Here is a 144179-nt window from a genome sequence, read left to right on the forward strand (position 1 = left end):
GCTGTTTACCTTCCCGCCACAGTGGTACCTATTTATCTACTTGCACTGGCATGCTTTTGAACTGCTAGGTTGACAGGAGCTGGGACAGAGCAATGGAAGCTCACCCCATTGCGCGTATTTCAACTGCCAACCTTCTGATCGGCAAGCCCAAGAGGCTCAGAGACCACAGCGCCACCCGCGTCCAAATAAACTGTTTTGGTACTGCAAGCACTTTTGGTGCACAACAGAACTTCCTCTCCCTCCCAGCCTGCTGCACCCTTGAAATATATTCTGGGGTTCCCTCCAGAGTTCAGTCAGACTACACAGGGAGAGGAGAGGGAGTGGGTTTTCTGTTGCGCAGCCCAAAGTGTTTGCGCAAGTAAAACTGCTCAGTTGGCTGACGCCTTATATCCTGTCCTTCAGCCAGCAAGGCTCCCCAAAATGAGGTGGTTCATTTTAGCAGGGAAGAGTGCTGCTGGGGTATTTTGGTAACCTTTATTAACAGCACACCTTCTCTCTCAGAGCACCACTGCAGTTTTCCTGAGTATTTCCAGTTTGAATGGAGGAGGTTTTGGGTGTGGAAAGTGCTAACTAGATTTCAGGGGAAGAGTAAAGATCAGCATCAGGAAAAAGGGAGGAAAGAGCAACATGGGGAAGGAGCTTGGAGTGAAGATATGCCCATCCAGTCTTGGAAATCATTCACTCCCATGTTTTCCCATTCACTGCTTAGACACATGGAGTCCATGGGTATCCAATGGATTTATTCTGTTAGCAGAAGAATTTCGCCTCTCTACAGCCGTGTCCTGCCCCTTCCCCAAATCTGTTCCTGAGGGTTTGGGAACTCCCACCACCCCATAGCAGTTGTGTGAGGAGAGGAGAGGGGCAAAGTTCTGTTGTGCAGACAAAAGTTGTTGTGCTGATAGCTTGTTGAACACAACTATGCAACTGAAGCTGTCATGAAAAAGTACCTGCTAACTGGATGGCAAACTAAACTGTTGGACTACACCAAAATGGCAAAACTGACTGGAAATCTTAGGAACCAAGAGAATAAAAACTTTAAGAAAGAATGGGGGAAAATTATAATTTATTTAGGAGACCACTGTAAGCAGATGAAAACATTAGCAGGATTTTAGTCTCACTTGTAATGTAACAAATACTATGGACAATAAGGACAGATATAAAATATAGATTATGATATAATATGCAGTTGAAAATGTTGACATTAGGACCCATGGGGGGATGGAAATGTATTTGGTTTTGTTATAAATCTATATTTGAAAAATAGAATAAAAATGATTTTAAAAACCACAAAGTACCTTCAGTCAAGCGCTCCATAGGAAAGGTTACATTAAACTCTACAGTATAATCTAAGATTGAACTCCATAGATATCTTTGTAATGGCCAGTAGGATTTCATGTTGGAGGCGATATTTCCTTAAAATAAAGGACTTGAGACAACCAGACGAGATATTCAGATCAAGATGTCCGATCAAGAGCTTATCCTTAACACAAAGAATATTACATTGGCTGATCCCTTTTGTAAAAATGGACTCACGCTTCAGTATTAATACACACAAGTGATATGGTATCTTCCATTGGATTAAATGGTGCTTGGGGTTGGTTTGGTACTGGGATTAGGTTTTTAAATTACATTAAACTCTTCTTCATCCCTAGAGTATGAGATCAAACTTGCTAGCGAGTCAGCTTCATTGTTTTCTAGTTGTGGGGGTTTATTAAGCCTCTTCCATAGTCATGGAGATAGCCAAGGTCAACTGCAAGCATGACATTCTGATGCCATGTATGATGTCATAAATGGGATAAGCTCCAAGTCTTGGCAAAAGGAAAGCAAGTTGACAGTCAGACAGAGGCTTCATGCTGTCGAGATGAGTCTCCGGTGCATTTTGCACCAGCCAAAGCTTCTGTACATATTTCAAGAGCATCTCTACCCAAAGGGCACTGTGTCCATGAAGTTTTAAGCATGGGGAAAGCGAGAGGCTACGGGTATTAAAAGTGTCTGTGTAAGGTAGGAAGCATCTGAGAAAAGGCGTTAGAGATGGAAATACCAATGCAAATGCCAGACATCACGAAGGCACATAATCCTGTTAAACATGAAGCAATTGGTCACTGGGGGGACCTATAGTATGTGATCTTCTATTACTTGCTACAGAATTTATTTCTTTCTCAACTCAAAGGCCTCTTTCCCTTAACATGCTGGGCAACCCTGAGCGTTTGAAAGATTGAGTGTGAAATTTAGACGAACATTAGCACGATAACAAAATGTTTAATGGAGGAGAAAGACTATAGTGGAGTTACTGAGGTATGCAGAGGAGTGGGGTGGGGATGAAGAGGATGCCAGAGACTTCCGGTCGGTGCCAGCGCTTAATGGCGGTCCTACCTCCGGGCTCCGGAGAAGGACTGCTCCGCAAGTTCGGGTCTTACCCGCTACGGCGAGTGGGGGACCCCTAAAATCTCAGGCGCGGAAGCCTGAGAGCAAGGAGACTCGGTGGGCACCTTTGCGCCCCCCGGTACTGTGAAAGAGCCTTTTTAAAGGCTCCGGAGCGGCATCGGGAGTGAGCGCGGTGCTGAGAGTCGCTACCCAGCCTGCGGAGTGAAGCCGCGTCGCCATTAGCGGAGAGCGCCGATTCCTTCCTGAAAAGAAAATCTGGACTGGATTCCCGTGAGTAAGAAGGGAAAAAAATCAGGAACCTTTAAAATTAGAAAATTTGGCTGAAAACGGGAGGGCAAAAAATAAGGAAGTCTGCCCCCCCCCGGACTGCAGGAATTTAAAGCAACGAAAGACCTCGCTGCAGTTATAAGAAACTTAGTTGCGAACTGTCAACCCTGAGCTGTCAAAAGTATCTCTTCCCTCCAGATCGGCAGGAGAAGGGGGAAAAAAGACAGTCTTGTGAAGATACTTTTAATTTAAAGGGAAACAAAGTTTTTCACTGCTCTGATCCCCGGGGACGATCTGCCAGGACTTAACACCGGGAAAACTGTTCTTTAAAATAACTTTGAAGTGGATATAGACTATACCTTAAATGGTGAAAAAATTTTAAGACTCTTAAGATTTGAATGGGACTTTGTTACTGATATTGGACTAGCTAAATTTAAATTGGAGAAAAAGTTTTACAACTTTAATGGCGGACTTGAGATTTCTTACATCCGGCTTTCTGTCTCTTTGTTGTCTCTAACTTGGAAACTTTTAACTGCTCCCTCTTGAGGGCTAAGAGGGAAAAATTGCAAAGTAACTGACAAATAGTGGGATTTTCCATTGCAAGTTTTTCCTGTGAGAACGGCCTTGGGATATGAGTGGCACGGCAGAGGAGATAAGAACCAGATCTAAAGCTAAACTAACACAAAAGAAAAGAGGTTCAATCTCTGGCAACACAGTGCCTGCACCGGATAGTGTGACAGCAGCATCAATGGAATCTATGACACAGGCACTGCTTAAAATAAATCAATCCCTTGAGGCCTTAACAAAGCAATCTACAGAAAACTCAAAGAAATTGACAGAACTTACAGCAAGATTGGATCTGAACACTACATCAGTGGCAACAAATACAGAATCTATAAATAGACTGATTCAGGAATCTTCAGAAACGAGGAAAATTGCAGAGAGTGCGAAATCTGTTGCAGGTGAGACACAGGAAAGACTTGTGCCGATTGAGAAAAAGGTGAATGAGCATGAAGCGGCCCTCTCCTTACTGGAATTACAACGGAAAGAACGGAATCTGAAATTTAGACAGGTTCCAGAGAAAGAAGAGGACAATCTGGCGGAATTTCTCACAGAGGCAATTCTGGAAAATTGGCAAGGAGATCTGGAGGAAGATGAAGTGGAGATAACAACTGCTTTCAGACTTGGTAGAAAGCAAAGCAAGAAGTCAAGGGATTGTCTGATTACCTTTAGAACCAAAGAGGAAAGAGACAAGATACTGAACCTTCACTATCAAAAAGCTTTGGTGATTGGAAACATTCAAGTCCAAATCTTTAAGGACATCCCTAAATACATCTTGGAAGTGAGGACTTTTTATAGAGACCTTGCCAATTTGTTGAGGAAGAACTTTATACCCTTCAGGTGGGAATTTCCACAGGGGTTGTCCTTTAACTACAAAGGGAAGAAAGTAAGAATAAGAACAGTACAGGAGAAAGAGTACTTTTTGGAGAGAAACCTAGAGGACCTACAGAAAGGTACGGTGGACCCGGCAAAAGAAGGACAAGGATTAACACCAGAAGGAGGAGGGCTAACGGACATTGCAAATCTATCATTTGGACTACCACAACCGCCAACTGAAGAGGAAGAAAAGCTTGGAGCAGTCGGAGGATCAAACATCTAACAAACAAAATGTCTCTGCAACTTCTAAGCTGGAATTGCAATGGTTTGAACCATCCCAGAAAAAAACGACAGGTTTTCCACATTTTGAAAAGGGAACAACTGGATCTGATATGTCTACAGGAAACTCATATAACTAGAGCACACAGGAAATTGTTGGTGAACAAAAGATTGGGACAAGAATTTATATCTTCCGATAAAGTAAAAAAGAGAGGAGTAGTGATTTATGCAAAAGAAAAATTGGACCCAAAATTAAAATTTAAGGATGAAGAAGGAAGATACCTGGCAATTGAAGTACAGATCCAGGGGGAAAAATATTTGATAATTGGAATATATGCACCAAATGATGGGAAGGCAGAATTTTTTAAGAAGTTGCATGAGACTTTACTAGACTATCTCGACTGCAAAATAATAATGATGGGGGACATGAACGGAGTGGTTTCTACAAATATGGACAAGGCACAAAGACAGACAATATCTAAAGAAGGAAGACTACCAAAGACTTTCTTCGAGATGACGGAAAATATGGACTTGATTGACATTTGGAGAACAAAGAATCCTCTCGAGAGAGAGGGAACTTTTTTCTCGGAATCTAAAATGACATGGACAAGAATTGACCAAATCTGGGTATCTAGTGTGATGGCTACAAAGATTAAAAAAGTAGAAATCTGCCCAAAAACCTGCTCCGACCATAATGCCGTAAAGATGGAAATGAAAATGACAACAACTGGATCCTTTAGATGGAGAATGAATGACTCCTTATTTAGAGATGAACAATTCTGTAAAAAGGCCCTAAAGACATTGAAAGATTATTTTGAGATAAATTTGAGAACAGATGTTGAAAAAAGAACAATTTGGGACGCGAGTAAAGCCGTGATGAGAGGCTTCCTGATACAACAGAATTCAATCAAGAGGAAAAAGCAAAATGAAAGGAAAGAAAGAATTTTAGAAAAAATGAAGGAAGGAGAAAAGAAACTGAGGTCAAAACCAAAGTCTCAAGAAATTTTGAGAGAGATAAAATATTATCAGACGCAATATATGGAATTGACAAATCAAGAGATAGAATGGAAAATTAAACAAATGAGACAAAGGACTTTTGAGTCTGCAGACAAATGTGGGAAGCTCCTTGCATGGCAATTGAAAAAGAGGCAAAAATTGAATACAGTTACCTGTTTGGAGATAGAGGGAAAGAATATTCATAAGCCAAATGAGATAAGTAATTGTTTTCAAAGTTTTTTTAGGAAATTATACACACAAGGGCCAGTAAACGAACAAGAAATAGAAGAATTTCTTAAAAATCATGGACTACCGAAAATTTCAGAACAGGGCAAGTTGATTTTGAATGAGAAAATAACAGAACAAGAAATAGAGGAGGCCATTCAAAAGGCACAACTGGGAAAGTCTCCAGGACCAGATGGACTGACGGCCAGATATTATAAAGCTTTGAGAGAATGTTTAGTGCAACCACTGAAAGAAGTTTGCAACGAAATATTGGAGGGGAAAAAGGCACCTGAAACGTGGAAAGAGGCCTTTATCTCACTTATACCAAAGACCGAGACTGAAAAGAACCAGGTTAAGAACTACCGCCCGATATCATTATTAAATGTGGATTACAAAATTTTTGCAGACATTTTAGCAAAAAGACTGAAGAAAGTATTGACAGGTGAGATTCATAAGGATCAAACTGGCTTTCTCCCGGGAAGACACATGTCTGACAATGTGAGGAACATAATAGACATTGTGGAACTGTTGGAAATGAACATTAACAGAAAAGCGGTTTTGATCTTTGTGGACGCGGAGAAAGCCTTTGACAATATTTGTTGGAGTTTTATGAAAAAGAATCTCCAAGGGATGGGGGTAGGCCAAGGTTTTGAAAATGGTATAGGTGCAATTTACTCTGAGCAGAAGGCAAAGCTAATTGTGAATAATGTGGTAACGGAAGAGATAGCTATAGAGAAAGGAACACGACAGGGATGCCCTATTTCCCCCCTACTTTTTATACTGGTCCTGGAGGTTTTGCTAAATATGATTAGAAAGGACCAGTTGGTTAAAGGAATTCAGGTCGGAGTGAGAGAGTATAAATTAAGGGCATTTGCAGACGACCTAGTTTTGACTTTGCAGCAGCCAATCACTAGTACAAAAAGAGTTTTAGAACTGATCGAGACATTTGGTCAAGTTGCAGGATTTAAATTGAACAAACAAAAAACTAAAGTCCTGGAGAAAAATCTAACAAATGAAGAAAAAGAGACATTCCAGAATGAAACAGGTCTGGAGATAGCAAAAAAAGTGAAGTACTTGGGGGTGAATTTGACAGCGAAAAATGTGAATCTTTTTAAAGACAATTATGATAAATGTTGGACAGAAGTTAAGAAAGACTTAGACATATGGTCAAGGCTGAAACTTTCCTTGTTAGGCAGAATTGCTGTTATCAAAATGAATGTATTGCCTAGAATGTTATTTTTGTTTCAGACATTACAAATAATAGACAAGATGGACTGTTTCAAGAGGTGGCAGAAAGACATATCGAAATTTGTTTGGCAGGGCAAAAAGCCAAGAATAAAATTTAAGACATTAACAGATGCGAAAGATAGAGGGGGTTTTGCCCTGCCGGACTTAAGACTTTACTATGAATCAGCAGCGTTTTGCTGGTTGAAAGATTGGCTGCTCCTCGAGAATACAGACATTTTGGATCTTGAAGGATTTGATAACAGATTTGGTTGGCATGCATATATATGGTATGACAAGGTAAAATTGCATAAAGGTTTTAAGAACCATATGGTGAGGAAAGCTCTGTATAATGTTTGGATAAGGTATAAAGATCTGTTTGAAAGTAGAACCCCCAGGTGGCTGTCACCAATGGAAGCAAAAGAGGTGAAAAAATTGAATATGGGTTCTAATTGGCCTAAATATTGTGAAATTATAGAACAAGATGGTGAAAATGTAAAATTGCAGAGTTTTGAGAAACTGAAGTTTAAGGTGAGAGATTGGTTACATTATCGACAGATAAATGAAGTATTCAAACAGGACAGAAAGAAAGGCTTCCAAGTGGAGAAGTCAAAACTAGAAACAGAACTGTTAGAACCCAATACTAAAAACTTGTCAAGAATGTACAACTTGCTGTTGAAATGGAATACTCAAGATGAAATGGTGAAATCTAGTATGATTAAATGGGCACAGGATATCGGGCATGACATTGAGCTTGCTGACTGGGAGCAGTTATGGACCACTGGTGTTAAATTTACGGCATGTAATGCCTTAAGAGAAAACATTATGAAAATGATCTACAGGTGGTACATGACTCCTGCTAAGTTAGCAAAGATCTATCATTTGCCCAACAACAAGTGTTGGAAGTGTAATGAAACGGAGGGAACTTTCTATCACCTTTGGTGGACCTGCCCGAAGATTAAGGCTTTCTGGGAAATGATCTATAATGAAATAAAAAAAGTTCTGAAGAGAACGTTTGTTAAAAAACCAGAGGCCTTTCTCTTGGGCATGGTGGGCCAAATGGTGCCAAAGAAGGATAGGACATTTTTTATGTATGCCACTACAGCAGCAAGAATTCTTCTAGCAAAGTATTGGAAGACGCAAGATTTACCCACGTTGGAAGAATGGCAGACGAAGGTGATTGATTATATGGGACTGGCAGAGATGACTGGCAGAATTCGAGACTGGGGGAAAGAGGCGGTGGATGAAGATTGGAACAAATTTAAAGTTTATCTCAAAAACTGTTGTAATTTGGAAAATTAGGGGCTCAGAGTTATAAGAGATAAAGAACTACAGTTGTATTAATAACTAATTGAAGTTAAATATATGAAATATAATCAAGTTTAATATCAGAGGGTTGCTGAAAAATCTTGAAACAAGAATGCAGAAAAGGGGTGGTATGGGGAAGTCGATTTTGTGTTTGTTTATGTTTATGTTTTTGCTTTGTTTTTTCTTTACTTATGGAAAACTAATAAAAATTTATTATAAAAAAAAAAAAGAAGAGGATGCCAGAGAAGTGGAGGCTTTGGCTTGCAGAAAAGACAGCCACTCATATCAACAGGTCAACCCATGTAGTGTTCAAGGACCCTGTCTTGAAACTGTTTGAGCAACGGCATGGGCAGGGGGCTTCCAGCTACCCTACCTGCTGCCTTTGGAAGCCTGATAGGGGGACTGTGAGTAACATCATGAAAGAAGTGTTTCTGAGACCAAGGTGCAATTGTCCATCTCACTTCTTGTTTTGGCCATTGCCCGGGAGGTTTAATGTAATCTTGTTATATCTATAGTGCTGAAATGTAATTATTATTATTTTTGGTATGTTGGTATATTTGGTATTATGTCCTTGTTTTATTATGTTATTACAAAAGTGTTCTTGTGGTGGCTGGTTTTGAGATGTACTACGGTGGAACTTTGGTTGTCAAACATAATCTGTTCCAGAAGACCATTCAACTTCCAAAACGTTTGACAACCAAGGCACAATCGTCGGTCAGCAAAATCCATTGAAAAAAATGGAGAAACGCGCCTCAGAATCCGTTGGACTTCCAAGGCGCATTCGAAAATGGAAGCATTCACTTCTGGGTTGTCGGCGTTCTAAAGCTGAAATGTTTGACTTCCGAAGCGTTTGACAACTGAGGTTCCACTGTATATTCCTGCTTTCTTTGTTGCAAGCCACCTGGAGCAAGATTATTTTTGTGGAACAGTGTGGTGATGATGATGATTAACAGAAATATTTTAGCACAACCTCTCCAGGATAACTCCAGGGTAGCGGATTAGTTGAGGCATTAGTATTTTATTTCAGCAACCCCTTTCTTTTTTTAATAGTGAAATGTTTTGTGTTGACCCTTAGACCTTTTTCTGTTGGCTATTTAGCAAACAGACATATTAGAAGGGGCCTCCTCTCTCACAAACTCACACATACACACCAAGCAATTGTTTACTTCATGTTCATTCTCACTCGTTTTTAATCCTAGGCAGCAAGCCCCAAAACATCAGTGAGCTCCTGACAGCTTTAATTGGTTCAGCCAACAACGTGACTAGCATCCTGCCTGAACAAACCATGAATGGCATGAAGAAGACAACAGTAAGCAGGGCCTGCCCTACTGTTCAGCAGAGTGAGGCATTCGCCTCTGGCGGCAGATGCTCGGAGGCCACATTTTCTCCTGAGCCTCCTAGCCATTCCCACCTTTTGGAGATCAGAGGTGTGTGCCTTACACCTTCTAAACTAGCCTGCTGACTGCTATCCCATTGCCCAGTCAGCTTCTGTACATTTAGGGTTGCCATATTTCAAAAAGTCAAAACCAGGACACCCCAAAAGTCATTGAGCACGATTTTTCAATTGATTTGATTGACAAAGTGCTGCCTTTCAGAAATCCCCTCCCCAACATCAGTTCCACCTTTGAAATTCTGATAATGTCCAGGAAAATCTGGACATATGGCGGTCCGTGTGTGTGTGTGTGTGTGTGTGTGTGTGTGTGTGAGAGAGAGAGAGAGAGAGAGAGAGAGAGAGAGAGAGAGTGTGTCTTTTCCTCTGCCTAAGGCAGCAAAATGTATTGGGACAGCCCTGAAAGTAAACACAGTGGTGACCTGGTTAGATATTAATATTCTGCTAGGCCAGTTTTGAGAATGTGCACTCTTCCTCCTTATGAAAATACATTAATGTCTTACTAGTCCAAACTGCTTGGAGGGGAGCATCCAAAATACTTAATGAGTCATGAATTCAAAAACAAACAGGAGTTCTGTTTATCTAGGCTTGCATTGACATGGTGGGCCACTTGATGAATTTAGAGATTATGCAGGGGATTTTAGTTTGCCGGGGTTTGATCATGTGGATACTCTTATATTTTGCTTTCTCAGTCTTGGACAAAAGTGTAAGAGAGAGGACACACTTGAGAGCCAGTGTGGTGTAGTGATTAAGAGCAGTAGATTCGTAATCTGGTGAACTGGGTTCAATTCCCCGCTCCTCCACATGCAGCTGCTGGGTGACCTTGGGCCAGTCACACTTCTCTGAAGTCTCTCAGCCCCACTCACCTCACAGAGGGTTTGTTGTGGGGGAGGAAGGGAAAGGAGAATGTTAGCCGCTTTGAGACTCCTTCGGGTAATGATAAAGCGGGATATCAAATCCAAACTCTTCTTCTTCTTCTTCTTGTAAAAAGCAAGAAAATAAAAATAGAGGAAATAGTTTTGGAGTCAAGTGAGCCATTGGAAATGGGCCCTTTGAAGATGCAGCCCTTCAAATAAGGGAATTTATTTATTTTATTTTTAAGTGGATTAAAAGATTCCTCCATAATGTTGCAAGGTGATGTCAAACAGGCTAATTTCTAAATGATAATAAAACAGCTATTAGAACTTGGAAACCATACTGTCTCACCAGGAAGCCTATATAATCCCAGGTATGTTGTTTTTCTTCTGTTCAAGTTGAACCCTGGCCACTTGGGCTGCTCATGAAAGGCTCGATAAATCTGGTATTGCTGCCTGCTTGGGTCTGAAAAACAGGGAGTTTGTCAAGCCCTTGGCAGTTCAGAAGACTTGACAGGTAAACAAGGCCATTTTGTATTGTTGCAAGTCTTTTCATGTGATATGCTGGTACCTCTTTTTTGTACGGTAGGGTCTCCACAATCTGAATGCAGCCAGCTACATTCTGGCAGTCATCCAGAACCACTCCAAAACAACAGAGATATTCTTGCGGTCCTCCAGAAGCATGGAGACATTCTGGTAGTCTTCCAGAGATACTTCTTAGCACATTTCATCATCAAACTGCTAGAGATCTTCCAGCTAGCTGCTAGAGATCTTCCAGCCAGCTGCTGTCACATCATAGAGATCTTCCAAACTGCTAGTCATCAAACTGCACATCATAGAGATCTTTCACTGCTAGAGATCTTCCAAACTGCTAGAGATCTTCCAGCCAGCTGCTGTCACATCATAGCATGTTTGGTGTTCTTAGAAAACATGCAAACATGTTTGCGGGGGCTGATCTTTCAAAAATGGTGGGGAAATGAGTGAAAGCTCTAGGTGGGTAGAGTCACTACTTACATGGATGAACCTCAAGATCTTGTTTGCAATATGAAGGGCATTTTCAGTCTTCCCTGTTGTCCAGCAAGATTTAAAGTGTATTGTCTTGAAAACCATAATACAATGATTTTTGTTCTTCTACATATTAAGTATGTAATTGATGCACCTGTAAAATTGACCGTAAAATTGGACAATTGGAAGTTCATCCCCACTGAGTATTATTGATGGGCCAATTATAATGGGTCAGTTATACTGCAGCAGTTAGTTTCATAAAAGGGCAAGAGACACTCAGACAGGGGGAAAAGAAGTAGAAGTTCGAAGTTGTGCAATGTGAAGAAGTACTCCGGGTCCTTTGGGACAGGGATCACATAAAGCTCTGCAAATGAAATTATACTTGGACGCATAACATTTATAGCTCTTATCCCAGTTACAGATAATGCAACTCAAGAGTAATTATATTGGAAGTAAATGACCTGAGACTAATTTTGTTAAAAAAGCAAGATCAGCATCAATATTTTGTTGCAGACTTGGAAGCGGGGGGCGGGAATCAGTGCAAGGAACAGAAAGAGACTCTTGTGGATACAAAGGCTGAGCCGAAGCAAGGGGACAGGGACACAGCATGGAAAAGTTGAAACCTTACCAGTTCGATTTTTTATTGTGGGGAATTGATTGGTGGAATTTCAGCAGCAACCTCTCTTTTTTTAACCCATATTATTGTATTTTCACAACCTAGATTTCTTTCTCGTTGGCCAACTCTGCATGGCCCACTGACATATCAGAGCCGTGAGAAACCGCCGTTGCTTTTCTCGCCGCATCTACGGCTCCAGATGCAGTTGAAATTGGCTGTGTGTACTTCACGAGGGCTGGTGTGACTTCTGTGCATCAGAACAAGGCGACGTGATCTCAGACAATTGGACTGTTGCGCTACGAGGATTCTAGGTCAGCTCTCATCAGGCACTGCCTGACCCCGGGTCTGTGCGAGGAGCTTAAACGTTTCAGAGGGATGACATGGAACGACGGCAGCTCGGCGAGCACAATGAAAAGCCTGCGGTCAAATCATGGCCCCAATTGAAGTCCGCGGCAAAGCTCCCATTGACTTCCACCGGGTGAGATGTTCACCTCAAGGCACCGGGGGTTAACTGCCGGCTGTACGTTGATTAGACCTTCTATGGTTGATTTCCTCAGCTTGCCTGGAGGGATGATTTATGGCAGCTAGGCTGCTGCTCTTCATCTGGGTCTCAATTAAATCACATCAGAGGGGCAAACACCTCCTTGCCTCCATCTTGGTCAGAGCAGTAAATTTCCATGGCTCACTAACAGACCGATACAAAAGGATATTGTGGTAAGCTTAGACAGCGATGCCTGTCCTTTTTGAAGGTAGACTTGAAAAGACCAAAAATGATTGTCGTAATACATCATCGCTAAAGGTCTTTCCCCCCAAAGGATCTCCTGGTTTTCCTGTCCAACATCCTACATTTCTCTCCATTAGTGGGGTCATTACTTCTTCTTTTTAAACAATAATTTTTATTTGATTTTACAAGTGTAGAATACATGTCCATCTTTAGAGATTTCTCTGAATCTCCTGACTTCCCACCATCCCCTCCATGGGTCCTTTTGTCAAACCTTTCAACTGCATATTATTTCATAATCCATGTTTTCTATCTCTCCACGTTGTCCATGATAATTACTACAAGTGTTATTTACATCCTGCTAATGTTTTCATCTGCTTACAGTGATCTCCTAAATAAATTATAATTTTTCCGCATTCTTTATTGAAGTTTTTGTCTTCTTGGTTCCTGAGCTTTCCAGTCAGTTTTGCCATTTTGGCGCACTCCAACAGCTTGATTTGCCATTCCTCTCTGGTAGGGACTGTTTCTTCTTTCCATCTCTGGGCTCATAGCATCTGTGCAGCTGCTGTTGCATACATAGAAAGTCTTTTCTGCTCCTTTGGGGTCTCGGTACCTACAATTCTTAATAAAAAAAGCTTCTGGTTTTTTTTTAAATAAATGTTATTTTAAACATTTTTTCCATTCATTATATATCATTTCCCAAAATGCTTTTATTGCCTTACAATGACCACCACATATGATAAAAGGTACCTTCTTTTTCTTGACATTTCCAGCAGGTATTTGTACTTGTTTTATACATTTTTGCTAGCTTAAAAAAGGTAAAGGTACCCCTGCCCGTCCGGGCCAGTCTTGACAGACTCTAGGGTTGTGCGCCCATCTCACTCTAGAGGCCGGGGGCCAGCGCTGTCCGGAGACACTTCCGGGTCACGTGGCCAGCGTGACATCGCTGCTCTGGCGAGCCAGAGCCGCACACGGAAACGCCGTTTACCTTCCCGCTAGTAAGCGGTCCCTATTTATCTACTTGCACCCGGGGGTGCTTTCGAACTGCTAGGTTGGCAGGTGCTGGGACCGAGCAACGGGAGCGCACCCCGCCACGGGGATTCGAACCGCTGACCTTTCGATCGGCAAGCCCTAGGTGCTGAGGCTTTTACCCACAGCGCCACCCGCGTCCCTTTTGCTAGCTTACTAGGAGTCAAATACCACCGGTACATCATTTTCATATAATTTTCTTTCAGTGTACAACAAGACATGTTCATTAATTTCAATGTGTACGTAAAACTTAGCTGAATACCACCCACCTTTCCCCAGAGGTGTAAATGGTGATTATTTACTTATTTAGAGGAAAGAAAAAGGATTCGCAGAAAACTGGGAGCTCAGAAAATAAATATAGATGTGTTTTAGTGCGGCTATTAAGGGGGAATTAAAAAAAACATCAAGAAAGGAGGGATGGGAAGTCAAGAAGAAAATGTGTAACAAAAAAAGAGAGGTGTGTGACTGGAGTTATACAATAATTTGGAAGATTAAAAAAAATCATTACAAAAAAAGAGACTACATTAAGATGGAAGCTGAGCCCACTTACTGCGCTTTTTGGCTCCAGGCACTGAAAATGAATCTTGTTCATATCTGCACACTCCTCCATTGTCTCCTGAGACACAAAGATGGCAACAACTAACCTACATAGCTCCATCCAAGGTTCTGTTTCTTGGTTATGCTAGAGTACGATGGAAAGCTGGAAGCTCACCTTTTTCCTTTTTATTTTGCAAGAGAGAGAGATTATATAGTTAAAGGGTTTAATTTGCCTCTTAAAGCAGGAACAGTTTTGAGTTATTGGCTGGGATCTGAAGAACTAACCCCTTGCTCAAAAATGGCTTTGGGTAGATCTGTCACATGTTGCTTTTGAAGCTGAATGAACTCTCCAAAGCCGCTTTTGATATACAGTGGTACCTCGGGTTACAAACACCTCAGGTTACAAACAGTTCGGGTTACAGGCTCCGCTAACCCGGAAGTAGTACCTCAGGTGAAGAACTTTACCTCAGGATGAGAACAGAAATTGTGCGCCAGCGGCACGGCGGCAGCGGAAGGCCCCATTAGCTAAAGTGGTAGCTCAGGTTAAGAACGGTTTCAGGTTAAGAACGGACCGCTGGAACGAATTAAGTTCGTAACCAGAGGTACCACTGTATAACATATGGGTGACTGTTTTATAAGGGGAGATGGGTGAAAAACCCACCAGGCCTGCAAGAGTCCCACGGTGCTGCTCAAGTAGCTTTTTGAATCCCAGCATCTGTGTATGTTCAGTACCAATAGCCACATAAGTCAATAATAAATAATAATGATATTTTTTTATTTATCTCCCGCCCTCCCCAGCCAAAGCCGGACTCAGGATGGCTAACAACAATAAGTCAAGGAACTAGCAGAGATTTCCAACGCTGAGAACGTACACAGGGATCTGACTGAGACAACAGAAGCATCGTTTGGAACAAATCCTCAAAATTTCCATTTTCCAGTAGCTGGGAAAGCAGGAAATTCACATGTTGAAGGGGGTGGGGGGAAGAACAGCTTTCCTTGTGTTTAAGGAAAGCAGAATTGACTGGGTGGGAGGGCAGGAAGGGTTGCCAGCAGTGACGTCTGTTGCCCATTGGTGCTCATTGGGTTTGATAGGATGGAAGGCAAGGAGCCTACCAGTAGGTGGAGCCAAAGCCAACTAATTCTGGTTTTGCCCCCATCCGCCTCCCTGACAGTTAGTGGGCCAATATCCTATTCACCCTAACAGACAAGGCTCCATTAGTTGCCCACTTCCAACCCCAATAAAGCACTTGTGCCTTTGACAGTAGGTATTTGTGCTCAGGCACAGACAGAATCGTAGCTCCAAAACTACAGAGACGTTTTAATGCAATTACTGGCTGACCAAATGATTTAGCCCCTGTGAAGGCCGGGCAGGCTTTAATGCTCTCACGTGCATTCAAATCAGTCACTTCCTGGCTGTAATTTTTGCTTGTTATCCCTTGGCACTGGCCAAGTCAATCAATTCTTACATTCAGAGCCCACCGCTGCCATTGCCGCTGCTGCTGCCGCTGCTGCAGGATACAAAATAATGAAGAAAAATACGGTAGGTGGGGTGTTGAAGGAGGTGAGCCAGACTGAAGACACCGTGATGTGGAATGAAAGTAAAAGCCGGATGAGTCGAAACCCCTCAGGGGTTTGCAAGTTAGAATGGCACAGCAATGTTCAAATCTGGATTCACATGATTCACATCCAAATGTGTGTGTGTGTGTGGAGTTGGGGGGGTGGCAGTAGTTTTCTAACATTTACAGTAAATATGAAAAGAGGGTTATCAAGAGGTGTTTCGTTTAGACTACACTAGCCAGCAAGGCTATGGGCTCCATATATGAACTGCTTTTCTGTGCACTGAGAAAGTGTGATGTGGTAAAATATCAAATTTTAGCACCGCAGAATTTATGGGCAAGATCCATTGCAAGAAGCACTGAAGTTAATTCCAAGAGGAAAGTAAAGCAGTGACATAGCGGGGTGGGGCCAGGGACGCGGACTTATAAAAAATATTGGGGGGGCCCGGGAAAGCTCATGAATAATAAATAAGCTCATGAATATGCAAATAAAGTGGCGCCGCCTCCTCGTGAGCGAATAGGGGAGAGCGTGCTGCGCCTATTAATCAGCTCCAAAGGAAATTGGGTGGAGCTTTTGCTCGGGAGGGAGGGCAGGAGGCATGCAGCCCGCCCCTCCCTGTGCATTTTGGGCTGGGGGAGGGACGGCGATGGCGCTCTGCTGGAGGGGCGCCAGAGATTATTGGGGGGGCGGAGCCCCCCCAAACGAATTTTTGAGGGGGCTCGGGCCCCCTCAAGCCCCATGGAGTCGGCGCCTATGGGTGGGGCACACAGGGGAGGTTGCCGCGGGCACAAAATTTTAACACTCAGTGCTGCCTCAATACAGCTGCATGCTGGGCTCCGTTGAAAAGGGTTTCTCCATGCAAACCAGGAAATGACCACTCCAGACAACAAAATGACTCTTCCTTTATTATCTCTGAAGCTGTGAATTTTGGGGTGGTGTGGACACTGTTAGGCAGTTGAATGCACATGTGTTCTCTGTTTGTTTCCTCCCCCCTCCATGTGGCCCTGGGCCCTGGCAACCCACGCTCTGCCACTGTAGTTAAGCACATGATAGGCAAGGCAATCCCAGCAGCAGACGGTGTGGTGCACACTCAGCCTCTGGTCAGTCATGGCTCTGCTGTTTACTGGGAGGTAAACTGTTAAACTGTTTACTGGGAGGTAAACTGTTAAACTGTTTACTGGGAGGTAAACTGTGCCAACCTCGCTGCAGCCTCACTCCCTCACCCTCCTCGTAAGCAGCAGCAATGCGACTGACTGGAGGTCAGGTGAGCACTGCTGTCCCACCATGTCATCCACTACTGGGCAATCCCATAGTCCCATTATGCTGGCAGCTGCCAGTTTCCCCAGAACATTAGCATAATGCAGTTGGGATCCTGGGCAGTCCCAGCAGCAAAGGTGGCAGCAAAATGGCACCTCTGCAAACAAGAGCTGATGCAGCAAACCTTGCAAACACTTTCCCAGCTTCCATGGCAATTGTCAGAAATGAGCCAGCTCCTAGTGGAACTTTACAGCCTGCTACAGAACAGAGAGGCTTAGATTTGACGCAAGCTGAGCAAAGAACACAGCAGTCAGTGGTGAATCCTCTGGACATTGGAATGCCGGTTGCCAAGAGAACAAATGAGAGTGGGCTGGAACACAGCCAAAGCTCTCAGGAAGCTCAAACAGCCGCAAACAGACACAGAGACTGTGTCTGTCAGAACAGGAAGAGGCTGGAGCTAATCCAATAAGTCTGAAGAGTCAGTGAATGGAAGGGCTGCTAGATAGGAAGCACATCAAGAGATGTAAGGGGCAATGGTTCAATATATTCTGTAGAAACCGGAAGGAGTCTTCAGAAGGATCATCTTGAGTGATAATGCCGGTGGCTGTGTTAGAGCCGTCTGGAGCTATATGTTTGTTTTTGCAATAAATCCTCCTTTTTAATTAACTAAGCTTACTGTGTTATCAAGCTGGGAACCTGGACTCCTGACAGCAATGCTGTTGGCTCCCACCGGTCGTACTGTCCTGGGCTGAAAACATTCCCATATGGATCCCTGATACTAGAGCTCACTGGTGCAAGGAGTCAGTCAATATCCTATCCTTATTCAACCAGTCCACATGGAGAATAGATTTGCACAGCAAGTACTTCCTGTTGTCACCAATGAGGGTTAAAGGTGCTTAAAATTGCCTGGGTTGTGCCCTTTGTGAACAAAACTGGAAATGTGGAATTTGTGTTTTTGAAACGCGTCCTTTAAAGGAAACAACAACAACACACTACAAAATCCAAAATAGATAATTTAAAAGTTGGTAAATGGGTTGAATGTTTTGTGTGATTGTCATCAATTTATTTGTAGCTAGTCAACAGACTTGTAGCAAAGTCACTGACCCCCAAATAAACACCAGGCCCAGACAGGACACATTTTGCTGCCTGAAGCAAAAGAGAAGATGGAGCAATGCAACAATATTATCCACCACAGCTGGAACAATGGGGCAGCTTATGAAGTGCAGAACTGGCTAGCTAGCCCACCGGGGAAATAATAGGAACTCTGTTGCCACATCACAGCCTCTGACACATGAGGCATTCTGCTTAATGGTCGCACTGGAGGGAGGAAGAGGCCACTTGGTTTTATTCTGAGGAAGGTGCTTTTCAAGGGCTGCGCAGAGCAGCATCATTCAAAAGAGGAGCCTGAAGTATCAGTCACTTATTTCAGAATGAGGAGAATAATGAAGAAAGAAGGGGAGGCAGATGGGGAAATGCCAGTATGAAGATTTATGCAACTCTAAGGTGATTAAGTAGCAATTATGAAAGCTGACTTGCAAATATTAGCATAAAATGTCCTTCCTGAAGTACTTAAATGCCTAAATGCACAAATCTCTTTGTGCATTCCACATTGGCCACAATATGTACGCACATCTCAAATCCCAAATGTAAAATGTGGTCCCACTGCTGGTTTATAAGGACTGTCAGTCAGCCATGTTTATCTATTGGTAAGCAGATCCCTGCTCCAGCCCATTCCATAAATAATTGGGAGTAGTCCGGTCGATTTCCTGCATGCCCTCTAAATGTCGGGAAAGCAAATCTGGACGCCATATTAGTGACGACATCATTCTTGCACATCACAGCTTGGAAGCCACAACCTTTCCTAGGCCTTAATGCCAATGTGGCTCCCTCCTTATTGCCCCATTGTGTTCCTTCTGTTTTCATGGATAGCCTGTGTTCTCATGGCTCCATGTATCCTTTGGAAGGACCTCTAAAGCCACAGCTTCCCACTTCAGATGTCATGGGAAATGGCAGTATAGGAAATGGACTGTTATTATTTTTGCTGAAGCTGGATGCACGAGGAGAGGACAGGAGGGGTGAAGAGGAAACATGCAGGAATCGAGCTTGTTCCCAATGCAATAGAACAGGGTTTACTATACTGAAATGGTTACACTTGGATTGGGCCTAGGGCCGCCATAAATTCTTGCTGCTTTTGCCACAGGTTGTGCCACCCATGCAGCAAGTATTCTGCTCCTATTTTGATGTCATTGCAATTGATGAGATGGATATTCCCTAACAGAAAAGCAGGAGAAATCCCACTGTAACAACATCCATGCAAAGCCCTCTGTTCACCACCTGCCTATGCACACTTGTAAGATCAAGATGTTAGGTGATGATTCTAACCACACTTATCTGGTAGCAAATTCTCTGTACAATTCAATGCTGTTCAATGTGCCGGTTCCCGTAACCAAAGTCCTTGAAGTGGAAGGGTTACTGGAAAGGATTCTCGTGGTTCATCTCTTCAGGGAGCTGGGGGGGGGGGGAGCTAGTAGCTTTCTCGCTGAGCATTCAACAAGGAACAAAAATGAGTGGGGATGCGGAGCAGCTTCTTCCTGCTGGGCTGTACTGTGGGGAGTTGCGGTCGAACTAATCGGATCCATTGCTTGTTTGACCTACTCACGGTGTGGCACATCCCAAAGCAGAAAGTGTGGGATCTGGCAGAAGCAAGCCTGTTTGGAAGCTGGAATATGAATGGTCCAAGAATACTACCTTTCCCAGGGCTCAGACTTTCTCTGAAGAGGTTGTGCATGTTTGTGAGTGGCAAATGACTCTCTCCTTCCTCCGCTATGTTCCGAGAACCCATGAGGGTAAAAGATGTGTCCATCTCTGGACCTTCTTGCATGTTCCTCAAGAGCATGGAGAGGGCTGTCTGATCCTCTTACAGGTAAGCTTTAGCTTCATGCATAGGTGCCAATTCTAACCAGGTCCCTTCGGGGCCACCAATAAAATATTTGCCCCCTCCCAATGTTGAGGACAATCAGGAGCAGAGGTGGCTGAACGAGGAGCCAAGTGTGGTGTGGCTCCTTCTCCTGCCACAAAGGGCAGGAGAAGCATCCACAGGCCAGTGGCAGGAGGAGGAGGAGGAGGAAGCCAAGTGCCCGAGAAGAGGAGCCATCAGCCACTGAAGTTGTGCCCCCACAGCATTTGGTACCACCCCCTGACTCCTCCTAGCATCCCGACATCACATGCATCATCAGCACCCCTAATCTTCTGCTCAAATCGGTGCCTCTGGCGCATGGTTCATTCTGACTTATTCCAAGGAACCCAAATCCTAATGAATCTGTTGCATGGCTTTCTGCGAGTTACAGTTCATAGCTCAAAAAACGGAGCGATCCATTGTCAATTAGAAAATTAATCCATATGACTTTGCCGTTGATACATTAATACTGTCAAATCCCAGCGCCATATTGATCTGCATGCTTAATTATCTTTTGTAAACAGAGCATCCAGTACCGACTTTTGAGTAAAGGATTATTGGAAAAGGTGAGAGATTTGTTGAGACATTCTGAAGTCTGGAGCTCAGGGGCGGTCTCTTAGACATACGTCAAGCTCAAGGGATAGCTGGTCCCTAAATGTCGGGTTAGCACAACCTTTGACTGAGCATGCTGGACACAACATCCGAGCCATGAACTGAAGCCGATTTGGTGTTTCTCAGCATCCCTGTTTGTATATTAGTCTGCTGAGTGGCACTTTGGCTTAGCTGGTCCCAACTTATATTAAGACAGTTCTTAATTCTCAGTTTTATTATTCTTCTGTCATTGCTAGCGAAAGGGGACTAACATTCACTGGAATAATCAAAACAAAAATGCAGCTGAAAATGCTTTTTTTAAAAAAAAAAAACCCTGCATTTTGTGATCTGCTTACATTAATATTTAATTTGAAGTAGTTTGAAGATTAATGCCTGCACATCTTTCCCTTTATTTTCTTTTTTAAGCTTTATTAACCAAAGATGCTAGAGGATAGCATTCTGCCCGTTGCACTGCAGAAAACCGCGCCGAGGAGGAAAATGTGTTTGTGGCTGAAATCCTACAAAACCATCCCTTTCTCATCCTCCGCCCCTCTCCTCCTTCCTAAATAATAATAATAACAAAACACCAATCCATGGGGTACTAACAGGGCTCTGATTAAATATTCTGTGTCATAATTTATGCAAAAGCAAATCCCAACAGGAATCAGGAGCTCTGAAAAATCTGTTGTGAAATAATTATCCTGAATGACATTGTCGAAATGGTCCACAAGGATGTTGTCAATAATACATTACACAAAATCGGTTGGAAATAAACCTTGAAAATTACATGATATTCCTGGAACCTTGAAAGAATTATCTGTAAACAAATTTAATCAGTTTGATGTTATGCATCCCACTCAACCTCTTATTATCTGATCATCTAGGTTTTAGAACACTATGGGGAGTTGAATGACAATGAGCAGCGTCTTGTGAGAGACGACTTGCCGATGCTTGTGTGTGCTGGTTACTGAGCTACCTGGTCACCTCTCTGACCTGCTTTTAATTTGCATTCCTGCCTTGCTGCTTGGATGCCTTTGGTGACACCCACTAATGGGGACATGGCTGTTTGTTTTACTCCCCTGACAAGAAGGTAGCTTGTTGGCCAAGGTGTGAACTTGCTCCTTTGCCTATGATTTGCAAAAGTGGTTACCTGATTTTGTCTGTTTGTTTGCTTGCTTGAAACATGATGTCTCCCATGATTAGTGATAGATGCTATATGGGAATGAAATTTGGTATACATGGTCAGGACTAGGGCTGGGCGATATCTGTTTTTCAACATTGCAATATACTGACATATCACAATGTCTGAAATAAGGATAGCGCTGTGTAGAGGCATTGACTGGCTTTACAGTTTTTCCTGCATCATGATTTTTGCCAGCGCCTGCTATGGTGATTTTCTGCCCCCTGCAGAGGAGAGCTAAGCCAGCAAAGTTAACAGGGGCTGCAGGAATCAAAAGCAGCATTTTCCCACATTGTGATTCTTACATAGCATGCACACACACAAATGCATCATGATTCACAATATATTGACAGGTCAAAAAATATGAAACTGATTATGACGATATGGAATTCAGATCGGTTTTGGATGATATATCGCCCAGCCCTAGCCAGGACCCAAATTCTACATTTCAGATTTAAATACCAGCACAACTCACCCAGCTGTTTTCAAAGGGTGGAGCAAAGTCAAGATATTGTTATAGATCTTGGGGGGGGGTTAACAAAGTTTGGGGGTGCAGGGGCACTTATAATATGGTTACCAGATGTCCCCATTTCCTGGGGACAGTCCCCGGATTTACAAATCAGTCCCCTATCATTTCCACTATCATTCCGACTGAAGTTGAAAAGTGCCCCCGGATTCATTGAAAAAAATCTGGTAACCGTAACTTATAACTGCTAGAGCAAGTGAGTGTTAGAAATTAATAAGTGGTAGGATTTGCATAATATTTGACGTATTGAAGGGAAGATGCCAGGCCAGGCATCTGAGGTAGAAATGGCTAAGAATGACAAAAGATTCTGGAAGCAAGTCTTTAACACATCAGTGAAAACCACCATGGGGACGAGATTCTTTGCCAGTGGACAGAATCGGGGGGGGGGGGAGTTCCGATGGTTAATGTGGATGGAGAAAGTTTAGGATTTCAGCTTCCCGGACTTGGAAAACAGGGGAGGGGGCAGGCTGAGCCCAAAGAAGGTGAAAGCGTTATGTTACATAAGGCTTGGGGGCGGGGGGGGGGGGGTGGGGTTGGCCAATGGTTCTTGGGAAGGAGTAAGGTGGAGCCAGAACTCCAGGCAGAGGCTATGCAAGGCAGAACCATATTGGCAGGTTTCAACAAGACATGAAGATTATAATACTCTGAACTCTCTCCAAAGTAGACCCAGGTGTAAATATGTGAACAATATGGGACAGCGTGGAACAATATGGAATAGTATGGGATGTGGGTGGCGCTGTGGTCTAAACCACCGAGCCTCTTGGGCTTGCTGATCAGAAGGTTGACGGTTCGAATCTCCACGACGGGGTGAGCTCCTGTTGCTCTGTCCCTGCTCCTGCCAACCTTGAAGTTCAAAAGCACATCAAAGTGCCAGTAGATAAATAGGTACCACTCCGGCGGGAAGGTAAACGACGTTTCCATGCACTCTGGTTTTCATCACGTCCCGTTGCACCAGAAGTGGTTTAGTCCTGCTGGCCACATGACCCGGAAAGCTGTCTGTGGACTAACGCCAGCTCCCTCATCCTGAAAACGAGATAAGCGCCGCAACCCCATAGTCACCTTTGACTGGAATTACCGTATTTTTTGCACCATAACACTCACCTTTTTCCTCCTAGAAAGTAAGGGGAAATGTCTGTGTGTGTTATGGAGGGAATGCCTACGGGTGGCATGCCTACGGATTTTCCTCCTCTAAAAACTATGTGCGTGTTATGGTCGGGTGCGTGTTATAGAGCGAAAAATACGGTAACCATCCAGGGGTCCTTTACCTTTTTTCCTCTCTAGCTCGGAAGTGGCTTTCCTTCTTATGGTCTTATGTATTGAGACACAAGCCCCAGTGAGTCCCAAGGGATGCTTATAAGGCTACAGTGCAGACGCAAATCCCATTTTAAATGCAGTTCCATTCCACTGAATAATCCTTATATCTTCCATGTTTTCTATAGCGCAGTCTCCTACTTAATGTTACGGAGAAATACATCTTTCAGTTTTCAGGGGTGCTTTTTCTTTGTTTAAGGACAAAATTGCAGTTATTTGCTGGGCCACTGCCTGGTTTTGTGGTTAAAAAGAGGTCTGCAAGGGGCGCCGGTATCAGATAAAGGACACTCATTATAAGGACGGGCGATGCTGGGGCTAATTCTCATGTCATCTAGATAATGAAGGCAACTCGGCAGGCTCTGCCCTTTGCCTGCCGCATCTCCGTCCCCAAGACCATGCTAGATAAAGGCAATAAAGCAAGATAATAACCCAGGAACCCGTTTGCCAACCTGCGGTCACCTACGGATTTAAGAAGAGGGAGGATGAAAGCTGGGCTAACGTCCTCCTTTCTCACAAGACTTGAGAGGTACCTTTTGCCGTTAACATCAGAGGATAATGGACAAATGAAGCAGGGACATTGGTTTCCTTTCTTTCTTTTCGACATCTTTTCTTACCTTTATTGGCACACACCTTTCTAACATCTGCATACACGCTGATCCCACGAGCCCAAAGGTTAGAGGAAAAGAGTCGCGTCCATGAAACAGATTGCTGCTAGTCCTTGGGTCAGTCATGGAGTTGGGTGAATCAACTCCTTTCCAGGTGGAACCAGATGTTGGGAGTCTGGTAAACACGTTGCAGAGATGTGCGGAAAGAAAGAGTCTGATAAGACTGCTGGTTGGAAGGATGAAGAAAGCTGAAGGTGTATCACTCATAGCTGGGGGAGAAAAGCCATTCCAAGTGTAGGTTTTGCCTGCTTCTTGGGAGAAAAGCAATGACAAACCTAGACAGCATCTTAAAAAGCAGAGACATCACCTTGCCAACAAAGGTCCGTATAGTTAAAGCTATGGTTTTCCCAGTAGTGATGTATGGAAGTGAGAGCTGGACCATAAAGAAGGCTATCGCCGAAAAATTGATGCTTTTGAATTATGGTGCTGGAGGAGACTCTTGAGAGTCCCATGGACCGCAAGAAGATCAAACCTATCCATTCTTAAGGAAATCAGCCCTGAGTGCTCACTGGAAGGACAGATCCTGAAGCTGAGACTCCAGTACTTTGGCCACCTCATGAGAAGAGAAGACTCCCTGGAAAAGACCCTGATGTTGGGAAAGATGGAGGGCACAAGGAGAAGGGGACGACAGAGGACGAGATGGTTGGACAGTGTTCTCGAAGCTATGAACATGAGTTTGACCAAGCTGTGGGAGGCAGTGGAAGACAGGAGTGCCTGGCGTGCTCTGGTCCATGGGGTCACGAAGAGTCAGACATGACTAAACAACTAAACAACAACAACAAGCTGGAGCAAAGAAGCCAGCACAGTTGCATGGAAACTCACACTTGGACTAACTTGGAGGGGAAGCAGGAAGGAACAGAGAAAGAATAAGAGGGGGAAATAGGTTTGAACTTTCATAAAATCAGAGTTGGAAGAGACCACAAGGGTCATCTCACCCAACTCCCTGCAATGCAGGAATCTCTTTGTCCAACATGGGGCTTGAACCCAAGATCCTGAGATTAAGAGTCCATTGCTCTACTGACTGAGCCTCTTTTATCACTGCTGCCGCTCTTGGGGGAGCTGCTTCACTGCTGGTCCCATTCATTCGTAGAGGAGATTGACAAGGACACCCTGAGCCCTAGCAATGCCTCAGTCCCTGTCACTGAGATCTTTCTGGGAGGGGTGCCTGACATGTCTCTCTTTTGCTCTGCGCTGGTGGCAGAAGGGAGGCTACACCTTGTCATCATTGTACCCTATTTTTGAGCCTTTTCCTCTCAGCCTAATCTCACACTCACACAGCAGGAAGAACGGGAGGCGAAGTGGCTCCTTCCCTAGGAATGCAGCTCGGTTTCAAGTTGCTGATTTGGTTCTTTTCTTCTCCTTCTCAGAGTTCATGCTGAGGCTGTGCCGGTAGCACCCACCGTAGCCGTTCGAGCTCGCTGGCCCAGTGGGACTAATTACTGCATTTACAGTAAAACATGCAAGGAAATGTATCTCCCTATCTCTGCATAGCCAAGATTACTGGAGGATAACCTACTACATTACACAGATTAATACTCCAGTGAGTAAATTAATCCTCAGAATTTCACTCACTCCTTGTGGCTTATAAATTTTAATTGGCTCTAAACTGCCACATGAATTTATGTGAATGTCTATTGATGCAGTGGAAGAGATCAGAAATTACTCTATCAGCCTTCGAACCTTCAGGATAAGAGAGCAGGCTACGCTGAGACCAATTTACAAACATATATTAAATGTCCGTAAGGTGGGGATTCAAAACTTTTACATATTACATAAATCTCAGAATTAAGAGGAACAAAAGCACTGCAGAGAGGAAGACAAAGGCTGCAATTTAAATGGACATATTTGCTCATTGTAGCTATGCACGGGTGTCTCCCATCAGCACATCGCCACAACTGAGTCAGTGATCTCAATTACCTCTTGATTGCTTAGATGGCTTTTAAAAAAAATTAAATCAATACAGGATAAGTTTACCAACAGATATTAGTCAGGATAGCTAAACAGAGTATCTCTGTTCAGAGGCAGCATCTGGATGAGCTGAGTGAAATTTAGGGATAGAGAACTCGTGGTCCTCCAGAGCTGGCCAATGTTAGGGGTGGGGGAGCCAACAGCATGTGAGGGGCCACCAGTTCCCCATTCCTAGTGCAGTTTATCTCTCTCCAGTGGGGGCAGGTAGCTCAGATGGCCAATGCAGAGCCACACTCTCCTTTCTCTCTGGGAGAAGGGAGTGTTGTCCCATACCCAAAGGCCTGGCTGTTAAGTTGTGGGTGAACATATCAGACGACACAGCGATTCTTCAAACAGCTCTTGTTTATTCACAGGCAAGAACAGAACTGAACTGAAGGGTTCAGCCAGCCTGCTTATATAGAGCTCCAGAACAATGTAATTGTAACAACTTTCTGTAACTATCCAATCACTGAACGTCACTTTCGATCCCTTATTTGCATATGTGGACCTGAACTATCTACAGTATCCCCCTGCTGGTCCAGGGTGAGAACTTCAGTACATAACACTGGCCCTGGCACGGCTTGTCTCCCCGCAGGGCATCTGGTTGTGCCCTCTTGTGCCCTCGGAATCACATGCCCAGGGCCTCCAACCCCACAGCCTCAGGCATGCTACACCAGTGCTCAGAGAATCTCACTATTCCAACAAAAGAAAGTTCTTAGACTTGACGTCAGGGAGAACAGTTTGGAAACCATTCGTTTCTGTTGAACATAGAGGAGTCATGGTTCTCTGTACGCTCCCCCAATCCATGATTTCCTCTCTTCATCCTCATTCTACACCTGCTCATCCTATGGCCCACCAAGCCAAACACAGCCAACCGGCTTTCTATGGTGCCCTGTCAGGTGCTCGACAATCCCCTATTCTTGCAATTCCAGGCAGACAGCAAAACCAGCAGGTTTCACAAGACCCCTGGGGGCTACCAAAGAGAATATGGCCAGAGAACCACATTCAGCTTGAAGGGTCAGGTGTTGCGAAAGCCCATTGGAAGAGGTGAAAGGCAATGGGTTGTTGTCACTGGATTTTGTGCCAAGATCTCCCTTGGAATCTATGGGGGAAGATTTCAGTTGCAACTCATCAGCTTGTTTGAGGTGTGGGTTTTTTATTATTTAAAAAAGCTGCTAAATTAGGGTGATTTTATGGAGGCAGTCAGCACGGGGAGAGGAAGAAGAAGCCTCTTGGATCTGAACAATGTAACTGCTTTGGACTTTGGAAGAGAAGGAAAAGAGTGATGATGTTGATGCTCGTGTTTACTGGAATTGTGCAGACAACCAAGATTATTTGGTTCATTTCTAACTTTAAAAGCTGAGGGTCTTAATTAGTTAGATTAGAATGGCTCATTGACTCTGGTGAGCTTAAGATAGGCTATCAAGCAAACTGCTGGAGACCTTCAATTGCAAGAAAGGGGTCTTGCTTTTTCTTCTCTGCACCACTTTTCTCATCCACTCTAGAAAGATCACCCAGTGCCATCTGTCGGGGCTTGCAACAGGTTCAGATCAAGTAGCCAATGCCTTGTGCAGTCATATCATGAAGGATGCCAGTTGGAAGAATGAAGAAAGCATAGCATCATTTGGGCAAGACTAACCTTTGAACAAGACCTTTGGGATACTTACCTGGAAGGAAGGTCTCATCTCATGTTTAACTAGCCCCACTCCATCCTCAGCGGTCCCCCTTTTCTCAATGAGTGTCTACCCCCATCACTGCCATGGTTACCAGCTGCCAGGCCTACCACTGCTGCCTTTAGAGCACATCTGAAGCACACTCTTCCCTGAAACTGTAATTTGTTAAGGGTTGCTGGGAACTGTAATTCTGTGAGGGGTAAATTACAATGCCTGAAATTCATCAAGGGAGTTTGTGGTTCACCTCAGGTGTCAAAATGTCTTGGGCGGGCCCTGACTCTCACTGTCGCTGCTGGATGGAATGGTGGGACCTCTGGAGGGCTGCAACATACACAAAAGGCCCTTGAACTTCAAGAGAAGTTTTAACTTTCTGTGGTTCACTGGGCGTTACAAATATGTGTATTTGAGCCTTTGTTTCCTTGTGAGTAAAATAAAATAAAAAAGCTTTGGGAAGTGGGGCTTTGAGTGTGAAAGTGTCAGGGGAGGTGGTGCCTTACCCTTTTCTCATACCAAAAGGGTTTCCCCAACTCAGTTAATCCAAGCACTTCTGTACTACAGACAAATGTGGTCTTCAGGTTTTGATGCCAGCCATGGAAGCTCCCAGTGCCTTGTTTTGCAGGCCTTGCATTTATTGTTTCCAAAGCAAGTAAGAACGTTTTTTACTCTTTAGTCAGAGATATAGAGTCTGAACTCTTAATGTCACCTTAATGTTATTTGTCTGGGCCTAAAGAGCTGAACTCTGAATTGATGGGGTTTTCATTTCCTCTTACTGAGATATAATTAATGCTTCCTGAAACCAGTCAGGCTCGGGATATTTTAATTCAATTGTAACTATGCAAGGCTCTCTACAATTAACTCCACGAAGCAAGACCAGCCAAGTGGGCGCATTACTGCTCCATTTTGAAGTAAAGGTGCAGAGTTACTATAAAAGAGGGAGCTGCACAGACAGAACGGGTGGTGCCAGTTGACCTAGAGGGAAGACATGCTTAAGAAAAGCTGGGAGCCTCACAACACCAGCTATCTTTACAGCTCTAGCAGTGATTAGAGATAAATGAATCTGCCAATTTTGGTTTCTCCTGGTTTCTCTCTTTTTTTCCCAACCGTAAACTCAATTTGCCACATTTCCACATCAGTTTGCTGGAAAAAGAAAGCTGTGATGAGAAAAATTGTCAGCGTATTCTCATCCTAAGACATGCAATTGTTTTCTTACTCCATGTATTTTTACCTAATTCGTGCATGTTTGCAAGCTGTTTTCCCATATGTAATATGTAATGCATATTATTTTTACAAAGGTATGCATTTGATAAGTTTTTAAATGGTCTTCTTGCAAACTCTCCAAAGGTCAGGTTCATGTGTTTTCCCATACACCAGTCAGAAAAGTTGCATGGGCAGTAAAATTTAGCTTTGTGATAAAAATTCCTAGCTTATTGGTCTAGGCACTCAAGAATGGCTGGTGAGAGCCATGTGGCTGAGCTGGAGCAAGTAGCTCAGACCTGTTCACATGCTGAATTATAAGGTAAAATGAATACAACAATAGGCTTGATTACCTATATCCTCCCAAGGCGAGGAAAGGTGACAAAGCTAAGCCTGGTAGAACAACTGACTCTATGGTGTTAACCCCTTCATGCATTAATTAGACTTATGTAGGTTATATGAGGCTGGTTGTCCCACAGGAAGAGCGAGCGACTAGGCAGTGGCAAGAGGAAGAATGTAAGATCATAAGAATAGCCTTCTGGCTTTGGCCAATGAGCCATCTAGTCTACCATCCTGCTCTCACAGTGGCCAACCAGATGCCTGTGGAAAAGCAAGGAGCAGGAAGAAGTGGACCCACCCAGGTTTGGGGGTCCACCAAGATCATTTTGCCCAAACACCTTCACAAAAGATCCTGAAATTAACACTGACTACACATAAGCAAACCAAAGAGAGCAGGAGTCCCACCAATCCATCTGGGGAGACGGAAGTACTTTGGGCTGCTTCTGTTTCCTGCTTGACTGGTTGACCAACTCCCAGTCCATCCCTGGTGGGAGAAGAAAGCTAACATTTTTGCTGGGAAGGTTTCTCACTTTCTTCCATTTTTGTGACTTATGAGGCACACAGCCGTGCGATAGAAATCTCATCGCTTACCCTTATCTAAAGGATATCCTCTAATTTGATAGGAAAGTGCAGGAGTGTTTTGAAAAATAGATCTCAGCACAATTTACTGCAGATGCCCTTCAAGCCTCTGCCGGAGGAATCATTTATCAAATATGCGAGAACATGTCACAGCAAGGATTTCTGAGCCTTATCCTAAATTGCGCTTCATATATGGATTAATGAATGAAGTAATAAATCAGGAAAGATTGCTGGTAGCTCTTGGTTCACCGGCTCTTGTGGCTTCCTTTCGCAGCATCCTCTCCTGCAAGGCAGCGAGGCAGAGGGTGCTGGGAGTGAGAGGACTGAAATGTATCGGGTTTCCTCTTCGTACTGAAAATCAAGTCCTGTTGGTCTTTTCTCTTTGGCTGAAGATCAAGGTAACACTTGAGAAGCTGTGAGACTGATCAGGAGCAGGGCTGGATTTAGGTTTGATGAGGCCCTAAGCTACTGAAGGTAATGGGGCCCTTTATATGTCCAGCTGTCCTTTGTCAACAACAAATTGTCACTGTTTTTGTTGTTGAATATATGCTACCGTATATGGTAATTTGTGGTATCTAAAGCCATTTGCAACCAGTCCATGCAGAATGTAGGCACCCTATATATAGAAATGAGCAAACCAGTGATATTTTAGGGAGCAGGCTAGCAGGCAGGGCCCATGGCTTACATCATAGGAGCCCACACAACACAAAACACTGTTGCTGTATGTAGGTTTTATTTTATTTGTTTCTTATCTTATATTTTGGAAATGTACATCCAGGTGTTTTTTCCTTTAAATTTTTAGGGTACCCCCAACAGAGTGGGGCCGAAAGCTATAGCTTGTTTAGCTTATACAGTGGTACCTCGGGTTAAGTACTTAATTCGTTCCAGAGGTCCATTCTTAACCTGAAACTGTTCTTAACCTGAAGCAGCACTTTAGCTAATGGGGCCTCCTGCTGCTGCCACGCCGCCAGAGCACAATTTGTGTTCTCATCCTAAAGCAAAGTTCTTAACCTGAGGTACTATTTCTGGGTTAGCAGAGTCTGTAACCTGAAGCATATGTAACCTGAAGCGTATGTAACCCGAGGTACCACTGTATGTAAATCTGGCACTGGTCAGCAGGCACACCCAGTCTTTACCGTACTTTTCCTATCTAAGGTTAAAGCTTTTTAAAAATGGTTCTGCACGTCTGCAGCCGAAACCAACAAAGGGCTGCTACCAGCCATGACAAGGATAGCTGTGCAGGGACCGGAATCTTAGCTACACTGGGGTTTGCCTAAGAATGAATGCTCTTACCTCTTGAATGTGCATGCCATCCTCTGCTTTGCCACAGCCACTGGCAATGTGTTCCTCAAGTGCCTGTTCACCCACTGCCACGTTTTGTCCTCTAGGGGCAAAAAGGTCATCTGCTCCAGTCCAGAAAGCAAGACGCAGTTTACTTCTTCTTTTTAATCATTTTTATTGGTTTTACAAATACAAAACACAAATAAACACAAACTAGTAAAAACAAATCTGTATAAGGAGATTCTCCAAATCTTGAGACTCCCTCCCCCCATCCCCTCCATGGAGTCTTACTTTACGCATCTACAACTGCATATTCATCCATACTCCAGTTTTTATATCAAGCCATATTGTCCATGGGATGCGGGTGGCGCTGTGGGTTAAACTACAGAGCCTAGGGCTTGCCGATCAGAAGGTCGGCAGTTCGAAACCCCACAATGGGGTGAGCTCCCGTTGCTCGGTCCCTGCTCCTGCCAACCTAGCAGTTCGAAAGCACGTCAAAGTGCAAGTAGATAAAAAGGTACCACTCCGGCAGGAAGGTAAACGCCATTTCCGTGCGCTGCTCTGGTTCGCCAGAAGCAGCTTAGTCATGCTGGCCACAGGACCCAGAAGCTGTACGCCGTCTCCCTCAGCCAGTAAAGCGAGATGAGCGCCGCAACCCCAGAGCCGTCCACGACTGGATCCAACAGTCAGGGGTACCTTTACCTATATTGTCCATAGTGTTGTTTTCACTACAAGTGAGTCAAAATCCTGCTCTTTTTCCCATCTGCTTACAGTAGTCTCCTAATTAACACAATTTTTTCCCATTCTTTTATAAAGTTTTCATCCTCTTTTATCTTTTTATCCTCCAGTCAACTTTGCCATCTCAGCACAGTCCATCAGCTTGGTTTGCCATTCTTTTCTGGTAGGGACTTTGTCTTTTTTCCAACTCTGGGCTAATAACATCTGGGCGGCAGTTGTTCCATACATAGAGAGTCTTTTCTGCTCCTTTGGTATGTCGGTACCTGCAATTTCTACTAAAAAAGGCTTCTTGTTTCTTAACAAAGGTTATTTTAAGTTTGTTTGTTTTTTCATTTCATTATGCATGATCTCCCAGAAAGCTTTTATTACAAGTCCACCACATGTGATAAAAAGTACCTTCTTTTTCTTTACATTTCCAGCAGATATTTGAACTTGTCTTATACATTTTTACTAACTTAAAGGCAAAGGGACCCCTGACCGTTAGGTCCAGTCGCGGACGACTCTGGGGTTGTGGCGCTCATCTTGTTTTATTGGCCGAGGGAGCTGCTGTACAGCTTCCAGGTCATGTGACCAGAATGACCAGAGCAGCACATGGAAACGCCGTTTACCTTCCTGCCAGAGCGGTACCTATTTATCTACTTGCACTTTGATGTGCTTTCGAACTGCTAGGTTGGCAGGAGCAGGGACTGAGCAACGGGAGCTCACCCCGTTGCGGGGATTCGAACCACCAACCTTATGATCGGCAAGCCCTAGACTCTGTGGTTTAGAGCACAGCGCCACCCGCGTCCCTTTTTTGCTAACTTAGTAGGAGTCAAATACCACCAGCACATTATTTTCATATAATTTTCCTTCAATGTACAACAAGCTGTAAATTTCAAATCTGATTTCCATAACCTTTCCCAATCTGCCGTCTGAACATTATGTCCCAAATCCTTTGCCCAGTGTAGCATTACCGACTTGATCTGTTCAAGACGCAGCTTACTTCTGAGTGAGCAACTGGGTAGAAAACAGCCTTGACGCTTTCCCATATAAGTGAACGTGATCACAACTTACCTTCACAAAATCGGGGAGGAGGACAGGTTCCCTTTGGCTGTGGACCTGAAAAGCAGGCATCACACCGGAAGCATGAGGGTGAAGCAAGATGGACAGCTGACCCAGTGTTCGACTTCACAAATGTTATATTAATTTTGAAGATGGGGAGGAGTCAGAAGCATCCTAAGCAAAATGGCTGCCTCAGGCAGCAATTTTCTCGGCACCAAAATCTATATATGCATAAAATCACAATCATTTTACCCTGCATCTAAGGTGTTCAGTGCAATTTCCTTTTTTATTTTTTATTTTTTTATTCTTACCATAAACCTATGTGGCAGGTTTGGTTGAGCATAGGGATGAGGTGGGAATTTGACTCGGTTTGCACTGAAAGGTAAACCTCCCTAATTCACACTTCCCAAAAGGATATGAGAACCTAAAGACAGCTGTCCCTCAAAATTTGCACTTTTCTGAATTTTCCACTGCAGTTCTCTAGCTAAGTAATACAAAAATACATATGTACTGCAGTGAAGTGTGCATAAAATATTGCTGAAAATATTGCACAATATCATTGTTTTGCAAAAATGTTTGTGTTGGGCAGAATTGCACACGTGTATTAGGAGAAATTCACACTGAAAAAAGCTGATTTATTGGCATGATCTTTTTCTTTTCTTTTCTTTTTTAAAGACTCTCAAGCTGATGTGGAAATGTGAAGGACTGAACTTAAGTGAGGAAAAATGAGGAACTGAAGAAAACCAAGACAGAGATTCACACATTCCTAGCTGCCTGAGGTAAACTTGATGGCTGAACAGAGATACATCATTTTTATTCACTACACCACACTTTCGAAGACAATGCAGAATGACAGCTTATGGGAGGCTGCTCCAAAGGATAGGTGCCTGATTCCACTATCATACGGAACGGAACTGCTGATAAGATATTATCTGTTGGAGGCCGAGGAAGGCAGCCATGATCCAAGCCCCCAGCCAGTGGTTCTCAACCTGTGGGTCCCCAGATGTTGTTAGACTACAACTCCCATCATCCCTGAGCTCTGGCCTTGCTAGCTAGGGATGATGGGAGTTGTAGTCCAACAACATCTGGGGACCCACAGGTTGAGAACCGCTGCGGGCCTTAGCCAAAACCAGGAGCCATACAAAGGAGTTTGGAAGCACTTGATCTCTCAAGAAGTTAAAACCAAAGCTGCTAAATTACTTTGATTTACTCCTTTGTGTTTACGTGGCCCCTCTTTGCGTGCAGTAATTTAGCCCTTGGAAGGAAGCAAAGGCAATGTTACAACCATAACATTACACTGGACTTGGTAGTTAACTATTCCTGCGTCTAAAAACCAATGCTTTTGTCTAAAGTTAGCTTTGCTGGTGTGGCATTGATCAAGCTGTCTAGAAATACCGTAGTAAGAACATGGAAGTCATGATGTTTTATTTATTAATTATTATTTTACCCTTCCCTTCCTCTCAAAAGAGCCCAGGGCAAAATATCATCATCATCATCATCATGTGGTTATTTTGAAGATGGAGAGCACTGTGGAGGCATTTCCAATAGTCAATTATCAGGGGACCATATGCTGTTTCTATGGAAATTGCTTGTGAGCTGGCGGGCGGATCATTACCTAGCTGCTAGGGGTGTGCAAAATCCCACAACTCTGCCCCAAGCACCAGGCAGGTTTTGTTTTCGTCTCTCTCTCTCTCTCATTTGCATCCCTTCTCTTTTATCCGCATGTAAACAGGAGCGCCGTGTTCTGACAGGTTGTCACCAGCCTCATCTTTATCCTGAGGGCTACTACTGTGAAGTACAACTGCTCCCGACAGTCCCTTTCATCTTGTCTACACAGAGTTAAGGAAGAGGCTGAAAGATTTCACCGCGAGAAGCATGTAAAGACCACTTTAGCATTAATGCGACAACCCTGGAAGAAGCAGAATGAGAAAGCCCCCAAGTGTGGCATCCGTCGCGGGAGCCTTAAGTTTGTCACAAAACAGGCTGCCTCCACACTTAATGCCACACGTCTCCAAAGGGCTTGGTTATCATATCAAGTGTTTGTTTTGTTCCCTCAGCTCGTCTGTGTTTGTTGTGAGGCAAGGAAAGGTGAAGAAGAAAACTCCTCGAGGAACGGCAGAGGAGCCAAATAAACATCCTTTTAAAGTATTCCCACCCACCCTGCCTTGCATCTTCGAAGCTTCATAATCTGGGCTCAGGCAGGCTAGAAATCAGGATTGCCACAGTTCCCCCACATCGGTTGCCTCCCGCAGAAGGAACACAGCTTGGCGATAATTTAAAATCAGAGATAGCATAAGTTTAGCTGCCTGGTATTTGTTCCAGGGTTTCTTTGTTAACCTTATGAGAGTTCCTAGTCCTCATTGTGGTTGTGGGGCATCTGAGTAGATTTCCATCCTGGTTGTGGGCTTTCTGTCCCCAACAAGCTCGGGGCATTTTCAGAAGCGACAATGGGAGCACTTACTGTCACAGAGCGTTTGTAAATGTGGTTAATGGCAAGATGGCACGCGAGAGAAATCCATAAATCAAATCATTCCAGTCCAGTGCATGGCCTGAAGGACCCGTGAAGAATTACCTCCTGCTGAACCTGGAGAGGAGACCACCTTGGATCATTCATGCTCCCTACCTTGAGCTCTGTTAAGGAAAGGTGGGCTAGAATCGATAAAAAGAATAGCCAAAGTAGCTTTTTGCTTTAACCATCACATTAAATTGCTTCAGAGGAGGTTGTTGGCGGTGGGGGTCAAACCAAGACACATTTAGCTTAGCTGGATCAACCACGAAAGGAATAGGATCATAGGAGGATCTGGAATGCAAAGGGCAACCAGGCAAGGACTTTTAAAAAAAATTATTCAAAATTAAAACAAGACATATTATCCAAAAACATACCATCCTTGTCCCCCCCCCCATTTTTCCTCCCTCCCCCCACACACACAAACCCACCCGCCCTCCACCCCCCGACTTCCCTCAGTTCCAGTCTTTGGTTTCTCTGAGACTGCTGTTTTCTGCATGTTACAAAGTTGTATAGATCCTCAAACTATTTAGCTGATTATTATCAATAAAAAGTTTGTAAATGTTTATTCAAAACCTGCCAAGGAGTCCAGTTCACTTTGTTGCATCTTCAGATACTTTGTAAAGGGTTCCCATTCCTCCTTAAAGTCACAGTTATCCTTGTCCTGTAGCTTATATGTCAGTTTTGCCAGTTCTGCATAGTCCGTCAATTTTTCTTGCCATGATTCTTTAATTGGGGTTTCTTCAGTCTTCCATCCTTGTGCTACCAGAACTCTTGCGGCCATTGTTGCATACATGAAGATGTTTTCAGCTTTTTTGGCAGGTCTTTCCCTACAATCCCCAACAAAAATGCCTCGGGTTTTTAAACAAATGTTAAATGGAACATTTTCTTCAATTCATTGTATATCATTTCCCAAAAAAATTTAATTACCTTACAAACCCACCACATATGATAAAATGTCCCTTCCTTTTCCTTACACTTCCAACATATATTTGAACTAGTTTTGTACATTTTTCCTAACTACACTGGTGTTGTGTAACCAGGCAAGGACTGTTAATAATCTGTGCATACCATCAGTGTGTAGAAGGAGACTCACACTCCCAGTGGCCCTGCACATCCACATGCAGGTGTTACCTATAGACAGTCTTCCATGTGTTCAGAGTAAGTGCAGAGGAGGGAGTGGGTCCAGGTTTCTTGGTCCCAACCCCGATATCCAGCCCTATCCATGCATTCTGTGTGACATCTGCAAAGGGTTTCACACATAGAACAGGACACACACATAAATTCCTCCCTTTGCAGTGTTGTAACCAAGCAGGGCCAGATTTAGGTCTGATGGGGCCCCTTATATGTCCAGCTGTCCTTTGTCAACAACAAATTGTCACGGGTTTTTTTTGTGTTGAATATATGCTATATGGTAATTTATGGACCTAATAGGCATCTAAAGCCATTTGCACTTAACAAAATATGTACAGTATTTTATCAAAGTAATTGTTGAAAATTCCATGCAGAATGTAGGCACCCTGTATATAGAAATGAGCAAACCACTGATATTTTAGGGAGCAGGCTAGCAGGCGGGACCCATTACTTACATCATAGGAGCTGACACAACACAAAACACTGTTGCTGTATGTAGGTTTTGTTTTATTTGTTTTTTATCTTATATTTTGGAAATGTACATCCAGGGTTTTTTTCCTTTAACTTTTTAGGGGGGGCCCAAGGGAGTGGGGCCCTAAGTTATAGCTTGTTTAGCTTGTATGTAAATCCATCACTGTACCCAAGCATGGATGGTGAAGGGCAAGGCAGGCAGAGCTGACGGGAAGGGTAAGGGAGACATGTGTTTGCATCACGTTATGTTGCTTTGCCCGACCCAAATCCAATAGGTGAACCACAACGCAGCAATCTTTCAAACCTAGCGCTTCTCCGGGTTTCGCAAAGCAGTTCTCCATCCAAAAGATGTGAACTGGGGGGTGGGGAGCACATGTAAGGTGAAAGCGCACATTAAAATGTACCTGTTAGCAAAAAGAATGAATCAAAATGAATTCCATTTAGAGAAAATTGCTTGCCAAATGTATACATTAGGCCAAGTTCACATATTATGATACACGTGGAGAAAAACGCATTTGCATTTTCCTACAGCCTTTTTTTAAAAAAAGAATTGCAAATGTATGTGGAAGTGAGGCAAACTGAATTTCAGATAGGAAAAATCTGAAACTCTTGGATATGGTTGTCCCTAGCTAAGGGTGAGGCAAGGAGACATGGTCCTTCTCCCCTATCTATAGACATGGAAGACTGTCTGAAGTGGACTTTTGTGTGCCCAGAATCTAGGTGTCTAGAAGTAGCTCACAAGTACATAAATTGTGTGTGCCTGGGGGCCCTTTTCTGGGCTGAGAGCTGAGAATGGAGAGCTAACAGATGCAATGACTGGGCACATGGTGACTGGGGACAGCAGGCAAGTTCTCAATCTCCACTCTATGGGCATTTCCAGACTGTCAGGGTGTTCAGGTGGGATTCGATTACATAACGCCAAATGCATGTTGTGTGCCATTCTAGTTGCTTGGAAGGCCTCACACAACAAACCTGCTTCATCCAAACATCAGACTTTTTTCAATAATGAAAGGGTTGGACGATACACTGGAAAGTGCAAGATATGACCCTCGCTTAGACACATTATCCAACAAATAAATCAGAACAAATCAAATATCCTACTGCTGTCTAATGTCCCTGCAAGCAAATCAGGATGGATGCTCAATTAGAAGTTGACAGGGATTCACCTTTTCATGTTGATAGTGTGTTGATGCATCGCACAATCAGTCCTGGAGGAACAGCCCAAACACCCTAGGTGCAACTCAGGATAGGTACACCTTCTGAAAGGGTGAAAAGTAAAAAGGTAAAGGACCCCTAGACAGTTAAGTCCAGTCAAAGGTGCTTATGGGTTGCGGCACTCATCTTGCTTTCAGGTTGAGGGAGCTGGCATTTGTCCACAGACAGCTTTCCGGGTCATGTGGTTAGCATGACTAAACTGCTTCTGGCACAACGGAACACCGTGATAGAAACTAGAGTGCACGGAAATGCCGTTTACCTTCCCGCCACAGTGGTACCTCTTTATCTACTTGCACTGGCATGCTTTCGAACTGCTAGGTTGGCAGGAGCTGGGACAGAGGATTTGAACCTCCATGGCGGGGATTTAAACTACCAACCAGCAGAAAGCACAGGGTGTTAAGGTATGGCAAAGGAACTCTGCTGTGCTGATGGTGGCAAGAATATTTCTCTGCTTTAAATGTTGGTTGGGCCTGTCAAAATAAGCTCCTCTCCACCTTAATGACAAATCAAAACAAAGAAAAGAAAAAAGGGACACTAGACTCTCACTGAATGCCTTTATTTACTCTCTCATCTGCCCTAGCATTTGCATGTCCCAAGTTTCAGGGAGGAAGCACCGTGTGTGTGTGTGTGTGTGTGTGTGTGTGTGTGTGTGATAACACCCTGGTTCTAATGGCTTAATCCTCTAGGTATGGATGGGAAAACGTGATGGTGGGGTGGGAGAGACGAGAAAACCACATATGCACATACAACTTTCGAGCAAATGGGCTTGAATATTCATTAAACAACATTTAAATTAAAAACCCCAAACTCTGAAAAGCAGCAGCATATGGCCTGCTTTATTTCGCATAAACCGAAGAGGAGGTTGTGCCATTAGTTTCTGCAGACATAACGTTCATTACAAATGAAGTATGTTTTCCTTTAGGGACTGCGTCTCCATTTCAATAAGCTACTATTCCCTGCAAAGGGAGCTCAGTAGACTTTGCATGTGAAGTACTCTCAACAAAGCTCTTCAAAATGTAAACAAAATTCCCATCAATCTGCTGCTGCCGGGGGGGGGGGGGAGATGGGGGAGGGGGAAAATGAACAAATGAAACTCTTTTAATAGCATTTTTTTTAATATAAAAAAGAAAGGCTTTCAATTGGCAATATTTCATCATGGATTGGTAGGTTCTGTTATCCTTCTGCTAAGCCCTCTCTCCCCAAACACACATACATCCTCCCATTGGATATTAGAAGCAATCGTTCCTTGTTGCAGAGTTATGGAGTCCCCTGCTGGATATATACCTGTTTTGCTCCCGTTGAAAATGTATTTTAGTCCCTTTTGTAAATCTCACAACATCTTGAGGGTACCCAGGGGCATGCAAGTAGTCCAACATCAGAAGGCTCCTGCTGGATCAATCCGAAGACCAATTTAGTCCAGCATCCTCTTCTCCCAGTGGCCAGCCAGAAGCCCCAGTGGGGGAAAACACAAGCAGCACTCTCCCTACCTGCAATAGCTGGCAACTGGTATGCAGATAGACTGCCTCTGACAGTGGAGTCCCGATATTAAAAAGGTAAAGGGACCCTGACCATTAGGTCCAGTCGTGACCAACTCTGGGGTTGCGGTGCTCATCTGGCTTTACTGGCCGAGGGAGCTGGCGTACAGCTTCCGGGTCATGTGGCCAGCATGACTAAGCTGCTTCTGGCAAACCAGAGCAGTGCACGGAAACGCCGTTTACCTTCCCGCCAGAGCGGTACCTATTTATCTATTTGCACTTTGACGTGCTTTCAAGAACTGTCTAAAAATTGGGACATGTTTCATATCAGTTGATAAGTGACCATGGCCCACAAAACTGAATGCTCCATCATGCAAAGAAAGTATGACCCTTCCTTGGTTCATGTTTGCTTCTTGAAAGGAAGCATAACTTCACACCAAGTCATTTCATTGCTTTTTAAGAGTGCTGGGGCCCTCTCAAAGCATGGGGAGGGAAAGAAAAGGAATGCAGACAGGTCTGAAAGTAGATTTGTACTTTGCCGAGTTGGGTTTGTTCCTTGCTCTGCTGAGTGTACGCATCTCAACAAGCTAAGCAAAAATTTTCGTTGCCTCAAGCCTGTAGCAGCACCAGGACATAATTTGCTTTCTACAGTTCTCCTGTAGTATTTTAATTAATTTTTATAATGTTTTTATAATGTTGCACTGTTTTAGTGTTGTTAGCCGCCCTGAGCCCGGCTTCGGCTGGGGAGGGCGGGATATAAATAAAATTTATTATTATTATTATTATTACCCATCAGACACTCTACATTTTTTCTTTTCTTTTCTAATAATCCAAGTCATTTCTGTAAAATGATTGTAAATACGAAACGGACAATGAAGATGCGGTGGAACAAAGTTAAAAAAAGGTAAAGGACCCCTGACAGTTAAGTCCAGTCGCGAACGACTCTGAGGTTGCGCCGCTCATCTCGCTTTACTGGCCGAGGGAGCAGACGTTTGTCCGCAGACAGTTTTTCCGGGTCATGTGGCCAGCATGACTAAGCCGCTTCTGGCGAAACCCGAGCAGTGCACAGAAATGCTGTTTACCTTCCTGCCGGAGCGGTACCTATTTATCTATTTGCACTTTGACGTGCTTTCGAACTGCTAGGTTGGCAGAAGCTGGGACCGAGCAACGGGAGCTCACCCTGTCGCAGGGATTCAAACTGCCAACCTTCCGCTTGGCAAGCCCAAGGCTCAGTGGTTTAGACCACAGTGCCACCTGCTTCCCGGAACAAAGTTAGCCGCAGGAATATTGACCACCTCGCCGTTTCTAATTGCGCTTCCTCTGCAGATAATAGTCCGAAAGAAAACCTGACATTCAAAGGCAGTCTATTAAAAATAGTAAAATGTGAAAAACAACCTTATAAGATGATAGCAAGGCCTGGCCTTAACAAAGAAGCCTGAAGTAGGGCAGCTATCACTAAGATTGCAGCCTCTGCAGATGACAGATGTAGCAAGGTCAGCAGGAGATATGAAGGTGTCTTCAACACACAGTAGGAACAGCATTAAAAGCCTCCAATTCATCAATACCTTCCACATAATTGCTTCACCTCCCACAGGAAAAAGGGTTACCCACAGTATCATCACAGCACGAAGCTTGCAAAACGCAGCATGGTTTTTGGGTTGTTGTGGGGTTTTTAAATCCAGGTTATGAAAGGCTGATACTTATTTGGGCTGTGCTTTAAACACACATTTGTTCTGAAGAACACATTTGATTTTCAAACTGGGAGAATGTGAAAAGGAGATACATAGAATTGTTTGTAATACTTTGATTTTTCCATTTCATTCTTTAAAATCTTCAAACCAAGTCCTTGGCGAACCTTTGAAAAAGTCTGTAAGGCAGGCCAGGATGAGAGGCATCCCAGAGGTTTATGGGTGAGCTGACATTTGAACCTCATAATTTACATTCCTAACCACTACACCACATTTCTATCCCCATAGCCACAAAATTGTTCTTAACTTGCAGATACGGGGCATCTCCAGACTGTCGCCATTTTGCAGGAGAGATTAAAGTGCATACTTGGAAATTTAGCTTTGCACTCTGGCACCCTGGCACAACAAACCCACCTTTGAATCTAACCTGTGTAAATTTTGTGTGAGCAAATCAGGATGAATGTTCAGTAAGTAAGTTCTCTTAGAGAACCCATCATCTCAGCTTATAACAGTCTTTGGCTCATAATAGGAGTCCTTTCTAATACTATTTAGAACAGCCTTCCCCAACCTGGTGCTCTCCATCTGTATTAGACTACAAATCCCATCATGTTCAGTTAGCATGGGGTAAAATCAGAAAGATTTGCCTAATGGATCTTGCAGCACCATAAATTCCTCTGGTCATTTAAAAATCAGAAAGGATGAAAGCACAAGTCTGTGCCTCACTAAGTTTACCAACTCCTCATCTGGGGAGATCATCTGGTTCTTTAACATCTCCAAGACAGGAAGGGTTTCCACAGGGGCGGCCATATTCCATTTCTTGAAATACTTTATCCTTTATTGTGAAACTCCGCTGTTAAACAGGATCATGAGGCCCATGCCTGGAGAGGACTCCTTATGTGGGAAGAATTGTGCCAGATGAAGCCCTTCCTCTACTGAGAATGGAAAAGGCACACTGCTAGACCCCTTCACAGCAAACAGTGCACCTCAAGCGTCTTCTTCAGGCATTGGTTGAATGCGGCAGAGCTATTTTGCCTGTCCTCCCAAGCTCACCCTCTCTCATGAGAGCCCTTTGCATCCAAGGAGGCTTCTCAACCACGTTGGGAGCCTCCATGGCTGCAAAATGCCCCCCACTGCAAAAGTTCACCCTCATCACATTGTACCCCTCTTGAGTTTTCCCTCAGATTAGGCTCAAACAGGGATTGGGTTCCACAATGCAAATGGTTATTTCTCAGGTATCTGAAGCCAAGCTGCCCTCCCCTCCACCAACCAGCATAGAAAAATAAGTGGGAGAGCGCTATGCTACCAGTTGTACCACAACTCTCCTCCTGTCCTAGGCCCTGTGCAAGTTTTTCCCGATCTTCAATCTGTCTTTTAGCTCTCTGCACAGAAGCTGTGCCTGTGGGGGAAATGCTGCTTGCTACACTAGTACGTTCCTCTGAATTGGCAGGTGCCAATAACTTATTTACTCTACACAGCGACCAATTTGCACCAAATCCATTGGACCCTTTTAAATATGTTTATTCAAGCCGTTAATACTGTGGAATAAGGATGAAACATTAATACATTATTTTTTTAAGAATACAACCAAGCGACCACTCTGCTTTAATACAGTGGTACCTCAGGTTAAAAACACTTCGGGTTACAGACTCCGCTAACCCGGAAGTAGTACGAGTGAAGAACTTTATCTCAGGATGAGAACAGAAATCGTGTGCCGGCGGCACAGCGGCAGTGGGAGGCCCCATTAGCTAAAGTGGTAGCTCAGGTTAAATACAGTTTCAGGTTAAGAACGGACCTCCGGAACGAATTAAGTTCATAACCAGAGGTACCACTGTATAGAGAAAGAGAATTTGGGAGCCTCCCGGTGTTGTTGGACGGCTCTCATCATCCCTGCCCATTGGTCATGCTGGCGGGAGCTGGAATTCAGCAACATTTGGGGGGGGGGGAGGTGAAGCCATGGTTTTATATTGCTGGAGAGAACATGCCTTCTGCAGTATTGTTTAAATACTGGCTTCAGTATTGTTTAAATACTGGCTTCAGTTGCTGTGGTTACACTTCCCTCTAGTGACAACTAGCAGAATACAAAACGCTTCTTTTAAGCAGAACTGCATTTTAGTGTCTTTACTGCCTTATTTTCCAATGCAGCTATTCAAAGCATGGCTTATAAATTTCATAAAGCTTACATTTTACGAACGTGAAGTTGAGCAATGTTTCATCAACAGCAAGTCAAAGTTTGTTTTTAATATTACTGCTAGTGGAAGCGAGTATTGGGACTCTGAACTGCATAATAAAGACTAACCAGCCTGTCCTCGTGCAATTATTCTGTGCAGCGTTACTGCTGGCATACAGTACTACCAAATGTTTACCGAGATCACACCAAAAGGTCTTTTTTGGTGTGCAGGGGAGAAAGAGGTTAGCATCCTTCTGTCTGAGGAGACAATGAACGAGGGCACCCTTGCAGGAGTAATAAACTGAATTTTTTTTTTTTTTAAATCAACATCTTCCAAAACTATTGCTTTGATCCCTCCTCTGGAAATACACTTGCAAGAGGTGTAACTTGTCAGAAGTCATTTGCTGTACCACAGTAGCCTTAGACCTCAGAGCATCACACATCAGCAACCTTCTTGAGACCTAACCTGACAGGCCATATTAACCCATATACAGATGCAGTAACAGGGGAAAACTTTTTTTTACCTGCTGGATTTCCCTGAAAGAAGTTGGAAATCTTTCTAAGCTGCTCTCACGGCAACATATTGAACCTAAAGCATTGTTTGACAGGAAACATGACACTACTAAATCTAGTAATTCCTGAACTCAGGAGCAAGACATTTCCATTTATGTGAACTCACAAACAGAAAGTACATTGGCTTCAACAAATTTAAAACCTAAAAATACACCGGCCACATGTCAAAAAGAAGCTGTTTCTTCTATAAATAACTATTCAGTCTTTTTTTTTTTTTTTTTTTGCCATTTCCATCTCAGCAGAAAAGCTACCCCAAATATGTTGACACAAGTGAGTGAGACACTTCAACAGGTAGCACATTGGGAAAATCTGGTGTGAAGGGCTAATTGCCATTTTCTTAGTAATTAGGTCCCAGAGGCATCATTACCACATCAGACCCATCAACTGAAAAGCACTTTCAAAAAAAGAAAGTGAAGACTCTTGCAGCTGCTGAAGAGATTGCGCCAATGCTGAGGAAGTTATAGGTTGAGTTCCCTATCGAGAATGTTTTTCTTCATGTTCCATGTGATTTTAAAAATATCCCTTCAGAGGACCCCTTTTGTATCAGCTCATCTGCTAAGGAGCACCTGAGCATCAGCCTGAGAAACCCAATGCAGCGTAGAATTTTTAAAGGCGTGTTCTGTGACAGTTCAAGTTGGAGGCACTGACAAGTCTCTAGTCCTCATTGCTATAACCAAAGAATGAGACCCAGAACACACCACTCTCTTGCAATTGCACACTGCAGAAAGATCTGCAGTACAGTGGAACCTCGGAAGCCGAACGTCTTCGAACTCTTAGCGTTTCGGCTCCTGAACAATCGAAAACCAGAAGTGATTGTTCCGGTTTTCAAATGATTTTCAGAATCCGAACGTCCGGTGTGGCTTCCGATCGGCTGCAGGAGGCTCCTGCTGCCGATCGGAAGCCGCGCCCTGGTTTTAAAACTGCTCCGGGAGTCAAACAGACTCCCGGAACGGATTAAATTTCAAAACCAAGGTAAGTGTAGTGTGGAGGAATCTTTCAATGAAGCATGTGCACCTACCATGGATCTCTCAAAAGAACCCTGGGGTTCCTCAAACTGCTTGAAAACCACTTCTCTGCACTATCACAAAGCATTGCGGGAAACTTTTGAGGCAGGGCGAGAAGAAAAAAAATAAGTGTTGCCATTTACACCAGTAGTTCCTTATTATGCAGCTTATATAACTTTGAGGCTGAGGAAACTTCACAGTACTAAAGATGAGAGGAGCTGTATATTATGGGTGGGAAGGAACTACATGCAGAGTTGTGCAGGAGATATTTGGGGAGCAGGGCAGACAGGGGAATTCTGATGGCTTGTTGCTTGTACTGTCAATTGTACCACTGTGACCTATAAAATCTAATGAAAGCAGCATACAAGGTCAGAATTTCACACTGAGTTTTGATCCAACAAGCCAATTCTCTGGCTGTATGTTTCTAGGCTAGTGTAACCGTCTTATGCATAAAGCCTAATTCCCCACTCAATCCCTACTCAAGGTACAAGACCTTCCAATCTGATTAACCGCCAGGGTAACATTAAGAGATACTTTTCTTTCTTTCTTTTTTTTAACCTACAGATCTGAATTATGCTACATTTATCAAGTAAATTCTAGGAGCCCATCATTTGAGTTTTCACAGAATTTATTTGACCAGAATGCAACACAACAGTACAATCTCCATATATTTTCTGCCAGGATAATTTAATTTCTGTAAAGGAAAGGGAAGAGAATGTCAGTCAATATCGTGCACTAAATATACATTCGTTCTATAAAGCTAAGGAATTCTCCTCCCACCAACTGTAAGTACATAAATTTTGACAAGCATGTCTAAAAGGGATTTTTCAATTGTGTGGCAATATCAATCCAGCCAGTTGCCCCAACTGTTAAGAAGACTCTGCAGATAATGTGGGGTGCATTTTAACTTTGACTGGTCTGCCCACCTCTTTCCCCAACCCTTGAAGATGGGAGGAGTTAGGCTGTGCTGAGGAGCCAGATCACTCCCCACAATACCCTTCTAGGAAGAACTACTCCCTGCTCCAGATGTTTATGATAGTTACTGTGACATGCACCTAAAGGAGGTTTTTAAAGAACTGCAATGAAGGAAGTTAACCATCAGTTATCAGACAGCCTTCAGGAGGAATGAACTTCTAAAGAGACTAGCAATAAGCAGGTCCCTCAGCAATGAAGTATGGATGTAGTTTTACCTGTTAAAATCCACTGCTGGCTCACTGTAAGAAAGGGAGAAAAAGATGTCAGTACATCTTTAATCACATCATTTTCATTTAAAAGACAAGACACCCCTTTAGGCTATGTACCATTGTTTTTACACTACTGGATCGCACCTATTTCCATACCTTACATGTATACAGAATTATTTTTAGTTGTAGCCTTGGGCTAACTAAAGAATCAGGCCCAGAATTTTATTAGCAGGCTTCCTGTTTCAGTTGTGTCAAGATCCAAGTTTGCAGCATAAATAGTACAGCAATGAAACACAAAGGATTAGGATTAGGTGAGAAAAAGTCAAGTTGCAGGACGATTTTGAAGGTGAGAGAAAATAGCCACAGGTAGTTTAGGAGCTGGCTGCTTGTCAAGTGAATAGCTTAAGAAGCAGTTTGCCACGGTTAAGGGTAAGTTGTTCGCAACTTAAGGGGGATTATTGCAAACTAGACAAAAGGCAAACAATTCCTTGCCTCCCACTACTAAAAAAAAGCTTCTCACAGAAAACCAGGACACTTACTAGATAAGCACACATCAATGTACAAGCCTAAGTGGTATGATAAGGTCTACTATACAAGGATTCAAATACTTTGTGTGCATTTGCAATTATATTTAGAATATGCAATTGCTAATATGCAGCAGTGAGCCACACTATGTGACCTATGTAACAGCATCAGGCCATATTCCTCTCTACAGTGGTACCTCTGGATGCAAACAGGATCCGTTCCAGAGCCCCGTTCGCATCCTGAGTAGAACGTAACAAGCGTCTGCGTGTGTTGCCACTTCCGCGCATGACGTCATTTTGAGTGTCTGCGCATGCGGCGAAACCCAGAAGTAACGCGCTCCATTACTTCCGGGTCGCCACGGAGCGTAACTTGAAAACGCTCAACCTGAAGCACATTTAACCCGAGGTATGACTGTACTCCATAGCTCAGCAGCCACTAGAATACAGGAAAGTATAGATAAACTGAGGGATTTGTGGTCCTGATCCCCACTCAGTTTTCCACCTTAACAGGCACATCAGAAGCGTCGTTAAGTTTCACTTTAAGTTATACATGAATGGAACAATTCCAAGGAAGACTTTACAAACTATGAGATAGGGAAAGTGCCTTGTGATGGTATTGTGATGCCTAAACCTATGTTATTTGTTCTCATATGGTTGTAATCCAATATTGAAGCAGGCAGGCTCATGATGTAGTATCACAGAAAAGGAGAAACAAGGATGCTGGTGTGAAGAGCTCCAGAAGCAGATGCAGTCTTGCACCTGAACCAGTGTGGGGGACACCTGGATAATGGGACTGTTCTGTGCTTGTGGTGAAGCAGGAGGTACATTTAACTATTTGAAAGCCTCAGATAAAAGTTAAAGCCTAGAACAATATGAATTTTTATAGTGTATGAATTGCCAGTTGCATTTTAAAAAAAGAGGACTAAATCCTCACCATTAGACAGAAGGGAACAGGATTTCGAGTGTTTTAGTTACCAACTTGTTCAGCTATAAGCAGTTCTCACATGTAAATTCAGCCCGCAATGTAGTGTTTTTATGAGCAGAATATTTGCCTTGGTGTATGGTTAGCCTGAAGCATGAAACTTCATCACACTTTCAAGAAGGTTGTTGCACACCAAGTGAGAACATGCAACATACATTTTAGACATCTAGGGCCACACTTGTTCTTAATACGGGAGATGCTACTCAATTTATACATTTTGTATATTAACTACAGCACATTTAAGCTTACAAACCTGCCTGATACTACAGCAAAGTATTTCCTACTGGAAATTAAAATCTATAGAGGCAGGAAAACTTTGTTCCAAAGCAAAAACACACAGACAAAGCAAGGGAGCATTAGGAAGTCAAGCAAGTGACGCAATCACATCCATGCTTATTCTCGGTACCTGCTAGGCACTTCATTTCTGATCAACAAGAATCCCAAGAAAGTAGGAAAAAAGGTGAAAGTAAAGGATTACTACTAATCAAAAGATTGAATTTACAGTAAGTCATTTAATGAAAAGTTTGAACTCAAGGCTATTTAAAATCCAAATTTAAACCATGCTTATGTTAAAAATGCCTACTGGGTTTAAGTCTGATTTCTGCACTGTTATATGTTAAGCAAAACTTGTATTCAACTTGAATGTTCCACATTTCAACTCCATTAAATGCCAGCAAGTGTTTTTCTATTTACCTGTACCCACTTTACTGAGGGACATTTCAAGTCTCATTTAGATGCCATTAGTATGTGCTAATTTGGAGGGTAAGGCAGGACAGAATGGGGTCAGGCAAGATCTACTTTAGCTACGCAAGAGGGAAAGTGTGGGAAAAAGACACTCCAAAACACTCCATCTTCAGATGAAGACTTTGGAGACTAGGTACTGTTACCTTTTTACTTTGTTATCTACTAAGTAATAAGAGATGCACAAAAGCTAAACTACTTGAGAAGCTAAGAACTACGCAGCATCTCAGCGTTACCTTCTGCAATCCAGAAGTAAAAGTTGAAATTTGAAAGAAAAGGAAAAGGTTATTTTTGTCATGAAACATCCAATACAGTTACAACAGTGACTGCGCTTATGAGAAATGATGGGTTGAACTTACCTTCTTGCCAGCTCCAACATTTGCTTTAGCTGTTCCTCTGACTTTCTTCATCCTGTTCTTACGTTCTTTACGCTGTTTCCTTGAAGTCTTTTTCTTTTCATACAAACCATGCTAGTAAAAGGAAAGCAAAGTAAATCACTCAAAGTACACACTGGCATTTAACCTTGGACAGTCATAGCATTGGAAAGGATCTCAAAAGACATCCAGTCCAATCCTACTGCCAATGCAGGAAATCCACTACAGTGGTACCTCAGGTTACGAACTTAATTCATTCCGGAAGTCCATTCTTAACCTGAAGCGTGCATTCCCTACATAGGCCTCCCGTGGCTCCGGAAGCGGATTGCGTTCATATCCTGGGGCAAAGTTTGCAACCCAGGACACCTACTTCCGGGTTTGCGGAGTTCGTAACCCAAAGCGTTCATAAGCAGGACAGTTCGTAACCCGAGGTACCACTGTACAACATCCCTGGTAGGTGGACATTCAGCCTCTACTTAAAAATGTAACAAAGCAGAGCTCACCAGCTTCCAAGGCAGTTGACTCCAATACTGAACAGCTTGTAAAATGCTTTTTCTTCTCATTTGAACCCAATAGTCATACCTTGGTTTTTGAACAGCTTAGTTCTCAAACATTTTCGCTCCCGAACGCCACAAACCCGGAAGTGACTGTTCCAGTTTGTGAACTATTTTTGGAAGCCGAACATCCGATGGGGCTTTCACGGCTTCCTGCAGCCATTCAGAAGCTGCACTTTGGTTTCCGAATGTTTTGGAAATTGAACAGACCTCCAGAATGGATTCTGTTCAACTTCCAAGGTATGACTGTACTTCAAGTTGTGGCCTCTGAAGGGACATAAGGCAAATTCACTCTCTCATTTATATGACAACTCTTCAAAAGTTGAAGATGGCTCTCATTATGTTCTAAACTCTAATCCAGGCTCAACACACCCAGATCATTTGAGCCCTTCCTCACAAGACTTGGCAGCCAGGCCTCTTATGATTTATGTAGGCACACTAAAAAGTGGTGATGTTGGCAATTTCAGTAGTAGTAGAAGAAGAAGAAGAAGAAGAAGAGGAGGAGGAGGAGGAGGAGGAGGAGTTTGAATTTGATATTCCGCTTTATAACTACCCGAAGGATTCTCAAAGTGGCTAACATTCTCCTTTCCCTTCCTCCCCCACAACACTCTGTGAGGTGAGTGGGGCTGAGAGACTTCAAAGAAGTGTAACTAGCCCAAGGTCACCCAGCAGCTACATGTGGAGGAGAGGAGACACGAACCTGGTTCACCAGATTACGAGTCTACCACTCTTAACCACTACACCACACTGGCTCCTACTAGACTGTAATGGCAAGCATTCATAGGAACAGGAAGTTGTTACAAGTTAACCATGGGAGAATCGTGGGATTGTACACAGTTGGAAGGGATTACAAGGGTCTTCTAGTCCAATGCAGGAATCTTTTGCCCAATGTAGGGCTCAAACCAACAGCCCAGAGCTTAAGAGTCTGATGCTCAACCAACTGAGCCATCCCAACTGAGCACAGCATCTGCTTTGCATGAAAAGGGTCACTGCAATGAGGGAACGGACAAGACACATATAGATATAAATAAAATACTGATACAATATCAACCTTCTTAATACCACTAAGTACAACAATAGTTTAAGATACCACTTTAAAATAAAAAATTCAACAGGAAGAGTGCATCTTTAACAGAACAAACACCTCAAAAGGTCCCAGAAAGAAAAACCATTTAGCACAACCACCCCAGTCTGTCCAAACAAGGTAAACAACCGAAGAAGCCTACCCTGGCTAGTCTGTGCTTTGGTTCATTTTTCTTTGCATAGTCGAGGGAATCGTAGATCATGCCAAAGCCTGTTGTCTTCCCACCTCCAAAATGAGTCCTGAAGCCAAAGACGAAAATGACATCTGGGGTTGTCTTGTACATTTTGGCCAACTTTTCACGGATTTCAGTTTTGGGAACAGTGGCCTTTCCAGGATGAAGAACATCTATCACCTATAAATACAGAATTGGCAAAACATTATTAATGTATTGGGGGGGAAGAGACCTATGAATGCAAAGAGCTTCACAAAAGTTACTATTCGTGAGCTACTTTACTTTGTCATACACACGTAGGCCCTAAACATCCTCTACGGAAATCCAGCTGTCCCCCAGCACTGATGTTATTCAGGTGGCAATAAAAAAACCTTTTTCTATTTACATACTTTTTGCACATAGTGCAGATGGCAGTCCTGCAAAAATCTACTGGGTAGGTTTCACCTAATGTCAGTGGAAGAACTTTAAAAGGGCTTCTTTAATAGAGCTTTCCTCCCCTCCCTCAAAATTGGTTCCAAGGAGTTGGGAGAAGCCCCAAATAGCATGTGCGGCAAAATGTTCTCTCTGGCAAACCAATGTGCTGGTGCAGAGGAAACATCTAAAATAGCAAAACGAATGAATTCCACCAACTGATTGTGCTATACTGGTTTTCTTTATATGCAATGCACTTCAAGGACTTTTCTGTCATTTAAGACTGTTTCAGTATCACAAGAAGTGGAAACCACAAGGCAAAACATGCACATCAGAGTACAAGTTGCTCCTAGCACAGTGGTAGCAATGCCCTGTGTGGGACATATACACTAGGATGCAATATAAACTTTTGAACACGGGAATGAAAACCAGTACGGAAACATTTATTAGGGGAAAATTCAGGTTCCACTGCCACATTCTGGAATATAGCTAGTAATTTCTTTAGCTTCTAGTCTTCCTGTACAAAGCATTCTTAAGATCAATCTATTACAGCTAGCTTCAGTTGGAAGGCGGGATCACTGGTGTTCAAATATATATTAACTTATGAACTAGAAAGTTAACAATACATTCAACATATAAATGAATAAAAGATTGATAAATCTGAGTAGCCCTTGTTTACCCTCACATAAAAACATTGACAAACTGGCTAGGCCATTCCAGCTTTTCAATGCACTCCTTGCTATGCCACAGTATGTTATCATGCAAAAAAATAACATTAACAGTGGGGGGAGCATGACAATTTATCAGATATTTTAGTAATCTAAAAGAAAGCTTCTTGATAACCATTCAAGAAACTTTGCTTATAACTGCAAGTCAAGATATTAACACAGTAACAAAAACAGATTAACACACTTTAGCGTCCCAAGATATAATGCTATATTACTAATTAATCCAGGAAAAACACTGCAGTCACTAAATTTACCAACCTCAGCTTTAACACAGACATAGAACTTTATGTACGTGAAAATTAGGCTACGATTATGAATGAATAAAAGTATTAACATATCTGCCTCACCATCTGCTTACGCTGAAGCAGCCTGTTGGTCATGAACTTCCTTGTTCGGATGGTGACCGTGTCGTTCTGCAACAAAAAAACAAAATTCAAAGACACCGTGTGTATTAATGTCTGCCAAAGCAACGATTTGAAGCTACCTTAAAGTGCCAAATTTCAACCATTTTTCAAGGGAGGGGTATAAACTGCTACCTACCCCCACCCTGCCTCTGAAGTTTAGGCAGATATGAAATAAAACAATAAGATAAAATAGCGATTCATTGAACTAGTAGCCCTTCCATAAATCCGGCGCCCTCCAAGTGGCTGAGATTCCCAAATCTCGCCAGCCCCGGCCAGCACGGCAAGGGATGGTGGAAATTGGGGATACAGAAACAGCAGCAGCACCTTGGGAGAAAGCTGATACAGGAGAGGGCATTTTAACACACACATACTCCGCCATCCCCGTTTATTGGTAGACCAGGCCGCACACTAAGCCCGAAAGCAGAGCGGTGGAGGGGGGGTGCGCCGTTCAGAGCAAGAGCCGGACCCCTAAAACTCCCTCCTCCCGCCCAATAACCGACCCAGCACAACCAGAAAGCCCCGCTTAAGGGAGAGCAGTCGCTCCGAAGGCAAACGGGCAAAGGATGGCGCGGGGCTAATTCGGATTGAAGCCGCCTCTCCCAGGGAACTCGAGGGAGCCCGACGAGAACTCACCATCTTGGCGGCGTCTCCGGCAAAAGGAAGGAAGGAACTTTCGGCAGCCAATCATATAGCGGCGCTCGCGCGGAGGAAAAGGAGGCGGGCCTTCGCGTCCAAAGGGGAGGGCACAGAAAACGCGTCGACGGAAGTCGACGGGCGACCATAGAGACTTCCGAGTGTCGGTACGGAAGCCTGGGTGACCTCTTTACTAAGAAAGAAAAGAAAACTCGTTTCCAAATCGCTGACCTGCGTGTCGGCTTTTCTTTGTATCGTGAGGACAAACAACGTCGGCTTTAAACCCTTTAAGGTTGCCTGTCATAAGGCACCGCTCGCCTGCCAGCTAATCTCACAGCTTCACTTGATAGATGACTGTTACATATTCAATATCTATGCCGCCTTTCGTCTGAAGAAACACAGGGCGGTTTACAGTAGAAAAACACAAAAATTGCAGCTTGCTGTAAGAATGGACAACAACTATTAAAAGATGACCTGGATATGAAACAAGTTGTGGCAATAGGAAGAAGAGATGGACGTATGCTCGCAACGGGAGTGGGAAACCTGATTTTAAGAAATTGCATTACATTAAAGTCATTTGGACGGATTTGTAGTAATTTGAAAAACTAATAAAAATATTATTAAAAAGAAAAACACAAAAATACATACCATAAGAACAAACGAATGCACACACTTTAAAAGGCCACAATAGATGGTTTAATCAGCAAAGGGCTAATTAATGAAAAGGTAGGGAAGCAAAAAAAATATTCTGCAATACGAAAGTACCAAAATGCGCAATATAGTTGTGGTTCCAAACCGCCCTGCGATCCTCGGGTGTTGGGAGCCGTAGAAATTCAATAATAATAATAATAATAATAATAATAATAATAATAATAATAATAATAATAATAATAATAATAATAATAATAATAATACAACTTTCTCTGGTCTGGGGCGGCTGGTAGGTGGGTCCCGCCGCGCTCGCGCTCTCTCACCTGCGCACTCTCCTTCCCTTTCGTTGCACCTCCGGCCATTAGGTGGCGCTGCGACGCCGGGTGGCTACGGCTCTGAAAGCGGCGACCCTTCGCGGCGACGCACGCGCCCGACGCCCGTCTGCCGGCTCCGGTGTGCAGCTCGCTCAGGGGAAGGAGGAGGCGGCGGCGGCGTTGGCTCCGCACGGCTCCGTTCTCTTTCCTTGCGCCGTCCCCGGGCGAGAGAGGGGAACCGCCGCCATGGTGAAGGAGCAGTTCCGCGAGACGGACGTGGCCAAGAAGATGTAAGCGGGACTCGGGGGGCGGCGAAGAACAAGCTTGCCAAGTTTGGGGGGCGAGGAAAGTGGCCCGTTGAGTGGTGTGGAGGGGAATGGTGCAGCAGCACGGGAGGCACCTTACAGAGAGCCCCTTTTGGAAAGCAGGAGGGATCATTTATTTTTATTTATTTATTTTGAAAATGATTTTTATTTGATTTTACAAGCGCAGAGTTATAACAATGCCAAGTACAAATATCCACATTTAGAGAGTTCTCCGAATCTCCAGACTTCCCAGCATCCCCCTCCCCTTATTGTCAGCATTTTCAACTGCATATTATTTCATAATCCATATTTTGTATCTGTCCATAATTGTCCACAGTGGTTGTTACATTACAAGTGTTATTCAAATCCTGCTAGTGTTTTCATCTGCTTACAGTGGTCTCCTAAATAAATTATAGAATTTCCCCATTATTTCTTAAAGTTTTTGTCTTCTTTGCTTATCCTGGGATAAATCTATTTTTGGCTCAGCCAAAAAAAGAAAGGAAAGGAAAAGGAAGTATTTTGGAAATCTAAATGCAGTATAAGCAATTTTGTTTACATTAGATGGCTATATTTTCTGCTTGCATTTTCTTTTTTGCAAGCGTAGCTTGCCCTGGGACTTTATTAGGGTGGGGAATAAAGTAAAATAGTACAAAAAAGTAATTTTCTGTAGTATTTAAACATGCCTTCCTCTTGTAGTCAGCATTTCCCCATGGTTGTAGGATTCTGTGGTTCTATATCATGCATGTTGACTTGGCAGCAAGTCCCATAAAGTGGTACCTCGGGTTACATACGCTTCAGGTTACAGACTCCGCTAACCCAGAAATAGTGCTTCAGGTTAAGAACTTTGCTTCAGGATGAGAACAGAAATCGTGCTCCAGCGGCACGGCAACAGCAGGAGGCCCCATTAGCTAAAGTGCTTCAGGTTAAGAACAGTTTCAGGTTAAGTACGGACTTCCGGAACGAATTAAGTACTTAACCTGAGGTGCCACTGTATAAGTTTGCGGGAGGTTTGCATCCTTATACACAGAGTTTCTCTGGCCTGTGCCCTCAAGAAAGTACTTCTTTACACAGCACATAGGTTAAAGGATGGAACTTGCTCCCACAGGATGACCACCAACCTAGATGGCTTTAGAAGAGGATTGGACAAATTTGTAGAGGGCTGTCGATTACTGCTAGCCATGGTGGCTATGCTCTGTCTCCACAGATGTAGGCAGCAATGCTTCTGAATACAATTAAGTTCGTAACTAGAGGTGCCACTGTACCAACCAGTTGCTGGAAGTCACAGGCGAGGAGAGGGCTCTTGGGCTCGAATCTTGCTTGCTGGTTTCCCACAGGCATTTGATCGGCCACGGTGAGAACAGGATGCTGGACAAGATGGGCCCTTGGCCTGATCCAGCAGGCTTGTCTTATGCTGGATAAAATGTAAAATGCCAAAACAAAAGACAAAGCAGCAGGAAATCTCAGGTGGTTGCTGGTCTCTTCTGTTGAAATCAGCAGGCTGTTTTTATGTTCTTAAGTGAGTAGGCATCAGGGACTTCATGCTTTCTATCACCTGTGGCTGTGCTTCTAGAAGTTTCAGTATCGCTAGCCACCCAACAACATTTCTTTATATTATCTAATGGCAACTAGTCACAGAAATAAAAAAAATTCTTTAAAAATCTACTTTTCCACAGTGTAACGTAGAGTGAGCTCCTACCTCTTGCTTCTTGCCTCACTTCACATTATGACAGATAGACTATAGAAGGGAAGAGGATAAGATCCAGCTATTAAACTCAAGCATCCTTGCTGTCTGTGTACATGAGCGCTTGTTTATGGTGTCGTGGTATGTGCAATACTCAGGAAAATATGTGCTTTTAATTCACTTTTTGGCTTAGTCTTGAGCTAGCCAAATAAGGCTTCGTGTCTTATGTGAATCGTACATTTAAGGGAGACTCTTGACCAATATTGGAGATTACAATGGGTGGTCTGTTGGGGCCAGGCCACTCATGGCTTTATATGCTAAAGTCCGCACACTGAATTGTGCTTAGAAGGCTGCAAGATATAAATATAGAAGTCTGGTGTGCTGGATTCTTGGTATTGCTTACTTGTCAGAGGCAAGTCACATTCTGTATAAGCAGAGACTTCAAAATAGTCATCCAGGGTATCTCCATTTTGTGATATATCTGGTGGTGTTTTCTGTTCTAGAAGCCACATCTGCTTTGGGATGAAGTCTCCAGAAGAGATGCGACAGCAGGCTCACATCCAGGTGGTTAGTAAAAACCTATACAGTCAAGACAACAATCATTCACCTCTGCAGTATGGTGTACTGGACCACCGAATGGTAAGACCTTTTGTTGTTCAATCATACCCCACAATGCATATCTCTAGTTAGAAAGGATCTGGGTTGCAGGACTTTGAAAAAAACGCAACCTGTGGAACTGCTGTCAGGCAGAGGAGATGGGAGAGAGATGGGTGACTTGACAATATAAAACAGCTTTGGATGCTTACATTCCAAAAGCGTTTCTTTACACACCAATTACTTTCAGATCATATCAGTCTTTTCTAGTGTGCAAAATGTATGTCGACGAAAAACTTACTTGAGATCTAGAATTATAGGCTAAAATAAAGCTTGATTTCTGTAGTCTGGTTTACTTTTACTGAAAAGAAGAGCACTTGGTATGCACACTTGTTTGTGGCTGAATAATTGTGTGTGGATGCATGTGTGTGTGGACTTGTGAGAACTAAGATCCTTGTGAGTTCTAAGATTACAAAGGATTAATAAAGCCATATACTGCCCATGACACATAATTAGTAGTGGGATGTCTTAATTCATTAGAGAGCAGCTTGACAATATCTTATCTATTTAATTTGATTTATTAAATTTCTATACTGCCCTTCATCTGAGAACCACAGTGCAGTTTACAATATAAAAACCCAAAAAATACATAACGTAGTAGCAAACAAAAATAATACACACAGAGAAAGTGTGCGTGTATTTAAAAGATTGTTTAATTAGTCAAAGTCCTGGGAGAAGAGGAATATTTTTGCCTGCCACCTAAAGATACGTAGAGAAGGCGCCACTGTTAATTGTTTTATGCATTTCTACTCCCAAGGGTACAAGTGAGAAGGATCGTCCCTGTGAAACTTGTGGAAAGAATCTGGCGGAGTGTTTGGGTCATTATGGCTACATTGACCTGGAGTTGCCTTGTTTCCATGTGGGGTACTTCAAAGCCGTGATAGGCATTTTGCAGGTAAAGTTGCATTTCATGTCAAGGACTGGAGATGACAGAGATTGAGGGACACTTGACATGCTATTCCTGTTGTGGGCCATTGCCTGTGATGATGTCCTCTGATAGGAGACCAGGGTTCAAATTCCCACTCAGCCATGAAGATCACTGGGTGACTTTGGGTCAGTCATTCTTTCAGGGTTCTTGTCAGGGTAAAATGGAGAGGAAGAGAACTATGTATGCTGCCTTGAGCTTACTGGAGGGAAGGTGGACTCAGTGGCGTAGCGTGGGGGGTGCAGGGGGGCTGGCCGGCCGCACCGGGCGCAACATCTGGGGTTAGGGCAAATCCATGGGTTAGGGGGCGCAAATCCACAGGTTAGGGGGCGCAAATCCACGGGTTAGGGTGCGCAAATTACTTGCCTTGCCCCGGGTGCTGACAACCCACGCTACGCCGCTGGGTGGACTAGAAATTAATTACAGTACTGTGCTTACCTGATGTTCAATATATAAAGTTTCTGAGTAGTTATTAGTAATGAAGTGCTCAGTAGAATAGACTTCTCCCCACCCCCCAAAGCATTCATATAGATATTTGGGCTTTTGCCATTTCCTTGGATTTACTGCATAGCATAGCTTTGAAGAAGAATGCATGACAGGAAGCTCAACTCATTCAACCTTCCACAGTGTCCCTGTATGTGCATATAAATTTATGGAGTGTTCAAAGGTGTATTGGTTGACGGCAAATTGTGTTTTTTGCTTCTGCTTTAGATGATTTGTAAGACCTGTTGCCGTATCATGCTGACCTTCGAAGAACAGAAACAGTTTTTGGATTATCTGAAGAGACCTGGCTTGACCTACCTCCAGAAACGGGGTTTGAAAAAAAAGATCTCGGAAAAGTGCAGAAAAAAGAACACCTGCCCATATTGTGGGGCTTTTAATGGTGAGTGCATTAATCTGCCCTTTGGTCCTTAAGCAACTTGAGTCTGGAACCGCTTAAGGGCTTGAGAGCCTTACGGATCAGACAGGGGACCACCTGGTCTAGCATCCAGTTTTCACAGTGGCCAGCTAGATGCCTATGTGAAGCTTGCAAGCAGGGATCCAAGGGATCCAAGAGCTCTCTCTGCTCCTACAGTTTCCAGCAGCTGGTATTCAGAAGGGTTCAGAAATACTTCACGGACGGATAGGCAGTATAAGACTGCCTCATATTATCACGGGTATTTGATTATAGATAGTGTCTTATTTTTGTTGTTGTTGAGATTTGCTATGTGCTTGTCACTCTCAGCTTTTAAAATTGTTGCTTGACATTAAGAGTTGCTGCAGTTTCTTGGTTGCTGTTTTATAACCGAGATTATGTAATGCCTGAAAAAACCAATTTGAACCAAACATTCTTAGTCTTAGTGACTAAACCACAATACAGTAACCTTATTCTACTGAAGGTTTTGGCCGGTGTGTCCCCTGCGCTCCTCATTTTTTCTCTTTTTTCTAATTCTGTTTGTAAAACATTGAGCATAACTCTGGAGTGCTGACCGATGTAAAGTATTAAAATGCAAAAATGTGTGAGCAAATTTTCTGGATATTCTTGTAGGTACTGTAAAGAAGTGTGGCTTACTGAAGATAATCCATGAGAAATACAAGACGACGAAGAAGATAGTGGACCCCATTGTGTCTAACTTCATACAGTCCTTTGACACTGCTATAGAACATAATAAAGAGATTGAATCCCTACTGGGGAAAGCCCAGGTAAATAATAAGAAACCTGTGCAGTCTTGTATTGTTTCAGTTTTCTCTTACTTTGGGAATGGGGGTTTCTCTTATGTTGAAACAAACCAAGGATCTTTTTCGCAAAAGAATTTCTTGATGCTTAGTGCCTAGAGGATGGTAGCCTATCTTAGTCATGTTTTTGCTCTGCAGCGGGGTTGATTTGATTTAAATTGATTTAAACATTATAGCATGTGTATCCATTTTTGTTAACTGATAATAATAATAATATAATAAAATTATTTATATCCCGCCCTCCCCAGCCAAAGCTGGGCTCAGAGCGGCTAACAGCAATAAAAGTAACACAGCATTCTAAAATCAATATTCTAAAATCAATTCAAAATCAAATGGCAACCACTGGGCCAGAGTTCTACGAGGATCGCCAAAGGAGGGGGTCAGATTGTGCCTTGGCCTGATGGAACAGCTCTGTCTGTGGTTAAACAATTTTTTTTTAAATTAGCACACATAAAAATCTTAAAACAAATCCTTATTTCCTGATGGATAGCCTTTGGACTATAATGTAACTTAAATAGAAAACTATCTTTAGAACAATTTTTTCTCGAAAAGCATTGTATATTAAAAATCCAATTTAAATAAAAAAAATCTGGTTATTATTTTTTAAATCATTGATTTCTATCCACCCTGCTCTGCAGTGTTCAGTAGCAGACAGCACAGCAGGCTTTTGCCTTTTATTCAACCTCCCTCCCACCTAGACACTGCTGCATACAGGGAGGGATAAGTTCGGTATGGAGCATACATGCCAGCAGAGCCAATCTGGTGCTTCTGCCACCAAATTTGCACCATATTAACCTCACCACTTCCCTGCCCCTCGCCACCCTGTATGCAACAGTGATCCGGGGGGGAGGGAGGTCAGGTAAGCGACGCAGCCTTCCTCTGCTATCATAGCATTTATAAAACCAGTGAAGTGCCTTCTCTTGTCTACCCAACCTACAGATGGTTCACAACACCTTAAAAGAAGTTGGAGAGATTGTAGCGCAGCAGCTGAGTGCGTGGCTTTCTTGCAAAACCCTAGATTTAGGGTTCCAATTTAGTATGCAATCTTACACTTACCTGGGAGCAAGTCCCATTGAACTTAGGCTTACTTCTGACAGTTGCATTGTTGCAGGGGCTTTTTAGCAGCAAGCCTGTAAGAGCTTGACTGCGTGTGATCCTTGAGAATTTGGTTTGAGATGGTCAGAGTTGGGATTCTCAGGCTCTAGGAATCACTAGTCTAAGGCGGTCCCTTATCATTTCTGTCATCAAACTCTAATAATGGTGATTTGCCATGTGTGAGAGATGATGAGTGGGTGGTGACGAAAAGCCAGACATTCTTATTTTCTTGTCATGGAGGGAGGAAATGTAGCACAGGAGCCTGTGAAAGTACATGTGTTGTTGTACCAAAATCATTGAGTTATTGTGTGGGCTGAATCACTATAAATCTTGGCTGCCGCTCGAAGAGCTGAATGTTCACTTTGCACAGTCTCTCAACTGCTGTGATCGGCTTGAATTTTGTCAAGGAAAGCTTTTAGCCTTGTGTGTCTCCTGGTAACAGCCTGCAATTCCATTAGAATGCCTCATACTCTTAAAACAATTGTGTCTGGGCAGCAAGTGTACTTGGCCTTCATAAGCAAATACGCAGTCTAGACTCTGGGTTCTGTGTGTGTATGAAGCCACATATACTTGAAGTGTGTGGATGCAGTAGTTCAGGGGTCAGCAAACTTTTTCTGCGGGGGTCCAGTCCACTGTCCCTCAGACCTTCTGGGGGGGGCGGACTATATTTTGGAAAAAAATATGAATGCATTCCTATGCCCCACAAATAACCCAGAGATGCATTTTAAATAAAAGCACACATTCTACTAATGTAAAAACACGCTGATTCCTGGACCATCCGTGGGCTGGATTTAGAAGGCGATTGGGCTGGATCCGGCCCCCGGGCCTTAGTTTGCCTACCCATGCAGTAGTTGTTAGCATGTTTTTTCAGCTTACTGGAATGTGTCCTTGGACTATGACAATGCTATTCCTTGCCTGGAAGGTTCATTTGCATGTGTGTAGAAACCTCTGATTTATGTGTGGCTGGCTTATAGCCTACTGTACAAAGTACAGTACTTTATACCATTGTTCTATCCACTTTTTTTTTTATAGGGGATGGCCCAATAACTTTAAGAAATAGGCAAAGTTTGAGAAATGTCTGCTTAAGCCTTTTAAGCCTTTGTGTTCTAAAGAAAGTAAAGAACACATTTGTGATCCTTAAAACATGAAATGCTGGCACAACATTTCGCTTTTCCTTGTGGTTTTAAAGCTACTTGACAAATCAGTGGACAAGGCACTGCTTGAGTCTTAGCCAAAAACTGAGTTTCCCGCTCTGCAATGATAAAAGTGTGATTGTAACCTTTTACGTTTTGTAGGAGAACTTGAATCCTTTAGTGGTTTTAAATATCCTAAAGAGAATTCCCGCAGAAGACATTCCTCTGCTTTTGATGAACCCCGAATCCGGCAAGCCTTCGGACTTGATCCTGACACGACTCTTGGTCCCCCCGCTCTGCATTAGGCCGTCCGTGGTGAGCGACTTAAAATCCGGCACCAATGAGGATGACTTAACGATGAAGCTGACGGAAATAATTTTCCTCAATGATGTGATCAAAAAGGTGAGTTGCCCTTTAATTTTATATTTGTGGTTAAAGTAGGTATGGATTGTGCTTCTTAACAGTGCTTTTTAGAATGCCATCCTAAATTCATATGCTATTAGCTTTTGAATTTGTAGTAAAATGCATGGCTAGTGTCTGTAGGAGACACCTTATTTTAGGCCGTCTTCCAGCTCTGTGAGTGCCTGAGTTTCATTGCATTCTTATTCTAAGCATATATACGTGAGGTTGGGGTTGCCATAAAGTTCCTGACCTCTTAGCTCCTTTCCTACCATGCAAATCTCCTATCCCTTCTGCTTATATCTATGGTGTAATGTTATTTCGGCATCAGCCATCCTTAATGAGCTTGTGGCTGGGGCAGGGATTGAACCAGGCTCTTCCAGAATCGGCAAATTCACAAAGATATCCTTGCAGAACTTGCCGAATGTTCCCTAGAACTATGGAGTTGCTTTTGTTGAAATTTCCTTTCTTGAATTGGCTGTTTTGTTGTTGGGCAGCATAGAATATCAGGAGCCAAAACTCAGATGATAATGGAGGACTGGGACTTCCTGCAGCTGCAGTGCGCTCTGTACATCAATAGTGAACTCTCTGGCATTCCTCTCAACATGGCACCCAAGAAGTGGACACGAGGCTTTGTTCAAAGACTGAAGGGAAAGCAGGGTAGGTGTTTCAGCATAATCTCTGGCTCCTGCAGCTATCACATCTGATCATGTGAAACCCCCTTACGTCATGTCCATCTAGCCCCAGTATTGGCTAGTCTGACAGAAGCTCTTTCTGGAGTCTGGTGGCGGAACCTTTTCCAAACGCTGTTTGGGATTACATTTATTTCTTGGATTTTTATCTTGCTTCCCAAAGCAGTTTTTAGGGGGAAGTAATGAAAGCAAACACGTTTGTGTGTTGAGCTCCGTTACCAACTGCTGAAAGTGGGATATAGACTATCCCTCTGGGGTCATGTATTGCAAACGGTGCAGTTATATCGTAATGGTCAATATGGGCTTTGTAGCTTTTGTTTGTTGGACTTGTCATGCAGACTCTGCAACTGACTGTCAAGGTGCTTGGCAGCAGGCTACTAGTGTATTTATGCACATTAACACTTGCTAGTGAGTTTTAACCCTTTTATTTCCTGATGTAATTGGTAAATCTAAATGAGTTTGCTATATTTTGTTCTATAGAGGCTGCTGTGCATTATACCTAATGTCCTCCGTGGTTTTACCCCCACCTTAATTTCGCATCCTTCCTATACCAATACATCTCTGTCTATGCCCTTAAATCTTCCAGCTCAATCCTTAGTCATCCAAAAGTCTTCTACTTGCTGGCTTAGATAACTCCACCTTTGTTATCCGTTATACCTGTGTAAAACTCTCTTCTAAGAACATCTGTACAACAACACTTCTCTATCTCTCATCCTTCAAATACCTTCTTAAAATTCACTTTCTCCATGAAGCCTTGGGTTTAACCTTCTTGCCATCATCACTTACTGAAACGGAGCTGAAATATGTTCAACAGAGTTGAATGCATATTCTCCTGCTTCCTTCGTCCCCAGCTACCCTATTGCTTATTCCTGGGTCACATTTTCAGACTCTATTCTCCTTGCAGCAGGAACACATTGTTTTGTTTGTTAAACTGCATAAAGCACTCTGTACATTGATAACATCAAATAACAATAATAAAGAATAATAACTTTAGTTTATTTTCTCTGTGGAAGATCAGAGGGTTTTTTTCTTGACTGGCTTCAACTTTCTCTCTTTTCTCGCCTCCCTCCACTTCCTTTAAGGTCGGTTTAGAGGAAACTTGTCTGGAAAGCGAGTGGACTTCTCGGGCAGAACAGTGATCTCGCCTGACCCAAACCTGCGCATTGATGAAGTGGCTGTGCCTGTTCATGTTGCAAAAATACTAACATTTCCTGAGAAGGTAATTGGGAGAAAATGAAATCTTCTGTTGTGTGGTGCAGTCCCTTGCTGTAGTAGCTTCCAGAGAGTCTGCACATGGTTCTATCAAGATCAGATCTCAAGCTTTGTTTGAATCACCAAGTGGAATTAAATACCCTTTTGACTTAGGCTGTACTTGGGAAAGAGATGGATGTCAGACTTGCTCCTGGTATCATTCCATGTAAAGGACAGGCCAGGTCCTATTGATAGAAATTTAGCTGTATGTTGTCTGTTCCTTAAATTCAGAAGCTACAGTGGTACCTCGAGTTACAGATGCTTCAGGTTACAGACTCCGCTAACCCAGAAATAGTACCTTGGGTTAAGAACTTTGCTTCAGGATGAGAACAGAAATTGCGGCACGGCGGCAGTGGGAGGCCCTATTAGCTAAAGTGGTACCTCAGGTTAAGAACAGTTTCAGGTCAAGAACGGACCTCCAGAACGAATTAAGTTCTTAATCTGAGGTACCACTGTAATCTGGTATTTTCACAATAGCATCCCCCCCCCCTGCTCCTTGCACTCTTGCCAAGCTGAAAGGTCATTTAGTATGTATATTTTTATAGATGACATCCAATAATCTTGAAAAGAGTTATAGTATGTGCACAAGAATAGGGCTAGCCCAAACATGGAACTTAGCAAGTCCTCTAGTGCTAAAATTCCAGAAGTGTCTCCTTCTGTTTTCAAAATGCCTTGAAGAGACTGCCAAGTGGAAGAAGAGAACAGAGGCATCTTGTCAGTTGTGTGATGTAAAGGGATATCCCAGGGTATTGGGGTATTATCTCTGTTACAAAGGAGTGACAGGCATTTAAAATAACAGCGAGAAAATGCTATCTTGACTCTTGATTGTTTAATATGTTGTTGTTTGTGCTGCCTAGTATATAATACAGAGAAAATCACATAACTGTGATTTACTCAGGGCAGCAAAAATTATTGGCAAAGCTCTGCACAAGAATTGTGTGAGTTTTTCACTTTTAACTCGAGAATTCCTATTACAGGTGAATAAAGCTAACATCGACTTTATGAGGAAACTTGTTCGGAATGGTCCAGAGCTTCATCCTGGTGCCAACTTCATTCAGCAGAGGCACACACAGATGAAAAGGTGCGGCCTTGTATCTGAAATATGTTATGTAGTGTAGTTTCACCCTGGGCCAACAGGGGGATACTGTATATAGTTTTCACTCAGGTCTGTAGATAGTTTTCACTCAGGTCCGCGGCAGTTATTTTAGGCGGGAACTCTGAGCTGTTGTGGTTACAATGTGACAGCCGGCTGCCTATAAATACAGGCCGGCTGAGCTGTTCACTGTCAGTTCTATTCCAGCTTACCAGAATAAAGAGCTACTTAAAGAAATTGCTGTGCCGGCTGCTATGTCAACCCACGACTTAATACTGGCGACGAAGGTGGGATAGATGGACATCAGAGCACAGCCAGATGCGGCCAGCCTCTGAACTGAGCTGAATCACTGAGCTGAATCACAGAGCGAAATCACTGAGCGAAATCACTGGGCAGAACCAGTTCAGAGCTGACTGTTCTGGCTAGAGCACTGTGTTCCATCCATCGCCCTTCACGCCGGCATCGGAATCATGGCTTCACTTGTGCCTCTACCGCCGTTTGCGCCAGCCTCTGAATCATGGGACTCCTACCTCGCTCGGTTCGACTGCTACCTCCAAGCCAATGAACTGACAGCAGTATCACAGGATCGGAAGCGGGGCCTATTCCTCAGCCTCTGTGGGCCTGAGGTGTTTGAGACGGCCCGAGCGTTGGTTGCGCCTGAAGCAGTCCAGGCATCACCATGGGACACGATCCAAGAGAAGCTCCGCAACCACTACGCACCAAAGCCGTCCAAGATTGCTGCCCGCCATGCGTTCTACCACAGGAACCAGGCAGAGGGGGAGTCAATCAACAACTACACCACCGCCCTGCGACAGGCTGCAATGCACTGTGAGTTCCGAGACTTAGACGATGCCCTGATGGATCGAATCGTCTGCGGGGTCCGGGACATCCATCTGCAACGGCGTCTCCTAGCCAAGCCAGACCTCACGCTACAGAAAGCCATTGAGGAGGCTGTGGCCTCAGAAGCTGCTGAACGCTCCGCTCAGGAGATCCGCAAGTCCAGCAGCCTGCGTCTTGCTAGGGAGCCCGTTCCGGTGCATCATGAAGAGGCCAGCAGTGAGGAGGCATCCTCCAGTGAAGACGATGATGTGCACCAGACAAAGCGGGAGCGCAGGAAGTTCCAACAGAAGTCCAAGGGCCAACCGGAATGTGCTGGCTGCGGAGGCAACCATTCCCGTGCCAAGTGTCGATTCAGAGACGCCATCTGTAGGAGGTGTTCCAGAAGGGGCCACATCGCTAAGGTCTGCCGATCGGCTCCGTCTGACAACCCCCCTTCATCGACTCGCAAGTCCAAGTCTTCACTCCAGTCTGCCAAGGAAAGTTGTTTCGCTCTCACCAACTGCCGCTGCCCGTCTGGAACCACGATTGGCCAAACCGACTCGCCTACGAGACGCAAGCTGAACGTCACGGTGCTCATTGAAGGAGCTCCATGTGACATGGAGATCGACACCGGGTCTGCCCTGTCCATCGTGTCATGGAGCACCATCAAAAGACTGGTACCCAGAGTGTCCAAAAGGCAACTCGACTCTCACCGCGTACACCTGAGAGACTACCAGGGAAACGACGTTCCCGTGGTAGGCGTTGGCCGGTTCCGGATCGCCTTCAAGGATTTTTCGGGCCTGCTCCGGTTGGTGGTGGTCGAAGGTCAGCGGCCAAGCCTCCTAGGGCTAGACTGGTTTGATGCCCTCGGCCTGGAAGTCACCGGCATCAACTGCATCTCTAACGCAGAGACTGAGGGTCTGGTCAAAGACTTTGCCGAGGTTTTTGACGGCACCTTGGGCCAATATACAGGTACGCCCATCTCCTTTAGCCTGGATCCACAAGTCGCCCCCATCAAGCTAAAGCCACGCCGGGTTCCCTTTGCTCTCAAGGCTAAGGTGGACGAACAACTGGACAAACTGATCGCCCAAGGAGTTTTGGAGCCGGTTGACCACGCAAAGTGGGAAACCCCCATCGTCACGCCTGTCAAGCCAGATGGGTCGGTGAGAATCTGCGCTGACTACAAGTGCACGATCAACAAGGCACTTCAGCAGCATGCTTATCCGGTTCCTGTTGTCCAACACCTGCTGCATTCCCTGGGTGAGGGTAAGGTCTTCGCTAAGCTGGACCTTGCCCAAGCCTATCAACAACTGCCAGTCGATGATGCCACTGCTGAAGCCCAGACGATCGTCACCCACCGGGGGGCATTCCGTTGCCGCCGGTTGCAGTTCGGGGTGAGTGTGGCTCCTGGCATCTTCCAAGGCCTTATGGAGCGTCTCCTGCAAGGGCTTCCGGGCGTGGTACCATATTTTGATGACGTCTTGGTGTCTGCAGACTCACACCAGCAGCTGTTCGAGCGCCTCCGTGCCGTGCTGACCAGGTTCCAGGAGGCCGGGCTCAAGGTAAAAAGGGAGAAGTGCCAGATCGCCGTTCCACAGGTAGAGTTCCTGGGCTATCTTATCGATGCCTCCGGTCTTCATCCAACCACATCCAAGATCCGCGCTATCCAGCAGGCCCCCACTCCAAAGAACAAAACGGAGTTGCAGGCGTTCCTGGGGCTGCTGAACTTTTATAACATGTTCCTGCCCCACAAAGCCACAGTGGCTGAGCCTCTTCACCGACTCCTTAGCACTAAGACGCCTTGGGCCTGGGGTCATCGGGAGACGGCGGCCTTCAACGCGGTCAAGGCTCTCCTTTCTTCGGACAGTGTGCTGGTACAGTACAGTGAATCCAGGCCGCTGGTCCTTGCCTGCGACGCCTCACCTTTTGGCATCGGGGCTGTCCTTAGTCACCGTTTTCCAGATGGAAGAGAAGCACCGCTCGCCTACTTTTCCAGGACACTATCTCCGACGGAACGGAATTACAGCCAGCTCGACAAGGAGGCATTGGCACTTGTGGCTGGAGTGAAGAGGTTTCATGAATACCTCTATGGCAGGACTTTTGACCTCATCACTGACCACAAGCCACTCCTGGGCCTCCTCGCCGGTGATCGTCCAACTCCACCGGTCCTCTCACCACGCATGCTGCGATGGACTGTTTTCCTGGCTGCCTACCACTACCGGCTCATCCACCGCCCGGGGAAATCGATGGGCCATGCCGACGCCCTCAGCCGTTGCCCTCTTCCAGCATTTGTGGAAGACCCGGCTCCAGCTTCATCGCTCCTTCTGATTGAGGATCTTCCGGCAGCGCCTGTGTCGGCTGCCACTGTGGCCTCCGCATCTGCCCAGGATCGCACCATCAGCCGGGTGCTCAACTGGGTGTGGAGGGGGTGGCCACAAGGGCCCTTTGCATCGGAGTTCCAGCCCTTCGCAACCAGACAACATGAACTCTCAGCTCATCGCGGCTGTCTGCTGTGGGGAGACCGCGTCGTGATTCCCCAGGGACTCCGTCAGCGCGTCCTGGAGGCTCTGCACGTTGGCCACCCGGGAATTGTCAAAATGAAGGCGTTGGCTCGGTGTTACGTCTGGTGGCCTAATATGGACGATGCCATCACTGCCTGGGTGTCCGCCTGTCAAGCGTGCCAGGAGTCGAGGCCTGCACCACCGGCAGCTAAGGGATACACGTGGGAGACGCCAAAGACACCCTGGTCGAGGGTGCACATCGATCTGGCTGGCCCCTTTCACGGCCGGACCTTTATGGTAGTGGTGGACGCCTATTCCAAATGGCTGGAGGTCGCCCTGATGCCCTCCACCACTACCGAAGCTGTCATCCGGGTGCTGCGAGGCCTGTTTGCAACGCATGGGTGTCCTGATGTCCTTGTCTCTGACAACGGACCGCAGTTCACATCAGGCACGTTTGAGCGGTATCTTTTGGGACTGGGCATCCGCCATGCCCTAACGGCACCCTTTCATCCATCCAGCAACGGGCAAGCGGAAAGAATGGTGCGCTCGACAAAAGAGGCACTGGCGCGCCTGGACCGGGGAGACTGGCATGAGCGGGTCGCCGAATACTTGTTCGCGCAACACATCACCCCTCATGCGGCCACAGGGAGGAGTCCTGCGGAACTGCTTATGGGCCGCCGCCTCAGGTCACCGCTCGACCGGCTACACCCAGACTTTGCCGTGGCTGAACCCCCAGGCTGTGCCAACGCACCACGGTCATTTGTCCCAGGAAACCAGGTCTTTGCCCGGAACTATGTGGGGGACATCCCTTGGGTGCCAGCCACAGTAGTGGGAGTCACTGGACCTCGCTCGTACCAGGTGGCACTCGAAGACGGGCGCTTGTGGCGACGGCACATAGACCAACTTAGGCGCAGGGTTGGGGACTTGGACACTACCGAGGTGCCCCCAACTGCGCTTGCGGCTCCAGAAGAGACACGTACAGATGGCGAGGCCCCACCTACACCTCCCTCGCAAACTGCCAGCGTGGAGCCGAACCAAGCCGTCTCAGAACAGACTCAGACCACTCCACTTGCGGAGGCTCCACTCACAGCAGCGGATCCAGGGGAGTTGGTTCCAACGCCACCTAGGGTCGCACCACAGCCTCAGCGAGAACTGTGTGGCCCTCCGGACTTGGCTACCAGTCCCCGGCGGTCTGGCAGAGTTTCCAAGCGCCCAACTCATTTAAAGGACTATGTTGTTGGACAGGTATCACTGTTGGTCTAAGTATGGGAAATGTAACCGATATGCTTTTGTGCCTAATTGAACCATTACGCGTAGTGCTGTATATAAGGAAACCATTACGATTGTAACTAACGCCTTATCTCGGTGGGGAGGGGTGTTATGTAGTGTAGTTTCACCCTGGGCCAACAGGGGGATACTGTATATAGTTTTCACTCAGGTCTGTAGATAGTTTTCACTCAGGTCCGCGGCAGTTATTTTAGGCGGGAACTCTGAGCTGTTGTGGTTACAATGTGACAGCCGGCTGCCTATAAATACAGGCCGGCTGAGCTGTTCACTGTCAGTTCTATTCCAGCTTACCAGAATAAAGAGCTACTTAAAGAAATTGCTGTGCCGGCTGCTATGTCAACCCACGACTTAATAAAATAGACTCATTTTACTTCAGCCATTTAATTTGAAAGTTTAGTGCTTGTTTTGAACATACTGAGAGGCTATCTTTTTCTTTCCCCTCTTTTCAGTTTCAATGATTCTTGCCTAAGATGCTAATCTTGTTTGTGTAAACATTCAAAATTTGTTCCTTATACAATTCACTAAGTACTTGCCTTGAAAAGCAGTGGCACATCTGGTGGGCAAAACTTAATTTTGATCCATTTGCTGTGTGCGTGTGACCTTCCAAAATAGGTCTTCTGCAAAAGTGTTTTGAGGGTAAGCTAAGTGCCCTTAGCTTGGGACGCGGGTGGCGCTGTGGGTAAAACCTCAGTGCCTAGGACTTGCTGATCGCATGGTCGGCGGTTCGAATCCCCGCGGCGGGGTGCGCTCCCGTCATTCGGTCCCAACGCCTGCCAACCTAGCAGTTCGAAAGCACCCCAGGGTGCAAGTAGATAAATACGGACCGCTTACTAGTGGGAAGGTAAACAGTGTTTCCGTGTGCTGCGCTGGCTCGCCAGATGCAGCTTGTCACACTGGCCACGTGACCCGGAAGTGTCTGCGGACAGCGCTGGCTCCTGGCCTTTAGAGTGAGATGAGCGCACAACCCTAGAGTCTGTCAAGACTGGCCCGTCCGGGCAGGGGTACCTTTACCTTTTTAAGTGCCCTGCTCTTCTCCCATGAACTGCTGATAATCATAATTACCGTATTTTTCGCTCTATAAGACGCACATGACCATAACACGCACATCGTTTTTAGAGGAGGAAAACAAGGAAAAAAATTCTGAATGAAACAGTGGATGTATCATTTTTGTGCTTCATGCTGTGGCCACAGACATGTGATCTGATGGTGAATTTGGGGTAGCTCAATGCAAAGATCCTGAGGATCCATGTGGATCCATGCTTTTTAACCACATTTTTGCACCATTGCAGCCCCAGGCAACAGTGGGTGTGTGATTTTGGGGGGGCAGGCTGCTATGTGATCTGATGGTGAATTTGGGGTGGCCCAATGCAAAGATCCTGAGGATCCATGTGGATCCATGCTTTTTAACCACGTTTTTGCACCATTGCAGCCCCAGGCAACAGTGGGTGTGTGATTTTGGGGGGGCAGGCTGCTATGTGATCTGATGGTGAATTTGGGGTGGCCCAATGCAAAGATCCTGAGGATCCATGTGGATCCATGCTTTTTAACCACGTTTTTGCACCATTGCAGCCCCAGGCAACAGTGGGTGTGTGATTTTTGGGGGGCAGGCTGCTATGTGATCTGATGGTGAATTTGGGGTGGCCCAATGCAAAGATCCTGAGGATCCATGTGGATCCATGCTTTTTAACCACATTTTTGCACCATTGCAGCCCCAGGCAACAGTGGGTGTGTGATTTTAGGGGGGCAGGCTGCTATGTGATCTGATGGTGAATTTGGGGTGGCCCAATGCAAAGATCCTGAGGATCCATGTGGATCCATGCTTTGTAACTACATTTTAAGTGGGGAGTGAAGGAAAAACACAGAAGGGACAAGAGAGCGGTGTGCAGAGAAGCAGCTGGCTAAGAAAGCAGGAGAGGGATTTAACGGGAGGGAGGAAAGAAAGGCAAAAGTTTCCACAAACCGAAGCCAGCTTTCTCTCTCCTCCTGCATGTTTTCTGGCTGCCTGCGAGGAGCACGGAGAGGAATTAGAAGGAAAGACCTCTGCTTTCCCCTCTGCTTGCCTGGAGGGGAGGGGATTTGCCTGCTCTTTGTTCCGTTTGAGCAAACACAGCAACGAAACAGAGGAGGGTGGGCAGTAAGACCCTGAGGCAGAATGCAGGAAAGCAACCACTTCCTCTTTTCAGGTTTCCCTCTCCGACACAACGCGCTTTGATTTTTGCTGATTTTTGTTCCTGCGCTCCCCTAATCGGCTCCAGGGACCCCCCACATTCGCTCCATAACACGCACAGACATTTCCCCTTCCTTTTTAGGAGAAAAAATCTGCGTGTAATAGAGAGAAAAATACGGTACTAGGACTAGGGTCTGCAGCCTTTCATTGGGTAGGTGAAGTGATTAAAAACACTGAACTAAAAAGGCACAAAGGAACACACCCCAAGTTAAGTGAGCAACATAGGTTCAAAAGTCAAGAGTTGTATAATGTGAGTCCTTATAAAACTGCAGCTAGCAAGTACTGTTTTAAGAGATATTCCTTCTCACACAAGAGGGAATGCCCTTTCTGAGAGTGCACATGTATGGGTTTCAGTAGGCAGCATCTAAAAATGGATGCTTTCCCCCCTTCCAAAATCTATATTCATACATGTGTCTTAAGCGTTCTTTAATGATGATAACTTTTGTAAATTGTTGGTGCTTTCTGCGTCCATTTGCACAAGTAGATTCTCACCCTCCCTCTAACTTTAAAAAGTTACCTTCACTGTTGTAAAATGGTACGGAAAAGCTTTCAGCTGTGATTTCCTTTCTTATCACTGAGGAAGCTCAGCAGTCCTGTGGAAGAGCAGCTGTATAACTGGAAAACAATCATTTCCTCTAAGACTGATTATTTCTATGATAGATTTCCTTTCTTTCTCTCTCCCCCTCCCTCCCCCCAGGTTTTTGAAATACGGAAACCGTGAGAAGATGGCTCAGGAACTGAAGTATGGGGACATTGTGGAGAGACACCTCATAGATGGTGATATAGTCCTTTTCAATCGACAGCCCTCTTTGCACAAGCTCAGCATCATGGCTCATATAGTAAGCATAGCAACTTACTGCTGTGGTTCCCTGGGGCGTATTTATTTTTATTACCGTTCATCATCATAATTGGTCACCTAACACATACATTCATTAGTTCTTAAGGCTTTCGTGCAAGAAAAGGAGCACGATCACTGATTTCTGCCTGCAAGGCTTCGGGCGTGATCTGTGTGATTTTTACATGATCCAAATAGTACATGTGGCCTGCTACCTTCTCCAAGTTGAGTAGCTATTCCACAGCTTCTGTGTGGTATGGCTACCATTGCCCCAGATCCAAGCTAAGTAGAACATTATTCAAGTCAGATATGGCAATGATCACGACTTGGCTGCTATTGAGAGATTCAGAGGGCAACAACATAAGAACAGGCCTTTTCTGTGGTGGCTCCCCATCTGGAATGCTCTCCCCAGAAAGGCTCACCTAGCACCATCATTACATGTCTTTAGGCTCCAGGTGAAAACACTCTTATTACCCAAGCCTTTGGCCATTAAATAACCTATGGCCTGTTAGATTGGGGGTGCTGTTAAGATTATTTTATTATTATGTTGTGTATTATGTTCTTAATATTGCACACTGCCTTGGGATTTTGACTAAATAAATAGGATCTCCTCCATTTCGCAGGAGAAGAGTTGTCATTCACAGAGGAGTTCCTTCTGTGATCACACCTCTCTTTCTGGACTTTGTTAGCCAGTTAAATCTAAAATTCAGGTTTCCTGATATGTGCCCGAGCAAAGCTGGCTCTGTGTATGCAGCAAAGTGGGATAGTAAAATCACCTTTGGATTGCAGAGGAGCAGAGAGTACACTTTTAATGCTTCTCTGGTTCAGACACCCAAACCTGTCTGCATGTATAAAACTAGCGTATTGGTAGGAGTGGGGGGTGTCTCTAGGTCAGTCTGTTTTACTTTTCTACTTGCAAGGAGCCCTTTGCATAGCGGGAGCATTCAAATATGTAATTCCCCACTTGCAGTCTGATGTGGTACAGTATATTCTACCACCTCATTATGCTGCATGTGTACACCCACCATATACTTTAAATTATTAAGATAATGCATATAGTGGTTGTTTGCTAGACTTTCCCTATAACTGATACATGGAAGGGTGTGAGCCCAGATCTGTGCTGTCGGTACAAGCCCAGATATCCTAATGCCATCATGTTTTCTCCTGTCTAAGAGTTGGGTAAAGTTATGGCTCACAATGCCTACATGAAATAAACTTGTCATTTGATGCAGTGAGTCCTCTCTCTTTTTATGTAAAACTGAAATTATGCAAAAGCACAAATTTTCCAAGCATATTCCAAATACTGTTGATACGTTCTGAATTCCTTGTATGTTTTACACAGATTTTTTTTCTTCTGGATTTTTTCTTCTGATAATTTTTTTTCAGGCCAGAGTAAAACCGCACCGGACTTTCAGATTTAATGAATGTGTCTGTACACCATACAATGCTGACTTTGATGGTGATGAGATGAATCTTCATCTTCCTCAAACCGAAGAAGCCAAAGCAGAAGCCCTTGTTCTGATGGGGGTAAGCAAACTACTATTATGTACTACTGCCTGTTGAGATGGGGCAGGTTCACTGCCCGCTGCCTGATTTCTTTTACTGGTTGAAACCTTTTAAGAAGTGCACAAAGTGTGCATTTTGCTAACTGCTTTCCTTCATGCTTCCACTTGGTGAGGAAGGGGAAAGAGTCGGAGATAAGTACAGAGGAAAGTTACCGTATTTTTTGCACCATAACACTCACTTTTTTCCTCCTAGAAAGTAAGGGGAAATGTCTGTGCATGTTATGGAGCAAATGCCTGCGGGTGGCGGGGGAGATCTGCTGCAGTCGTGAGCAGAGGATCCATGGTTCCCCTTCCTTCCCTCCTCCGTGGTTACAAAGCATGGATCCACATGGATCCTCAGGATTTTTGCATTGGGCTACTCCAAACTCACTGTCAGATCACATGCCTGTGGCCACAGCATGAACCACAAAAATCATATATCCACTATTTTGTTTAGAATATTTTTTTTCTTGTTTTCCTCCTCTAAAAACTATGTGCGTGTTATGGTCTGGTGCGTGTTATAGAGCGAAAAAATACGGTACTTAAAAAAGGGCAGAGAAACTGCTGAGGGACAGATTTAGCCTGTGGGCCACAGTTTGGCTCCATGCCTTTTGTAGAAGAATCTCGTCAGGATGGAATCATGTCTACACTGACTAGGCAGTAAAGCCCTATCAAACCGTAAGCAGATTTAATGCATTAAGAAAATGCACTGGAATCTAACATGTGTTTATATATGTCGCAGGGAGGAGTAGAAAGATCTTGTAGTAGTATGATCATGTACATAATAAGAGTTTTTGAAATATTGTGCCATGTTTCCCTAGTTAATATATCTTCCTTCATCTAGACTAAAGCAAACTTGGTAACACCAAGAAATGGAGAGCCCCTTATTGCTGCAATTCAGGATTTCCTTACAGGTCTGTATTTGAAGTCAAATATGTGTTTACCTGTGTTATGAGACACTCATTTGTTTTCAAGACCTCTTAGATCTTCCTTGCTCATGCATGATAGAATAATACCTCCTTGCAAAAAAAAGAATTATTAATATGGCGTCATTGATATAGTGGTGCCTCTTCTGAAGAGCAATTTTCCTGCTGGGCATGACACAGAGATGCATGGGTGTAGAGGTGACCAGCGTTCTGCAAAGGAGGGTTCTGTATGGACTGCAGGATTGCATCAGTATTGGAACTTCTTCACTGAAGACCTGGGCCTAAGTGTGGCCACTGCTGAGATATTCTTAATCTTTGCCTTGTTGTCTCTAGGATGTGTACAAGGAGAGCCATGTGGTAAAATATTTGCCTTCATTGTTCTCTTTTTAAACACCTTTCGGCCTTTCTAGCGTCCAGAATGCAACCTGCATGAAATTTGTTCAATTATATTAATGCAGATAATTAAGATGCTTTTTTTCTTTCACGCCACTGCAGTTCCATGTGATCCGCTTACGTTTAAATGTATTGCCAGTATAGTGTATGTTACTCAATGCTCTTTCTAGCTTATCCTCTTATACGGAAATGTTTGTGTTGTGTTTTAGGGGCTTACCTCCTCACCCTCAAGGACACTTTCTTCGATCGAGCTAAAGCTTGTCAGATTATCGCTTCTATTCTGGTTGGCAAGGATGAGAAAATAAAAGTTCGCCTCCCACCGCCAGCAATTCTCAAGGTATGGAACGCCTTGGAGAAAGAGTGCACACTTGAGTTTAGTCAGTAATAAATTGGCGAGGTTCTTTTGCCTGGACGTGGAGCGGGTCTCCCTGGTGTTGTTGTGCAGTGTATCAAAAGGCAAGCTCTGAGGAAGGGCAAGAGGCCCTTCTGGAGGGTGGCAAAGTCTCAAACTGGACAATAGCTGAACACATCTGTCTCCCCTGTGACACTAAATGTGTTACACTGCAGTTAATACACCATGTTGGGCTTCAAAAATGAATGTTCCCATCGCTGTTGCAGATAAAAATTTCCGCTGACTTCAGCTGAGCAGACGCTGCTTCAGTTATCGATGTAACTCTTACTGGCGAAAGGATAACCATAAGGTTTCCCCCATTAAATGGACCATCTCTGCAGTGCTTGGTTGCAAATTCCGATTACAAAGAGACGGGTCTTCTTCCATTTGGTGGAAGGGAGCAGACATATTTGTGTGGCTGTATCTTTTGACCTCTGCCTCATGGATTGAACAAAGGGCAGGTTTTAATCTGTGATTAAAGCTTCAGTTGATTGGTTTAATCCATTTAATTGGTAGAGATTGAAACCGTGGCACCATCCCATTGCTTAGAATCACAGAATTGAAGAACTGGAAAGGGACCACAAACATCATCTATCCCAACCTGCTGCAGGGCAGGAATCTTTTGCCCAACGTGGGGTTCGAACCCACGACCCTGCGATTAAGAGTCTCGTCCTCTACAAGCTGAGCTATATGTTGCTCCTTGAGGTAATATAGTTGAAAAGAAGTGGAAGAGTGGTTTGGAGTCCTAAAGTATAATGTTTTTGCATGTTCTAGTTCTATAACTTTAGTGGAAACTCTTCTGCTTGTCTTCATAATCCTTTCTCTTCTTCCAGCCTGTAACCCTGTGGACAGGAAAGCAGGTCTTCGGTATCATTCTGAAGCCTAGTGACAGTTGTCCTGTCAAAGCCAACCTTCGAACCAAGGGCAAGCAGTATTGTGGCAAGGGAGAAGACTTGTGCAGCAACGATTCCTGTAAGTGGAGGTAGTGAGTAAGCCTGAGACTAGGAAACTGTAGCTTCTGGCATACTTACTGGCCGCTGGGTTTATTGGAGATTTGTGCTTTCTTCTTCTTCTTCAAATTTTATTTATAATAATAATAATAATAATAAATTTTTATTTATACCCCACCCTCCCCAGCCAAGACCAGGCTCAGGGCGTCAAACAACCAATAACAAAAACAAGTTGATTAAAATACAATTTAAAAAGATTAAAATACAACATTAAAACATTAGGATGCAGCCTCTTCACAGGAGGAGAAAGGAAAAAGAAAGAGGGGGAGGGAATCAAACTGATTCTAAGCCAAAGGCCAGATGGAACAACTTGTCTTACAGGCCCTGCGGAAAGAAATCAGATCCCGCAGGGCCCTGGTCTCATGAGACACAGCGTTCCACCAGGCCGGAGCCAGTGTTGAGAAGACCCTGGCTCTGGTTGAGGCTCATCTAACTTCCTTAGGGCGCGGGACCTCTAGGGTGTTGCTATTTATGGACCTTAAGGTCCTCCGTGGGGCATACCAGTAGAGGCGGTCCTGTAGGTACGAGGTTCCTAGGCCGTGAAGGGCTTTAAAGGTCAAAAGCAGCACCTTAAAGTATTGGAAGATGCAAGACTTACCCACTCTGGAAGAATGGCAGACGAAGTTGATTGACTGTATGGGCTTGGCAGAAATGACTGGCAGAATTCGCGACCAGGGAGAAGAGTCGGCAGAAGAAGATTGGAAGAAATTTAAGGACTATTTACAGAAATATTGCAATATTAATGAAGCTTGAATGATGTTGGATTGAAATTAAGTGGTTTCTAGCTGTAATGGTAAAAGAATATGGGGGAAAATGGTTTTTTTTATAAGTAAAGTTTAAGATATACTAATTTAATATGTTGAATAGAAAATAAGGTGTTAGTTAGCTGTAATGCTAGGAGACAAGGATTTGCTGGACAAATAATTTGGACTAGAAAACAAGAAGGGGAGGTACGAGGAAGTCAGGGAAATATGTTATTGAAAATAAGTTGTGAAATGTATGTGTTTTTAATATTTTTTCTTTTTACGTTTTTCTTTTTGTTTGTATAAAATGGAAAACTTCAATAAATATCTTATATATATATAAAAAAGCAGCACCTTAAATCTGACCCTTTACTCCACCGGGAGCCAATGCAGCTGGAAAAGCACTGGGTGAATATGCTCCCATGGCAGAGACCCTGTGAGGAGCCTCGCTGCTGCATTCTGCACCCGCTGGAGTTTCTGGGACATCTTCAAGGGCAGCCCCGCGTAGAGCAAATTACAGTAGTCAAGCTGGGAGGTGACCAAAAATACTTTTCAGATTTATACATTTCACTGATTTTACTATCATTTTGACATTTCAAAACTTGACTTCCTTCTCCCTGTTTCTGCGATTCCTTAAATTTATTTAATACCTCCTGCATACCCAAATTAACTTAACTTGCTCATTTATTCATCTTCTTTAAATATATACTGTTATGAAACTGTTTGGCAAGTGCAGTGCAGATTGTTTCTTTCATAGGAGCTGAACGTCGGGCAAAACTTGAGCAATCTGACTTTGTGGGGAGGGTTATTTTAATTTCTGAAACTAACTTAACCTCAAACCATTGTTCTAGTTGAAATCAAACTGTTAAACAGTCCCTAGATTATTTTTGGAATGAGAACAGTGTTTACGAGGTTAACTCGATTTGGGCAAATGCTTGCAGCATGTTCTACAAGGAGAGGTTTACTTGGTTGGCCTTTTGTTGTAGATAATACTGCTTAGACTCGCTTTGAAAGTCTTCTTGCTGCCCAAAAGCAGATGTTCCCAAGGAAGGTGTGGACGCCCACAGCTCAATATTGTTTGTGGCTGAAGCAGAAAGTCCTTTGAAGGATGCTGTAGACCCCAGGCGAAAATGCACATCCATCTTATAGGTGCATGTTGAATGAAGAGACAGTCCTGCTTGTCTTGTCTATTAAATTAGCAAAGCCAGCTTTAGCTTTGCAGTCCTTGACATGTCAGAGTAAGAAAAGGAATCCCCTTTTTTTAGAATTATAGCTCACATACAGAAAGCCAGACTCTTGTTTGACTGTGCTCAGTTATGTCCCTGTCCTTGTTTCAGTCTCTGTATTTATTCTTGTAACTAGTTTTAATTGTAAGAGGTCCCATGACCTTAGTGGTTGAGAATTTGTGTTTGTTTATATGCCCTGGTGGCCTTCAACTGTTACAAAATACGAAATGACTGAAATATGCTTGGATTCTACCACCCACCCTCCCCGTCTTACAACTTGAATTCTCAGCGTTTCTGCATCTACCATATAGGTTTCTGGGTGTGTTAAAGCACTGCTTTTCCCATTTGCAAACCAGGAACCACAACCGGGTAATGCCCTAATGTACACTAGGTTGCATAAGTAGCCCTGCCACCATTATTTTGAGAAGAGTTTCTTTAAGAGAAGGGATGAAATGTTGCCATTTTGGGGCTAAAAGTGGTCGTGAGTCTGAAAAAGCTGAAAATGGGAAGCTTAGGTTGACAAGATTCTGACTTTTTTTTTTGCAGACGTTGCAATCCACAATAGTGAGTTGATGGCTGGCAGCATGGACAAAGGAACTTTAGGGTCTGGATCCAAGAATAATATCTTCTACATTTTGCTGAGAGATTGGGGACAAGTGGAGGCAGCTGATGCGATGTCACGGCTAGCCAGACTTGCTCCTGTCTACCTCTGTAAGTACCTTGAAAAGTGGCTTTCTGGTAATTTTATTCATTTTTTATTGCACTATGTTTCTATCCCGCACTCCTTCCAAAGAGCTCAGGGCAATGTGATGCACAGTTCTTCCCCACCCCTGTTTATCTATCCTCACAACAACCCAGAGAGGAAGATTAGCTGAGAAATATTGACTGAGCTATCCTCTGAGTTTTATGCCTGAATGAGGAATTGAACCCAGATCTTCCTAATTTTGACACTGTAACCGGTATAACCACAATAGTTCTAATAAGAGCCACCACAGCTGACTTTTCCTAGTCAAAACTGGAGTCAATACTAAGGTCTGGAATTTGTGTCTCCCTCTTCACTGAATTCACTGGGACCATGGCATGGTAGAGCTTATTGTTGGATAACTTTTTTTTTTTAAGAGTCATTAAACTGCACAGGCATTGTACAAGGAAGGCAGTTGTTGTTCGTCCCTATTGATGCCACAGGTGCATTCCAATAGATGCCACTTGTTTAGGGAAGAATTGTGACACACACCCCAGTGACAAGATAATCAAATTTGAGTGCAGGAAAAGTACTGGCCTTGCAACAACAAAAATTGTCTGGGTCCTGTGCAATGAATAAAGAAGCCACAACCATGCCTATCAATTGATTCTCTGGAAAGGCCCAAAGAGAACACACAATGTCAAAATGTACCACAAGCCAGCAAGACCATTTACTAAAAATGCTACACTTTTAAAGCTATTTCTGCTAGTTTTAGGAAAGTCTAAATATATCCTGCACTGATAAGAAGTTAAACCCTGAGTACAAAAGTAACCTCGGATAAAATTCTCCGTGTGGCACTCAGTGAGCTGATGTGTACGTTTGGCTGTTGTTTCCAAACACTTAGCTAATCGAGGATTTTCAATTGGAATTGGCGATGTGACTCCAGGACAGGGGCTGCTGAAGGCAAAGTATGAACTTCTAAATGCTGGGTACAAGAAATGTGATGAATATATTGACGCTTTGAAGACTGGCAAACTGCAGCAGCAACCTGGCTGTACAGCAGAAGAGACATTAGAGGTGAGTTGTATACCATCTGATAGAGAATAACTCGTTCTTAGTAATGAATCAGAAGTCATGTTGTGTGCTGTTTGCTTATTTACCCTCTCAAGGGTGAAACATAACTATTGAGATTCTGATTCAGCAAATTGATTTGCTGTGATTTGGCCAAACAGTCCCAAAATGTGAAGACGGGCCACATTTCAAGTCACCAAATCACAGTAAATCAGTGTGCTGAATCAGAATCTTAATCTTCTCAAGGTTGTCCCCAGGGAAAGATTGGGGACTTCAGGTTTCTGCACCCTCCTTTTCCCTGATTGCCACTTATTCTTCTCGCTTCACCATAGGTGAACCCTCCTATCTCCTGATGGTTGAATATAGGGTTCCCCCTACTTAGGGAACAGGCACCTCCCAACAGCAGTAAGTGCAGGAAAAAGAAAGAGGCAGTTTCTGGCCTCCCTGAATTCTGGTTCTTCTGAAGCACCAAAGGGGCCAGGCTAGGACAAACCCCCACAGAAAGCCAGCATGTTCGTCAGTTTGACAAAATTCTTGGTCGTGCCTCTGTTGTTGCAATGATCAGCCTACAGACCTTTCCTTTGGGACACTCTGCTTTTTCTTGGTCATTAGAATTTGCTAAGCTGCAGCAATCTCTTTAGGTGAATTCTTGAAATGGTCAGCTTATTAACTGTAAGTCTCCTCCCAGGCGCTGATTCTGAAAGAGCTGTCTGTGATCAGAGACCATGCTGGCAGTGCCTGCCTTCGAGAACTAGACAAGAGTAACAGCCCCCTCGTCATGGCTCTTTGTGGTTCCAAAGGTAAGCTCATGAGGACTTTAGAAAACAAATGGCTGCTGCCCACTCGTTCTTCTTTTTCTGTTGCCAATAAATAAAGAAGGCGGCAAAAGGTTATGGTTGCGGTTCAGACAACACTTGGATCTAGAACAGGAAGCACAGGTTTAGATGTAATTCCAAGTCCATGCAGATGGTCTTTGAACCTGAGACAGCCCATATGACCAGCATCTATTTGAATCTGAGTTGCATTGCCTGTTGGTGCACAGTTAGCCACCAAAGATCAGTGGCGTGGGCAAAGATCGTACTGGCATGCCAATGTTATGCATTGTGGAGGCTGGCTTAAATGGCATGCTAGCAGCATGAAACACTGCACAGGTAAGTTTTGCTTCTGGTTTTTACATGGCAGCACCACATTTTAAATTGGAAACTTTCCCACGTCATTTCTGTACCTCCTACATAGCACAGTTGCTTAAAGACCAAGCAGCTGCATCTTAATTTTGCGTTCAGTTGTTTGCTCTCTACCCAACTCTAGATAGATTGTTCTTAATTCATTGGGCTGATATCTATGAGTGGGAATTTTGTCTGCCTTTTTTTGGCCCGTGCCACATTGCAAACTGGTTCTCCAGCTCTGGTTGAACTGGCATGTCAAGTGCCAGCCCTTCCTATGAGGGTGCAATCAAACCAAATACTCCCTGTTGGCATTCTGATAGGATAAGAATTCCATTTTGGGCACTTCATGTTTTGTTTTTTTTTTAAAGGTTATGAATACTAAAGCTTTTTGCACAGATCTATGTTAAATGCAAGCCCAACGTGATTCATAAATAATGGGGCACTTTTACAGTGGGTTGTATCCAGTGCTGCCACTTCAGTTGTGCCACAGAAATTTTGCGCTCTCTCCTGCACACCCTCATAATCTGCTCCAGATTTTGAAAATGTGCACGCACATTCTCTTATCTCTTTTATTTCTTTTACCAGTTTTTGGTTTAGATTAGTTTGTCTTTTTTGTTCTAATGTGAAAAGTTTTAATAAAACTTTATTTTTTAAAAAAGCAAATTTGCACATACAAGTAAAGTAGAGTGGGGTAGACCTCCATCACACAGTATGATGCTTTGGAACATGAGGCAAGATGTGACCTACCTCTTTCTTTGTGGCGTTGTCTTTTTAGGCTCCTTCATTAACATCTCCCAGATGATTGCTTGCGTAGGACAGCAGGCTATCAGTGGCTCACGCGTGCCTGACGGCTTTGAGAACCGATCCTTGCCTCATTTTAAGAAGCATTCCAAGGTGAATAGCATTGCGGGACCTAAACAACCTTATGAAATGGGGAGGTGTGGGTTTGAATACTAAATGAAGATGGGATTTCTGGTGCGATGTAATGTCTGAGCGGTTCAAATCTTGACTGCTGCGAACTCACAGGCTAGTTGGCCTTGAGAAAACCTCCCTCTCTGCTCCTCCTTCCCTCCTCCTTGCGCTTTCAGGATAATACAAATGACCTACCCCATAGGGTTGCTACAAGGACCAAGACATGATAATGTGAAATAATTTGCTCTTAATTCAATTGAACAAGCTGAATCGTTTGCTTTAGACCACTGGAGTTTAACTCCATAAGGATGTAACGGTTCCAGTGGGCAACTTGCCCAGATCTTGGTCTCTTATCCCTCTCGCTCCTCTTGCTTCTCCCCAGCCGCAAGTTGGCAGGCATCAAATTTAGAGCATTCTCCTCCTCTGTGTTGTCCATTTTAGCTAGTTCTCTTTCCCACTCCCCGGGAAGCAGAGAGGCCTGTGGCTTCTTGTACTGGAATTGGAATCCTCTAGAGCCAACCAGGAATTGGCGAACTGCCAGTTATTCTGGACTCCATCTCCCATCATCCTTCACCCTTGGCCATGCTGGCTTGGACCGATGAGAGCTGGAATCGAGCAACATCTGGAGGGCCATCAGTTCTCCACCCTTGGTGTAAGGAGTAAATACAGGATGTAAATGTTGGGAATCGGTCTGTGGCGAAGGAATTCCAAGAAGTTTAGCAATCACGCTGGATCGTTGATACGGAAAGCAATTCTGTGAACAACCTGTAGGAAATATTTTGTTAAGAGTGGAGTTTTTACTATAGGATATTTTACTGTGTGCAAAAGGGCCACCCCTCCATCCTTTCTTGACCTCACTGGCACTCCTAGGAGATGAGTTCTCACATTTTCTAGAGCTGATAATTTCATCTGTTCATGCAGCACTTCTTGAAGAGGTACAGGTAATAGCTGTAAAGATAATAGCTATATTATCGTACCTGTAATACTGTATTTTTCCATGTATAAGATGTTTTTTGTTTTGTTTCTTTGCTTAAAAACAGTAAAAAATTGGAGGCCGTCTTATACACAGATGGTGAATGCACAGGGGTTTGGGCTCTGGTGTGGGTGGTTCTGGCCCGATTTTTTAATTTTGGATTAAAAAATAAAAAAGGGTAAAGGACCCCTGGACGGTTAAGTCCAGTCAAAGGCGACTACGGGGTTATGGCGCTCATCTCGTTTCAGGCCAAGGGAGCCAGGCGTTTGTCCACAGACAGCTTTCTGGGAACGGCCGCCAAGACCATATAACACCAGTCTTGAAAGACCTACACTGGCTCCCAGTACGTTTCCGAGCACAATTCAAAGTGTTGGTGCTGACCTTTAAAGCCCTAAACAGCCTCGGTCCAGTATACCTGAAGGAGCGTCTCCACCTCCATCCTTCTGCCCGGACACTGAGGTCCAGTGCCGAGGGCCTTCTGGCATTTCCCTCACTGTGAGAAGCCAAGTTACAGGGAACCAGGCAGAGGGCCTTCTCGGTAGTGGCACCCGCCCTGTGGAACGCCCTCCCACCAGATGTCAAAGAGAAAAATAACTACCAAACTTTTAGAAGACATCTGAAGGCAGCCAGCCCTGTTTAGGGAAGCTTTTAATATTGAATAGGTGATTGTATTTTAGTGTTCTATTGGAAGCCGCCCAGAGTGGCTGGGGAAACCCAGCCATTTGGGTGGGGTAAAAATAATAAATTGTTGTTGTTGTTCCGGGTCATGTGGCCAGCATGACTAAACCGCTTCTGGCGCAACGGAACACCATGATGGGAACCAGAGTGCACGGAAACACCGTTTACCTTCCCTGCTGCTGCAGCAGCATCTATTTATCTACTTTCACTGGTATGCTTTCGAAGTGCCAGGTTGGCAGAAGCTGGGATAGAGCAACAGGAGCTCACTCCATCGCAGGGATTCAAACCACCGACCTTCCGATGAGCAAGCCCAAGAGGCTCAGTGGTTTAGACCACAACGCCACCCGCATCTCCCAAAAAATAGGGGTTGCCTTATACATGGAAAAATACGGTATATGAAGTCTGAAGTCAGTGTTCTCATGGTTTGCATGTTTGTTTATTATAATTTCTATATAATTAACAAGGAGCTAAAGGTGGCATGTATGGTTGTCCAGCTCTTGCTTTATTCTCACAGCAACCCTGAGAGGCCCAACATCACCCAGGATGCTTCATAGTGTGCATCTTGGGTCTCCCTGGTCCTCCTCTGACATTATTGGCTACTGCACCTCACTGACTCTGAGTGCATTTTCTACTGCAGCACATTTCAGGTCTTTTTCTCCCCTCTTACAGCTTCCAGCAGCGAAAGGTTTTGTTGCCAACAGCTTCTATTCTGGCTTGACGCCCACTGAGTTTTTCTTCCACACCATGGCTGGTCGAGAAGGCCTGGTTGATACTGCTGTAAAAACAGCTGAAACAGGATACATGCAGGTAACTTGGGGATACTTTGCTGTGGGAGGAGACCATGTTAGTGTAGCAGAACACTCATGAGCAATTCCTATCCGTTACATGTAAAGGTTCGTTTTCCTTACCGAAGTCAAGAAAATAACTAGCATTCCTCTCCCAGTTTGTGGCCTCATTCTTCCTCAAGGTTCAATTTGGATGATGAAGAAGGAATCTTGTATCTCTAGAAATGTCTATACTACATCTCTAGAAAGATTCCTATATCTGTAGACGTATATTGTGATTGTAGGAAATTTTGTGGGTCTTCCCTTTATGTCCTATTTGTCTTTTTACCATGAGGGGCAGTCTTGCAAAAACAGCAAACATTTATTGCAAGCTGTCTATATTCACCAGTGTTAATACACATGTAACGTGTTCGTGACTAGAAAGAAAAAGACCAGACTCCTTTCATTTTATCCATTTTTTCTGTCTGGTTGCTTGGAGTCAATTCTTTCTATTTGCAGCTAACCAGCTAAGTAGTCATTTGGAAACCTGTGTGAGGTTGTTTCATATGAGAGGATTTTTGTCTCATCAGCTGAATTCTACCTAGCAAAGGAGCTCAAAACTCCAGATTATCTCCCCCCCCCCAAAAAAAAAAACCCCATGATACTTTAAAAGATGACTTGGTCTTGCCTTCATCCCTTCTACAGGCTTCAATGCTTAGAAATATGGGATGGGATGCATTTTTTTCAAATAATCTGTTTTGTTTTTTTGATAAAGAACATTTAATGAAATTTATCCAAGCCAAACTAGGCAGTAAGACCTCAAGAATTGTACCTTGAATGCCTTTAATGCAATATTAAGTGTTTGAAATGTTCCCTTAAAAGATGCAAATGGAGGGGGACTTTCAGTGTACTGGACTGCAATGGTTCCTATTTATTACACCACGGGTTATATTTCCAGATCTGTAATGACTCTCAAAATGCAGCACAGTTGCTCATCCTGCGTTTGGCAGTGCGAATTGGCCACACCACCCACATTTTAGAAGTTTTGTAAACTGCATTACTAGATAGGTCCTGAAGGAGTTGTCTCCCCTTGCTTCCCAGAGACGGCTGGTAAAATCCCTTGAAGATCTGTGCTCACAGTATGACCTGACTGTCAGGAGTTCTACCGGTGACATCATCCAGTTCATTTATGGCGGAGATGGCTTAGATCCTGCAGCTATGGAGGGAAAAGATGAACCTCTGGAGTTCAAGCGTGTCCTGGACAACATCAGAGTAAGTTTAAAACGGTATCAATAAATGTCAACATACTACTGTAGCCTTATTAGACTTTACCGATTGGTGGGCTCTGCGTTGCTCCCGGACGGGAGGAAGGAAGTCAAATGACACCAAGGGTTGGTTCAGAGAAAGAGTTCTTTATTTCCGCTCTCCGGAGCAGCAGAAAGGCACTCGCGTGGTCAGTCCACAGCAAGTCCCAAGAAATGAGAAATTTCATGCAGTATATATATCCTCCAGGCACCCTCTCCCCCTTCCCCAGGAATCCAGCCACGTCAGCTTGTACACACAGGTTGACCTCACAGATGTTCCTGCTCCGGCACCCTTAATCATAAAAGGGATTTCCTTCCTGTACTCCTGACCATAAAAGGGTTTTCCTTCCTACACTCTTATCTTGGAGCAAGAGGTCACCAACTCCAAGAACACACTCTGCCGCTGTTTCCGGACTAGGTCTGTGCATCAGAGTGTGGACAGGACGTAAGATAAGACCTAGACATGTCATCCCTACTCCACTGGAACAACCAAGGTCATTCCTTCACTACAAAGCTTGAAGGAAATCTTCCTGTTGGATTTTAGTGAATGGACCTTCCAGTCCTCGTTTCAGCGTCTACCAATTAAATATGCTACAGAATTCTTAATCTTGTATCTGTTTTCTTTCATCTGTCTTTGACCTTGGATGACTCAGTTGGTTAGAGTGTGGGGCTACTGACGCCAATGTTGCAGGTTCGATTCCCTGTGTAGGACGGCTGCATATTTCTGCATTTCAGGGGGGTTGATCCTCAGGGTCCCTTCCAGCTGTACAATTATACGATTCTAATGGAGATTGGGGGTCTTTGTAAGAATTGGGCTTTTTGCCCTAAAGGATAGGATTTGATTAAAAAGCGGGAGGGGAGTTGGGCACATCCAGTTTGAAAGCATATTAAATTGTCTGAAGGAATTAAATTGAAAAGGCCCTTGTAATGTGTCTGTGTACTACTTTGTTGTTTAAGGCAGTGTATCCAAGCCGAAGTGAGCCAGCACTTAGTAAAAATGAATTGGTATTAACGGCTGAATCCATCATGAAGAAGAACGAATTCCTTTGCTGCCAGGACAGCTTTCTACAGGTGATGTCTTTGCGTCGTTTTCTTTTTCACACGATCATTAGTCCTTTACAAACTGCTCTCCCCAGAACACAAAGCAACACGATTCAGTAATCTTACCTGTTTTCTGCTTCGATGGCACCATCTCAGTTGTTAAATAGACAGATTTTGGGTTAAAATGCAGGTGTTTGTGCTCTGCCTTCTGAGGAATTGTTTTTATTTGCCAGTTAGGAACTGATGAGGAGCCTAAATATTCACTTTTAAAGGCAGCACTTTCTTGTAAATATGAGCCAGGACTCTGTTGCTTTGATTTTCCGTGACTGGCATAATTATTGGTTTGCAGTAGCAGGGATTTGGTTCAGAAAGTGCATTAACGCTTGCTTTCCTATGAATAGTTTATTTCAATAACAGCAAAATACCTATTACTTTGTTTTTCCCCTGTTCTTTCTTGAAGGCGTTTACTGAAACAGGTTATGCAGTGTACAATGAGGTAATTGTAGCATGTGTGTGCACTATGTAGAACTTTATAGCGGCGACGCTTCTGGAATTGAAACTGTTTTGTATTACTAACCCCCAGTTCATATGTTCATTGGTGCTGGAACTTCCATCCACCACCTCCCTCTTGCCACCGTTCTTGGACAGCCCTTTGGTTCCACTGCCAACCCCTCAGTTCCCCAACCTTTGGGATTCTCCCCGCAACACAAGGATCAATAAGGCACTGGACACACACCTTCCATGAACTTTACTCCTTTCATCCATATCTAGTAATCCCTCTCCCTGAATGCTGTTCTGCTCTGCACCACCCAAGCCACTTTCCAGAGTCCCTGGGACTCCCATCTCACCCTCCAAAGTCCTGCTGTGTCAAGAAAAGTTTTTTGTGGACTACAAGAAGTAACTTCGGATTAGTCAGGAAAAGCAGGAGAGGTTCACTGAATTGCAGCTGGAGAAAGGAGAAACAGAGCCCCAATCTAAAAGATTTCAATTTGCTTACCACAAGGTCCTGACAGGATTTGGGAGTCTGACTGATGAGGCTACTTCCCTATCAATATTGATCCATCAGCTGTTTGAGTCGATTTGATTCATATTTCTATGCCGCTTTTAATTCAAGTGAATCGAAAAACAGCCTACAAACAATAGCAAACTAGAACACCACAAACACATATTTTGGAGGACCACAAAGCTCATACACTGCTTGATTGTAGGAAAAACCTCAAAGCAGTTTACAAAGAAGATAAAACAATGATATTATCACAGTAAAAGTTTACAACAGGCTTCCTCAACCTTGGCCCTCCAGATGTTTTGAGACTACAATTCCCATCATCCCTGACCACTGGTCCTGCTAGCTAGGGATCATGGGAGTTGTAGGCCAAAAACATCTGGAGGGCCGAGGTTGAGGAAGCCTGGTTTACAACAATAATGTAAAACAGACAAAGTTAAGCAACAATAGATTAAAACAAAACTCTTAAGTAACTGGGTAGGCTTGTCTCACAAAGAATGTTTTTAGCAGGCACCAAAAAGAGCACAGTGCCTGCTTGATCTCACTAGGCAGGGAGTTTCAAAGCATAGGTGTTGCCACACTAAACCATCGAGTTCTTACACTTGCAGAACAGGTATTATGGGGCGCTTACTTGTAGGTAGTGCCAATTCTGCTGATCAGAGTGGTCAAGTAGACATATGTGGGTGCTCAGGTGATCTTGGAGATAAACTGTTCCCAAGTGGTTAAGGGCTTTATATGCTAATAGTAACACCTTGAACTCTGCCCGGTAGTAAATCAGCAACCAGCGCAGATGTTCTACGTTGACAAGTCCTCATTCGTGTCAGCAATTGTACTGCAGCATTCTGCGCTGGCTCCTGGATCAAGCGCAAGTGAAGCCACACATAGAATGTGTTGCAGCAATCCAGTCTCTCCCTTCAATGCCTCTGCTGTATATAATGTTGTACAGTGGTAACTCAGGTTAAGTACTTAATTCGTTCCGGAGGTCTGTACTTAACCTGAAACTGTTCTTAACCTGAAGCACCACATTAGCTAATGGGGCCTCCTGCTGCTGCCGCCCTGCTGGAGCCCGATTTCTGTTCTCATCCTGAAGCAAAGTTCTTAACCTGAAGCACTATTTCTGGGTTAGCGGAGTCTGTAACCTGAAGTGTATGTAACCTGAAGCGTATGTAACCTGAGGTACCACTGTATTCATGTTGTTTTGTTTTTAAAATTATTCAAATAATCTGTACATGTAAGGTTCCCTGATGAATCCTCACCACATATACCTTATATTAAGGGAGCCTGCTCTTTTTATTTAGAGTTCTGCTTCCACCATTGTTTCCACACAATACCTTACTCAATTTTTAAAAAAATCCCTCGCACACTGTTGTGGGGTATATGTATGGGACAGACAGCTCAAGACTTTCATGTTTGAGAATTAAAGAGAATTCATTAATGCTTATTTACAACATAATATAATGGATTTGCTTATTGGTAGACGGCAAAGTATTATACTATCAGATATCACTACCGATTGGAGAAAATAGTACATTAACTGTAACAGTGTTAGTGTTGCTTTAAGAAGATTCCCATGAACTTGTTCTAATCCTTACATGAAACCATTAACCAATTACCTGCTTATCTCCACCTCAGTTAACTCACAAGTTTATTCAGAGGACTTCACTGGAAGTCTTCTCTCTGGTCAGGAATTTGCCAGTTGCTGGCTTGAGCCCTCCCAAAGGCTGCTGCTGGAGGTTTCTTCTCTCTTTTGGACCTCCTTAGCTTCTGCCTCCAGTGATTTCAGCTCTGGCATGAGCTTCTCACTCTTCCTCCTCCCCAACTGTTGCTGCTATTGATTTCAGGCTCTCTCTCCAGTCTTCCTCTTCCTCCTTCAGAGTCACTTCTTGACTCAGCTTCCACAACTGAACCCCCCAAAGAGTGTGACAGGGCCGGCCCGCCCATGAGGCAGGCTGAAGCAGCTTCCTTGGGCATCAGAATCCCAAGAGGTGGTGCCCACCTCGGCCACCAGTGGAGAAGCTGCTTCCTGCGAAACATCGCCGAAATCTCAGGAGATCTCGTGTGCTCCGTGAGATCTCACTGCAACCCATCGCTGCTTCACAGGTGCCACCACACAAGCCAGGTGAGGGGTGTTTCGGCAGTGGGACACCACCATCCCGTTTTGCCTCAGGTGGCAAAACGCAACAGGTCCCATCCCCCCGAGTGCTGAATCTGCTTCCACATTCCACGCCAGCTAGAACTCTCCAACCCGTGTATTCACACTGAAATTCTGAATGCTCATTGGCCTATAACTGTGGACCGTTGTTGGGAAGGAATTTTCACAAAGGGACCAATCATAAACAGACTTATTTTGGATGCTCCTGCCTGATGCATAAAGGTTGAGGTGCACTGATTAATTGAAACCTCACATTTTACATAGTTACCGCCCCTTAGCAACACTGACAGTTCTAACTGCCACTTGGCAGACTGTCAGCTGAACTCGCATATAATGTTTACCTTTCTGGCTCTAGCCAAGAGTAAATGGCTGGTGTTTCCCCCCTCTTCACGCATTTACAGTTTTCATACTTTGTGTGTGTCCCTATTATCACAGTATTCTTGCATTTAGACTGTACCTCATAAAAAATGTAGTTTCTTCACAACAGGTGATAGCAGAGGTACGGAGAAAAAAAAAGCAGACGAGAGAGTGAAACCCCAATAGAATAGCTGCAAACTATTCTCAGCAGTTGCTGAGGGAACCAAGTGGTGATGGCCTTATCGTGTCAGTCAATGGGGGGCATTTCTAAGTCTTCGCTGTTGCTAGGCTAACTTTAAAGTACATTTTCTGAAACTACAGTAGATGCAGCAGTTATACTTGCTCCTCTACTTTTTGAATATGTACCATATTTTTCGCTCTATAAGACGCACATTTTCCCCTCCAAAAATTAAGGGGAAATGTGTGTGCGTCTTATGGAGTGAATGCAGGCTCCTTGGCTTCAGTGATAGCAACGCGAAGCCTCCGAAGCGCAGTGGGAGCGCTCCCGCTGCACTCCGGAGGCTTCAGGTTCCTTTCACTGAAGCCTGGAGAGCAAGACTCTCCTGGCTTCAGCAAAAGGAACCCCAAGCCTCCGGAGCACAGCGGAAACTCCCACCGCACTCCAGAGGCTTCAGGTTGCCTTCACTGAAGCCTGGAGAGCGAGAGGGGTCGGTGCGCACCAACCCCTCTCGCTCTCCAGGCTTCAAAGATAGCCGCCTGAAGCCTCCGGAGTGCAGCCGGAGCTCCTGCTGCGCTCCGGAGGCTTCGGGTTCCTTTCGCTGAAGGGTAGGTGCCCCTTCAGCTAAGGCACAGCGCCCCTTCAGCTAAGCAGGAGGAGAACTGGAAGGGGTTCCGTTTCTCCTGCCGCTTCGCTGAAGGGACGCTGCACAGAGAGGGGGAGAATTTTTTTTTCTTGTTCTCCCCCTCTAAAACAAGGTGCATCCTATGGTTGGGTGCGTCCTATAGAGCGAAAAATACGGTAATTGAGTGAACTTATGGGTCTGACATTGAAATCTGAGGACATTCTCCATTGTAGCAGAGGTCAACGTTTTGTCCTATGGGAAACATTCCTGGTTGTTGACAAGGTATATTGAAACAATAATGAGCCTGCTTTTTTCTTCTTCGTGGAATGGCTGTCTTTTGCAAGAACTCCGAAACTTGGTTTCTACAAGTGCCTGGGGTTGCCATTGCCATTACGGGCAAAGCACAATATGCACATGCTCCCTTGAACTTGAGTATTACTTTGGCATAGCAGACACTGTAAACTCTCTTTTCGCAGCCCTCTGGATTGCAGCCTAACTGCTGAAATGTATTTTGACCCTCTTCGGATCTTGCTCTGTTGCACTGCTACTTGTCTGTTAGCTCAGAAAATAACTCGGTGCAAAAGAATGCATTTCACTGTGACTTTCACTGGCTTTGGTAGTGCCTTTTCAAAGACGATCATTTAGTATCCTGTTGACGGAAGACTTTCTGGGGTAGTCTGCCTTACAACAGGGTGGTGGTTAGATTGAAAATGCATGCAAAGTGCTTTATACACTTAATGGCGGATGGGGGAGTATATAAATGATGGAGTACATGTTTTAATGTCCATTTTGTAACACTAACCAGTCCTGTATATTAGCAGGGATCATTAATGTAATGATAAGCTGAGAGAGAACTGGCCCTTTTAAAAAAAAGAAAGACACAATTTTAAAACCCGCATTGGCTAAAAAAGCATCAGAGCTTCAGACTGGAGGTCCATGTTGTCCTGTGTCCTGCTTCCCACTGTGATTTAATCCACTGCCTCCAGGAAGCCCCCAAGCAGAGCATGAAGGCAACAGGCCAATCCTGTTACCCCTCATCAGCACTTCTTCACTGACATACCACCTCTGAGGCTGCATATAGACAGTCTTGCTAGAAGCCACTGATGCTCTTAAAATCCATGATTCCCCCCCTTCCCCTTTCAATTCTATCTTAAGCTAGCAGCCAAATGAATATTGCCTGGCCCAAATCAGGATGTTCCTGAGTTCTCGTAGTTAGTTTATTAAATTCATGCATTACTTCCCACAGTGGACAATCCTAAAGCATTTTAAAGGAGTAAAATACAGGGATGCAGTGGAAAATACACACAGTTGTATCCAAAGCAAGACTAGTGAACATTCCATCAGCTCAAGGATTTCTGCTTGCACAACGAAACGTCCACTCTCTCTTCCCCCAGCTTGTTATGGGATTCCCCTGGCTCTCTGGAGCGGGTTTGGGGAGGGTGCAAGGTTGTGGGGTGGAGGGAGACGTGTGGGGAAAGTCCCTTTGTGCAATCTGAAATCCTTGTGCCGACAGGACACAGACGTTGATTACTGCCTATAAACATGGTAACAACATAATTAGAGCAAAATATCTCGCCTTTGGTGCAACCCAAATGCCCAGGAAAACAGAAAGGTTGTTACCTGGCAGCAAAATAGCGACAAAGTTGGCACCAAGCAGGTCTCCCTGGGGAGAGCATGCAATAGACCGGGAGCTACTACAGAAAAAGCCTGTTCTTTGGACCCTTTATGTAGGTGGCAAACAGAGAAGAGCCTCAAAGGACAATCTTGGGGTTCAGTCAGGTTAGAGAAGCTCTTCCAAACACACCTTCTTATCTCTTGCTCCTTTCTGGTGTCCTCCCCCTCCGCCAGTCCCACTGAATTTTGTGCATCTGCTTTTTGCATTCTGTTAATACAGGTTCCCAGGTCTCTGTATGTTAGAGAAATATTGGCATAAGAGAAATATTCCAGAATCTCCTCCTCCTTCTTTCCCCGCCTCTCTCAGCTTTGTGAGATGTATATAAAGTCAGAAAAGTCCCCAAGATTCTAGCAGAGAGAACATCTGTAATCACTTTATTGCTCCTTGGCAGGTAGCTATTTCAACTGCTTTCCAAAAGCAATTTGAAGTGTGCAGTTGTGGCATGAAATGCATTTTTGAGTCACCTTTATGCTTTATGGCTTTTTTACTAATGCAAAATACTGCCAGATGTTTATAAGCTAAGAGTCTCCATAGCAGCCGGGCTGCAGAATATAAGGCGGAGAAGCCTTAAAACGTGCATTTTATTTTATTTTTTGCTGTTGTTGCAGGAAATTAAAAAATTCATCAAAGCTATGTCCGAGAAGATCAAGAAAACCAGGGACAAGTATGGCATTAATGACAACGGCACAACAGAGGTAACGTTGCTTGTGGGTTGTGTGCTAATTCCATACCCTTTAACAGATGAAGATAGGGGCACTATTTTGTGCATGTAAGCTTGTGTAATACACCCTTAATTCCCATACAGTGGTACCTCTGGTAACGTACTTAATTTGTTCTGGAGGTCCGTTCTTAACCTGAAACTGTTCTTAACCTGAAGCACCACTTTATCTAATGGGGCCTCCTGCTGCTGTCGCGCCGCCAGAGCACGATTTCTGTTCTCATCCTGAAGCAAAGTTCTTAACCCGAGGTACTATTCCTGGGTTAGCAGAGTCTGTAACCTGAAGCGTATGTAACCCGAGGTACCACTGTACCTGGTATCTCTGCCAGAACTGCCCATTCCCACTGTCATTTCATAATGCTGGACAAAGTGTTGCTGGACAAAGTGTTGCACAAAAACCCAACCCTTAAAGTTTAACCCCCAATGATTCTGGCTATATGTACTGAATAACAGCTGCGGCTTAAACATATTCCATAACTTATTATCTCGCTTACTGCAGGGAAGGGGGGAACAGAAGTGAATGTCACTGTTGGTTTTCCCCTCTGCGTTTTCATATTGTGCACTAAAAAGTAAAGGTAAAGGTACCCCTGCCGGTACGGGCCAGTCTTGACAGACTCTAGGGTTGTGCGCCCATCTCACTCAAGAGGCCGGGGGCCAGCGCTGTCCGGAGACACTTCCGGGTCACATGGCCAGTGTGACATCGCTGCTCTGGCGAGCCAGAGCCGCACACGGAAACACTGTTTACCTTCCCGCTAGTAAGCGGTCCCTATTTATCTACTTGCACCCGGGGGTGCTTTCGAACTGCTAGGTTGGCAGGCGCTGGGACCGAACAGCGGGAGCGCACCCTGCTGCGGGGATTCGAACCGCCGACCTTTCGATCGGCAAGCCCTAGGCGCTGAGGCTTTTACCCACAGCGCCACCCGCGTCCCGCCTAGGGGAATGCATAATACATTTGTGCACTAGGGGAATGCATAATACATGCCCTGTCTATTGAATTCAATTCCTAATTGTTCTGGCTCTTTATTGCTTCAGCCGTATGTTTTGTACCAATTGGACCGGATTACTCCAACCCAGCTGGAGAAGTTTCTCGAGACCTGTAGAGAGAAGTATATGAGGTATGGATAATTCCCCACCCCCACCCCCCCGGGTAGGAGTGAATGTCATTCAAACTGATTTAGCCAAATCTGATTATAAGTAGGTGAGAAACTGATAGAAAGTATTCTCCTGCTTCTCGGGCAGAACTTAGGAGGTCTGAAGCGGGAAGCAAGTTTTAGCCAAAGTTCAGTTTCTCGCTCAGATGTTTGTCTCAGTGTCAATGTAGCTAAAAAGAAAAGTAGTAATGGATCTGCAATTGTTACATGATTCATGCTAATATGGCAATGACCAGCTTCCCTCAGATTGATTGTAAAGTTGCCCATCTCCCCTGATACATAGTTAAATTCCTTGCATACTTACTACAGTGGTACCTCAGGTTAAGTACTTAATTCGTTCCGGAGGTCCGTACTTAACCTGAAACTGTTCTTAACCTGAAGCACCACTTTAACTAATGGGGCCTCCTGCTGCTGCCGCGCCGCCAGAGCACGATTTCTGTTCTCATCCTGAAGCAAAGTTCTTAACCTGAAGCACTATTTCTGGGTTAGCAGAGTCTGTAACCTGAAGCGTATGTAACCTGTAGCGTATGTAACCCGAGGTACCACTGTATTTCCCCAAACCTAAAAAGCATTGCAGCTTCCCAGACTAAAGGATCATCCCTTTCCTCCCCACCCCCCACCCACAATTACATTGTTCTGGGGTTTCTCCCAACCCCCAGGGCCATGGGGGGGGGGAGCAGAAGGAGGAAGCCCCATTGCAGAAGCCCTCACACATGGCTTGCACTGATGGGACTCATTAGGTCAGTGGTTCCTAAAGGGTGATGGGCGGGACAGTATGGCAAGTGTGGCAGACAGATTCAATCAGTATTATATTGTGGACATAATTCATGTTCTTGTGTAGCCACAATGATTTCTGTTTTCCGGATGTCCTGTGATCATATTGTGAAGTAGTTGTGTTCTGTATTACAAATCAAGCATTGCTGGGAGTTGTTTTGTTTCCCAATGTATTTCTTACCAATAAAAAAATTGGGCAGTTTTTTCCTCTGGAAGTGCGTCCCAGAGAAAAAAAGTTTGAGAACCACTGTGTTAGGGGAATCCACCTTCACCGCACCCACCCGCCGTAATTTTTTGTACTTATGATTTCTCCAGTAGTAAGAAGCACACGTTTTAGTCCTTGCAGTGAAACAAAATATAAATGCAAGCACCTGAGATTTCCCAGTAATACTACTACTGAAACTAAGGGTATTATATAGCAGGACATTTCCTGGATGACATTCAAATTTATTATTATTACAGTATATATTTAAACAAATGTTATTACATTGGATGCTTGAATTGGATTGAACAGTAATTATGAAACACAACAATTGCAGAGATGGTGGTCCTGCTGCCCTCTAGATCAGGCATCCCCAAACTCGGCCCTCCAGATGTTTTGGGACTACAATTCCCATCATCCCTGACCACTGGTCCTGTTAGCTAGGGATGATGGGAGTTGTAGTCCCAAACATCTGGAGGGCCGAGTTTGGGGATGCCTGCTCTAGGTGCTGCTGCAATGCAGCTCCCATAATCCCTGATCGTTGGCAGTGTTAATGGGAGTTGAAGTCCATTAACATCTGGAGGGCCTCAGTTTCCCCATCTCTGCATTGCAGTGAAACGCTATAAATAGTCTTGCCTTTGGATGCGCTGATTGCCTTCCACCAGGTGGTAGCAAACGCGGAAGGCTCCAGATTACAAAACGGAAGGAGATCTGAAATTATCCTGGGCCTCAAGTTATTCAACTATGGACGGCTGCTGCATTAACTAATAATAAATCCCACTAAGCAAACTATTAAGTTTAAGCATGTTGTGCCTATGGTTTCTCTGTCATTTAGGTTTTGTAATAGGAGGTATACTGTATAAGAATAATGCTTGTTTTAAATGTTTGTGCTAGCTTTTAGCCCATAACAACATAAAAGCAACTTCTATGAGGAACAGAAGCACTAAAACCATATTGAAAATGTATTGCAGAAGCAGCAAAGGGGCACATAAAACACTGAATTGCGAATGAATTTACTTGTGTGTAAGATCACCAAAAAACAGGACTATTGGGAGAAGCAATTTCCCTTCCCAGCCCTTCCCAGTGGATATTTTGGGGTGGGTTGATTCCACACACACACACCAATCTAAATATTCTGTCTTGGCATCAGCGGAAAGGAAGTTACCTTTGTTTCCGAACTGCCTTTATCCTGAATCTTGACATTGGTTTGGAGAAGGCTGAGGCTTTTTTTATACTGGAAGAAGACAGTACTAGTCTTGAGGCTGTTACTGCTCTGTGAGTTGATTTGCTTTATGTAGAGAAGGTCCATAATATGCCGTAGGATTGTTTCGCTGGGATTTAACTAAGGGTGACAGCTGTCCTCTGATCTTCTACTTGCTTCGTTGCATAAGCTCTCGCTAAGCATATTGCTGCTGTGACTCTGTGCATCTTGGAGCCTTAGCTTTGCCCTGCCAGATGAGGATGGTTAACAAATGGGATTTAAAATAATTGTTTGATGTTGACCTCCTTGGCTGAGATCACTTAGCCTGTGCACAAGAAAACGACAGTGCTGATAATATTCATTGGGGTATTCAGATCAGGGCTGGTCCAGTGACCTTGGTAAGGGCACCAATTGAATCTCATCTACCAAATGAACTCATGTTGATACAATAAGACACCTTTTTCATGTCATGGGGTTCATAGCCTTGATGCTTCTAGTGTTCACTGTCTCCGTGTTGTTATTTGCTGTCAAATGGCTGATATGTTTTATTATAGGGTAAAAAAACATTTTGTCTGCCTTTGAAGGCATTTCAGAATAGGGTAATTATATATAGGAGACCCTGATTGTTGCTGGAGGAGCTGAAGGATGTTCACAGATTTATCTGGGCAGCCAATTTTCAGAAGGACAGTCCACAGGGCATTACGATTTACATTGTCGAAGGCCTTTGTCAGATCAAAAAATGCCATATACAGGAGTTGGTTTTGCTCTCTGCATTTTTCTTGAAGCTGTCAAGTGGTGAAAATCATGTCCACTGTCCCCCTAGAAAGCCGAAAACCATTCTGGGATTCAGGAAGGGTAGATTTGGATATTGTTAGGAGACAGTTTGCTAAGATCCTTGGAAGAATTTTGCTGGCCGCAGCTAATAGAGAGATGCCTCAGTAGTTTCCGCAATCAGTTCTGTCACCTTTTTTAAAGAGATTGATAATTTTGGCACCCCTAAAATCTGCTGGGATCTCTTCTCTCTCCCAGATTTTTTCAATGAGCTTGTGAAGTTGTTGTGTAAATTCAGTTCCACCCACTTTGGAGACTTTGGCAGGTATCCCATCAGGTCCGCTGGCTTTGTTGTTTTCTATTTGGGTAATAGCTGTACACAACTCTCCCAGATTTGGAGATACTGCAAGCTCATCTCTAACTTGTTTTTGCGGAATTTGTGAGAGGACCTCAGCAGCTACGAGGGGGTTGTGGTTAAGGAGATGATGGTAATGTTCTTTCCAGCGCAGTGCAATAGCTTCTTTATCTTTTAGAAGTGTGGTACCGTCTACTGAGTGTAAGGGGCGTATGCCAGGAGGCTTATGAGGGAACAGTTTCAGGCAGCTGATCTTTGGACCTTGTGATTGTGAAGGATCAGGGAGAAAAACAAAATGTCTATTAAATGAACGGCTCTCCTGAACACCTGTGCTTTCACTTTCTTAAAATAGAGTGTTTGACCATTATATAATATATAGTTGAAAGTGTGTAGCCGGTGCCTGATGAATTCTCAGAATGCAAAAAAAAAGGTGACGGGAAGATTTTGAGCTGTCTATGCTCCTAGGCTACAACAAAGCTTCTTGTCTTCCACCAGAGTTTTAAAAAGTGGGTTTTATGATTTCATAGTGCCACACTGAACCTTTTGGGGTTTTTTATCCAGTACAGAGAATGGGGATCTTGGTCCTTGGAGGCCAGCTCAGCCAGGAACTCTAGAATCGACTCGTAGGTGTGAAGATTAATAAATACAAAAGTTTTCTTGGTTTTATAACCTAGGGCACAGATGGAACCTGGCTCTGCAGTGGGAGCTCTGTGCGCTCAGAGTATTGGAGAGCCTGGCACACAGATGACTCTGAAAACTTTCCATTTTGCTGGGGTTGCCTCAATGAACATCACACTAGGGGTGCCGAGAATCAAAGAGATCATCAATGCCTCCAAAGCCATCAGGTACTGAAGCCGGATTTTATTCTCATCTTGATATTTGAATGGCAGATTTAATTATAACAGGGAGGTTTCTCTCTCTCTGTCAACTTGCTAGCTGGAGTCAGAGTCTGGCCACTATAATAAACAGAAACTGACAGCAGCAGGATAACTACAACATTTGATCTATCCAGTAATTCTTGCCTATGACACAAACATTTGTCTTCTGAAAAGGAAACAAGTTGAGTAACTCAACTTCTGCTTGGGGGGGGGGATAAGCTGCAGGATGATATCCCTTGGATGGCTGCTAAATGCTCTCATTTATAGGGGTTCAATCTATTTGTTGCTCTCTTGATCCAACAAAATGTGACTTTTTTTTTTAAGGTAGAGAGTTATTTCTTAGGCCTACCTGTTGGTCAAAGCAAAAAAATAACTGAACCTAAAAAGTTACAGTGTACCTGCCATTTGCTACCTCGACCTAAGGCAGCAAGATAAAAGGGGGTCAATTTAGTAGCTGATTGCACTATAATTAGTAGACTCTTGATTAACGAAGTCAAGATACTGTGTGAACAAGGTCAAGGCTCATAAGAGGAACCTCCATTCACACAAAAGTGTTGTGCTATGTCTTCCAAGCTATGAGCAAGATTCAGTATCCTTGAAATAATTGGTTTGGGATTCTTCTTACTGAAAAGCAACAAATTTCAGTAGAGTAACTGCAGATGTGCGGTTTATGGGTTTTTTTTAGATTTTAAACGTACGGGCATCGTAAGTTGTTTCGTACAATGTTTAGTTCTCGATATATAAAATAGAATTATTAGTAATGTTCATGGTACGTAAAGGTAATAAACCAGTAAGCTTTTCACAATGATATGCTTTTGCTGCTTATCTATAGTACGCCGATTATCACAGCCCACCTTGACACGGACGATGATCCAGACTTTGCCCGTTTGGTCAAAGGAAGAATAGAGAAGACACTACTGGGAGAGGTAGACAGTGCCTTATTGTTGCTTAATATACAATATTTCCCATTATGGTTCTGCACTGCTGTGGTGCTTATTAAACAATGAGCACGGTTGAATTTCTCTTTTTGACTTTCAGATTTCGGAGTATATTGAAGAGGTTTTCCTTCCTGACGACTGTTTCATTCTCGTCAAGCTTTCATTAGAGCGGATTAGGCTGCTGAGGCTGGAAGTGAGTGTGTCCCCCTCCCACTGATAACTGTGTTCGAGGAACTGATTTGCCACAGGGGTGCCTTCAGGCAGGGCAGATACCCCAGTGAAAATTAGCGCGGCTTTTTCTGTAGTGCTTTAATTTATTCTAGTTATTGCTCTGTGGTACCTTCAATATGTTAATTGCTTCTGCAGCATGCATCTATGCACATTTTCAAAGAGAATTAATGTTCTCTGCTAGTTTCCCCCTAACCAGATTTGAAGGGAGCAGGGAGCAGATGGATCAGGCTAGCTGTCTTTCTATTTCCAGCCTGTGTCAGTTTCACACACATTTATTCATAGGAACATAGGAAGCTACCTTATAGAGACTTTGACCATTGGCCCATGTAACTCAGTAAGGTCTACATTGATTGGCAGCAGCTCTTCAGAGTTTCAGACTGGAGACATCAAAGCTGTACTTGGAGATGCTTTGGATCGAACCTGGAGCCTTTAGCAAAACACATGCTCTACCACAGATCTACAAAGCCCTAACTCTCTTCTGATCCCTTTCCATGTTAATCTGCATTTTTTTTAAAAAAGCCCATGAACAGTACAGTCATACCTTGGATCCCGAATGCCTTGCAAGTCGAAAGTTTTGGCTCCCGAACACTGCAAACCCGCAAGTGACTGTTCTGGTTTGTGAACTATTTTGGGAAGCTGAACGTCCGACGTGGCTTTCGCAGCTTCTGATTGGCTGTAGGAGCTTCCTGCAGCCAATCAGAAGCTGCACTTTGGTTTCCGAACGTTTTGGAAGTCAAACAGACTTCCAGAATGGATTCTGTTCGACTTCCAAGGTACGACTGTAGTATCTAAATTCATATTTGAATATCTACGCAGAATATGTATATATGTAGTTTATTTGTTGTTGTTTAGTCGTTTAGTCCTGTCCGACTCTTCGTGACCCCATGGACCAGAGCACACCAGGCACTCCTGTCTTCCACCACCTCCCGCAGTTTGGTCAGGCTCATGTTTGTAGCTTCGAGAACACCGTCCAACCATCTTGTCATCTGTCGTCCCTTTCTCCTTGTGCCCTCCATCTTTCCCAACATCAGGGTCTTTTCCAGGGAGTCTTCTCTTCTCATGAGGTGGCCAAAGTATTGGAGCCTCAACTTCACGATCTGCCCTTCCAGTGAGCACTCAGGGCTGATTTCCTTAAGAATGGATACGTTTGATGTAGTTTATATCAACATGCATATTTCAGGATAAAAAAAGAGAAATCTGTATGTTGGTATGCCTTTTCTTTTGAGATGAGAACTGCGTTGCAAAATTTGGGAAAATGCAAATTCCAAAGGATAATTGCACTCTGATTTGCGTGTTAGTCTGGAGGTGTGAATTAGGTCAGCTTGTTTGAAAATCCAGACTAAATGAAATTTTCCTCCATCCCTAGCTGCACCAGGATTTGTAAGCCCAGAATGCCTGTTTGTTGTTTCTTATATGCAGAAGCATCCAAATGTCATTTACACCTGTGGTCCAAAGTGGTACATCTTAACAATAATCTGAACCATGTAATTACTCTGACCATGTAAGCTGGCTCATAGAACTTGGCTTGCAGCTGCTGTGCAGACAATATTTTAAATAAATTTCTGATGAAATTCCGAGCAGGCAATTCCTGGAGTGATTTGCACTGATCTCTTTAGGGCATGTAAAAGTAATATTGTCTCAGACCCAACTAATGCATCAATTTCTGCTCTCTTGAGGGCCCCCGCAGTTCATCCACCGCTGTAATCCCTGAGCCCATATGGCCCCAAGTAATCTCTCTTCAGCAGCGTTGGGTTGCTCTTGCCACTATGCTTCTCTTGTTGGTCCAAACATGGCAACGGGCAGTGAGCAGCTGCAAATCATGGTGGTCAGGTTACGAGGCAGTGGCTAGCCAGAGATGGTCCAGTGAGTTCCATGGCAGAGCAGGGAGGGACCCGGGTGGCGCTGTGGACTTGCTGATCGGAAGGTTGGCGGTTCAAATCCCCACGACGGAGTGAGCTCCCGTTACTTAGTCCCTGCTCCTGCCAACCTAGCAGTTCGAAAGCACGTCAAACTGCAAGTAGATAAATAGGTACCGCTCCGGCGGGAAGGTAAACGGTGTTTCCGTGCACTGCTCTGGTTCGCCAGAAGTGGCTTAGTCATGCCGGCCACATGACCCAGAAGCTGTACGCCGGCTCCCTCGGCCAATAAAGCGAGATGAGCGCCGCAACCCCAGAGTCAGCCACAACTGGACCTAATGGTCAGGGGTCCCTTTACCTTTACCTCCTCTATTTGCATCTACCGTCCCAAATGCAATTGCCACTCATTGCTTCAGAGGGACAGGCTTGTCTTGGACTTGGACTCAAGTGGGAATGGACCTCTTGGTCATTGAAAGCAATGTGGGCAAGTTCCTCCTCAACAGTGCCTAGGCAGGCTACCCAAAGACATCCTCCACCTTACCACTGGTGGTAGGCCTGAGAGCCCCACCATCTCCACCATGGCCTGCAACCTGAGGACACCAACCAGCACAGCATCTGGCTGAGCAGGCTTAACAATAGGCATGATTCGCATGTGTGTATTTTAATGAACTGAACAGAGTAAAAGGTTATGAGTCATGGGGCTGCAGAGATTGTGTGAGTGAACTTAGTGCTTAGCTTGTATTTTAATTGCTATTTTGTTAATGTTTTTAATATTGTTTTATAGATTCTAAATGCTGCGTTGATTTGTTAATCATATGACTTGCCATAATTGTGAGGTTTAGCTTATTTTTTTAGTTGCTGTTTTGTTTAGTTTTTTTATAGATTGCAACTGTTTTATTGATAATTTGTTAATTATTTTATATGATGTATGCTGTATTCACAATGTGCTATTATGTTTTATTATGTTATGGTTATTTATTGGTTGTAAGCCGCTTTGAGATTCATTTGAATGAAAAGTGGCCTAGAAATACAATCAATCAAATCAATCACCAGGGTTAGCCAGATGAAATTAGAGAGTCCTGACCTCCTGTTAATTTCCCTGTTTGAGGCTGAAGCTATACATGGCACAGAATGAGTTGGGAAAGTCCTGCAGTGGTAAACCAGCCTCTACCTCTTCGGCTGCAGATACCACTTTCATGTGAGCGAGTAGTCAAAAGACCTCTCTTACAATACACTAGCATATAAGGAAGAAAGGTTTGGAGCAGTCCTCTCTCAGTTCAGTACATCCTTTTTATCTGTACGAGGTCAATTTAAATGGCACTCTGCACAACCAGTTGCAGTCTGAAGTTGCACATCTGTGCAATATGTAGAATGACTGTAATTCATGCACCCAACTTGAGGAGCATGGGGGGGGGGGCGTACCTGGGAGTCATTACTTCCAACATTACATTGAAAATGTAAGAAGAGGATGTATGGGTCAGTTGTGCCGCCCAAAGCCTCCCTCATTAGCATGAGGCTGAAATGGACATTCCCCTCAACTGTCACACATTTCAGAACTGAATATTTTGGGGGCTCCTGGGCAGTAGCGAACATCGCCTGGCCAAATAGAATAGCATCTTGCGAATGCCGTCAAATAATCGCTTGCAGAGCTTTTGCCAGACTAGTGTTTTGGACACTGTGTAACAAATTGCATGCCCGCGGAACTGCGGCCAGTGTCGAAATAATTATGCAAATAACAAAGTGACATTTGTGACACAGGTTAATGCGGAGACTGTGCGGTATTCTATTTGTGTCTCGAAGCTGAGAGTGAAGCCTGGGGATGTAGCTGTTCATGGTGAGGCCGTTGTCTGCGTTACTCCCCGAGAGAACAGCAAGAGTTCAATGTACTATGTCTTGCAGTCTCTGAAAGAAGAGCTACCAAAAGTAAGGACTTTCTACCTTCTGTGTGTGATGCTCGACAACAAATGCATGTGCTCAGATCACAGCATTCAAAGGATTTCACTGCATTAGTGTGAGAATTCTTGAAAACCTCTGCTAAGAATACCCCCGTTTCATTTCTTACTTTTTTCATCTTTCCCCCGAAGAAGCTTTTGTAATTTGAAAACATATTGAGCATCTTGTTCCTTTATAAATTTGTGCATATTTAACAGAAGCGGATCTGGGTATTGCCCTCTTGCTGTTAGATGAGCCTATTTTACATCATGATATATATTTTGCTTGTGTTTGTATGTATATGTAGAGAGATCAGATTTTATTACAGTACATACCATTTTTCAGCCCAAAGGCTCCCTAAGCCATGACCTGCATTATAATAATAATATAATATAATATAATATAATATAATATAATATAATATAATATAATATAATATAATATAATATAATATAATATAATATAATTAATATAATATAATATATATACACATACAGTAAAGTACAATAAAATGCCTTCAGTCATTCAAAAAATAATACTGGGGATCACAGTGTAATTCTTTGGCGATCACTCATGGCTGAGTAAGATTGTCTTCCATGAACACGGTCTTAACAGTGAGTCCGTAAGTTACTGTAGCGGTCAGTTCTGGATCCACACAGCCTTTCATAGTGGGGACATAGGTTTCTGGGCGGGAGTAGATCACGGTGAGGATTTGCCAAACGTGCCTTCCTCTTAGCTCGTTTCTCCCTTTCAGTATAATAAATTAGGTGCTAAACCTTCAGGGTGCCGTGTTAGTTTTACTGAAGCTCTTTGGGAAGTTCCTCTTACGGATAACTTCGCAAATTTGCTTGAAGTGGTGATAGGTGGTTGCTTCTCTTAATCACAGTGAGCACACTCACTATTTTGTCAAAGCAGTGAAGTCTTTGATGCCCATTGGCTGAGTAGTAATGATGTCACAAAGAAGAATGATGTCACAAAGAAGCTGAGCAGTAGATGGAAGCTTAGGGAAAGAGAGCTCAGGGCTGAGGTTTGCTGAAGGAAAGAGAGCTCAGGGCTGAGGTTTGCTGAAGGAAAGAGAGCTCAGGGCTGAGGTTTGCTGAAGGAAAGAGAGCCTGACAGGCTGAAGAGACAGGAGCTGGAGGAATGGGGTAAGGAGAGAAAGAAGGGTGTACAGGAGAAGGGGACCCTTGAAGAGGATGCAGAGGAGCCAAGGAAATAATGAAGGGCAGAGAGTGGCAAGCAGGAACTGGGGGAAGAGGAAGAAACCAGTGGGAGGAGGTGTTGAAGAAACTGATTCTGTTTGGTTGCAATTGCATTGAAAATAGCTTGGCCTTTCAAAAACAGCCAGTTCCCTACCAAAGCCAAACTATTTCCTTTCCAATAAAGAAATCAAATAACTACGTAACAAAATCAGTTGAGTGTCTAATTGAGGTAGACTGATCTGTGCCGGATGCATATTATTCGGGTTGCAAAAATGCACACGCCAAGTGAAAAGGCATGAAGTATAGAAGTCCCTGAAGACCATCCTTTGTAGGAATTCTGTTTTTATGTTGCAGATTGTGAGCCCTAGTTATGTGGACACCTTGCCTTCAAGTGTTCTGACTGCTTTCCTTCACAGTCACAGCACACATCCGTGGAACTCCCAAGCAAATATGAAGAGCCAGGGGTGGAGGCTAACCTGTAGTCATCCCAATGTTGCTTGATTTCAGTTCCCATTATCTCTGACCATTAGGCTATGCAGGCTTGGGACTGATGGGAGCTGGGAGTCACCTGCATCTGGAGGGCTACAGGTGTGTCGCTTCCAGTTTAGGCAATATTAAACAGTCACTGTAGGAAAGAGCAAGGAGGGCAAAGAGTGGGGTTTTGATTGCGATATCTGGTCTATAGCAAGAAGCTTTTATCAGGGTATCTGTCTTCTAGACACTTTATTTGATTTCCTTTCCTACATAAAGGTGGTTGTGCAGGGTATCCCGGAAGTGTCTCGCGCTGTCATTCATATCGATGAGCAGAGTGGGAAGGAGAAGTACAAGCTGCTGGTGGAAGGTGACAACCTGCGAGCTGTCATGGCCACGCATGGAGTCAAAGGAACAAGGACTACTTCGAACAACACTTACGAGGTAGCCATCAAGAGGGCATTGGCGATATGAGCTGGTGGTGTGCGGCATAGTGGTTGAGCGATGGAGCCTGTGGAAGTTCTTGGTTCAAATGTCACCTTTTCCATGAATTTCCTAGGTCATGGGTAGGCAAACTAAGGCCTGGGGTCCGGATCCGGCCCAATCACCTTCTAAATCCAGCCTGTGGACAGTGGGAATCAGCATGTTTTTACATGAGTAGAATGTGTCATTTTACTTAAAATGCATCTCTGGGTTATTTGTGGGGCATTGGAATTCGTTCATCCCCCCCAAAAAATATATATAGTCTGCCCCCCCCCCACAAGGTCTGAGGGACAGTGGACTGGCCCCCTGCTGAAAAAGTTTGCTGACCCCTGTCCTAGGTGGTCTAAGGCCAGCCATGTTTTCTCAAGACTAACTTCTCCCCCCCCCCCCAATCTACAATATGGGGTTGATACAGATTGCAGCAAGGTAATATAGTGAAACACTCTGAACACTCAGAAAGCATTATTATTATTATTTATTTAATTTATATACTGCCCTATACCCAGGGGTCCCAGGGTGGTTCACAGTTATAAAACCACAAAATACATAATAAAAATAAAAGCAACAACCCAATAGCTTCCCCCCCCCCCAAAAAAAACCACATTTTAAAAAGGCATAGGCTGTCAGTCAGATCAACCAAAGGCCTGGTTAAAAAGGAACATTTTTGCCTGGCACTATAATGAAGGCGCAAGGCGAACCTCCGTGGGAAGAGCATCCCACAGACAGGGAGCCACTACAGAGAAGGCCCGTTCTCGTGTTGCCACCCTCCAGTCCTCTCAAGGAGGAGGCGTGTAAAGAAGGGCCTCAGAAGATGATCTCAGGGTCCAGGTAGGTTCATATGGAAAGAGGCGGTCCTTGAGGTATTGCGGTCCTGAGCCATTTAAGGCTTTATAGGTCAAAACCAGCATTCTATAGGCATCCTAAGTGTGATAATGAAGAAAAATGCTACCACTGGAAGCTACTGCCTGCAAGGAGGCAGGGGCAAGCTCGGCTGCAAGCCAGGGCAATTTTTAAGCCAAAATATGTGGGAATGATTGTAGTTTGGGGGAAGGAGTTGCTTTGGAAAATGACAGTGCTTATGTGCCAGCGGAATCAATGTTTTGCCACTTCCCTAAACCACATAATTTAATCCACTAGGTTGAGAAAACCTTGGGCATTGAGGCTGCCCGGACTACCATCATCAATGAGATTCAGTACACTATGGTAAACCATGGTATGAGCATTGACCGGAGGCATGTGATGCTGCTGTCTGACCTGATGACATACAAGGTTTGTTTTCTCCCTTTTCATTGTTTTGCCACCAATGCACTTGGCCCTCCTTCCCTCAAATAAATGTAAATGAAGAAAATACCGGGGAAACACCTATACGAGTGTTGCTTGCTGCAATATCCACATGGTTTACTCCCTTCCTAGGCACCTGCGTAGCAAAGAGCATCATGATAGGCATCCATTTACTGTACTGACATACAGTATATCTTCTAAGCCCAAATTAAGGTTCAGGGTGGCTGTTTTTCCTTTGGTCCAAGTAATCAGGAATATGTGAATCATTCGGATGTGCCCTTCCAGGAATGTCCACACATATCCTGCCCCCACTGGTGTACCCAGTTTCCTTCCTCTCTGCCCATCGCCACAAGAGTGAGCAGTGTGGGCAGAGTGAGCAGGCTGGTCTGTCAGCTGCTGCTCTGACATAACTCTCTTTCCACTTGCTTTGTTGACTGGGAGAGATCAGCCTCTGCTGCCAGCAATTGCAAGAGATATTGACACTTCCCCGCACCTGATTGGCCATCAGCCTAGGAAAGGGAAGTTGGCACTCAAGAATCAGTGGCCTAATATAATAGAACAATAAGAAACTAAAATATGTTATATATGTATATGTTGTATTTGAGAGGAGGTGGGCAAGACAGTTGTTCCAAATCTCCTTTATTAACAACCATGCTGGACAAATTATTATGCATCCATATAGCTATCAGTGTACACTTGCCCAGGACAAGAAATGCAACTTCATGCACAATATGGATTTGCCTTCTTCGTGCAGAGTCAAAGCCTATGGTGAGCATGAATTAGCTTATGAGGTTCCGCTGTCTTCCTTTTCTCGGACTAGGGTGAGGTTCTGGGGATTACTCGGTTTGGCCTGGCAAAAATGAAGGAGAGTGTATTGATGCTTGCTTCGTTTGAGAAGACAGCAGATCACCTCTTCGACGCTGCATATTTTGGGCAGAAGGATTCAGTGTGTGGTAAGTGTCTTGGGTGATGAATCTTGCCACTAAGCACAACTCTCTAAATGTATCCTGGCTGAAAATGGGGGAAGTGGAGCATGGCCTTTTTTGCTGTTGCCCCATAGTAGGGAATGATCTCTCATCCTACTCCTTTTTTCACCATGGTCTTGACATAGTGAAGTTGGTTTGCAGGTAATACTTGCTTTAGACCACGATTGTAATATGCAATATTACTGTAGCTAATCTCTTAAACAACCTCTGCTTCTTTAAGTCCATGGTGCACATTGCATGGGAAATATGAGGCTTTAATCGTTTTTTCTTGATCTTCTCTAGGCGTTTCTGAGTGCATCATTATGGGTATCCCAATGAACATTGGAACTGGACTTTTCAAGCTGCTGCATAAAGCTGACAAGGAAGCAGACCCCCCAAGAAGGCCTTTAATTTTTGACAACCCCGATTTCCACATTTCCCTTACTACGTAGCAGCTGGAGAGCACCAAACAGCAAGCAGATGGCATATTTTAAACTGGAGCTGCATGCCTCTCTAAGTAGGGTTTGGAGGCTGGATAAGTGAGAGATCATGATGTGCGCAACTGATCCACCACTGCTGCAGGCGTTTATCTTTTGTGTACTTAATCCGCAGTGAACTTCAGCTGACGGCGTTTGGTTTTTAAAAGCAATAATTTTCCCTGCTACATCAAAAACCTGTAACGTGGATTGTGGGACACCAAATCCCTATGAAAGGGAAGACGCTTAACGTTTTTGCCTGGATTTCTGTCAGAAGCATTAGCTATAGTAATAGGAAAGATTTCTGCTGCCTCTACCAGCTGTGATAAACATCTGTCAGAGTGTCCAAAGTAATTTCCAGTTGGATTGATGTCAAATAGGTTGTGTTTGCTGTCATATGTAGTGCATATCCTTTTCTGTTAAAGTTTGCTTCCCAAGTACACTTTGTGTGGCAACTTCTTAGAAAAGGGGGGGGAGTGGCCCGAGAAATTCTTTATATTTTGGGGCCATTTCACACCATTCCATGTAGATTCCACCACAGAGTAACTACAGAAAGAGAGAGGAAGACAGAGGGGTGGGAATCAAAATTGGCTCTGAATGGTAGTGAATTGAATGGGGAGGAGCTATTGGGGGTTAGCATTGGGATCATGGCCAACACTGATTTTATTTATTAGGAGATTCAGAGAATGATCTTACCTGCTAAAGTTCAGGAGTGCAGGCACTGATACACTGACTATTTCTCCAGCTTAATTAATACACAGTTATGTTAATGATGAGCTAATGGGAATGACTGGGAATTGTGCAAGTGGAGGCTGATGGACCCCCCCCCTTTCATTCTAGTAGACATTCCTTGGGTTTACTCCCCAGAGCAATGATATTCTGTAGGTAAGAAAGCTGCAAAACTCACTTTTGTAACATCTGACACTTTTTATATTGCTGAATGTTGAAGAGTTTGTGAGTAAAGTTTTTAAGTAAATGAAGGTACTTGGAACCCTTCAATACTTTTATAACAAGTAACATGATGGGGAAAACTAGATGAGGAAATGAAGGCAATGCCCCTCTCTCTCCCCACCCTTATTGTTTAAATTATCCCTTTTCAGTTCATATTGATTCATGCGTTTCACGTTGGTCCTAAACTACCGTACATTGTTTATCAGAGCAAATGTTTAACTGATTCGCAATTATATTTGTGTGTGCATGTTAGTATCACCCCCAACATAGGAATTAAGGTCATCTTCTGGTTTGTTTGCTTTTTTCTTAAAGAAAAATGATAACGTACAGCAAACTGCATGATTCTTTTTTTGCTAGGCATAAAGAAACAAATTCTGAATACAAAGAAAGATAATACGAAAAAATAGTGATAATAAAATAAAACAAAATTGGTAATGCAGCCAGAATAGCATTCATGACCACTCATTTGCTTATTTTCTGGATGCCTTTTTGAAGGTGAAGACTGTGATGGAGACAGTACTTCAGAGCCTTCCAGATAAAGCCAGACTAGAGTAGAAGCCAGTCCAGAAGATGATCCAGATCTAAACATGAACTACCAAATCTCTCCTACCACTAGAGGGAATTGAGTGTAACAACTCATATAAAAGCTGTGCTGAGCTGTTAATAGCACCATGGACTAAAAGGTATGAAGCTGGAGTACTAATGAGATGATCCCCCCCCCTAAATTCACTACAAGCTTCTCTGTATTTGGGAGGCTATGGGGCAACAAAGACCACTGTGTGATTGCAGTTTGTGCTTTGTATGGCAGTTTGCACATACTTCTTTGAGCCAGTAGCGGGTCTGAATGTCAGATCACTATCCCCAGTTTTGTGGATAATGTTATACAAGACAGGTTGGTCCTCAGAATCCAGAAGCTTCCAAAAGGAAGTTCCCTTCCAAAATGTGAACAGTTTCATGTAGCATGGGAAAATTTTGCTTTCTTATACTGTACTGTAGATGTGAATAAAGATAATTTTTCAAGGTGTGTGTTCAGGGTCATTTACTGATGGAATTCTCTACCTAAAACGGCTGTAAATATTCTTAACAAAGCATAACTATTTGAACATTCATGCATACCTAGGGTACCCTGAGACCATTTTGTTGCATTTATGTAACTCGTTAGATCATGCAGAAAGATGAATCCTTTCCAGTAATCTAAGGGCTGATCCACACATGAACGTTATATGATTGTGGCGACTTTACGTAATGACTTCCTTGTCTCAGTAACTGACACAGATGCGACACCCCCAGCCACAACCTCCATTTGCCCTATTTACAGTGTTTCTCATGAGCTGTTCCCCACAATTTTGTGTCGATTCATCATGTGATGTGCTTCTATCATGTATGAGCCAATCAAAGGATCTTTTCTTCCGGCCCTACATGAATCAGCTGACCATACTCTGCTTGCGCACACACACACACACAATACAGTGCAGAGAATGATCATTCTTTGTAGAGATGATGGCTCCCAATTCATAATAGTATGCACCAATAATTATTGTCAGTAAATTTAATACGTTGATTGGAAATGAACCGTCATCTAGCTTGTCTCTACATTTCCATTCAGCGCTGCTGTCAGCTGGTTTGGGGTTTAAAAAGAGATTGTCGAGCCAGACCCCTCCACCTGCTAAAACAAGGGGTGGAAGAGTGGAGAACATCAATTCTGACAGGTCCAGATTTTAAGCTGCTGTCATGCACACAGAGCATATGCAGTCTTCAGAAGATCATTCCTGCACAGGGGATTTGTTATGGGAACTGGGCCCTTGGGAAAGGACAACACAAATGAAACTTCAAGTACAGTTAAGTAAGTTTTCTGCAAACTCTAAAAAAATAAAAACAACTAAAAGCAAGTCAAACACAAAACAGATTATAGAAGTTGGTCAAAAGGGATGTTAATTTCTTGAAAACCCAAAGCTCTGACAAACTCCTTTGGGGGTGGAGTGTTTTCTACATATTTCCTCTTATAATCAAACACCAATTTAACTCGGTGTTCTGTAATTCAGCAAAACAATTTTGCTGCTTTGTCTTTGTAAATGCACAAAGGCTTTGCAAATATGCTGTCTTAACTAACTGGTCTATTGGGCTTAAATAAGGTATTTCTGGTGTGCCCTATGGCAGCAATGTCTACAACTTCAGCACATTCCCTCATTTTCTGGAAACACTGGGGCAAAAAGCTTTGGGTCCACAGTATCATTCTCTCGTGATCTTTTCTGGTCTTCCCTCCCATACCGCTGCTTGTATAATCCAGCCTTGACACGATACTTCTATCTAAATCTTTGCATTCCCATCTCATACCCTACAGTTTCCTTTTACAGATGGGTAGCCGTGTTGGTCTGCCATAGTCAAAACAAAAAAAATTCCTTCCAGTAGCACCTTAAAGACCAACTAAGTTAGTTCTTGGTATGAGCTTTCGTGTGCATGCACACTTCTTCAGATACACTGAAGAAATAGAACAGTTTCCTGTTATATTTAGTGTCCTCCCCTCCCCATCCTTATTCTTTACAGAGAACTTTTCTGCCCTCTGGCCTCACATTGGATGTCACTGGTAGAGACAACACTTCCTCAGAGCGGAGCTACATTAACCACATTGTGCCACTGGCTGACTTTAATTCAGCCATGCAGGTTCATGCTGAACTCTTTCCCTCCGGGGCAATTTCGCCACAAAAGGAGGGTGGGAGTCCTTTTGTGTACTGCAAGCTGGAATTTGATTGCCATCACAGCTATGACTATTGACTTGAGTGATTTCCGGCTGTAAACGACCGACTGTGCTGGGAAGCGAGCTTACACTCGGGGTGATAAGATAGAAAGAGACCCGCAAGTTTGCCTCAATAGCGTGTTGCTACGTTCGCCCCGTGCTTATCATAGTATCCAGGATGCTATGCTGACAGTACTATAGGGTGGCTGTTTATGCATCAGCAAAAAAAGATGGACTTTGTCACCAAAAGGGGGACAAAGTAAAAATGTAAAATTTCATATGCTTATATATCTAATTAGGGGACACAGGTGGCACTGTGGTCTAAACCAGGGAGCCTAGGGCTTGCTGATCAGAAGGTCGGCAGTTCGAATCCCCACGCGGGGTGAGCTCCCGTTGTTCGGTCCCTGCTCCTGCCAACCTAGCAGTTTGACAAAGTGCAAGTAGATAAATAGGTACCGCTCCAGCGGGAAGGTAAACGGCGTTTCCATGCGCTGCTCTGGTTCGCCAGAAGTGGCTTAGTCATGCTGGCCACATGACCCGGGAGCTGTACACTGGCTCCCTCGGCCAGTAAAAAGCGAGATGAGCACCGCAACCCGAGTCGTTCACGACTGGACCTAACGGTCAGGGGTCCCTTTACCTTTATATATCTAATTGCATGCAAACTCAGAATGATAGTAACTTAGATAGAGACAGGTATTATGCATGTCTGCTGTCCAGGTACTAACTTGAGGGGCAACCCCTGTTTATGTTTCCTTATGTCTAAAAGAGACTTCGGTTGAACAGCCTTTCAGGGAGAGGACTTTAGTCTGTAAAGTGAGAGATATGGCCACACTACAACCCTATGAAAAGATGGGTAGGTATATTGTGTCATTCATGGCCTGGATGCTGGGGGCAAGGCCCAGATGGGGTCGTGGGTATGTACCAGGTGAGGGATGGGGGTCAATAGAAATAAATATTTGCCATCCCAGCGCTGAGGTTTATTGCCAGAGCGCAACTCTACTGTTTGGGCAATAGAGTAGTGGCTGCCTAGCAACCACATTTAGCTGATACTGTATTGGGGGGCTGTTCGGCTAAATGTTGCAGGTGTCTTGTTTCTTGCTTGTTATATTTTGCTTTATATAATGTGGTTTTGAACATGATAGAACTGGCTCCAAGCCTTTGGGACAGGCCAGCATAATAAATAAGCGCCATATTGATAGGTTTTAAAAAGAACTTTAGAGAGGTGTTCCTTTTGGATGAGCAGCGATAATTTGTACTTCAGGCACAACTGCTTGTAGATAATCATGAATGTATTAGCATGATGTTTAAAGACTGGGCCTTGCTTCAAATTAATATATGGACCCCAAGGCATTGCGTGTGTTGCCTGCCAAAAGTTCTTGTAATCTTATGGATGCACATTTTTGAATTATTTTCTCGCCTTTATAGATGATTATCATATTTAATCATGCTGGGTTTCCTGATATGAACGCCTTTGGAGGAAAGATGCATCGCACCCAAACCCCAAACCTCTTTGCATATCAGTTGCCCTGAATTTGTGGAATATGTGCTTGTTTATTTTACATAGCAATTAAGAAAATGTCTTTATAGAGCAATAGATGCAGAAAAGGACAGTTCTCTGAAGATAGCAATTCTCCCTCATGGATTGGAAGCAAACATATACAGTGAGGAGCCTTTTGGGAATTATAGGGACAGAACTACCCAAACTATAGAAATTTATTCATGTATGTGACTACAGCAGCAAGAATGTTACTTGCCCAAAAATGGAAAGAAGAAGTCCCAGCAAAGGAAGAATAGATACAAAAACTTAATGGAATATGCAGAAATGGCAAAACTTACTGGAGAAATAAGAAATCAATATAACAAACTTTTTATAAAAGAATGGAAACGGTTTACTGAATATTTACAAACTGTAAACAGATAAGAACATTGACAGGATTATTGGAATAACCTGCAGTTTTATAAGAGTATATATTTAAAGCAGATGAATAAATGAGCAGATTAAGTTAATTTGGATATGCAGAAAATATTAAAAATTAAGGAACCGCAGAAACGGGTGTAAGGAAGTCAAGTTTCGAAATGTTAAAATGATTGTAAATTTATTGAAATGTATAAAACTGAAAATCATAAATAAAATAGGAAAAATATAAAATACATTAAAAAATAGAAGCACTGTAACTATCCAACTTTACCCCTGAAGGCACACTCTTCCATTGTCTCCCAAGACGGATGCGAACAGTAACGATATGGGGGAGTGGGGTTTTTAAGTAAAAATGTTACTTCATCATAGATATACATAATATTTTACTAAGGAATTACACTTATTGCATTAGCTTATGTAATTTATTCATAAATGCTCAGTGTGTCCAATGTGTTCCAAGGCACTTTCTCTTTTCGGGATGAGGGGGGGGGGTGATCAGGGGTTATTTCCTTGACAATGGGTTGAAAGCAACAGGAAGCATCTCCTGAACTTTTTCCCTTGATGAAGAAGTATTTCCTTGAAATGGGATCTCTCTGGCCACTATTAAAAAGTAGTTGTCAACAGTGCCCCACCACAACCACTCTGTGTACTAAAATTTTACACATCACTTGGGAAGACAGGCAAACTAATACCAGTGTACTGGAAGAAGCAAAGATCACCAGTGTCGAAGCAATAGTTCTTCAACATCAACTTCGTTGGACTGGTCATGTTGTGCGGATGCCTGATGATCGTCTTCCAAAGCAACTACTCTATTCCGAACTTAAAAATGGAAAGCGTAATGCTGGTGGTCAACAAAAGAGGTTTAAAGACTGCCTCAAGGCAAATCTTAAAAAATGTAGTCTAAACACTGACAACTAGGAAACACTGGCCTGCGAGCGCTCCAGTTGGAGAACTGCCTTTACTAAAGGTGTGCTTTGAAGACACTCGATCTCAAGATGCAAGGGAGAAACATGCTAAGAGGAAGGCACACTTGGTAAAACCACATCGGGGTCAACTCCCGTCTGGAAACCAATGTCCCCACTGTGGAAGGATGTGCGGATCCAGAATTGGCCTCCACAGACACTTACGGACTCACTGTTAAAACCGTGTTTATGGAAGACAATCTTACTCAGCTATGAGTGATCGCCAAAGAAGAAGAAGAAGGTCCATATTCTTGGTGACCATTGGTGGGGTTGTAGAGACCCATCATAGGACGATGACTGGCTCTGGACAATACAACTTCATAGCAGGTGAGGTATGGAGAACTTGCCCACCAGGCTATATTTCCATGGCAACTGTAAATGTGTTCTAAATCTCATGCCATGGGATTTTTGTACTACTTTGTACAAAAATATTTCCTCCACATGCAAAGCTAGGCGTCAGGTTGTAGCCTAGTGTCCTCCCTGACATCAGGGGATGGGTGGATGCGATCTGGTTCGCCCAAAAATTAATTGGGCTTTTTGAGTGTTCAAGTAAAAATTTTCAAAACAAAACAAAAACAACTCTGGAATGGTTTTCTGAGCATTTGACATTAACACCCAAAAAGCTTTTCCATCTCCACCATTTTGTTCTGTAAATCATCATAAATCTGTCTGTCTGTCTCTTTAAAAATTGTATACCACCCTTCATCCGAAAATCTCAGGGTGGTTCACAGCATAAAAATACAAGCTAAAAGCAAACACAAAATACAGAATGAAAACAAGAAGAAAAACAAAACAAAACAATAATGTCCCCCAAGTCCTAAACCAGTAACATCTACCATCCCACTCTGCAATTGCAATGATTACCCAATTGGTAAACATATATTGAAATGAAAAAGTGGGTGAGAAGGGGAGATTCCACCTTTAAAAACTGTTTATCCAACTTCTCTATGGGAATGCAAAATGGCAATGATTCAGGTATGCTAAGTGATCACCTACCACATACTTAGGGTTTTAAAAAATTATATTAATCCCAACTGCTCTCCATTTAGTACCTTTAGCATCTCTGCAGTCCTTTGCAAACAGTAAAAAAAGGACAAGTGCTGGTGTAACATTGAAGCTAAGAGAATGATCTGTGGTCCAGCTCAATGGTTGAAATCTTACAGCCATAAACTTATTAGGTGGTCTTAAGGAAGGCATATACAGTGGTACCTCAGGTTAAGTACTTAATTCGTTCCGGAGGTCTGTTCTTAACCTGAAACTGTTCTTAACCTGAAGCATCACTTTAGCTAATGGGGCCTCCTGCTGCCGCCGGAGCATGATTTCTGTTCTCATCCTGAAGCAAAGTTCTTAACCCGAGGTATTATTTCTGGGTTAGCGGAGTCTGTAACCTGAAGCGTATGTAACCCGAGATACCACTGTATATATTCTCAGTCTCAGCTGCCCATCCAAAATGTGGGGATAATAATACTGGCTTACTTTCAATGGTTACTGTGTTACAAGACAATTGTGATGATAATAGTTTGTGTGCTATATAGATGCATTTATACAAGTTGCCACCAAAACATCACTTAAAGCAAAATTCAAAGACGAGGGTTCTCTTCAGAAGAAACAACTTGGGCAAGAAAGTTGCAGTGAGACCAGATTTCTTTTTATGTTTGTTCATCAGCACATCACAAATAATAGGAGAGGTCCTTGGGACCAGCTTGAGCTGCCAATTGCCTATAATGTCCTATATTTTCAATGTTACAGATGAAGGCTGGAAAACCCATCACAGCGATACAGTTTTTTGCAGCCTCCTCCTGGTTAGAACAGCTATTAGGTTGGAGTGGAAAATGGGAAGTGGGACAGAAGCTGGCAGGCAATCTAAGGCGGAGGTTGGCAGGTCTCTGGCTTCTTGAAGTTCTTGTAAAAACCAAAACTGGATCCAAGATCAGGGCAGAGCCAACATGTTGTCATAGAACTGTAGAGTTGGAAGGGGCCCTGATGATCATCTCGTCCAACCCCCTGCAATGCCTGAAGGTTTGGACTAGAGCTGCCATCAGTCCCAGCTAGCAAGACCAATTGTCATGGATGATGGGAGTTGTAGTCAACAATATCTGGATGGCACTATGTTGACTATCCCTGCTCAGGATCTACCATCCAGACCAAGGCAACTGCAATGAAAGAACAGGCTATCTCTGAGCACATACGGAGTCCAGGAACTTGTTGTCAGTACCAGATCTTAACTGAGCTCAGAGTCCTTTCCATGCAAAAGTCTAATCCCAATTAGCATTCTTCATTTCACCAGCCTAATTTAGGCCCCATCTGCACTATGCATTTAAAGCAGTACCATACCACTATAAATAGCGCTTCCCCCAAAGAATCCTGAGAACTAGTTGTGAAGAGTGTTGAGAGTTGTTAGGTGACCCTTATTCCACTCTTAACAAACTACAGTCCCCATGATTCTTTGGGAGGAGCCATGCCTATTTAAAGTGGTATGATATTGCTTTAAATACATAGGGCAGATGGGGACTTAGGTGGAAACAGTGGTTTTTCGATTGCTATTGTTAAGCAGTTAGAATCAGAAATCCTTGCCGATCTATGGCAAATCGCCTAGAAATCTACCAATAAATCCTGGTCTACCTTCTGTCCACCCCAGTGTAGGTGATGAGAAGAACAAAAAGGGGACAGGAAATACTGCAGGCAGAGTGACTTGAGGGAGGCTAGTGTGCACATGCACCATACAGTGTCATTCTCTGCTGCTATCTGTGCATCTGTTGTGATTTTTAAAAGCACAACCGTGAGACTCCTTCATTTTGACAAAGTTATTTTCCACAAGATGAGCTTAAAAAGGGAACTGCTTCCAGTCATACTTCAGTCAATCTGTCAGCTCATGCAAGTTGGAACAGGATGAGACTGTGTAATATGTGGCAGAAGAAGTCATTCAAATGTCACTTGTGGGAATGCAGATGTAATTCGGTGGTCAGGCATGTGTATGACTGCTTGAGACCTCTGGTCCCATGCTCAGCCTTTCCATGCCTGGAACTAAGAGATTTAGAGCCCTGTATAAGGTATCTACCCTGGTTGCCCTGGGCTTCCCACAGTGACACAGAAGAGCTTGGATGATCATGATAATTTATTTATACCCTGCCCATCCGGCTGGGTTTCCCCAGGATTTCCTTCTCTGTGACTATACCTGCTTACCTCATGTTGTGACCTGTTGAGGTTAGTTGCTCTAGGAGCAGTTCATGGGAAATGTTGGGTTCTCAGTTTGCAACCCGGAGACTCTCCCCTTGCTTTTTAAATCTCTTGAATCAGGAATGCTAGTTTTTCCTATCCATTACCATCCTCCCATCTCAGTCTCCATGCAGGTGTTGTACGCCTGAAGCCCTCTTAATTTTAACAAGAGGGGGCACAGATGATAGGCTGGAGGGCGAACATGTGGATAAAACATGGTTTGACTCCAAATTGAGCAGATGATGATGATGATGATGAATATTAGCCCACCCTTCACTCTAAGGTCCCAGGACAGGTCACAACATTAGAACACTATTAAAAACACTTTAAAGCAACTTGCAATCACAAAAATAAGGTGAGTCCTAAAAATATATAGCTCAAGTGTCAAAAGCCAGGCTAAAAAGGTGCATCTTCAACATTTGCCAGAAGATGTATTATGAAGGTGCCACCTCAGAAGGGAAGGAGGTCCACAATTTAGGAATGCCACAGAGAATGCGCTTTCCTGGACCAAACCTATCCCCTGAGCCTCTGAGGACAGAAGAACCAACAAGAGGATGCTTCTATCAATCTTAGCACCTGAGAAGGTCCATAGGGAAGGAGGCAGTTTTTCAGATATTTGGGGCCTAAGTCATTTACAGCTTTAAATACTAGCATGAGCACCTTGAATTGGGCCCTGAAACAAACTGGCAATTAGTGCAGCTGTTTTAAAACACCAGTTATCTGAGATCTAAATGGAACCTCAACCAGACACCTGGCTTCTGCATGTTGGTCCAATTGAAGCTTAAGAGTCCTCTTCAAGGGCGCACGTAGAGTGCATTGCAATAACCCAGCCTGGAAGTTACAGGAGCATGGTGTACAGTGGCAAAGTCATCTCTATCTATTCCCAAAGGAGCTGCAGCTGGCAAACCAGCCAGAGCTGAAAAAAGGTGATGCCTGCTATAATAAACATGCAAGTGTGTCATCATGCTGCAGCTTGCTTGGCTGCTGACAGGTGAAGCACAAAGAACAAAGCTTCACTACAAGGTAGTCGATATGGGTAAGTTGAGAAAGGGTGTTGCGTGCAAGACTGTCCACATGGGGAGACAGCAAAGGAGCCACCAAAGCAGCCTTTGTTAAATGATAACTTCCATCCCAAAGAGCTTTTTTTTTTTTGGCAGCGCTGCCTGTACCTATTTAAAAGGTGCATCTGGAGGACGGTAATTAAGCGTGGGACGGGCTTCTACCACCCCACCCCCGCCCTTTCCCTTGCAACTCTTGAACAGAGCCAGGGAGCGGCTTGGAGAAAGAGGGAGCTCCTCCTCCCGTTTGCCTCGCCTTACACATTTGCCAAAGCAAAGGCTCTTTTGATTGACGGCCAGGGCGAGCTATGGCGGAGGAAGCTGCGGCGGGGAGCTGGGAAGGCGAAACTTAGCCGAGCAAAGGCGCAGCAGCACCAACAGAAAGGATCCAAAGCATGGAGCAAACAACGGCGGCGGCGGCAGCAGCAGCACGAGTGGCCATCGCCCTCATCCCTTCCTCCTCCTCCTCCTCCTGCTAGGTGCTTGTTGCCTCCCGCTTTTGCACCCCTTTTCCCCTCCTCACTTTTTCTCCCTTCCTTCCTTTCCCCCCGCTTCTCCATTGCTGGGGGCGGGGCGGGCGCCCGCTTTCTTCTCTCCCGGAGCCGAGAGGAAGGCGGCCGCAGGCAACGCAGGGAAATGCATTTCCTGCACCCAGGAAAAACTGCAGGAGCGGCAGAAGCCCGGTGCAGCAAATATGGCTGCGTGCGGCTGCCGGGGCTCCTGAGCGGAGGCCCTGGGAGGAATTGAAGCCTCGCCCCCCCCCCCGCTTTTCCACCGCCACCCCCCTCTTTTGTATAAACGGGGCCTCTCCCCTGCAAGAAAACACCCCAACAACTCTGGGTGGGAGAGAAGTTGGTTCGAGCTTTCATTTTTTTTTAGGGCCGAGATGAAGCGGGGAGCCCTTTGCCCAAAGCGGAGCCAATTCGGAGCTTGCAGCTGAACTCTCCAAGCTTTGGCAGGGAAGAAAACAGAAGAGGGGGAGGGGAAATAAAAATAAAAGGATAGGGTCCCCCCGCTTTTCTCTCGTAAGGGGGAGTTGGTGGGTGGCAGGAGGTGCCGAACTGTTAGGGGACGCAGGAACCACGCCAGCCTCCGCCGTCTTCAGCGCGTGATGACCCGGTGCAGGAAAGGTATTTTTTAAGAGCTACCTGTTTGATTTGGAGTTTGGGGATTCAGAGGGAAGCGAGGAGTGGGTGGGCTTGATCGAGGAGGCAGCGAAAGAGCAACAGTTGTTTTCCCTTCTGCATAACTTTGCCCTGAGTGTGTGCAAAAATAAGTCATTTCCCCCCCTCACTCTTTCCCCCCTTTTCTCTGGAAATCTTCTCCCCCGGAGTAGCGGCTTTGAAGGGGGGTTGGAGGCGGAATGTAGCCGCTCTTCTGCGCTTGCTTTTGCGGTGGGAAAAGGAAAGAGGGGTCGTTGGATCTTTGTCTGGAGGGAGGGAGGAGAGCAGGGGAAGAAATAGAAAAGTTGTCCAGCTCCCTTTTATTGCAGGGGGTGGGCGGGGCCTGTTGTGCGAGGAGGGAGGGAGGGAGGAAGGAAGGAAGGAAGGAAGGAAGGAAGGAAGGAAGGCAGGGAAAGGAAAGGCAAAGGCGCAACGCACCATAGCCAAGCATCTTCTCTTTGCAACTGTGCCTCCGGCGCGCGCACCGGGCGCGCGGCTCTTCCTCCCGGGAGGCGAGGAGTTTGGCGAGTTACTTTCGGCGGGGCTGCAGCGCCTGCCTCCCGGCTGCCATGGAGCCGAAGCACAAGGAGCTGCTGGCCCAGTGTCACCAGAGTCTGGCCCAGGCCATGACGGAGGTGGACAAGGTGATCGAGCTGCTGGATGCCGCGGGGACCCTGAGCCCCATCGACTTGCGAGAGCTGCAGGAAGCCGGGATGGTAACGGGAGGAGGAAGCGATGATGGAGGGAAGGAGGGAGTCTCGGCCAGCGCCTGTAAGGCCGACGTGCTCATCAAGCTGCTCCTGGCCAAGGACCGCGATCACTTCCAGGACCTGCGCGTGGCCTTGGAGAAGACGCAGCCTCACCTGCTTTCCATCCTGTACCTGAATAACGGCGTGGCGGGCGCGCAGCCTGGCGAGGCGGCTGGTGAGTGGGGCTTTGCATCACTCGTGGGGGGCAGCATGGTGGTGGTGGGGGAAGCCTGGGATACAGGGACCAAGGGAGTGCTTTGCCTGCTTTGCATTGATTCAGGGAGCCAGGAGGAAATGCATGGTAGCACATTTCAGGCTGTAAAGTATTGGTGGTGGCGGTAGAAGTAAGTTGCATTACTGGCAGATCGCCCCTCTCCAGGCAGTGTGACACATACGAAGTTAAAGCAATAGCGCCAATTGCAAATAATGCAAACCAGAGGAGAAAAATGCACCCAAGAGCAATAGAGGAAAGCACAACAGATGCAAAAAGCTCCGCTTAAAATCTGTTGTTGTTATTAATAGAGGGCGTCAAACTTCTGTGCAATGGAAAAGGATGTCACATATTAGCACTGCTGGATGTGACTGATGAGAGTTGTGGTTCAAAACATCTAGAGAGCTCCAGGCTGGAGAAGGCTAGGAGGGGTAGCCTAAATGGTTTTTGACTCTACTGCTATTTGGTGTGCATGTGTGAAACGTAGGCATGCAGTTTTCAACATGATTGTATCAAGTTTTTAAATATATATTGATGACCATGTAGGGCAATAGATTTATAACAGTTAGGTGCTGCTAGTGCTTCATGAAGAAGCCCAGTACAGTGTTGAGGCAGGAAAAAAATAAATAGGGAGCTTGAGGGGAGGAAAGGCTACTGGTCTCTCATCCATTTGGGCTTTGCAGAAGGTGCCAGCAGCAACGAGGCACTTCTTCTGCCTTCCACAGAAACTCAGCACAGGGTCAAATTTTGTTCCCTTCCCTGAGTGCTTTGCACCTGCCACAGAACTTGGCCAAAGGGTTTTGTGGAGATGGCAAACAGCAAAGCCAAAATATGTGGACCCCTTCTACTAAAACCACACAATATGTCACTGTGTCCAGATCCAAAGGATCCCTACAGTGATGGCAGGCAGAAGATTGACAGAGATCTGGTGGTAGTTTTATCTATACTCTGATTTAGGGGTTGTTATTGTTCTTAATCTGCTTTTTTCCTCCTCACTATTATGTTCACAAGCCTTGCTTCTTTTCTGCAACAAGGTGCCTCTACTTGTTGAGCAAGTACAAATGTTGAAGCAGATATTGCTTCCTGATATTACATTTTTGGAGAAACTGCATATTTGTTTAATTAATGCCTTTAACCATTACTGTGCCTGGAAGGCAGTGAATGTATTGGTAAGTGGAAAACTGAAATTTTGCCCTCCATCAGCAATGCTGTTACATCCAATGTGGATGAGCCACTAAAATCTTCAGGGCCAATTGCAGTGTTGAAATTATTTCTGTTGGTGGATGACTGAACTGGAGTGGTCTGGTGGAATACGACAGGACTTGACTTCATCCATGGGTAGAAAGGCCACAGAGCCTTCCTGTATGCTTTGACTATTCTTGCTTGGGAAGTGAGAGGAGCTAAGAGAAGTTTGGTTTTAATTATGAGTTTTAAAGTTGTCCACATTTCCTCAATGCAGGAACCTTCCACAAGACACCTTTGCCAAGACGCTTATCTGCAGATTGTCTCAGACAAAGGCATAGTTTATTTAGTGGGCTATTGTAGAGACAGTGGTCTGATGCAGATTGGGGGTGCAGGATTCTCTTTTTCACTTCAGACTCCCCCCCCCCAATACTCATTTCCAGTATCAGAGATTGATTGAGGGGCGAGAACAGCGTTTGAAATTCACCAGGTGCATTGGCTATCAGCCACTTGCAACCAAGTGAAGATGCTTGCATGCTGGGATGGGTGCCTGAGGTCTCCACCATCTGGAGGTGCATGCCTGGGGATCCTTGGATCTTGCTTGTTTTCACACACTAGCAACACATCCTGTAGAATTCTATCAGTGATATTTTATCTGTGACTTCCCTTCTCTTTCCATGGTTCAATTTGCATATAATAAATCCCTGCATATTTTACATAAACTAAACCATTCAGTATTCCATTAATACATCCCTCACAACTTGTTTACACTGTTGAATTTTCTTTATGCTGCCAATGTTTTCAAATGTACACAATTTCCCTCATATATTCAATAAGCATTTTCCAATCTTCTATGAATGTATGCTCTTCTTTTTCTCTTATTCTATATGTTAGGTCCACAAGCTGCACATATTCCATCAATTTAAGTTGCCATTTTTCTTTAGTTGGGACCTCGCTCGTTTTCCATTTTAGGGCTAACAAAACACAGACGTAGTGGCATACATAAATAAAGACTATAAATAAAGACACCTGGAAATTTCCATCTGAATTATCCCCAGCAAAAAGGACTCTGGGTTGTTGTTTTTTGGGAAAAGTACTTTCAGACATTTCATTTCAATCCATTATGAATTATTTCCCAATACTCCGTTACCCTTTTACAGGTCCACCACATGGTGGAAAAAGAAGACTTTTGAGCCGTCTGGCCCCCAAATGGCAACTGGACATTCTGTTTTGACAACTGCAACCCTGGTTTAATGAACCATTTGGTGCCTAGCTTATATATCTGAGTTTCTAACACTGGGAAGTGCTTGAAGGCACAGACTGTCACCTGCTCGAAAAATCAGCCTATATAACAGAGCAGACTTATAAACAAGTGTGTCTGCCACTATTATATCTGATTTGACCCTCAAAGCAACTTGCATCCAGTTCCTTAGGGTACACTCCATTCGCAAGGGGTAGTGAACTGAGCTCCAAAGAAAGTCCCAGATTGTGTGCCAACATTTGAGTTTCCATGAGAAACAGCCAATATGGGAAGAGTTGTGGAACAATACAGCAACCATGTGAGGCAGGGTAGGTTGAGACTTAACTAAGACTCTCTTGATTCATCTTGGGGGCAGTGAATATAGGGAGGAATCTTGAAGCCCTGTTGAGAGTGTTTGGAGCAAAGTTTCCGGACCACTTCTGACATTTTGAGGAACCTTGCTTTATCTGTAATATTTGACCTAGACTTGTTTGGCTAACATTCTTTATTATAGAAATGTCTTACGTAATTTACCATGTTAGATCTGGCATCTCTGCATCAGACCTAGCAAAAAATGGCAAATATGGCCATTAACCCTCTCTCAAACAAGGGAGCCAGTTCCCTTCTGTGGTATCTGTCGTGCAAATACCTCAGAGACAGATTCACCCTCTAGTGGAGACACTATTTCACACAAATGACACCTCCTTGTGAATGTGGTGGCCTCAAAATAAATATTCCTGAGGTGCTTTTAGCGATGACTTGAGTAGGATGTAGACTGCAGTTGAGACACTATGGGGCAGCTAAGTGGTAACTTCTCTCTCAAGTTAATTTCCAGTTCCAGCAATCCTTGAGGACGCTGCTGGGTTTCTTTCTCCAAAGGATTTTAAATTGCGTGTTTGGGATTATAGAGCCTGTATATCTTTGCTGTTTTCATCTGCCTGGGTCAGAATGAGGATTGGGAATAATAATAATAATAATAATAATAATAATAATAATAATAATAATTTATTTATACCCCACCCATCTGGTTTTGTTGGGCTTTGGGTGGCTTCCAACAAAACATTAAAAATACAATAAAACATCAGGCATTAGAAACTTCCCTAAATATTCTGGACTTTGCTGCCACAGACGAATATGGCTACCTCTCTGACAGTTTTCCTTCTAAACTGTCATCTTCGTTAGTGCTGACAGAGCCATGTGTTAGATTTGGGGAGGCTCCTTCATTCTGAGGTGAATTTTTTTTCGGGTAAATATTTCATATGCTTTTAACTGATGCAACTTTCTTCTAAATAACTGTGGGAGTTGTTTCCCTATGGCGGTGCTGTGGGAAATCTGTTCTGAGGGGAACATTTAGGCACCTTTACAGATCCCCACGGTTCCCTGGGGTTCCTTGCAAGTGTCTTCTTGCCTTTAATTTGGAGTTCAGGCCTACCTCAGTCCCTCACCCTGAGGACAAACCTTCGCTTTGTGACCAGTTCTCTGTGACTGGGTCACTGCAACTCCTGAAGAGGTGACTTGTCTTTTTTTTGTATGTTAGATATAAATGATTTTGAGGAGATATGCAGGGTGTTTGTAGAATATGTACTGTTAAAACGGAAAGGGGTCAAATCGCCGCAAGAGGTGTTTAAATTTTGAGAGGTTGGATAGTTACAATGGAATGGTCTCAGTGGTGGGGTGCACCTTTTTATTCTTATTTATTTATGATTATTACTTTGTCAAAATACAATTAAAAGTTTAAAAAATAACTTTTTTAAAAAAGATATAAAAGCCAAGGAAAGCATTTCTGAATATCTATAGGATAAAGAAAATGCATATATTCTGACTGTGTCACGTTTGTTTCCATTTGGCTTAGCCTAAGGCCCTTTCCCTCAGCCAGCCGTCTCCTTATTTAGAGTATAGTTAATGAAGGAATTTAGGGCAAACACAATTAAATTACAGGCTTGTTTGGCGACAGCCAATCATCTCTTTGAATGCTCTTGCTGGAGTTTAAAGTGATAAACAGTTTACTGTGCTTTGAATGTGTGGACAGGAACCAAAATGTTAAGGCTTCTGCTCTTCTTTGTGAGTATTCTGTGTTTGTAACGTTTAATGCCGTGCGGTCAGAGAAGGGTTGCTATTTGCCATATCACTGTCAAGATAGCTGCATAAAATCATCATGGTTATTTGGAAAGTATTATGGCATACATAGAAGAAAACGTGAATATGTGTGTAGCTGGCACAAAATCTAGGATTTTGGGAGGCATGTTGATTTTAAAGAGAAATGTCATGGGCAGTCTTCTTTCTCTGTGTGTCTGATTTCCTTTGGGGCTCTGTTTGAAGTGAGAATGGGGGTGCTTTTTGAGAGGGGGGGTTGGACCCTTAGCTAGCCTGGAAGCCACTTGCAGTCCTCCAGAGCTGGCGCCACAGTAGGAGGACACTTGAGAAGTTTGGTAGGACATGGCCTGTTTTTCTATCACAAATAATACTTTTATTATATATGTTGCATTTATTATTTGTGTAGCTCTGCTAGGGCATGTGGTAGAGGGCAGTCTGCTAGTGACACATGGCTATAGCTGCCTGGGTAGCTCAGCTGATTAGAGCATGGTGCTGATAGCGCCAAGTTTGCAGGTTCAGTCCCCATATGGAACAACTGCATATTCCTACATTGCAGCGGGTTGGACTAGATGATCCTCAGGGGCCCTCCCAACTCTACAATTCTATATCGAGGTTGCCCAGGGTCAGTCCTACAGAAATCCAGCAAGGGTGAATGCCCCCTGGCTAGCAAGGGGAATGGCAGCACAATCTTCTTTCTGAGTTCTCCTAGAAAATTGAAGAGGAGCTAAGAAGAAGCCGGAGCTACTTAGGCTGTTCATTTCAGTTACTTACCTTTTCCAGATTCCACTGTAATTGAGCAAAGACCCAATCTCACATCTGAGCTCCCTCTGCACCTGTCGCAGGCAACCACAAATAGTGGCTACCTAGTAAGCCAAGCTAACATTTGGGGGTGCCAAATATTTTTGGCTGTGCTGCCATTCAAATCCTAGTTACTTACTTTGCACCTTTGAGTCAAATACAGAATTGCAACTTAAGGAGCTGGAAGCCAGTTTTAGCTACCTAAAAAAGCCAGGTCCCTGCTCCAAGGAGAAGGTGAGGTGTAAAGGCGAGGATAAGCAAATGCAGTTTTGTTGCCCAGCAACTGTTATGATTTAAATAAGAGTTGCCAGGCAACTAGGCGCTCCTGATAAGTCTTGAGTTATGGATGACTCATCTCAGTTGTCACATTTTTTTTTATGTCTTCATTGGTAAAACATACAGTGGTGCCTCGCAAGACGAAATTAATCCGTTCCGCGAGTCTCTTTGTCTTGCGATTTTTTCGTCTTGCAAAGCACGGCTATTAGTGGCTTAGCGACTATTAACGGCTTAGCGGCTTTAAGAAAAAGGAAACAAACTCGCAAGAACTTGCAAGACGTTTCGTCTTGCGAAGCAAGCCCATAGGGAAATTCGTCTTGCGGAACGACTCAAAAAACGGAAAACCCTTTCGTCTAGCGAGTTTTTCGTCTTGCGAGGCATTTGTCTTGCGGGGCACCACTGTACCTCAGGTTAAGTACTTAATTTGTTCCGGAGGTCCGTTCTTAACCTGAAACTATTCTTAACTAGAGCCGTGCATTCGCTAATGGGGCCTCTTGCTGCCGCTGCGCTGCCAGCACATTATTTCTGTTCTCATCCTGGAGTGAAGTTCTCAACTCGAGGTAACTCTTCCAGGTTTGCGGAATTTGTAACCTGAAGCATTTGTAACCTGAGGCGTTTGTAACTCGAGGTACCACTGTACTTCTGAATAATGTAAATTAGGCTGCAAGTCCCATTTTGCTCAATGAACCTCTCTAGTAGCAGACATAGGATTGCAGCTTTACTTAATTGCTTTGGCAGAGTTAAAAATAATAGTGAAGTTACCAAATTGAGGGTATTGTGTCTGACAGCTTTGTAGGTTGGCTGGGAATACCAAACGGAAATGTGTATTGGATGACAAAGCAAAACTTTTGCTCAAAACACACACACTCTGTCTTGATGATGTGGTTTTTTTTCCTGAGTCATAGCTCTGATGCATTGCAGTTATTAAAGCATGACCAAATAAAAAAATAACATCTTGAAGGACAAAACCTGAATCTGTGTTCTGAGCGTTAGCAGTTTCTTGATGCAGATTTGGAAATAGGAGTTCTGTATATACATTTTGCCTGTAGACTCCCAAACATCATCATCATTATATGAAATGCGCTAGTTTGGTTTTTTCCAGTTTAAGTAACCGAACCTCGAGATGATTGCATGTGTCACTTGCTATTGGCTTGCTGGTGCAAATAGATCAGTCACTTTCCTGCATTCATCAGCTGAATGTATAGAAGAAAACTGAGAGAGTGGGCAAGGTGTATTATCACACTGCTCTGTCACTAGTTCATACAGCATAATTTACTTCCTCATTGACAACCATGGTGGGAAAAGAGAATGTCTTGGTTTGCATATAGTGTCATGAAGACGAGGTTTTTAAGCAGAGGTTGAATGGCCATCTGTCATGGATGCTTTTGTTGAGATTCCTGCAGTGCAGGGGGTTAGACTAGATGACCCTCGGGGGTCTCTTCCACCTCTACAGTTCTATGATTCTATGAGCAGCAACAAGTCTCAAGCTTATGTACTCTGCTCCCCTGTCTTAGAATGTGGCTACAGTGAGATCAGAAGCTTCCAGTTCCATTTTAGTGTTACATATTAACCCTAAACTGTGGTTAATCTTAACAATAGTTGGTGAAATGAAATGGTTCAAAGATTTATTCATTCATTCATTTATATCCTTTTCCCAGGCCGGGATTCAAGGTGGCTTGCGCAAGTTAACGCAGATAAAATACAGAAAGCTAAAAACATATAAAAGATAATAGTTAAAAAGTGATGAAACCATAACAGAATTAAAACAACTCCAAAATTAAACTTTTTTAACAGCTTAGCAAAACTTCTGATAAAAAACTTTAAAAGTACCAGAAAAAAATGTAATGTGTTCCTACCCCCCAACTCTCAGGGCTCATTTCCCTTGCAAGTCAGTTTTAAGAGAACATTTTATAACACCACAACACAATAATATTATAAAATACAAATAAAGAATTAAAAGTCTGTGGTTAACTCCCCCCACAGCAAATTAGCTAAATACGGCCAGGAATAAAAAATGTTTACAAAGTTATTTTAAAAGCCATCAAGGATGACGCCATACCAGGAAGATTTCTGGATGTAGCAGTAGTGGCTCCTGGTAATATGTTGTGAGGAGCAAAGGAATCCCCTTCTGAAAAAGGGTGCTTCTTTGCTTGGCTGGCGCGTCTAAGGATGAATCTCCTAGGCAGGGTCAGAACATCCTTTTCTGGGATTTGCAAGGTTCTCTTCATTAGTGTGTTATGTTTTTTGGGGGGATTTCAGTATACTCCCAAATGAAACGCAGTAAGGGGTTCCATTTAGGATATTTGCAGATCAAATTATTGGAGAATGCATTTATAAGACCATGCATTATTGACTGGCTCTGGGCCTGTTAATGACTTGTGTTCATATGTCAGGGGGGAAACAAATTTTGCACTTGGACTACACTGAAGGTGTTCAGGTCTTAGCTAAAGGTGCAAAGAGTTGGGGAACCTTAACATGTTTTTGTGGACTACATTGGAGGTATGAAGTGTTATTCTAAGTTACAGGTGTATGCATACACACACACAGCTGGAGAAAATAATAAACACCAAGGTCAGCGGGAAATGAAATGTGAAAAACTGTAGACAGTGACAATTCACAAAACAGTGGTTGATAACACAGACATTATGGCATTGGTCTGCCGATTAGCACACATAATGCGTTGGAAATCCACTGCCTCAGATTAGTCTGAAAGTAATAGTATTGACATCTCTTGATGTAAATTCAGCGATCTCCCTGCATCAGTGACTCCTGTCTATGAGTCCAGGTGATAAAGATGTCATCAGTATATGGGGGAAGTTTTTTTGGAACAGGAGCTGGAAAAGTCCTGTCCTAAGAGAGCCATGAAGATGTTGGAGCCATGCTTGTTCCTGTGACAGTGCCACTGATTCTAAATAAGCATATTCTCCATAAAGCTGAAGTTTTAGCTATGTGTTTCTAATACCTTAATTGTTCCTGTACTACCATATTTACATGAATCTTATGCACCATCGAACCTAATGTGCACCTCAATTTTCAAAACCTTGAAACCCAAAAAATATTTGCTGGTGAATGTAAATGCATCATCAAAACTAATGCGCAGTCTAATTTTTGTGATACAATTTGGCCAAAAAAGGTGTGTATTACATTCTAGTTAATATGGTAATAGCAAACTATTTCACCAAGTGTGGGTTTTTGTGTTGCCGCAATGGAAACATCCATGCACAGAAAGGAGGTATCTCCAGGCTTTGTGGGAGGAGAGTTTTGCAGAAGTTCCAAACAACTATTGTGGGGAGGTGGGGGGGCAGTTTATTGAGGACTGAGCCTGTCTTGTTGCAGGGGTGTGTGGAAATGGAATGGAATACTTTGAAACAAGGTGTGACTGGCTTGCTGGAACTCTGAACAGGAGCGTCTTGCGCGATAACATTTTGCTGCAGATTCTGCACCTTTTAATTTAATCTATATTTTGTTGCTGCTGTTTTCTACTGGTGATAAAATGAATCACTATGTAATTTTGTTGTTGTAATGTTGATGGTGGGTTTAGTATAATGAATTGTTGAGAATTTGATTATTCAGATTGTTCCGTGATTTGATAGTTTTGAGTATTCACTTTCGTAACCAACTTGATTTCTCATACAATATTCCATTGTACCAGTTTGAGTGCAGTAATTGCATGGAAAGCATATATAAATAAATCTCACTTGACTTGGAATAAATTATGTAGATGATGTGGGTTTTGTCTGAATTTGCTCAATATTATTATTGCTGCATTGGTGATTATGCAGACTTTGGGGCCTTTGCAGAGAGGCAATATAAGCCATGAAGCAGCACATTCCCTGAGTGCTGAAGGGAATAAATATATGAGGACCCCAAAAACTTGGGTTCATTGTCACACCATGGACTTTCCCTCCATTTTTCCAATGAAAAGAATTGGCAATATAAGGAAAAAATAAAAACATGGCATGAAATATTTTCTCCTACGATGACCAGTGTAATGCTTTTAAAGGCAAGATTTTAAAATGTTGTTTAAGTTTGCCCATTACCCCTTTAAAATGCTTTCAAATAACTATACTGTATAAGACAATCTAGTACTACAATTCCTATATACTATAAACTTGGGCAGCTCTCAAATCATCTCACCTGATTTCTCCATCATCTGCAGCATGTTGAAGAAACAGATGTGTGTTTAGAAACCCCTCCCCCCCAAAATCGAGACACAATAATTTCACGTTTCTTTCTTTCTTCAATTCAGACTGAAGAAACACGCAGGAGAATTATATCAAATAACATGATTTGGTTTTTATGTGACTCAGTAACATGATGCAGTTTTTAGTTGTCCTGTGTTCCATTTAATGTCTGCATGTAGAAATTAAACCATGGTTTATAGTGACATGAATGAACTTCCGCCTTGACTCTTTCTTTCTCTCTCCCTCGTCTCTCTACCTCCTGCACAATTGAGGATAGGAGTTTGGAAGCCTCCATTTATAGTTGTTCGTTGCTTCCTTTGTCCTCTAAACCCAGGACTGTGGTTAACATTAATTTTGGTTTATTAAACAAAGTAACACAATACAGTGGTACCTTGGTTCTCAGACGCTTTGGTTCCCAAACACTGAAAACCCAGAAGTAAGTGTTCTGGTTATCGAACGTTTTTCGGAAGCCGAATGTCCGTTGCAGTTGTCTGCTATTGTTTCTGAATCAGAAGCCGCACTTCAGTTTTTGAACATTTTGGAAGTCAAACGGACCTCCGGAACGGATTAAGTTTGTGAGCCAAGGTACCACTGTGTTTGTTGCTTTTGTTTTTGCTATTTATTTTGTGTTTTTGTTTTTGAGGCTTTTTCGGTTAGTTTGTTTTTGTGACTGTGTGGAACCCAGTTCAGCTATTGATTGATTGATTGTGTGCGGAAATGGATAAAAGCCCCCCATCAAAACAATGACTATCATCAGTGCAGGTAAGAAAATTATCATTTTTTAATTTTTTATCATCTACAATACTGTCTTGTTTATTTTATAGTACAGTACATTGATTATTGCTTTCATTTTATGGATCAATGGTCTTGTTAGATAGTAAGATTCATGTTAAATTGCTGTTTTGGGGTTGTTTTTAAAAGTCTGGAACGGATTAATCCGTTTTGCATTACTTTATGGGAAAGCACGCCTTGGTTTTGGAACACTTTGGTTTTGGAACAGACTTCCGGAACACATTAAGTTTGAGAACCAAGGTACCACTGTATACAGTTCAAGTTCATTTGTTCAAAGCTACACATAGTTAGCATTAACCAGTTGTTAAAGCAGACGACACTGTGTAGACCATGATAGACTCTCCTTCCTTGGAGATTTTTAAGCAGAGGTTGGATGGCTATCTGCCATGCATGATCTAGTTAATGTTTTAATGTTGTATTTTAATCTTGTTTTTAAGTTGTATTTCAATCAACTTGTTTTTATTACTGGTTGTTAGCCGCGCTGAGCCCAGTCTTGGCTGGGGAGGGCGGGGTATGAATAAAATTATTATTATTATTATTATTACAGTGGTGCCTCGCAAGACGAAATTAATTCGTTCTGCGAGTTTTTTCGTCTTGTGAATTTTTCGTCTTGCGAAGCATGGTTTCAAAAGAAGTTTTGGAAAAGCTTCAAAAATCACCAAAGTCTTCAAAAACCTCAAAAAAGGCTGCCACACCACGTGCAACTGCACCTCTTCAAGCAATGCACCCTGGGTATTAACGGTTTTAAGAAAAAGGAAACAAACTTGCAAGACGTTTTCGTCTTGCAAAGCAAGCCCATAGGGGAATTTCGTCTTGCGAAACAACTCAAAAAACCAAAAACCCTTTCGTCTTGTGAGTTTTTCATCTTGCGAGGCATTCGTCTTGCGAGGTACCACTGTATTATTATTATTCTTCCATTGCAGAGGGTTGGACTAGAGGACCTTTGGGGTCCCTTCCAACTCTACAATTCTATGATTTTATGATGCTAACTGGTCTGTATATTTTGGCTGCATTCACATAGCAATTTGTTCTGTTTTCATCACTTTTCCCTAACCCTAAGTTCTGCATTATATTTCAGCTTCCAAATGATGTAAAAGCTGTTTCTAGAACTATAGTGGAATATAGTGCATGTTTATTTGCTTCGGGGGGGGGGGGGACTTGATGGAAATGACTGTTAAACTTGTGCTCTGTTCCACAATACTTCTGGAAGTGGCTTTTACATCATGTGAAAGCTCATATATACTGTAGAAATAGGAGGAAAGTCGCAAAAATGGAAAAAAGCTGTCATGTGAATGCAGACTTTGTTATTTGAAGCTAGAAACCGTGTGTGTGTGGTTGGGGATTTGGATATTACTATTAATTGGGGTGGCAAATGCTCCCCTTACTCCCCTGTGGATGTCTATGGGTGACTCTATTACACATTTCAGATTCTAGAGTGTTGTATGCTCTGTGTTTTGTTTGTGTAAATTGGTCAATTCATTCACAACACGAAGGGTAGAAACTTGAGACAAAATTAGCTGTGATTTCCAGGGAGCCAAACTGTATGCTGCATAATACATGTAGGAACACTTCAGATATGCTGCTGCTTCTTTGTTAGAAGCCATCTTGAACACTGGATGAAAGGAGGGAATGCATCTCTTTTTGAAAGAAAAAAACAAAACAAATACTCCCTTGGTTTTAGCTCTCTTAGCATTGCACTGCCTTATTTAATTAGGGCTGTTTAAGTAGAAATCTTTTTTTTTGGGGGGGGGGGGTTAAATGCCTGCAGGTGGGTTTGTAGAAGGGAGTCTTGTTTGCTATAAATTTTCTTGGTTTGGAGCAAAGTGTATTGCTAATCATTAAAGCACTCTTTTTTCTTATATGCTTCTTCTGTTTCCTCTCTCTGCGTGGGTGCTTAAAATGCCTAACAAAAAGTGGCTTGAAAATACCGGTACGTTAGGTGTGAAACCATAGAACCACCATCCATTTACTCTCTATAAATGGAATTTTAATGTGTCATTGATCCATCACACTTAGAGCAGGAGCATTGCATTGAAAAAGATACCATGCAATGTACGTTCTGTTTCAACTTAAAATATGGTCAGTTCTTTTTTAATGTATTTACATAAATATATTTGATTACAAGGCAGACAGTCCCCATGACCCCAGGACTGGCTCTGCTTAACTTATATAGTCACGATATGTTGCAAGTAAGAAACAAAAACTGATAACACATATATTAACTGCTGCAAGAAAAACTATTGCCAGAACATGGAAATCATTACAGTTATTAACTATGGACCAATGATATAATGCAGTTCACAAACAGCATTATTGGAAAAACTGACATAAAAATTAAACGCAGCGAGGCCAAAAGAAACATGACAATTTTTATGCAGTCTGGTGTGATGATGATGATGGATTACACAAATAATGAGGCATTTCATAGAATTATAGAGCAGTACCACAGTCTGGCATGCATGAAGTATATATTTTAATCCCCCCCCCCCATAATTTCACATAAAAGCTAATTGTTATTGATACAAAATACTTATGCTCATAATCTAAGCAAATACACACCACTATGCATCATTTTACATTGGTAATAATTGTTGTAATTTTGCTATATACACCTTGACACAACTTTGTGAATATATTCAGAAATGTTTGCCTGAGTGTTTTATTGTTTTTAATTTTATGTGATTGTTGCATCCCCTAATGTAAACAAAGATATATCTCAAAAGCAGCCATGTTAAACAGTTTAAAGATGAAAAGGAATACAAACTCTGCTGCCAAACATATCAGTTTTTGCTTGAGTCTCTGTTTATGGGGCATGCCATTTCTGCTCTGCCTCTGGACTGCCAGACATCTGCATGAGCATAGATTGCTTATAGGGTCCTTCTAGACAAGCTTAAACATAGCAGTTGTTTCACTAATTCTTGAGGACTAGTGCTCATATAGTTTTGCCCGGTGTGTGTCACATGCTATGTTTAGGCCCTATAAATGCTAAGCCTTATGGGTAGATGTCTGGTGGTGGAAGAGACACATGTAATTTGGCTCCCCCTAGTATGTAGGCTGTATACACTTTGCTTCAAGTCAGATACTGCACCAAATCATTGTCTGAACTCAAACATAGCTTAGAAATGTGTGGGCACACCTGCACGTGCTTCCATGCTTTGATTTTCTCTCTGCTTACCTGTCCAATTGATAGTGGCCTCCAAGGGCAGAGCAATGACTGTTAACTATGGTTTGTCTGTTTCAGACATCACACTAAACTGCGGTTAAGCTTTCCTTACCATAGTTTGGTGTAGTGTCTGAATTAAGCCTCCTAGCATTATCTAGACATAATGTTTTTTGCCTCCTCTGAGCAGAGTCCCAAAGGTGGAGCTTTAATATTCCTGAATGATAGCTAATAGGCTGGACACATTTGAACAATTTTGGACAGAAATCTGTGGCATCAGAAAGCCAACGTGTATTATGTGTAAGTTCTAAAACATTTTACCTCCCTTATCTCAGTAGTTAGAACACTCGGCACCATTGCTAAATCCTGTAAGGTATCTTTACATCAGTAGTTCTCAAAGGGAGTGGCAGGAGAGGCTACCAAGTGTGGCAGGAAGATTCAAGGACAATCAAAGAAACATTTAAACATTTCATTGTAGTACAGAATAGTATGGAATGGGATAGCATCACATAATTTTTTTATATGCAGATTATGGATAGATACCTTTTCAAAATGAGAGCAAGAACATGAAGCGATACTGAGGACAATCCTAGTTGTGTTTTCCGGGGTATCAATTAAAAAATTGTGGCATGCGCATTTTTTTATTCTGAAAGTGCGGCCCAGAGAAAAAACTTTGAGAACCACTCCTTTACGTGAACTACCGCTGAAGTAGTCATTACACGGATAATAAACTACAGTGGTTATCAGCTACAACTAGAGTACAACAGTCTCCCCATTCATGCAAATCAACCCAAACAGGGCGTAATTACAGCTGGCATTAAGCCACTGATTATATATCTGTGCTGTAGTTTAAATTAGTATAGCTGGAACAGAAAGCAACTTCTGTGCAAAAAATTATGTAACCAGTATGGTGGAGGTGGAAGGAGGGAGAAAATGCTCTTCACTTAATTTACTACATTTTAAAAAAATAATTGTTATAAAATTCTTATAATGGAACAAGCATTATTTGAGTTCTAAGTGGAACACTGGCCACCATCTTGGCTGCTGTGCTTTGGATCATTTGAAGTTTCTGAGTATCCTTCAAGGGCTGCATCACAGAGTGCTTTGTAGTAATTCAGTTTGGAGTGTGGAGTGCAGTTATGCTCATTAGCCATCCCAACCTTCCACCCACCTCAAATACTTCTAGGAAGTAGAATCCCCCAACAGAAATTAGTAGAATTACCAGGCCGTGTTACTCAGGGATGAAGATGCTAGCAAGTATCTTTCTGTGCATCTTTCTTCCCTGGCTTTTGTAGTGAGCATACCCCAAGCCCAGATCCCACCCCCAAAGGCAACATTAGTGAGAATGTGGCTCCTGCTGCCCTCCAGGCATGATAGCAAAGAGTTTCTATCTGTTGTTGAGTTGGGGAGAGGCAATAATACTGGGTTTTTCTCCCCTGTTAACTCCAATGCAATTTGGTAGTTGGTAGAGCATGAGACTCTTAATCTCAGGGTCGTGGGTTCAAGCCCCACATTGGGCAAAAGAGTTCTGCATTGCAAGGGGTTGAATAAGATGATCCCTTGTGGCCCCTTCCAACTCTACAACTCTATGATTCTGTGTCCTTCCCTAATCTGAAGCACCTTCCTCCCCACCTCTCAGTGACATGATAGTCCCCATTTTCAGCTCTGTCAAGGTTTACCTTGCATCTCAATCTCAAGGACATGCTGTGTGTGTGTTTTGTGCCCCCATTCCCCACCCCTTTGAAGACATGAATGGTGTGTGGAGGAAGGCTGTCATTCCCCTACCTGCCAGGGATGTAGGGAAGTATCCTCCCTCCAAATAGGTAAGAGTCCAACAGTGACAGAGAGAGACACACTCTATCCCTAGCGCATCACGTTTACATGCCCAAACTTAAGTGATGGAGAGGGGTTGGGAGATAAAGAAATAAAAGTGGGAGAAGATATATTGAACAGTTGTAAACTGTTGTATATGCAACTGAATAATATTCCTCCTTGAATGCGTGTTTTGGAAAACTAAGCAACAGGCTGAGTTATGAGATCATTGTCTATGTCAAGTTTGGTCCATGTACTGAGGTTGCTGTTAGTATGGCCAAGTGTAGAATTCAAAATGGGACTCGAAATGACACAGGTTGTCTTCTGTGATTTCTTGCTCTTGGTGACTAAGTGTTATACTGTAATGAGAACTGTGAGTATTATCTTCAGACTTCAAAGCTCTCCACATGCCCATTAATCTTTCCATCTCCACTTGTGCAGGAATTCCCCTTGCACCCCTCTACTTAGATTCACCACGTGTGTCACCTGGGTTAAATTGTGCACAGTAGCCTGGTGTTGCTTTGATAACTTTGTGATTAAAGTTACCTGGGATTAAAGGACATGGAGAAGACTGGGTGAAATTGATTTACAGTGCATTCCTAACTATTACATTGCATTTAATGGGGCTTACTTCCAGGTAGGTGGGTGCAGCCTTAGTTTCATTTATTATATTTAATATATTGATGATCCTCAAAGCAAGCTCATAAGATGCTCCCCCCCCCCTTACAACAACACTGTAAGACATATTAGGCTGAGAGGTAACAATGAGTACATGATCACTGTGCAAACTGTATGGAGAAAGAAGAATTTGAACCCAGACCTCCAAGTCCAGTACTCTAACCACTGTACCACAGCTCATGGAGCTCTAGGGACAGAATGGTGTGCCACTTTTTAGTGGGAAAAGAGGGGATAAAAATGTAAAGGACCCCTGACAGTTAAGTCCAGTTGCGAACGACTCTGGGGTTGCATTGCTCATCTCGCTTTACTGGCCAAGGGAGCCGATGTTTGTCCACAGACAGTTTTTCCGGGTCATGTGGCCAGCATGACTAAGCCGCTTCTGGCGAAACCAGAGCAGCGCACAGAAACGCTGTTTACCTTCCCGCCGGAGCGGTACCTATTTATCTACTTGCACTTTTGACGTGCTTTCAAACTGCTAGATTGGCAGGAGCAGGGACCGAGCAACGGGAGCGCGGTGATACCTTCCGATTGGCAAGCCCTAGGCTCAGTGGTTTAGACCACAGCGCCACCCGTGTCCCAAAAGAAGGGTAGGAAGCTTTTAATAAGAATCCAGATTTCTTTTGTTCCCACTCGCCCAGTAGTGACGTGATTCTCAGGCCTTTTCCATTCAGTTCTTGAAACAAGCCAATACTTCTGGGAAAACTATCTCTCTCCTTCTGCTTTGTAGGGTCAGCTGACTTGTTGGTTGAAGTTGTAGCTGAAAAACATGGTGATGGTGTCAAATGTGCGTCCTGGCACTTGCATCATTACGGAGAAGGAAATTTGAATGCAGCTGAAGGTTTTAAAAGGCATCTCTTGTTTTGAAGTTTCAGAGATGCCTAAGGAAATAGGGCATGTGTGAAGAAACGCTAATGCCAAGGTTATTTGTGGGTCATGGGATTGTGCGGCTGCCCTGTAGGCTCTGCGTGAAAAGCATTTTGAGCTAGTGGCGGGTGTAATTTTGTTAGTTTACTGTTGCACATTTTAAGGAAGTTGTAGCAAGATGATGTTTTGCGGCAGCTTCCTCCCTTTCCCCTGTTAAAATGATAGAGCAAAGTGTGGCTTGATATTTTTAAGCTCATATTTTATTATAAATTATTTCTGTTGTAGCAATTTCCAGCATTAAACAAATCTGTTCTTCATGAAAGACTTTATTTGATCTAAGACCCCTTTCCTCTCTCAATCCTATGGAGCAAGTAAGTTTTAAAAGGCCTGTGTTATTCCACCTTTTCAGTAACCAGTCTTATAACTGCAGACATTATGCTGGTTTTCCATGGGCAGTTAACCTTTTAGCAGAAATTATCTGAAGAACTATCTGTTCCACCTGGGGCTTATTCCAAGTTTCTTCAAGTACGCCTACAATATAATCATTGGATCCATTTGCCATCTTTCTTTGGCACCCGCCCCCTGGGCCGCCATGGCCTCAAAAGTAGCTTGTGCAACTTCAACCAGTCCCCTGCCACTCCCAAATTACTATATTTTTCCATGTATAAGATGCCCCCTTAATTAAGAAATTAAGTTGTTTAGCTTTTGGGGGGAGTGGAGGAGGTCACTTCCTCCAATCGCTCACCCGCCTGCCCGCCACTGCCGATCGCTTGCCACAGCCTTTGCCGATTGCAGCCCTCACCGCAGCCGCCAATTGTCTGCCCGCTCCCCGCCACCAGCAGCCCACTTGTCGCAGCCGCCAATTGCCTGCCCGCCTCACCACAGCCGCCAGTTGCCTTCCTAATTGCTGCAGCCACAGCCAGTCACCGACCCAATCACTGCTGCCGGTTTCCTGCTTGCTGCTGCCATTAATCACACGTCCCCCTTCTCCGTTCACTATCAGTGTATGAGACGACACCCAATTTTTGCATTATTATTTGCATTATTATTTTTTTAGCAAAAAGCATAGTCATACATGGAAAAATATGGTAGTTTTTGTAGAAACAGTAGCAATGAGTGTAGAAAATTAAGTTTCCCCACTGTATATTCTGTGTACGTAGGTGTCTGCCAGGAGGTGGGGATCCAACCTACATAGCCAAAAAGGAATGAGATCATAATGGTGTTTGGCACTGCAAACACATCAGGTAGTAAGCACTAAGCTATGGGTGCCAGTCTCTGTTTGATTATGTTCCCACTTGATAATTCCCTGTTAGGGGCTTTGTGGGAAGGCGCTGTGAAAACTGTTTCTAAAGATGGCCATTGTTTTGATCCCCTGTCTGCTGCTAAGTGCAGAGTGTCTGGCACATCTTTCTCGCTAGTGTTTGCTTCCCAAATCACATCCCCATTCTAAAGCCACTCATTTATATGTTTTTCATTCATTCCTCCTTAGCTTTGCCTAGGTGTTGCTTTGCCTTTATTGCAATTCTTGATTTTCATTAATCTGCTCCCTCTGTCTGTCTCACTGTGTTTGTTCCTCATCCTTTATTTTCCCTAGCAGCTGGTGTTCCTAAGGTTAACCTTTTGTTGCTGGGGCTCCCCTGAGACGTTGGCAACCATTGTTGCCTGGGATCAACAAATTGTATCTGGGCTTGATAGCCAACCACATTTCTGCTAATCAGTGGGGATATAGCAAAAGTCACCCTGAGCACATGCAGAGTGTCTTTCCTTCTCCGCTGAGCAACTAAAATCTGCTCTTTCCCACCAACCCCAAAATTAAGGAAAAGAGCTTATGGGTCAAGACAGTATTGTTTCACTCTTCCCACAAAGTGTAAGTCCCTTAACCATCTCCCTCTTTAAACTGAAGCATTGTGATTGCCTCCCTAGCTAGTCTAGAGAATACAAACTCCCTCTCCCCAAGCTCTACTGCCCAACCAGCAGCCCTTCATAATTAACAATCCATGCTGACTGTCTTATCCCAGGCAAGCTCTTTATTCTATGCATCCAACTCCAACAATGCAGGAGTTAATTTGCTCCCAGAACAAAACTGTTCTCAGCACCAGCCTAAACAGTAGTGAACACAATCATTTGTTCCATGAGAAGAAGAAAAGAACAACAACAACTTGTGTGTGTTTTTTTAATGCAGCAAGAGGTTCTAGCAATCTCATGTAGTGGATGTAATGCAGGCTTTCCCAGTGCACTTCTGCCTTCTGCTACTGTCAGTGTTAGAAACTCAGATAGGTGCCAAACCAGGGTTTCCTTAATGGCGGCAGGGTTACAGTTGCCAAAATGGAATGGCTGCCATTTTGGGGCCAGACAGTTCAGAAGTCGCATTTTTCAAGAAAACTTTTTGGTTCCTGAAATGTGTTCTGATTGTGTGGATAAAATATCACTGATAGAATTCTACATATAAGCATGCCCTGTTGGTGATCATGTGTCATTTGGACACGACTAACAAGGTTGCCTCCTGGCCCCTGCAGCATTCTTAACTGCCAGAATGTAAAATATCCTCTCCTGAGAATGGCGAATGACTTTGTAGAAGTTGGTCCAGCTGCTCCTTCCTGCATACGCATCATTGTCCCCTTCTCTGCTCAGCCACTTCTGCCCCAGTGCTGTTGCTTGCCCTCTAATTTCTCCATCATGTCTTTCCTTCTCTCGTATTCTCCTACTAATTTGCTCACCAGCTATTGTCTGGGCTCTATCCATACCTGCCCCGCTGTAGGCTGCAAACTAAAGCATGCAGAAGGATAATTTAAAAAGTGCTTCTCCCTCCTTCAGAACTATTACTTAATTAATATGTGCAATTATGCAAGTGGTTAGTGCAATCCTGTATATGACTGCTGCAATCCTATACGTGCTTGCCTGGAAGTGCTAGTTAACTTCTGTGTACAAATGCATAAGATAGCATTGTTAAACATCTATGAATTACTAAGATTTCTTTAATTGGGCGGCAGTATTAACGACAAAAAAGAGCATACAGGACTAAGCAGTTTATTCCACTGTATTTTTACACTGAATACAGCCTTGTTACTAGGCCTGCAAAAGTTACAAGCCTGCAAAAAAAATTACTTAACCTACTTTTTACTCATAAGAGGGACCCATCTCATGAGTAAAAACCGGGCTGGTGAAGCATATTGCGGACTAGAAGCAAATTGAGCTGGCAAGGTGTACAGTGGTACCTCGGGTTATGTTACCTTCGGGTAGTGTAATTTCAAGTTACGAATGCGGCAAACCCGGAATTCTATACTTCCGGGTTTCACTGTGCACATGCGCAGAAGTGGCACCTCCGGATACGGACTTTTCGGGATAAGTACGGACCCCTGGGATGAATTAAGTTCGTATCCGGAGGGTCCACTGTAATAGTGTTCTGTTGCTCTTTGCTAGTCTACTCACTCACCTGGAGGGAATTCCATTCACTTGCCTGCATGGAATGGTTAAATGGAGGACTGCCTCAACTTTTCTGTTGGATAGGTATAATTAGCTCTTTCAGTAGCTTGTAAGTATGTCCAGCTATTTTCATTTATAGTATCCCAATAAATTTGCAACCTCTAGATACAAAATTCATTTCAAAAATGCAGCGGTTCTGTGCTGGAAGGCAGGGTTAGTTGTTGTGGGAAAGGATTTCTAGCAGGTAGAGATTTTGAACTCTGGAAAGATTCCCCAATGCTCTAGAAAATTTCCCACCCACCGCCCTCAGCAAAGAGTACATTTTCTGTTCTACTACCGCTTGGCTGGCCTATTAGAAGTCTGTAATTCTACACCAATTTACTAATTTTCTGTTAAGGTCACAGCAAGTCTTTTTTGTCGCAATACAGGCCTGCATTAAAGCAGTAGGCCAACTGGTTCAACCACTGTGTCTTTGCTAATGTGGAACAAAAGGCCTTTGTTGTGTGCTTGGCTGTCCAAAGTGCATTGTCAGCAGGTTGCTATGTTTCTTTTCTCTCCCCGCCCCCTTTTTAGAGGACCTGTCAGCTGGTATCCCAGTGACTTGGGTTTCAATCTGTTGTGCTGTTTATGATAGGTTTGCGATTAGAAATCAAGCAGACCGTTAGGTGGCTTTGACTTGCACTACTTGAAGAAATACTGGTCAGATCCTTCTGCTTTTGCATGAGATCCTGTTGTGTTGTCCTTTTGCAATTACAGTCACTTTTGGACCAAGTTATTACACTCATTGACATTCTAGCTTCATTGATGCTGCCATAATTAGGACTAATCGAGCAAAATCTTTCGTCTTTAAAAGCTTGGGATGCGGTTTTAAAAGCATTGACGGTGTTCTGCTTTAAATTTTTATAAGACAAAAAAGCTGACCTCAAAACAGTATGAATGTTTTAAAGGACAGCTATGGCCATCTGTAGCACTCTTATTTCCAACTCCTGTATATTTTAGTGGTTCATCTATTTACCTCAGTGGATTAATTCCCTTGTCCTCTGAGTTTAGGGGAAGATTCTAAAACACTTTTGGGTGGGTATATATGAAGAGACTCCCCTGGGGTGCCGTGGATAGGGAAGGATTTGCATCAACAAGCAATGAAACTCACTAACTCTCAGCCTAACAAGCCTCAAGGGGTTGCTTTGAGGAAAATATTGGATAACCCCGTGTATCCTTTGAGTTTCCTTTGAGAGCGGATGAGATACATACAAGTAGGATGGGTAAATATGAACTAGACAGATGAGCATTCTGTATGTGGACCTTACTTCTTTTGGTTTCCTCTTTACAGCTGAGTGGCAAGCCTCATCTCCCCATACACCATGC

At 43.7% G+C, this 144179-nt stretch overlaps 3 protein-coding genes across 12 annotated transcripts in view; 2 read left to right on the top strand and 1 right to left on the bottom strand.

Moving 5' to 3' along the window:
* Nucleotides 1-45804: 45804 nt before the first annotated feature.
* Nucleotides 45805-53192, bottom strand: RPS24 (ribosomal protein S24). 2 transcript variants are annotated; one of them, XM_028729159.2, is made up of 7 exons: nt 53073-53192; nt 52383-52448; nt 50867-51076; nt 49072-49182; nt 48378-48395; nt 46472-46495; nt 45805-45975 (listed from the first exon to the last, which is right to left on the bottom strand). In XM_028729159.2, exons 1-5 carry the CDS (start codon nt 53073-53075, stop codon nt 48390-48392), a joined length of 396 nt encoding a protein of 131 aa, XP_028584992.1. In that variant the 5' UTR covers nt 53076-53192; the 3' UTR covers nt 45805-45975; nt 46472-46495; nt 48378-48389. The 2 variants fall into 2 exon arrangements, with proteins under 2 accessions (XP_028584992.1, XP_028584993.1); XM_028729160.2 differs by lacking the exon at nt 48378-48395.
* Nucleotides 53193-54154: 962 nt separating this feature from the next.
* On the top strand, nt 54155-111320 carry POLR3A (RNA polymerase III subunit A). Of its 2 annotated transcripts, XM_028729156.2 has the most exons (32): nt 54155-54327; nt 56527-56662; nt 57435-57572; nt 58314-58485; nt 59131-59285; nt 61709-61948; nt 62443-62605; nt 63720-63856; nt 64866-64969; nt 72513-72654; nt 74037-74177; nt 75039-75108; nt 75723-75850; nt 76738-76876; nt 79430-79594; nt 80470-80642; nt 81325-81436; nt 82578-82696; nt 85035-85172; nt 86231-86401; nt 87391-87504; nt 87935-87970; nt 94073-94159; nt 95215-95297; nt 99311-99481; nt 100347-100440; nt 100553-100645; nt 104298-104462; nt 106424-106588; nt 107765-107896; nt 108729-108861; nt 109177-111320. In XM_028729156.2, exons 1-32 carry the CDS (start codon nt 54284-54286, stop codon nt 109323-109325), a joined length of 4209 nt encoding a protein of 1402 aa, XP_028584989.1. In that variant the 5' UTR covers nt 54155-54283; the 3' UTR covers nt 109326-111320. The 2 variants fall into 2 exon arrangements, with proteins under 2 accessions (XP_028584989.1, XP_028584990.1); XM_028729157.2 differs by lacking the exon at nt 87935-87970.
* Nucleotides 111321-121709: 10389 nt separating this feature from the next.
* Nucleotides 121710-144179, top strand: part of DLG5 (discs large MAGUK scaffold protein 5) — a 155728-nt gene continuing 133258 nt past the window's right edge. For 3 of the 8 annotated variants that reach the window (XM_077930620.1, XM_077930624.1, XM_028729152.2), the window contains exon 1: nt 121712-122275. In XM_077930620.1, the coding sequence (XP_077786746.1) occupies nt 121921-122275 (355 nt within the window). In that variant the 5' untranslated portion in view covers nt 121712-121920. Of the gene's footprint in view, nt 122276-125004; nt 125063-132813; nt 132848-144179 lie in introns of those variants that run through there. The other 5 variants (XM_077930623.1, XM_077930621.1, XM_077930622.1 and 2 more) reach the window with 4 other exon arrangements.

Source organism: Podarcis muralis, chromosome 6 (genome assembly GCF_964188315.1).
Source record: "Podarcis muralis chromosome 6, rPodMur119.hap1.1, whole genome shotgun sequence".
NCBI classification, from domain to species: Eukaryota; Metazoa; Chordata; class Lepidosauria; order Squamata; family Lacertidae; genus Podarcis; species Podarcis muralis.

What these genes read in the sequence shown, in the direction of transcription:
- RPS24 (XM_028729159.2), bottom strand. An exon ending in TGCTTCAGCGTAAGCAGATG is followed by an intron (nt 51,077 to 52,382) that starts GTGAGGCAGATA and finishes CTGTATTTATAG; the next exon opens with GTGATAGATGTTCTTCATCC. An exon ending in CAAAGCACAGACTAGCCAGG is followed by an intron (nt 49,183 to 50,866) that starts GTAGGCTTCTTC and finishes TCCTTTTACTAG; the next exon opens with CATGGTTTGTATGAAAAGAA.
- POLR3A (XM_028729156.2), top strand. Translation starts at nt 54,284, where the DNA reads ATGGTGAAGGAGCAGTTCCGCGAGACGGACGTGGCCAAGAAGAT. An exon ending in TCAATGATGTGATCAAAAAG is followed by an intron (nt 61,949 to 62,442) that starts GTGAGTTGCCCT and finishes GTTGTTGGGCAG; the next exon opens with CATAGAATATCAGGAGCCAA. An exon ending in AATGCCTCCAAAGCCATCAG is followed by an intron (nt 99,482 to 100,346) that starts GTACTGAAGCCG and finishes GCTTATCTATAG; the next exon opens with TACGCCGATTATCACAGCCC.